Source organism: Lepisma saccharinum, chromosome 14, assembly GCF_977018435.1.
Source record: "Lepisma saccharinum chromosome 14, izLepSacc3.1, whole genome shotgun sequence".
Classification (NCBI taxonomy): domain Eukaryota; kingdom Metazoa; phylum Arthropoda; class Insecta; order Zygentoma; family Lepismatidae; genus Lepisma; species Lepisma saccharinum.
Window position 1 is genome coordinate 57,520,429 of NC_139242.1, and position 144,179 is coordinate 57,664,607.

The following is a 144,179-nucleotide window of genomic DNA, read 5'->3' on the forward strand; positions in this document are numbered from 1 at the left end:
AAAGAAGAAAAGAAAGAAAATTTCCCAATTGTCATGGTTTAAATACCCAGTATTCCAATTCTCCTTTATTTTCCTGTAGTTTATGGTTATTACAAGCATAAGAAAACAGTTTTTTCTTTGTGACGTTTCAGGAGAACTCATGCTCCTTTCATCCGACATTTATTTTAATTTTGACTAAAGATACAGTTATAACAATGGTTACTAATTTTTTAAACAAAAAGAATCCCTTATATAATGGATGTTGTCAATGTTACATTGTTGTAATATAGCAACTTAACTGTGAAAAGAAGCAGTCTGTTTTATTTTTATTTCAGATTATTATTATTATTATTATTTAATTATGAATCCCAAATATCACCAGGTAATTCAAATTCATCATTGTTTTCACAAAGTCTCTTGATATTTTCTGTTACATTAAATTTTAAAGATGGTGGCTTACTCCATTTGTGAAAAAGAAAACTCCATACCGGATCTATGTTACCATTTTCATTATTTAATTTATTCCAGTGTTCTTCTGCAATGAACGAAGCTTCCCAGACATTCAACTCTGCGTTTCCCGTTAATCTTTTTAAAACCCTTCTCTTTTTAAACAAATGCTTCTCTTCGATGATATGAGTTGACAAACCTGTTCTTGGGTTTAGATTTATAATGTCCAAATCGTGTTCGTGCAATCTTATTGCCATTTTCCTTGCTGTTTGTCCCACATAATCCTTTGAACATGAACAACTTATATTATATATTCCTGTGGTTTCCACATCTGGTAGAGTTTTTCTCGTTTTGAATTTATTAAATGTACGTTCCAAACTTCTTGGCGATTTAAAAACAATTTTGAAATTAAAACTTCTAAAAATTTTTGCAATTTTATGTGAGAATCCCTTGTGGAATGGAATGCACACAAATTTATTTTCAACAGATTTTTCATCTTTGTCTGTATTTCTCTTTTCCTTTAGTTTTCTTGCGACTTGTTTTTTGATTTGGTTTATTCTGTCAGTGTGAAAGCCATTTTCTTTTGCTATATTAAAAAGCCTTTCTTGTTTATTTTTGATATCCTTATTATTAGAACATAGTCTTTGTGCTCTCAGAAAAAAATTTAAAAATATGTTATCCATTGTTATACGCGAATGTTCTGAATTGGAATGGATGTATTTTTCCCCTGCTCATTTTTTCTTATGGGCTGATGTTTGAATCGTTGAGTCAGTTGTCTTAATTTGCAGATCAAGGAAAGAAATTACATTGTTATTCATGGGTTCGCAAGTGAATTTTATGCGACGATGTGATTCATTTAACAATTTAAATACGTCCATCATAATGGTGTTCTCACTTTTAGCAATAATTAGCATATCATCTACATATCTGATGTAGAGTTTGATATCCGCACCTATCTCATTAACAATTGGAGATTCTATGTAATGAAGGAAAATGCTGGAGATGATTCCAGATACTGGGTTTCCCATTGATAGACCATTACTTTGTTGATAGATTTTGCCATCAAATATAAAGTAATTGTAATTTGCACACACAGTAAACCATCGAACCATTTCCCATGATTCTAGTGGGTTAACCTTCATCTCAATAAGCCATCTGTGTAATGCATCTGTGGCACCTTCTATTCGGACACTAGGATATAAATTTTCAACATCAAACCTTGCAATACGATACTCATTATTCCAAACAATATTTTTTAGTTTCTGTTTCACTTCATATGCATTTTTAACACTGAATGGTGTTTTTTGTTTAATTATAGCAAATCTTTCAACTAAATATTTTGATAGTTTGTATGCAGGATGTGTGAAAGTTGCAATGATGGGTCATATTGGAGTTCCCGGTTTGAGTTTTTTTTGGTAGTCCAAAGGCAATCAGCAGGGTTGAATTTTTGACTGAGTTTTTTCTTCATTTCTCTTGGTATCGTGATACTGCTTTCAATTACTTTCTTTACCTCATTTATTATTTTAGTTATAGGGTTTTGAGAGCTTTCTGTGAAATTGTTTACTTTGAAACATTCTTCCATTTTTTCTTTATAGTCCTTAATTCGGATAAGGACAGGTTTATTTTCCTTGTCCGATTTTATTAAGAAAATGTCGTTTTCTTTCAACCAGATCTTGAAACTATGAACTTTTTTCCCCAACCTTATATGCTCTTTCTCCCGTTCCGTGTATTTTGGACCTCTGTTATTTCTTCTGTTGTATTCAAAACTTAACCGTTCATCAAGAGCATCATGCGTGAGACTTCGTAATATTCTCTTTTCCTCCTCATCATCTAAGAAATTCAGTGCTTTTTCTATTGAAATCACAAAATCTTCCTTGTGTATATAAGCACTACCAACTGAAAATTTCATTCTGAATTGAAATATTTCTATATACTCATCAGGTACCTCAATATCCGTAAGATTTATAAATAATCTGTTGTCAATGTTCTTAGTTTCTACTTTACCAGTGACATCAACTGCTTCCCTTCTTTCATTGTTGTTGTATATAACTTGTTCTTCTTGAATTAGCTGGTAGAATTTCGTATCAAGTCTCCTTTCTGAAAGCTTGCTGTAGTGTTCTACAACTTGTTGTGTAGCTCTGTTTACTTTATCCCATATGAGTGGATGCGAAGAATTTGACAATGTTATGTGGAGATCATATGTCTTTCAAGAAAGGCTGTCCAATTCCGAGTAAGAGTCCCTCATTGTCGTCCTATCATTAACATTTGTAGCTTTCCTTTAAATTCACTGGTGTAGGTATTACGAGTTCTAACTTTCCACTTCAAAAAATTTGGCACTATATTGTTTAACTTGCCGTTATAATAACCGTAAACTACAGGAAAATAATTCTACAATGCAAGCAATGCGTACATACAAGAAAATCTATTATTCAATTCTCCGTTTTCCTTCATTATCAAATTGGAAGAAATGGAGGAAAATATGAAAAGAACCAAGGAAAGGACGTAAGAAGGGTGTGTAAATAAAAATGGAAGGAAACAGTACACACTTACCACACAAACTGAAAATTTCTATATTTTGCAGCCTGGCTGCCCACATTTGTGGCACCTACACCCATTCAGTCAGAAAATAAATGGCATTATGCATTATATATGGACATTAATATACAGTATACAACTTACATAAAATAACTCAAGCAATTGCAAAATATAGATTACCTGAGATTTTAGAGCATGTGTTGCTTGAATTATTGACAGCGTGTACTACAATATCAATTCTAAAATTGAACTTGACCATTTTGTATTTTTTAAAAAAAAACACATTTAAAATAATTCATAAAAATAAAAACTGGCTAAAAACATCATGGCAGTCTCATAAATGTAACAAACACAGTACTTGTCATAAAAGTACAATAGATATGGAACTGTATACTGGCACCACACTAAACACGTATTGCAAAATAAAAGTTACTTCATTACAAAATTATGCCCAAAAATTACAATATCATGTACAAACTATTTACATCATGAACACAAAATGGAATGAACACACCACATTTGTCAAGGGTGAGAGGGCAGGGGGAGGATTTTGTTAGCGTTAACTAACAGCATCATGTATCAAAACTCTACTTTCACCATGCTGTTCTACACAGACTTCAACAGCTGCAAATACTGTTAGCAATCGCCTGTCCAAGGCTCTCAGGTGAGGCTTCGTTAGAACTGGAGCTATGTGGCTGTACCTGAGAATCATCTCTAAAGAATCTCCTAATACACCTCCGGAAAACAGCTGCAGTCTTGTCCATGTTGAGTCTCTCAATCTGAATTGCAAAAACAAATATTCTAGACAATATTCAAATTTAAATTGTTATTAGTATAGATATATGAGGGGTTCAGAGCACAAGTAGCATAATTGCATTCAAGACAGTTTTGAGAATAAGGAATTTAAATAACTTAGTACTATGTTTAGCTGTTGGAACACAAACATAGTGGTGGCTCTATGAGCAAGAATTTGAAACTAAGGAGATATTTATTTCTAGCATTGAAATGTTGATACTTTAAAGTTTAAAGTTATACATGTAACTAAATTTCCACGAAAAGTGGTTGATATTTTTCAAGTGTGTGGGTATTTTGTAGCATTCGCAAAATGCTATGCAACAATTTATAGAGATGAAGTATCCTGATGATTATGCATTGTGTGGCAAAAATATATTTTTATAATTCTGATTTATCACATGTGAGAACCAAAGGCTATTTTCAACCAAAAAGAGAAAGAAAGGAAAAGCTATAGTTTCAATGGAATATGTAATTTATTGTCATTAATAAATATTCTGAATAACTTCAAATTGTTAAACAGTGCTCTAAACTGGATTTCAGTGTAGGAACCGAGCACTTCGATGTTTCTCGGAATTTTGAGGGAGCGGCCTTTCCACCCCTCGCAGGTCATCACGAGGCAGGGTTGGGTATTGCCGTTGCATCCAAACAATGTTTCCAGCTCGAGTAGTTTGTGACCAGACTGAAGAATGACCACTTGTGCGGCGGCAAACAGCATATATGCAAACAGTTGCAAGTGGTTCTTGATCAGAGCACAATACATGCAAAAATAAGTATAATGGTGGCGGGATGCCTATGTAGATTATCATATATCAGGGCAAATAGTATTATTCGTAGCAAACAACTATTCTTCTGTCGAGACAGTATAAAATACGCAACGTGTTAAAAGTAATTCTCTTCACAAACTGTCATGAGCCGCATATTATTTTTCTCGATTTCTGATTTTTAGAATCCTCCTTAACAAACGATGCCTCCCGGATGCCGCAGTGATTGCATCGTTGCCTTGTAATCAAGGGGTCCCGGGTTCGATACCTGGTGAACGCACATAGTGGTTCAGATCCTATTTTAAACCGTAGATCCAGTCCCAATTAGTCTTACTGTGCAAGAAGTGGACTTAAAACACCAACTAACTAACTCTCTAGCCTTCTTGTACCCGAAGATTCATGGCTGCAGCCTTCCATCTGTCCCCATCCTGAGCAAGATCTATGGGGTTCAGTGGGACTATCAGGTCAGCTACTAGAACTGTCAACTAGTTATATATTAAAAAGTACGCAAACTGTTGTATTGAACGGTTTCTCATCTTCTGAAAGGGAGGTGCCATCTGGAGTGCCCCAGGGTTCCAACTTAGGCCCATACTTGTTTTTATTATTTGTAAACGATGTGCCCTGAAAATGTAAAAAGCTAAGGTCTTAATGTACGCAGATGACGTAAAGTTGTACCACCAGATTCGGTCAGTAGACGACTGCATAAAATTGCAAGACGATTTGAACAACTTCGCTGAGTGGTGTACACAAACACGAATGTAGATAAATGCAAGATTGTATCTTTTAGTATTAAGAAAAGAGTTGTCTCTTACGACTATAGTAGAGACAATAAAATAGTTCAACGTACAAACAATGCCATAGATTTAGGCGTTACGTTTACTTCTGACTTAACATTTAATTGTCATTATCAAGAGATCATAAAAAGAAGTCTGAAGCTTGTAGGTTTTATCAGGAGAAACGTTTTGCATAATTTTTCAGTCTCAACGGTAAATAGGATATACATCTCACTATTTCGCTCGATGTTAGAATATTGCAGTTCAATCTGGAATCCCCAGCATAAGACTTGGGAGGACGCAGTGGAAAAGGTACAAATGCAAATGGTCAAATGGTTGTGTTTTAAAAGCAATATTGAATATCATAATAGAAATTATGTAACTTTAGGTAGTCATTTTGGTATCAATACCTTGAAAGACAGAAGAGTTTTTAATGATCTAATGTTTTTACGTAAATTAGTAAGACAAGATTGGCTATGTTCTGAGCTGTTAGAGAGAATAAACTTCCATGTAACACCTTTTACAGCGAGGAACAGAACACCTTTCTACACATCATCCTCAAGGTTAAACATACACAAAAACTCGCCAATAATAAAAGCTCAGGAATCGTTTAATGAATTATCCTTAGTGCATGATTTGGATACATTTTTTTTATTCATGTTATGCTATCAGGTGCAAAATTTTGTAAAACATTATATTTTATCGGATTTGTCTGTAAAAGAGTTTAAACTATATTTATATGTTGTCACACTATCATAAATCATAACATTATTATTAACATTTGTGTATTTTGTTAAAATTATATCTGTGTACATTATGTTCAGCATAAATGGGACTTTGGTCCTGAGATGGACTAATAAAGAAATGAAATACTCTTTTCCATCCCTACCAATTTCCTATAGGTCCATCTCAACATTATCCTTTCATCTTGGTCTTGGTCTTCCTATTTGTCTCTTACCATCAGGTTTACCAACAAGAATCCTGTAAACTCCTCTTTCCTCTCCCATGGCCTGCTCACCTAAGTCTTCTTGATTTAATCATTCTAATAATATCTGGACATGAATACAAATTATGTAACCTTCTCCAATCACCTGTCCCCTCATCTCTTTTAGGTCCAAATATTTTCCTAAGGGTCTTATTTTCAAATACTCTTAATTTATGTTACTCTTTCAATGTAAGGGACCAAGTTTCACATCCATATAATATTAAAGGCAAAATTACTGTTTTGTATATTTTAACTATTAGTTTCTTAGATATTAAACGTGAAGACAAAAGTTTATGAAGAGAAAAGTAACATGCATTTTCTGAATTAAGACTGCTTATTATTTCCTCCTTAATATCATTTTCATTTGTTAGTATTACTCCTAAGTACTTGAATTTGGAAACTGGTTCAAACGAATTGTTATCAATAATTAGATTTTGATTATTACATAACACTTGGTTTCGGCATGTAAGCATATATTTAGTTTTCTCTTTGCTAACTTCCAAACCTATGTCTTTAGCTGCATTGAAAAATATTTTAGCATTATTCTTAATTGTATTTATATCATCCCCTAATAAGTCTACATCATCTGCATATGCTAAGAACTGTCACACCGTTCAATTTTAGTCCTTCGTTAGTTTCTTTTACCTTCCTAACAGCATATTCTAAGGCAAAATTAAAGAGCAATGGACATAATGCATCTCCTTGTTTTAACCCATCATGAATTGTAAATTTGTCACACACATTAATACCCACACGAATTTTACTTTCTGTTTCACTGGTGCATACTTTTATCATATTAACAAGCTTCTTAGGTATTCCAAACTCTACTAATATATTATATAATTTATCTCTTTTGACTGAATCATATGCTTTTATAAAATCAATGAATAGCTGATGGACATTTTGGATTTTTCCAATAAGAAGACTTTTTAAGATGATGTTTGTCATTCCTAGAATTAACCTTTGGACGGAAGAAGCCTCTTCCACGCGTAAACCTCTCCGGATGGGAACTTTTCAAACACATGCTTTTTAAACTTGTCACAAAGTAAACAAAATTGTAGCTCGAGAATCAATTGTCATAGAGAGATAAAACTACTTTTTTTGTTCCTAATGACAGGGCTTTAGCAGAGGTAAAATTTATATTGTGCCTCCAAATAATTAGTTTTAAAGGAATAAGAAGAAAATTGTAATTTTAAAACAATTATTGGCCTCTATGCCCCCTTAACAGATCTAAGTGAATGAGGAAAATGTATGCAGCGGTGGTATATTCCTACAACAACGCAAAGTTTCATTGAAATCAAGACACACTTCTTGGAAAAAGAAAGAACTTTGTTTAAAGTGGCAGTGTTGCCAGCTTATGGAACTATTTCCAGAATTTTGCTTCTAGCTTTGGCCCTATGAAAGCTAGATGAACCAAATTTGGAGGGATGCACGACAAAAGACCACTCTATGAGAATATGTAATGCTCATACAACAACTTTGAAAAGAAAAAGGAAATTACGACGTTCGGAAATTTTGCGTCATTACGGAAAATTTTGAACCTTGAGCCTTTGCCCCCGCTTTCCCCCTGGACCCTTTCTTTGTCGGATGTTACTTAAAATATTGCTATTTACTCATTCTTACATTTAGAATTTGATATTTTCAAGAAAAGATGCAGTGATTGAGCATTGCTGCTGTGCGCTACCATGTGGTGTGAATCTGTGCTGTCTGCAATGAATAATTAGTCTGTGGCTAAATAGTAGCCTTAAAAAATCAATGCCTGTTCTTTTTTCCATCCTTACAGAAAGCCGCAATACTACCAGATACCTTCAGATCGTCACTTACAAGCGTGTAATTAAAATATTGATGTTCAAATCTTTTAAATGGTAGCCAAAGTGACAGAAAGAAAGTAATGCTCAATACCAAAAAAGAAATTAAAAATTAAAACAGTGTAATTCACCTAAAAATGTTCGAATTTCTATCTTAAACAATTATGTGTTTGTACAAGTTATCTGCACTCCTTGTACCAAAATCTTACGATTTCTACTCCATGTACCAAAGTCTTAAGATTTCTATGATTATTTCAAACCACCACACCAATGATTTATCCACACACCCCCAACATGTCACTAACGCCCCTTAAAATTTTTCACAAATGTTAAACCCATGACCATTTTGACTCTAAATTTACCTTACACCATCCCCTAAACATGAACTTAGACCCCCCCCCTTTATGGAAAATTCTGGATAAACAAACCCCTGCATCACACCCATTCAGCTATATGCATTAATGATATTATGAACCATTTTACAACAAAAATAATAATTCTCTTTCTTCAATGCAGAGCACCAAACAGTTAAATTTGGTAATATTTTTGAACCACTCTGTGTGTTATGTGCAATGTGGGTTACATGGGGATGTAACACTTCATGTACATGAAAATGTAGAAAATAAAGCACCAAGAAAAAATGAATTGCATATTTGTCATGTAATTTGTTTGGGGTGTTATTAACTAATCTATATAACTGAAGATAGGTACTTAATTACAACATTATTGTTTTCTTATAGATTACAAAATCTTACGAACTACGCATAAAAATCAAATACTTACATGCAGCACTGGTACAGTGGAGCTAAAATGTCCAAGTGGTCTTTGTGAGGATTCCCAAAACTATAAGACAGAATATAAATTACACTGTAACAAATATTTCATTGGCTATTTTCTAAATATTTAATAACTGTCTATGTTACCACAGCAGTCATTTTATGAACAATAAGGTTTATAAAGCTCATTATGCAGTAGGATAGTACTTACTTTCAATATCACATGCATGCATTTTAGTTTGTTGATGCATCAAAATATTAAAATTGTTCTAAAAAGCCTAATATTTAAGAATAATAACTATCACTTATAATCCAGTAGCCATATTTATATTACAATTTCCTTCCATGAATAAAAGGAAGAAATATACAAAATAATTAAATAAATTCTTTCAGATTACACAGTAATGCTATATATTCATGGCATAAACACAGTTACAATACACTTCTTATAAAATAATAACAAATCTATGTTACTTTGGAAAAAGAAATCAATCTTGCCTGTCAGAGAATGGTGACAGAGAAACGTTAAAATTAATAGACCAATACTGCATTTTCCCCAAATGGTATGAAATTGCTATTATTTTAAATAAAGAAGTGAGTAGCAATCTATTTTTGAGTCAACTACAAACAGAATTTCCAGAATTTTTTCCTTCACCCTCTCACACACAAGCCCATTACTGTTAATGTTTTACTTGCCAACATTGCTTAAATAACATGTGTCTCAAAATTTTGAAAGTTGCCAGTAAAGATTATTATTACAGTGGAAGAGAGTTATGGAAAGTAATTTAACGTATCAGAACTGAAATTATGCACAATTAATTAATTATGCCAAATTAATACATGCTCAAGTGTTCATTATGCAACTAGAAAATTATGGGGATCAAACATAATTAAAAACAAAATTTTAGCATAAAATGTAGGTGATCTGACAAGTCCATTCCTATTTTTCAAAACAACATTTTTTGTTAATTGCATACATCATGTTGATTTACTAGGTTTCCTAACTCAAATTAATTAACACAAAATTCCTAGTAACCTATATTATTGCTGGCACTGCTCAAAGTGAAGGAGTATGCACGGGGATGTCTTCCCTCCAGATAGGAAATTTGCAGAAGTGTATGGTAAAGGAAGGCGGAGCAAGAGCTTGTGTTATTTTTTAAAAAAACAATCTTGATATCTTAAGTTCATGTTTTTCAATGCCATTATACACGAGTGACTTATGCAGTTCTTGCATGGTCACCATCCTTCCTCCTTCACAAAAGAAAAAAAAAAGGTCGACCGCAAGCAATCAACTGCCTGCTTTGTCTTTGGCAAGGGTGTTGGAAACACGTCGTCCATGCTGGCCACAAGTGTTGCTAACTTCCAGAATTTTCTATGCATCCGTAGCACTACCTAATTCGGTACGATTATTCACGTGTGAAACTTAACAGTAATGGACAAATTAGCTTATGAAGTTAGTCAACGAGTACCGGTCGTATGGTATTTAAAAGAAATAAAATCACCAGCCAATACTTGGACATACCCGTCATGTCATTTGTAACTCCAAAATATAGAGGTACGTAAAACAGCAAATAGGGTGTGAATGAGGGTTTATTTGGAAGCATGGGAGCTGCGGATACGTGTTTTCTTTACTGTGGCCATCGTCCTGTTTTTCTGTTGTGTGGTATTTTTGCTGTCTTGTGTTGAAGTATGGTCTACATTGAAAATAAGGGATCTTCTTTGAAAACCATTCAGTACAAGAACTTGTGCCGAAAAGTTGAAGGTGGTGAATAATATGAGAGACTGTGTCCAGAACTATGCATAACCAAAACCAGTAACAAAAAATGGGTAAGTTTTCATTAAGAAGTTAAAAGTGTCTCAGTAAAAAACAATATTATGTTTGAATTTGTTTAAGTCCACTTTATGCGCAGAAAGGCTAATTGGGACTCGACCTACAGTTTAAAGTGGGATCCGAACCACTCGACCCGAATCCGAGGCTCGTTCATTACAAGGCAACGAAGTTATGTATTGTGTGGTTATGTAGCTGCAATGATATTTATAAATCATTTTGTTGGAACATCGAACTTTACAGGCCAGAATGACTTCAGTAATTTCCATAACGAAGTGCAAAGGCATGAACATTACCAAAATCACACTCGTGCAGTGACATACAAAAGGGGGATTGGTGAGGTTCATAACCCCTCTTTTGGCAGAATATTCCTAAAAAAAATGCTAAAGGCAGGAAAAATATGACAAAATAGCTGAAATGAAAAACTGATCCATTGCTTGCCTATCACGAAAATTCATGGCACGCCCCTGAAATTTTGTAGCTAAAACTGGTAGGAAGATTATGTTGCAGTTTAAGAATTTTACTTTCAATTCAGAACCATGTATATGGACACCTACACTCACTCACTCTGACAACCCAATTTTACAGTGATGTAGGTACTGACACACACATTGCCTCATTAAAATAAATGCAGCAATTTGCAGGCATGGGAATCCAGATTTGTTTTCTCGGTCATCCCTGGGTCTTCAGTGAAAAACACTCAAAACAATGCCAGAAAATGAATGGTGGACGATCACATTAGTAAATTTAGCTTTCTTTACATTGCAAATCCACACATACAAATGACTCTTGGGTTTTATTATTAAACATTTTCATTACTGAAGTTCTGAAACTCCTCTTCAAATTGGTAATTAACAAACAGCATGCTTTCCAATGCTGTCATCTTGCAACTGAATAACACAGGCTTGATCTTGAGTTTGACTTGTCCTCTACCTGTGTGGAACATTGTTATTTTAGTGAACGATTTGATTTACAACGTCTGCATTACTTCACTTCCTATTTTTGTAGCAAGTCTACATACTATAATACAGGGTGTCCAAAATGTCTCAAACTATACATAAAATTATCTGTTTTGCTCTTTTCTTGCAGTGAATGATGTGGTTATAGGAAGGACATGTGGACATCATACTGTTGAGTGGGGGGTGAAGGTTACTCACACAGAGATGTTGCCAGTGAGTTGAATGGGCTCCATGCTTGCCAGATTCCTGGCTGTGCAGCATGAATATTCGCTACCTGTTCAATTGGATCAAGGATGAATGCTATACCATAGCCTCAGATTACATTCTCCGTGTGCTCAACAACCTGTGATTCCACCTGTGGATGTGTGTGGAACTCAACAGAGGACACATTGAACAAGTGGCATGATTTGGCCTATGGTATGGGACTTTGCAGGCACCTTGTGTGTGATTATATCAAAATGTGGAACCATATATTCTGGAGCTAAAGATCATTACCTGTCTTTCAAAATTATGATGCAATCTTATAAATTTTCACATCACATTTTATAATGGCGTATTTCATTGTAAATATTAAGTCTGACAGTCATACTTCTTAAATTCCTTGCTATATACCAAGAGAATGAATTAATCATTAAATACTTCAATACAGTCACTGAACAAGTTTTAGAAAGTGAAAGGTGGACATTTTCAAAGTTGTATGATGGAAATTCAGTTCTCACATCACTGCAAATCGAGGTTGTACAACAAACATAAATAATTGAAATATTACCTTTTGCCATTATCCAAGAGAAGGATCATAGAATTACTTATGTTGTCGAACACCTCGTAATGATGCCTATCACCGTTGTCCATGAGGAAATCGAATATAGCCGCATCTATCAAATCTAGCAGCCTCAGACTGCGAGATGGATGATACATTTTGGTATTCTTCACTCTATCACAGTATCTCAGCTCACTCTCCCACCTGCAAAAATAATCATACAATACATTCCGTTTGTCTTTCTCTGTATACACATCATACATTGAGCAGCAGTATTTGCATGAAGCAATTAGTGAAACATTTACAATAATGTCAAACCAAGATTTCCACTTTTTATTACCCATGTATATCCAGTGTATTGAAACTGTTAAAACTCTGGTAATACACAAAAAATGAACAAATACAGTACTCAAAAAAATAGTTGCATATTGTAAAAACCCCTCCAAGAAACGCAGCCTTAAAGTAGCACTGACCATGCAGGCGGAGGGGTTTGCGTGCTTTGTTGAGGCTGAGAGCTATGCCAGTGGTTAATTTTATTACCAGCAGGGTCACCCATGCTGGACAGGTCTCAGAAGAGAAGCCAAACTAAGGCATTCTGCAACGTCCCATCTTACCTAGTATATCCTATCCTAATATTCCTAATATTGTCCCAAACAGACAAATGCGAACATCTGCATTTGTGTCACATTGTGGAGTGGCAAGTGCAGTGGCGAAGCGTAGAGTTCCTAACAGGGTAGGCACAAAAGTGCGATAATTTCCATTAGTTGCTTAAATATGTAAAAAAGAAAAAAAAGGAGGGGGGCTATGTCATGGAGAGTGGTTCAATGTCCCTCTAGGCCGCTTCTTTACTTGCCAGTGGCGTGACGTTTTCAAAAGTGTTGTTACCGGCCATCAATACGATAATTATGTCTTAGATGTTCTCCTCCCACCCACTATATGTCATCCATCTAGATTTTTGTTCATTTCGTTTTTTTATTTGTTTGTATTTTTTCAACCCCTGATTTATGCACACACCTCCAGAAAGAACTACCAATCATGGGACATCGCGAAAATCCAACGAATAGTGCTCGAGCCCTGTTGTCAATTCTTCATCGCTTTTTTTCTAAATTTATTTATTTATTTTGCAATTGAGGTCAAAAGGGCTAGAACCCCCCGCCCCCATAATTTTCGGGTCAGTCTGACGTTTGTGCCGTGAGCAGACGACAGAATTCCGCACTTTCAGCGAATGTCAGTTTGGTACGTTCTACTGCTGCCAACTTAGTTGTTTTTTTTAGCAAGACTTCCTCGCGCCGAGGAAAACACCATTGTTATCTGTTGTCTACCTAAAGGAATGGTTGTAGTTAATGCCAGTCTTGGCTTTCTAGATAAATGAATTTCTGACACCTGCATGTGCAAGTAAAGATAATTTAAATTTTGAATATTTTCGTCTCATTTGTTCTGATCTATGCTAATCGTGATGATGAGAATGTATGGAGAATGAATTAAAGATGATCAGGAAACATTGACATGGCCACAATTAGATCACCTGGCTTCGTAACGTGTTAGGATGAACACTATGGGGCTTTCAAGAAAAAAAACATAAGTAAAGGTGACCTCTCTCATTCAGTGTGTATACTTCGCATCCTAGTTTGTTCTACCCCTTGTGTTAGTAGACACCTTTACGTGATAATAGAACATAGGATCCTTGTTTGGGACCCGGCAACACGACAGGCTACTATGTAACATATAAACAGGTAATAATAAATGTAGATGCTTGGGAGAATAGAATCCCAATTTTTAGGCGCAATTCAGCTCTTTTCTGCCAATCCAAAGTGACAACACTGGCCTGTTCCGCCAGACCTGAAACAGACATGGCCTCCGCAATAACACTCTTTGTCCTAAACCCAAAAAAGTCTTTCCTTACATTGTACTCTCATTGACCGCCCTCTTCTCTTGTTATCCCTTCAGGGTAAACGAAACTGCCTACCTCTTCGCTTGTGTCGGCTGCATAAAAAAATGTCTGCTTGTAATATCTATTCGACGACAGTGTTAACGCATTAAATAACGTTTCAACAACTTTGAATTTTTTTTTAAAATTTTGCTGTCACTTGCCACTGCTACTCGCAAAGGAAAATAGAGTTGAAAACATTTTAGAAGAAGGAAATATGAAATACCAAAATTGGATCCTACCTTACCGATGATTACATCTTCACTCAATTAAGAACTCAATTGTTCTTGTTGTTTTTGCATTTTAGTCCAGCACTTTCTTGCATTAATCTCATCACTGCACACGACACGAATCACAAACAAAGCTCTACCGGCACGAACCTCGTGCTCCGAGCCACGCTACCTTGTAGCGTCCTGAGCAGGAGGCAAGTTTTCACAGAGAGGGAACAAGCGAGGGGAATCCCCGTTCACGATAAAAATAAATTATTATATTTCCAGTGAAAGGAAAACTACTTTGTAAATATAAGGCGTAGCTAGCATTTTAATTTACATAATTTGGTATGAAGACTTACTTTACAAATATAAGTTCTTTAGACTTTCCGTTTACGCTACGGTGTTGGGTGAATCGACAAGACCATCAGCACTCTGACCAGAAAACGAAGTCGGAACTACAGTACTCCGTAATTTTCAATTTCAATTACTCTCGTCGATGAAAGGAAGGAAAACCTAAGTTTCGTACAGAATATGGAGAATGTACAATGAAATAGAAATCTCTCTGCACGAACACAGGCTAATGTTTATATACAATGCTGGTACACCACAAATTTCCAACCCTGGCGGAAATGCAGCGTTGCTGACATTCTGTTCGTCCTAGTGGGTAACACCGCGAGGCCGGCCTCAGGAGCACGTTATAAGCATACGTACAGTACTCGTAAGATTAGGCTTCCCGCATATGCGACCGTACGACAGAATGTGAAGAGAAGAGGCCCCAGCAAATGTGCCTCACTCCGTGCAAAGTTCGTATACTGAACAGGGTTAGAATTTTTTTGTAATTATCATAAATGAAAATTCCAAACTTTTCCATTGCATTACATGTGTTTTGACGAAATAAGTAAATACAACTTTAAAAGAGTAATGGCGTGGGTAGGCCCGGCCTCCTGGCCTCATAGGATGCTTCGCCACTAGGCCAGTGCCAAGGCCTAAAGATGGCAGCCCCATCATGGCACTCGGGGTCAGAGGGCCAATAACCCACTACCCTTAAAAATAGACTATTAAAGAAACCAAACGAGGAAATAGCCAGACGGACAAACTGTTGACGACCTTTGGACTTAAAAAGAAAACTCTAGTGGGGTTTTGGAATGTTAGAACATTATATGAGGCATGAAAATTGCAACGAGTAGAAGCAGAAATGAAGAAATATAAGTTGGACATCCTGGGAATGAGCGAAGTGCATTGGAATGAATTTGGAGAGATGAAAACATCTAGGTGGTATGACATTCCTCTATTCAGGCAGACCAAATGAAGATGATGAACATCGTAATGGAGTAGGCATACTCATAAACAAGAAGACTGCTTGAAGTATACTGGACTGGAAGCCTGTATCTGAATGAATAATTATGGTCAGATTACAGGCAAAAGTTAGAAATGTGAGCATCATACAATGCTATGCACTTACAAACCAAGCAGAAATAGAAGAAAAACAAGGGTTCTACAAAGTATTACAAGACACTATAAATAAGGTTAAGAAGAAAGATGTTATTATAGTAATAGGCGATTTAAATGAAAAAATCAATTATACAAGGGTCGTTCCAGGTTGACCGGGATTTTCGTACGTAAAAAATCGATGAATAGCCGGATCATGATGAAACGTGCGGGTGACGTAATGTATTCCTTCGCGAGTAACTAGCGCCCGGCATGACGTATTTCGCGCATGCGCAGCAGTTGCAGTGAACATGGCGGCAATCAGTGTGTCTGTGGCTGTGGAGCAGCGGTGTGTAATCAAATTTCTCATGAAGGTGAAAGTGAAACCAGCTGAGATTTTCAGACGATTGCAATCACAGTATGGTGAACAAACGATGTCGCGGTTTACTCATAAACAATAGTCCTGAATAATTTGTAGTGGCTGAGCGCAAGACTTCATCAAAACACAAAAAACTCGGATGATAGGGAATATGATTACTGAGAATCATTGCTCAGTACAGTAGTAACAATGATGTTAGGAAAGAAATTGTTACACAATATTGAACTTACACTTTAAAGAAATGGTTAAATGTCTTCTGTTTCAGGATGTTTCATCATTTCCATTCGTGAACCCACTCATCTGTGCTCTTATCAGAAGAAAATCCAGATTTGTTTTGCTTTGGATTATTGAGACTCAAATTATCAAGACTCCACTGTGTATGAATATACTGGTATCGTCTGACTGCCACATGGAAGACCCAAGTTGGATTCTCAGGGTGGGTGGTCCGAGGTTGGAATTTTTCTGGCCTTGTCCCCCACATAAAGTGGCTCTGGGGGTCACCCATCCCAAAATCAATGGGTATCTGGGGTCAAATATAGGGGATAAAGGTGTCCACAGCATGGTGCTGATCACATCATCTCCAAAATAGCCGAGATCGAGAATATGTGGAGTCCTACTCCACATCCCCTGAATGTGCCTTCATGGCATGGTGCTATATGCACAGGAACTTTGCCACTGCAATGAAATTTTCAATGAATGTCAATATATCTTCATAGCATTTTGTGTTCCCAACTCATGAACATTTACTTCCATTTTTTTTTTAAAGCCAGCTGGAAATAATTTATTAAATAGCGTTTGTGAACTAACTGATTAATTATGATCTTACCTTGATAATGCACCCTGTTTGTATGTCCTTTGCCATGGGTTCCGATATTTTTTCAATCTCAGATGCGTTGGAAGCCACAGAATTAGGGCCCCTTCCATTATGTCTCTGTTGGCACACACGGGATCTTGTGGACTGCAGTAGTAGCAGACACCATAGAAGCATGTATTGTTTCCTGTTAAGTACATATAATTCAAAGAAATATAATAACCAAGGAGAGGAAGTTTCATGTTCTTACAAATGGGTCGTATTAATAAAAATCAGCATGTGCTCTGTTTTATCCGAGATACATCAACATTTTACAGCCACATACATACGCATACACTTGTGGGCATTTAAGTGCATGCTCAATTTCTGACAATGGGCACTTATTCATATCAAAATGCAAGTACATGCATGCTTTCCACTGGAGTCATGGACTCCCACCCCCTCCCCCCTGGAAATGAATGTTTACCAAAAATTATATGTTTCACACACAATTTCATACATCACATTAATTTATGTTGATTATTATAAGGGTTTTTCTTGTTATGTATGCATTGCTTGCATTGCAGAATTATTTCTCTTGTAGTCTACGGTTGTTACTAAGCATAAAAACACAATTTTTCGTTGTGATGTTTCAGGAGAACACACGCTCCCTTCATGGGCGACCCCATTGCTTGTTCACTGCAGTTAGTCAACCAACAGAGTGAAATGGTCAACATTTTGCTCTGTTCGGATCTACAGAGCTGTCCTGTTATGACTTTATGAGTGTCCCACAATTGGCAAAAGCAGGGGTATGGTTGGTGGACTACAATGTGATCCTTCCAGCTAGATCCAAGGGATCCGCTGACCAATGACAGTTGCGGTCCTCCATTCATATTGGGGGTTAGGCGCAGAGCTGACAACTCTGCACTGTAAAAAGACATGTCAAGAATCAGCAATATGAGGCCATGGATGTTCCCAAGGTAAAATATTCCGGAGGTAAAACAGTCTCCCAATCGGATCTCCGTGCAGGGACTACTTTGGGAGATACCTGGACTAAGAATAATATCTACATTAGGAAAAAGGATATTAAATTAGGCACTTGGAATGTTCTGACTCTTTACCAGCCTGGGGTATTTCAGTGTACAGTTAATGAGATAGTTAAGTATAAATTAGATGTAGTAGCTGTCCAGGAAGTTAGGTGGTTAGGAGAAGGTAATTGTAAAACTAAAAATTATACTTTTTTCTATGGTGGTACTGAAAATCATAATTTTGGAACAGGCTTCTTCATAAATAACAGAAATATCTCAGCCCTTAAAACAGTAGAATTTATTAATGATAGGATATCATATGCAGTTTTGCAAGGTAGGTGGTGCAAAATTATTTTAATAAACATTCATGCACCAATGGAAGATAAAGATGATAATACTAAAGATGATTTTTATGCAAAGTTACAACAGGTCTTTGATAAATTTTCCCAGTATGATATGAAAATTCTGTTAGGTGACTGTAATGTACAGATTGGCAAAGAGGAGGCATTTAAACCTACTATTGGTAAAGAAAGTCTTCATGAATTAAGTAATAATAATGGTATAAGATTAATTACTTTTGCAACCTCAAAGAATTTAGTTGTGAAAAGTACCACTTTAAAACATAAAGATATCCATAAATAGACCTGGTCTTCTCCAAATGGTAAAACTCATAATCAGATAGATCATATTCTCATTGATAAAAGAAGGCATACTAATATAACTGATGTTCGTTCACATAGAGGTGCTGACTGTGCTAGTGACCATTATTTAGTAATTGCTAAATTAAGAGAAAGACTCTCGGTGATAAAGCATAAGCAACAAAATCTAAAAACTCTAAAATTTAATACAGGAAAATTTGCTGATGATAGAATTAAGAAAGATTACCAAATTAAACTGTCAAATAGATTCGATATTTTGCAGGATTTAAATGATGATGAAAATATAAATGAAACAGACGTAAATAAGAATTGGGAGCACATACGTAATGCAATTGAATCAGCAGCTAAAGAAAGTATAGGATACCATAAACCGAGAAAAAGTAAGCCATGGTTTGATAATGAATGTCATAATCTAATAGAAATAAGAAATCAGGCTAGACTTAGGTGGTTAAATAACTCTGATGATACAAATTTAAGCAATTATAATAGAATAAAGTGAGAAGTTAACTGCAAATTTAAAAGTAAAAAAAGAGATTACTTGAAAAGTAAAATTAACGAAACTGAAACAAACAGCAAATATAAAAATATCAGAGATTTATATAAAGGTGTAAATGAATTTAGAAAGGGGTGGCAACCTAAAGTAAACTTGATAAAAGATAAAAATGGCAATTTTTTGGCTGTCCCAAGTGATATTTTAAATAGATGGAAGAACTACTTTAATGACCTTTTAAATGTTCACGTAGGAGATAGATCAGAAGTAAATGAAGTTCATACAGCAGAACCTTTAGTTCCAGAACCTAACTTGACTGAAGTTAAAGATGCTACTAAAAATGTTAAAGAATAACAAAGCACCTGGCACTGATTTAATACCAGCTGAGTTAATTAAATATGGTGGGAATTCATTAATATGTCAAATTCATAAAATAATTTGTTTAATATGGAATAAAGAAGAAATCCCTCAACAGTGGAAAGAATCCATAATTGTTCATGTGCTTAAAAAAGTTGATAAAATGAAATGCAATAATTACCGTGGAATTTCTCAACTCTCAACAACATATAAAATACTATCTAACATTATTTTAGCAAGACTAACCCCATATGCTAATGAAATTACATGTGATTATCAATGTGGATTTAAACGTTACAGATCAACAACCAATCAATTTTTTCACATCAGACAAAAACACGAGAAAAAATGGGAATATATAATCAAAATGTCCATCAGCTATTCATTGATTTTACAAAAAAGCCTATGATTCAGTCAAAAGAGATAAATTATATAATATATTAGTAGAGTTTGGAATATCTAAGAAGCTTGTTAATTAGCTAAAAGTATGCACCAGTGAAACAGAAAGTAAAATACGTGTGGATATTAATATGTCTGACAAATAAAATACATGATGGGTTAAAACAAGGAGATGCATTATCTCCATTGCTCTTTAATTTTGCTTTAGAATATGCTGTTAGGAAGGTAAAAGAAACTAATTTTACCTTAGAATACGCTGTTAGGAAGGTAAAAGAAACTAACGAAGGACTAAAATTAAATGGTGTGACTCAGCTGTTAGAATATGCAGATGATGTAGACTTACTGGGGGATGATGTAAATGCAATTGAGAAAAATGTTAAAATATTTTTCAAAGCAGCTAAAGAGATAAGTTTGGAAGTTAGCAAAGAGTAAACTAAATACGTATATGCTTACAGGCCAAAACCAAGTGTTAGGTAATAATCAAAATCTAATTACTGATAACAAATCGTTTGAACCAGTTTCCAAATTCAAGTACTTAGGAGTAATACTAACAACTGAAAATGATATTAAAGAGGAAATAAAAAGCAGACTTAATTCAGGAAATGCATAACAGTAAATTTGCCTGTAATATTAAATGGATGCGAAACTTGATCCCTTACATTGAAAGAAGAACATAAAGTAAGAGTATTAGAAAATAAGATCCTTAGGAAAATATTTGGGCTTAAAAGGGATGAGGAGACAGGTGAGTGGAGAAGGTTACATAATTTGGAAGTACATAATTTGTATTCATGTCCAGATATTATTAGAGTGATTAAATCAAGAAGACTTAGGTGGCCAGACCATGTGGCACAAATGGGAGAGGAAAAAGGAGTTTACAGGATTCTTGTTGGGAAACCTGATGGTAACAGACCAGTAAATAGACCAAGATGAAGATGGATGGATAATGTTGAGATGAACCTGAATGAAATTGGTACGGATGGAAAAGAGTATATAGATCTTGCTCAGGATAGGGACAGATGGAAGGCCTGTGTTGCTGCAGCCATGAACCTTCGGGTTCAAGAAGGCTAGACAGTTAGTTAGTTAGTTATGTTTTGGGAGAACACACTGTCCAGTTGAATTAGTCAAACTACAAATAAATGTCTGATGTAGGGAGCATGTGTTCTGAAATGTTGCATCAGAAATTGTGTTTGTGTATTTGTAATAACCATAAACTAAGAGAGAAATAAATATGTCTAAATGTGTGTTCAAATATTATAAATTAGTTGACAATTTCATAGTATTTTCTTACTTTGTATTTTCCCCAACTTTTAAGCAAATATAAGTTTATTTTTAATATGGTCAAAAATGAAAAAAATTGAGAACAAACTTTGATATCAATGTTTACACAACCACCACTTTGTACTGCAAAGTAATAAAATAAATCTTGGTAAATTCTTTTATAATTAAGTAAATGTCATAAAATAATTGATTGTAAAATAGGGGCCAGATACATATGGGTATAGTCACATAAAATGTATTTCGAAATTCACTCAGAAAACAGTATATATGAATATATGTATTATACTTACAAGAATAAAAAAAAAAGAAAGAAAGACAGGGTCTCTCAAATTGAATGGCGTAGTGCTTATGTCATTGCGTTGTAATCAAAGGGTCCTGTGTTCAATACCAGGTTGTTCTGCAACACTCCACCCTTACCGGGCCGCTTCTGGCAGGAAAAACCCAAATAAACAACTAAATAGGCTCGTTAGTCCTGGGTTCCCATCCCGTTCCTCACCAGAGCACTCGGAACCAAAGAAACAATCACAGACAGGGTGATGGCTGAAAACTCACAGAAATGGGCTTTATACATTTATTTACAATTCAACAAAACAAGGCTCGGATTCTTCCAATAATTCTCTAATTTACATTATTTACATTCCTCTAACTTGAGCCCCACGGCAGAACTGCCAAGTGGAAGCTAAGCATCGGCAGAACTGCCTCGGGATGCTCTTTCTCATGGGAGGCCACCGGACACCGAAGATCACTCCCCCTTCTGCTCCGGTTCATCACTCTCTGTCTGTCCTCTGCCAGAGGTCATATTTATACTTCCTCCCTCGTCGCATGGGGGAGGGCTGAAAGTTCAAATCTTATTGGCTCTCATACACAAACACAAAAAGAAACAGAAAAACAAATACTGTTTGTAACAAGGTGCAAGCACATAGCAGTTTGGACCATACTCCAAACTGTAGATCCAGTTACTGTTAGCCTTTCTATACATCAAGTGGACTTAAAACTCAACCAAAACCAGAAACTCTTGCAACCAAGTTACAGGCTATTTATAAAAATAGTTAACTCTTAAACAAAAACAATAATATGCCATTTTCAAATTAAACGTTCCTATCTCTAGTGTTTATACAATGTTATTTTTTTTTTTAAAAAAAGGTGTAAGTTACCTTCTTGATAAAATGTGTCCAGCAAATCAGCTTCAGCAACTGGCATCACTTCCCGGCGTAAGTTTATCTTTCTTCCGACAACCAGAGGGGTCCTTTGCAACCCCAGGAGGAGGCCCAGATGAAACGCAGCCACCTCTGCATTGTGACGGTCCTTCCCGGCATACACAGGCCCTTGAATTATTTCATTACGGGAATACCTGAAGTCGGAAAGAAAATATGTGAAAGTAATTAATTCACATGAAACATCCCGTTACTTAAATTCATGATCCCATGCAATGTGTAAAACAATATACAGTGACCATTCACACAGTTAACGATCACTTCTTCTGGCATGTACTTTTAAGCTTTCATCCTCTTGCCAACCTCCATGGTGGTGATTAGAATGGTGTACTACGATGCTAGGGGCCCTGGTTTCGAATCCCAGCAAGGACATTTATGTTCTTTGTGAGTCTCCCTTCGTCAAATTCATTATATTGTCATTCAGTTTCATCTTCGTGAGTAGCCAAAATTGGCAGAAAAGTGAAGTAAAATAAACCAAATCAACCAATCAGCTTCCATCCTCTCATGTAGCTTCTTGAGGAGGTTAGACGAAAATCTTGCTTATAACAAACAATAAAAGATTGTTGAAAAGGTGGTGAGAATTTTCAGTGAAAAAAAAGTAAGCTTTATTAACACAAATTTATATTTGTAGTGGCCAAATTGCATCATGGCGTCTACATTTTCACACTCTCCACATGTATCTTTCTTGTGAGTTATTATCGTTGCCTCATTGGCTGAGAGGGGTGTAGAGATGACCTGAGGTGGCACCCAAATGTCAGCATCATTTCCGTGAGACTTGTGTTGTGTTTGTGATTATCCTTTCATCAATCCCATCCTATCACAAATCATCCTCATCTTCACAATAAATAAAGCACATCAACCAACCAACCAAGTACTTGCCACAGCAAATGTTCTCCTGAAACAACATGCATTATCCATGGTGCACTGGGTAAATGCAATGAAAGTAATGCATGGTAAAGTTCTATATTTCCATTTTTTTTTCTTTTTTTGTCATTAATTTCCAAGACCCTCGCCTTTCATTAACACAAGTTTTGGCATCTAGGATGGGGATGGAACTTTTACCATGTAAAACATGCATTATGTATTTTCTTCCACTTCATGCAAAATCAACACATGACCAACCTCAATGCAGCATGCTAGCAATTCACAACACTACCACCAGCACATCCTTACCATTGTGGTTTGAAGACAGCCTTCTGATTGCCTTCCAGAGTGAGCACAATCTTCAGCTGCGTTCCTCTGCCTCCATTTTCTGCCTTTACAATTTTCGATGAGCAAAGAGTCTGAAGTACACTACCCAGGAGAGGAGCTCGGGAAGGAACCAATGAGCGTGGATTCACCCACTGCAATTGAAAGAAATTAACATTTGTATTACACTGCAACTGCACCATTTCAAAAGCAATAAAATAGGTTGCCACTGTACTACAGAATAATTTCTTCTGCCCAAAATTTATAACCGGGTTCAATAGTTTGGAAGTGGTTTGGATCCTACCTTAAACTATAGGTCCAGTCCCAATTAGCCTTTCAGTGCATAAAATGAACCTAAAAACTAACTCAAACAAACAAAATTAATAAAATTACATAATTGACAGGATATTTGGAAATTGTAGGTCGGTATCTTCAATACTACATGGGATGTCCAAACTCCTAAAGAGTATTGACATTGTATCTGATTAAACTTGAAATCAAAATTTCCAGATTTTCAATTGCTAAAAATTTGGAAAATAATAATTATCTGCTAAAATATGAAAATTATGTTCTAAAATTGAGAAATAGTGTTAGAAAAAAATAGTGCAATATAATGAAACTACAGACCTAAAATTGTAGTGGATAAATGTCAGAGCAATACAGCTGTTTATTGCTTAATGGCTTTCTATAAATGTCTTCTCCAAGTACCTTGTGGCTCCACCACTTGCATCAATATATAGAGGGATATGATTTAACAATGAGTCTTTAGGAACTCTTCCATCATTCTGTGACAGTCTGTTCAAACAGTTGTTGTTCTAGATAAGTCAGATTCCATGGTGGTGTAGATGGCTAAGTGAAGAGCGTTTGCTTCCTGATGTGCTTCACATTCGGTGCCTCCATCTCTTGGAATGTTCTGACTTGCACAGGATTGACTGAGTTGGTGTTTCAAGTCCACTTTATGCACAGTAAGGCTAATTGGGACTGGACCTACAGTTTAAAGTGGGATCCGAACCACTATGTGCCTCCACTAGGTATCGAACCCAGGACCTCTTGATTACAAGGCGACAATGGACTTGCACAGGAGAATTTTACATTACATAGAAGTGGTGACTATGTGAAACTGGCTACTATATAAGCATAGGTTGCCCCAAGCCAGGCCCCTTTTTGGTTAGGTATATTAGATAGTGCCACAGCCTGGAAGCAGAGGTAGCTGATGCATTCCTTGGCCACCAACTTTCCTCATTCATCTCTGTTGTCTAACCCTACTAAACAGTCTAACTTATATCTCATCTTATTATTACCAAAAAGTGCTCTAACTACCTATGGTCGGCAACCCAACATTTTTTACACATGTTTAATTGGTAACAAGTCTGGAGACCTAGTTGGCCAAGGAAGAGTCACAACATTGGGGGTAATATGCTAGTAAAATGTGTAAGTGAGAATTACCTTGTTGAAAACAGGTAGTTTCGGTCAGTGTACTTTTTCTTTTATGCAAGTGTGTACAATACAATGCCATACATTAAATAATGAGGAGTGTGTGTTTATAATATGCTATACATCCCTAAATTCCAATTTGATTGATTTGCTTTACATCATTTTTCTGCCACTTTTGGCTAATCGCGAAGATGAAGATGAGTGATATGATGACATTGATGAAAGGATATTCACAAACAACACCCATGCTCATGCCTGGATTCAAACCCCAGACCATTGGTGTGTGAGTGTGTGCTAACCACTCTGCCACAGCGATCAGCATTTACAATCGTTGAATTTCATTGGCAACAGAAAATCCTTTCTTTTAAGGACAGCCATTCTATCAGGCACCTGTACTCATACATGCATTAAATCTCTTTCCCCAAAAATCCTTCTTTTATACACCCACATGCACAAGAAAGATAAAATATATCTTTACCTTTTCTGCAACAGCCCAGAGCTTTGGACTCATAGCAACAGAAGGTTTCAAGTCATTGATGATGCTCTCCACAATACCCTTGTAAGCAATCTTTATGCGGTGGTAGCCTGCAGACAGGTCCTGTAGCTTTTGCTGGACCTTCTTTGAAGCCAAAATGGTTGCATTTTTATGTATGATTGGCTTTGGGGATGGCTGAGATGAACTGGTTTTCCTCTTTGATGGTGAATCATATGTTTGCTTGCTGTGTCTTGACTGAAAATGAAAGTGGTGGTGCCACATTAATGCAATTTTCTCTGGAACCTTCATACATTGCTTTTTTTCTCATGCCCATGAGCTCAATAGCTAATATGCGAGGTTTTAAATACATCACTCTATCATTCATAATTCCCCAAATGAGAAAAGATACACATAACTGGAAAAAAACTGAATATGTAAATAGAAAATAGTACCACTTAGAACACTGTACTTCACAATAATATATCTTCATGAGCAAATAAAACAAACTGTCCACTTTAGCTTGTATCTGAAATTATTTCCGAGTTGCTGAATTTTATAAATTAATACATACGATACTTCAAAACAATTGGTTATATATATTACATAAACAAGTCCTATAATTTCACATTCTAAAATCTAACACTATTTTAATCTTATATTAGGCTGTTTTATATTATGCCTGTCATTACCAGGATGTATGGTTAATATGTGTAAAAGTTAAGCATTGATACTTGCAGCACATTTCAGTTATGTATTTTGACAAAAATGCAAGTATACACCATTAAAAAGAAATACACAACATGAAATTTTTTACTAGGATCTGTCATTCCAGAATTGATGACTCAAAGTGAAGCCTCTTCCCCCATTAACTACTTATCTTCTTCCCTTTCTCATTGCAGTGTTGCCAGTGGCACAGCAATTATTCTCACATTTTATATTGCACTTGAATATACAATATTTCATAAATACTCCCATTCTACCTTCTTCACCTCCATTATAGCCCAGCCTCAATGTGGGTTCTCTCACTTTGTAGAAATTTCAATTAAATTCAGACTGAATGCCTATAAATGATAGGTGTTGTTTTGTTGTTCATGTAGAATTTTAGCATGCAATGTTAACTGGACATTATCCATTGTCTAGTACTTTTAACCATTCTTATTCCAACACCACATTTTGAGAGAACACTTCTCTCATCTTCAGGTGAACAAATTTCTCTTGTTTGATTCCCACCACTGGAAAAAAAAAAATTTGTTCAACTGAAGATGAGAGAAGAAGTGTTCTTTTGAAATGTAGTGTTAGAATAAGAATGGTTAAAAGTTCTAGACAATCCAATTAACATTGTGTGCTAATGTAAAACCATTGTCACTAACATTCAGAGAATTATGTACAATTTAAGAACATGCAATCTTGAAATTTGGAAGAAATCAATGAAAATGATATACAGTATAGAACAATTCTGAAGATCTTGAGATAGCCAAATATTATTGTCATATTTCAACAACAAAAAAAAGTGCATAAACATTCAAAGAAGCGATAGTTACGATCAACAACTATTCTGTAATATATAAATCATATTAGACAGTTGATAAGAAAACATTAGACTGGCAACACCGAAGAGAAAGAAGAGAAAAAATGATGACAATGGCAAGCAGTTACTGATTCTTACTACAGTGTCTAAATATTCACTGCTGAATGAGAAGTTACAAAAATATTTATATATATATTTAATGGAACCATCAGAATATAAAAGGAGAAGCAACAAGGACCTATTAAGAATATTCTTTCCCCCGGCTTGATTTGACTCAATTGCTCCAATATAACAATATTGATCAACACAACTATTAAACATCTGTAATTATTAATTCAGAGAGAACTGGAAGATGTGTGTTGGTTAGACATTCACTTTTACTTACCCCTGTTCGGTGAATTACAGTTGTTTCCACTGGTGGAGGCTTGTCTTCAATTATCACGTACACAAAATATACATTTGCAGTCAGAACAATGATAAGCAGTGATGTTAGAGAGAGCAATGCACAACGTCGTCGCAGCATAATCTGCAATTACGATACTTGGTTAATTCATACATTAGAGATGGGTCAAGGTGGAATTTTTACAAATGATAACCAATATTACAATGAAACATACTACTTTTTTCTACTTTATTCCTGTTGACTATAATGCACTTCCACTAAGAATGTGGAAGGTTGTATATCAGTAGTGTATTCTCCCATGTTACCTGGTGTTCTGCTGTAAACCAACCTCCAGTAATGTACGGTATTCAATTCAAGAATGAACAATAAACAATGTCTTTACCTTTTTTGTAATTTTTGGTTAAAATTGCTGCATAATAAGTAATGTATTTGTGGCCTTAACACATTGAATTGTTTTGCTGAGAAATAGAAACCGCGAGTCAGCCACGATGTTGCAGTTTCTCATGTATATCCCCACAGAACTACTACTGCCATAGTGAAAGCATGGGGTGGCAGGCAGAAGCTCAAGGTGGGTACAGAGCAAAATACGAACGAACAGATACTGTTGAAACTTAATATACAAAAAGCAGACATGTGCAGTTCACGTGTTGCAGCAGAATGCACAGTCCTTGCTGAATTCTCCCTTAGTATTGCCCTGTGGGCTTCAAGTTTGAAATTGAAACGTTACATATCAAATCACTGCAGGTAAACAAAAGTAAAGGGTGGAACCTTAGACAAGAAGAAAGGAATATGTGAATAATCCTCTCATTGTGTCAAATTTGTTAGTTTTTGAAGTGCTTGGATACTTGTTGAAAAGTACTAGATGATGCATTCAGTGAATCGAGGGCTGAACTATGATTAGTAGGGCTTGGAAGTAGATGTAACATCATCTTTTTTCTGACCCTTAAAAACAATGTTAAGCCTGGTATCAGTCTGTTTCCCTCCAGTTAGAACCAGAAAACACTGTTTTTTATTTTGTATTTTTCAGCCTTTATGGCTTTTAGGTAATTTTTCAGTACTTTTTGTTGCATTTTTCTTCATTTTTGAGGTTTATTTTCTTCTCCCTCGCTGCTTCGTGAATTTGAAATGCATTTACTATACTGAACGCAACTCCAACTGGTGGTTGACCTTGATGGCTATTTCTGGCACATCCTGTCCCCCAATCATTTTATGGGGCGTGTGGTCCGACGGGTGTCAACAAACCCATTGCGAAGTAAAAGCTGAAGGGATCACATCGTTCTCCCGAAGCAACATTGCCAAGCGTATTTCTGTTTTTGCCAGTTGTCTTTATATGACTGTGTGTCCGCCTTGCATTCCGACCTGTGGGTGGTCCTTCCGGAAACTTCATCGTGCAGAACCACGCGTGCAGTTGAACCTGCTGATTACTGGTGCTGACCGAGACAACTCGTTCTCGCTTTACAGTATATTTGACAACATGTGATATACCCAACGCTCATTTGTCTTGACCCGCGAACAACGTTCGGTACCTTGCGACTCAAAAATGCCCGACCTCAGTCGAAGAAAATTCAACTGATCGCTGTTTCCCAGCTGCCAGTTGGAGTTGCGTTTAGTATAGCAAAACTTACATATTTAAATTTCCTGACGTGGTCCTTTTAGCAAGTTTGCCATCAATCGAAAATACGGTCAATGAAAAAGGAAAATATTATTCTTAATTGAAATGTGGTCCTTTTAGCAAGTTTGCCATCAATCAAAAATACGGTCAATGAAAAAGGAAAATATTATTCTTAATTGAAATGTTTGGCAATTTATTAAAATATGTTGTGTAAAGCGTACATTGAGGTTACCTTGCTTTGATCTGTAGTTTTCAAGTAAAATGAGTCACAATATTTAAAAAAAAAATTATGCTCATGTACAAGAAAAGCAACTATATTTTCAGATGCTGGCCGACACAGAATTGTGGAAGGTCTGCTATGAAAAGAGATGAATGATTTATAGAGAAAAATCTTGAGGTATATTTTATGTAACCTTGAAGTAAAAAAATAAAGAAAACTACATTAGCACTTAATTGCTTCAGTAGTTTAAACCACCAAACAACGGGCTTTATTGAATTATTCAACTACTGTCTTGTCATTTATGAAAAAAATCAAACTTTCATTTTGAGAGAGAAAAAATATTTCTGGGTAATTTTCTTTACGATTTTTAGGTTATTTTTCAATAATTTTAAGATCATTCTATAGGTCATCTTTTGACATATTTTAGGTCATCAGCTTCCGATCCCTAATGATTAGCTTACATCATTTTTGATGCAGTGTAAGTGTTGCTGTCTGTGCAGGTAATGACTGCTAGAAATGGATATAATTAACATAAACAAACATCTTTCCAGTGAAGGGAAACTCAAGATAAAGTGTGTTCTGGTTGACCTACTCCAAACTTGAACAAAGCTGTTATGTTCCAATCAAGGGGTCTCAGGTTCGATTTTGAGGTTACACATGCCATTGGTTGCGACTTCATTGAAAAACTGCAGGCCAGTTCTGATCAGTCACTTACTTACTTTTAGGTATGGTTTACAATTTGTTACGCCCTTGCTTTATTTGATAAATTTGTTAAATCCATTTGAAAAAAGGAAAGAAAAAAATGTATACGGTGAAAAGTTTAAAAGTTGAAAACTAAAAGATATGTTATGATGAAAAGACTAGAGTTGATTGTTCCGATGTACTAAATATTATGAAGTAATTGAATGAAAACCAATTAAAAATTAGAAAGATGTTTATGTATGAAACTGAATGGCGGAATGTTTAAATTTTATACTTATCAATGTACAAATATTTGTTAACTCGGAAAGAAGTATTAGATAATTTGTCAAAGCTAACTTATGTATAAACTGCACATTCTATTGTAATTTGAGAAAGATTTTGTCTTCATAACTTGCTAGACAGGGGTTCGAGATTACAGAAAACTTTGTTGGGTACCCAACACCTCAACTTAGAGGCACAGGTAAAGAAAAAACAAGTGGCATACCTGGAGAGAGATGGGTTGATGTGGAAAATTCTAGAGCTTCCTCACTGATATCAGTAGAAGGTTCAAGCAATTTAATTCTTTATACTAAAGTTTATAATATAGAGAAATTGTTTCTTTCCTTTTAATTTATTTGTTGAATTTAACTCATTTTTACATGTGTTCTGAACAAAATCTGAGCAAGAATTAAGTAACAGAAATACAAGTTATAAAAAAATATAAAATGTGGGATTTCCTTTTTCTTTTTTCTGAAGAAAATAAATACACTGGTTCTTTTAAAATATTTACTCTAAGATAGGATTAAATACCTTCTTTATTAGAGCATACAGTAATGCCTATGATGTTCAGTGAAAACTGCTTGTTTGGACTGCATCATGGTAAAATCGCAGCTCTTTTTACATAAGTATGATTCAGTTGTAGAATGTTTTCTCATACACTTTGTTCTTCAAGTTTCAGTGTTTACTGCGATTAATATGATTTAATTTAACATTACGATTATTGATATTCAAAATAATATTTGATTAATTGGGTAGAATTGTAGTGTCAAAACAAGTGATTAAAATTGTTCCTGCATTTGTTAAAAACAGTTTTCTGTTCTTTGCAGATTCTTCTAATATAAATATATATTCTACATTAATACAAAATTTTCACTACCAGTTTGCATGAAAAGAAAATGTTTATTAATGTTACTTCCTAATAGAAAAAAATGTGTGCGCCTCAAAAAAACAAAAGCATTTGATCTCCAAAATGTTAGTTTATAAATTCATATTCTCTCGTAATTTTAATTGGTATCGTCAGCGATCCGTCTCCCCGCGATACGGTGATGATTTTTGTGTCATTTATGAAGATTATGTTCTATACAAACGATTCGTGTTGTTTTCAGCTTTAGGAGATGTATTATAGTGGAATAATGAGTTTTTTGATGGGACTATTTATGACGTCATTTTCATTGTTGCCATCTGCATGTAATATGAAGGAACATGTTGTTACGTTAGTTGTGTTTTATAACTTTGAGCTGTGTTGGAAATATCTGAGAATGCAAGTTGGCAATCCTGGTGTTATGTCAGGTCGTGCGAGATTTACTGCAGACGATGTTTCAGTTCATGTTACATGGTACTGGGATTTTGTTTGCAAGGTGGGCGTGCGTTTTTAGAGTGGTTAGTGCTATTAATTGAAAATGCATATTGTGTAGTGGTGTATCATCATTTTCAGCATCGTGTATTCTTCGGCCAGGAGCCGGAGGTGTATATCTGTGAGTTGCAGGAGGATGGTTTAGTGACCGGAAAAAAGAAATGTGTCACATGAAATGGACGATATTGCAGGAATGTGTGGATGAAGTTAAAAATACGGCAGTGAGCATAAAAAAAAATCGACATAATTCTCGAGGGGGTACAGTGGGTCGACATTCCCCGTTAATATCTGGCGCTGACATCATGCACGGGTAGCCCCACAAACCATTCATGGATAGCCCCACAAACCATTCATGGGTAGCCCCACAAACCATGCACGGTTAGGTTAGGCAAACATAGTTAAAATTTGGGGTAGTAGTAATGTCACGATACACCAGGAATGTTAGTTTAGCTGCTGTTTGGGAATTTTTTACGGGAAAAATGAGCGATAATAGTAGTCCGGAATAGGAGTTTCTTGTGCTTAAGCGGGTCATACTTTGCGATCAAGTATCGTTATTTGTGGTTTCCTAATGCTGGAACCACTTTTATATTACGTAAAACGTTGAAATCTGTCTATTAAAAAAAATCGACGTAATTCTCAAGGGAGTACAATGGGTTGACGGCCCATTTTTATTTTAAATTATGTATGTTATGAACATTAACAATAAAAATAAAACAAAAATATATAATGAACAGGATTATATGTATATTTAAAATGCTGCATTTTATATGAGTTCTCTTCAAATCTTGTCCTCATTCTTTTAAATTGTTTTTTCAGTACTAATTTACTATTCCACAAACAGATTTCTTCATTTTTACACAAGAAACTACGGCTCGGGTACCCTTTTCTACACCCTCAATTTTTCGCACATTTCAAATATTCTCGTTACAAAAATTAGTTCTTCATAATAAACGATGTTTCTAAATATCGCAGAAAGTAATTTTTTAGATCTACGTGCTACGAAACTTACGTTTTTTTATGAAATTAAAAATTTCAACTTTAAACGGCTGTACAGTCGTAAATACTTCTTTCCGCGCTCCAAATTTTTTTTATTCACAAATAGGATCAAATAATGTTCATAATGACAAAAAAAAAAATTCAAAATTCGAGGGTGTAGAATAGGGTACCCGACCCGAAACTACTTACGGTAATAAGTTCCTGTAGCATTGTCTAACACCTGGAAGGTGTTTTCTGTCATGTGGGAATGTATCATAGATGAAATTCATGTTTTTTGTTGAAAATTAATTCTCCGACGGAAAATAGTCTTTAGCATGTATACCTTCGGAGATCATCATGCGTCGTCCTTGTTTTTTGTTGATGTTCATTGGGATGCAGTGTTTCCAATAAAAAATACAAACTCGACGTGTCGTGGATGCGTGGTGAAATTCATACCGGGAGACCCACAAACCATTGACGGATAGCCCCATGAACCATTTCCGGCAAGGTTAGGTTAGGCAAGCATAGTTAAAATTTTGTTCACAAAACAATGCGAAGTAAAAAAAATGTGAAAAATAAAATTAAATTACATCAGCTTTCTTCACGAATGTTTTTTTGGGTTATGAAGGTTGGAAACACTGGATGCCGAATGGAAATCGACAAACCACAAGCATGACGCACGATTATCTATGAAGGTGTACGCGCTATAGTGTGTCATACGCAAGCGAGACAACGCAAATAAAGAAGTACTTGTAATGTGGAAAATTGACATTACTTTCATCAAAAAAAAGTGAATACACCTTAAAGAATGTTCCACGAAACAAATAGGTAAGTACTAATGTTAAAAGTGACTAAACAAAGAAGTTACAGGTGTATGTGGAATAGTAAATTTTTACCACCAATGTATTTTTTTTCTTTGAAAAAGACAGGAAATGCCACATCTTACAGAGTCGTTTTTTTAAATCATTTTTTCTTTTGTCGTAATTTGTATTTCTGTTGCTCAATTCTTGGTCAGATTTTGTTCAGAACATATGTAAAAATGAGTTAACTTCAACGAAGTAAAAAAAAATTCTATGGTAAATGTCTCTTATATCGGAGACACATTTCTTCATTTTTACAGAAGAATCTACTTACGGAAATGGGTTTCTGTAGCATTTTGAAAGTTCGTGGAGGTACTTTCTCACCCTAGAAAGCTGCACAACAAGAAATAAGCATTTTTGATATAATACACTTGCATTTTGTGCAAAGCGACAACATTATGCCGTTGTTTCCTTTATGTACCTGCAGATGGCGCGAGCATTGAAAGTCACATGGTCTCGCCAGTGTTTCCAAACGTGCCTTTTTTTAAGATAAATTTTTTTTAACTATGCTTACTTAACCTAACCTTGCCGGAAATGGTTCGTAGGACTAACTTGAATGGTCTTTGGGGCTATCCGTCAATGGTTCGTGGGGTTATCGTGAATGGTTTATGGGGCTATCCGTCAATGGTTCATGGGGCTATCGTGAATGGTTTTTGGGGCTATCCGTCAATGGTTTTTGGGGCTATCCGTCAATGGTTTGAGATGACATAATGAACACGAAATTAGGTATTTTTCAGTTAAGAAGGTGGAAACACTGCATACCCACTCAAAATCGACAAAACACAAGAACGACGCACGATGATCCACAGCTGTGCGCACCATATTGTATGTTCCGCTACGGAAGAAAGGAACCAAAAGAATTACTCCTAATGTGAAAAATCGAAGTTATTTTCATGTAAAAAGCATAATGGCACCTTCAACTATGTTCCGCAATACACAATTGGTAAGTACAAACCATCCGTAACACAAAATATCAGATTTTAATGTCTCCGATATAACAGACATTTACCAAATCTATTTGATAGAACAGTGGTTTCCAACTTCAAAAGATGTGAGGGCCAAAATTATATGCAGCAGTTGATTTGCGGGCCACATTTTTTTTCTTGGGGGGGATTAAAAATTACAAAAATTGTAAGTACTGAACTGAAAATGTAGTACTTTCGCATGACCTAAATTTCTAAACTGAGGCAATAAAAACTATGGAATAAAAAAAAAGGTAAAGTGCTCCCCTGTGCATAGCACCACGCCATGAAGGCGTATAGGGGGTGTGGGGGTAACGCCCCACACTTTCTTGATCCGGTCGTGAGTGGGGGTGATGTGATCAGCATCATGCCCCTGACCACGTTTACCCCCCAGGGTTTCCCCAGTTACCCATGTTATTTGACGCTGGGTGCGTGCCGGGGCCGCTTCCATCGTTAGAAAAGTTTCCGGATTTGAACCGGCCGGGGATCGAACCCGGGACCTTTAGCATGGTAGTCAGACGCGTTACCGACAGCCACCGCGGCCAAAACTATGGAATCACAAATCAAAATTGTATAATTACAATATATTTCACAAAAACCCAATACTTACGGATGAATTGAAAGAAATGAAAAACACACCATACAAATAAGAATCCTTCATAGTAAGTGTTCAATGTGAAAATTGAGGCCGATCTGCTTCTTCTATTAAAGTTGGAATGTCCACTTGAATTTCTGTATTTGAAAGTCTCGGGCTTTGTCCAAAAGGTACAAAGTGCAGACTTGAAGTATGGTCTTGGCGGAAGTGATGTCACCTAGTACAGTTCGAAAGTGCCAAGAACAGAAGGACACAAGTACACAGCATGCAGTACAGATGGTTGGTGACTAGGTCACGTGGTTTCCACACTCGTTGTTCATTTGTTTAAAATCACGGAGGTAGAAAGCCAGCAGCACAGATAGATATACATTAATGGCCAGCAAGTGTTGGTTATAGTTCTTCTAATGTGTGGAAATGTATTGAAGATGCCATGTGATTTCTATTGTGAAAAACAAGTTTTTAAATGGCGAGGAAAACAACGAGTACTCAGTTTTATCTCCTGATCGTATTTGGCGCTGCAGTCGAAGTGCAATTCGAAAGACAACACTTCCAGTCCACGACTTGAAGACTGCACTCCAAGACCACACTCGGAGGATGCTCGCTTCAAGTACGGTCTTGCACCTTTCGGACACGGCCTCAGAAGATGAAGCAGTGAAGAATCTGCCAGTCGGCTTCTGTAGCGGTTCTTGATGAACTTCATTGAAGAAAAAGCATTTTCACACGTATATGTGCTGCCGAACATTGATGTCATTCTTTGCCCAAAACTACGTAGGTTTGGAAAGTGTTCCTTTGAAAGGTATTTGAAAAACTCTGGCCCCTTTACTTGCCTAGTTTGAAGGAACACATCGCCTTGCAAATCACACAATTAAAGTTGGTTCTTCGATGTTAACGCCAAGAGGATTGCTAAATACCTGGATGCTGCTTTTAAGTTCTTCAAAATCTTTAAATCTGGAGTCACACTCATCCATTATTTCTTCAATATTTACACTGAATTCAGAAAAATCCAGTGTTTCTTCATCTCCTGCTAGCCGCCGACAGCTTGGAAAATGGACCAAGTTATTCCTCTCCAAAGTAACGTTGAAAATCTTCAGTTTATTACGAAACCCATTTATGTTTCCCATTAAATCTGACACCAGCTGGTTTCTTCCCTGAAGATTCAAATTCAGTTCGTTCAGATGACCTGCGATATCTGTTAGAAACGCCAGTTGTATATGGAAATCCATAAATATAACGTATTTTAATAAAAATACATAAAATTAATGCATTTTGCAAACTGGCTTCGCGGGCCGCCAGTTGGAAACCCCTGTTATAGAAAATGCACAGGTCTGGTCAGTTACGTTACACAAACAATAGAAGAGTGTGAGAGTTAACACAATTACAGAATAAATAGAAATTTTATACTGTTCCAGAAACTCCTCAACAACTATGCATGTTACAACAATACTTCTGGATTTATTATACTCTCATCCAATAAGATATAATCCCTAATATCAAACATTTTTACCTTTTCTTTCGGCACCTTGGTTATGATTTCTGCTTCATGAGAACAAAAGAATAACGATAATCGTTTCGAGAACATTGCCTTAACATTGCAAAATAAGTCTCATGAAAATGCTTCATTTTCCAAATGTCAAAATTACACTATAGGCAATTTTTTATACAATTATCATATTTTATTTACAAAATAAATCGAGGAAAATATCACATATTCTCTGATTTAATGTTTTGTCCAGTTTATTTCGAATGATGAAAGGTCCCTGTGAACTTAGGTTAGATGATAGACCACTTATTACAAATTAAGAAAAATGCAAGAACTCCACGATAATCTAATAGGATTCGTAACATTCTATACATTTTAAATATTCAACACGATACCGTTGCGTTCTCTCTCTAATAGAATTCCGTAAAGATCACACACACACACACACAGCAATGCTGTACAAAGAATATTGTTAATGACTGCAGCTTTGATAGTTCTAAAACGATCAGTCCCTTACCGTGCCCCTACCCTTAGTTTAACAGAATAGTAACGCATGTAATTTACATTATATGTTATTTGATTAACGTTATAACAATATTCATGATAGTGAACTACTTGCACTATTCATGAAAAGAAAATGTTGATATTTTTCAGTGACGACAACATTGTTTATAAATGTACAATGCAGGACATTTGGAACTAACTATGCAGTGATGCGATTTTGTTCCCGAAATTTCGAGAGAAATTATTTCTTTGTACGTGTGTTAAAGACATTGGCGTGACTGTATAGTACACAATTTGCGTTTCTTGTCATATAGTTCAAAAAGAATCACTGTTGATATCAGGTGTGCATAAATACTTCGATATGTCAGCAAACCGAATTGATGAGGTCAGTAATTTTATACAAAATTTGTGTAATGTACAGATGACAAAACCTCAAAAAGAGGACATTTTTAGATTTCACAAAAAAATTTGCAGAAAGTGTTGGACTACTGGATAACTTTGTCAACCTTAGAACAAGCGCGCCATCATTTGTTACACTATTAGTTTTAGAATACTAAAAATTTATTGTGAATTAGATTTGAAGGTCAGAGAAACAGTCTGGGTGTTTTAAGTTGTGAGGAATTAGGCCATGAAAGTACTTTTTGTTCAAGTACCCGCACTTCTAAGTCAGCACTCTGATGGATTGTTTTATCATGAAAAACATTCTATACACATTAGATAAAGTATAGTGTGAGATTTTCTTTCATCGTTGAATCTGTTTGACCGGGAATTCGTGTGTTTTTTACGAAAAAGAATATCTCCGACGCACAATTACCGTTGCTTTTCTTTGCTTCCTCTACGTGAACAGGACACCTCCTGTCAGTGTTTCCAACCACGCCGTTGTTTTGCAAGAAGATGAAAAAACTAAATATACATTCCTGATATTACTAAGACTGAAAATTTTAACTGTTTGCCTAACCTAACCTAACCTTACAATCAATGGTTTGTGGGGCTATGCGTGAATGGTGTAAAACTTTGGACTTACGGAAATGTGTTTCTGTAGCATTTAGAAGTTCATGGAGGTATTTTCTTTCGGTACTACTTTACTATACCGGAGACACATATCAATGATTTATGTCGCAATTTTTTACATTGATAACATACTATTCTGCGTTGCAGAACATTTCTTTAGGTGAAATAATGGATTTCTAACGAAAATAATGTCTATTTCTTACATACGATAGCCCCACGAACCAACACGGGGATGAGGTATGCCTACTAGGTTAGGTTAGGCCTGTTAGGTTAGGTTCCATTAGCACTCCTTTCGTTCAATTTAGCATATACGGACAACATCGGAATTACAAATTCCACGGCATGTTGCACACCCGGCAACAACTTCACGACGCATCCTCAAAATCATCCATGGGTAGCCCCAAAAACCATTGACGTTAGCCCAAAAATTCACAATAGCCCCATGGACCATCACGGGGACGAGGTATGTCTACTAGGTTAGGTTAGGCCTGCTAGGTTAAATTCCATTAGCACTCTTTCGTTTAATTTAGCATATACGGACACTACGAGAGCGTATTGTGCTCTCGTGCAGAAATCAAATGGCGGCAGCAGCAATAGCACGTCTGAAATAGATTTTCGTAGAAAACCACATGGATTCGCATTAAAATGGATCAAAACTATATTGCCGAACATCAACAACGCTACAGAAAATGATTTGCGTAAGTACTTTCTCCTGTAAATTTGAAGAAATCCGTCTCCGGTATAGTAAAGTGTTACCGTTCGTGGGGCTATTCATGACTTGGGGCTATCCGTGAATGGTTTGTGGGGCTATTCATGAATTGTGGCTATCTGTGCATGGTTCGTGGGGCTGTCCATGAATGGTTTGTGGAGATTTTTTGGTTGGCAAGGTTGGAAACACTGCATACCCACGGATGATCTACCACGCTAGTCGAGCTGTCTCGCCATATTGTGTCTTATGGAACCGCAAAAAAGGAAGAACAATAATTACTCCTCATGTCACAAGTTGAAATTATTTTCATGAAAAAAGCAAAATAACACCTTGCAGAATCTTTCGCAATGCAGAATAGGTAAGTACGAATGTTAAAAATGATTAAGTTAACAAGTGAGAGGTGTTGGGACCATACTGAAGTTTTACCGTGAATGGTTTGTGGGGCATTTTTAACTGTTTGCCTAACGTAACCTTATGTGAATGGTTTTTGGAGTATTTTTGTTTACGAAGCTTGGAAACACTGTATACCCACTGATCCACGATGCTACTCAAGCTGTGCCTGCCATATTGTGTGTTACGGAAGCGAAAAAATGAAGAATAATAATTACTGTTAATGTCCGAAATTGAAATTATTTTCATGAGAAAAGCAAAATCCCACCTTAAAGAATGTTCCGCAATGCACAATAGGCAAGTACGAATGTAAAAAATGACTAAATAAACGAGTGAGAGGTGTTGTCCCGAGATCATACAGGTACCATTCAATCTTGCCACAATTAACCAAAAACAGAGTAGAGAACAAAGCATAATACATAATCTTACAAATGCAGCTCCTCACACAGAGTTGGCACCATCGATGGTGACAAATACTGGGTAACATTATCGTATGGGCAAAACGGATTCCTTGAAATTTCCAGGAGAAAGTACTTACGGAAATCATTTTCTTGAGCGTTTTGGAAGTTCCTGAATGTAGATTTGATCCATTTTAATGTGAATGCGTGTTGTTCTCTGCGAAAATCTCTGTCCGACACGCTGTTTCTCCTAACGCCATTTGCTTTTTGCATGAGAGTGCAATGTTCCGTGTGTTAAGACGATGCAACCCCGTAGCCAGTGTTTCAGCCTCGCCGTGTTTTCACTAGAACCACCTGTCGAGTTCGGAACAAGCCATTTTTTCCGAATGGGTGTCACTTATCGCACAACATTGTATTCCGACGTCACAGGAGAGAGGTTTTTTTATAATTTTTCTTTGTATTTATGCTAATGGAACCTAACCTAACAGGCCTAACCTAACCACGTAGGCATTCCTCGTCTCACGTATGACGTCAATATTCAAGGTTGGAAGGAAGAGAATTACGAAAGAAAGATGGTTCCGACCCGAATGGGTGTCACTTATCGCACAACACTGTAGCAACATTGTGTTCTGACGTCACAGGAAAGTTTTTTTTCATGTTAGGCAATACAAAGGTAATGCGTCTCTTAGCGAAAATATTATTTTTTCTTTGTATTTATGCTAATGGAACCTAACCTAACAGGCCTAACCTAACCACGTAGGCATTCCTCGTCTGACGTCAATATTCAAGGTTGCAAGAGTGTTGTGCGTAAAGGAAGAGCATTAACGAATTGCGAAAGAAAGATGGTTCCGAATTGCGAAAGGAAGATGGTTCCGAATTGCTGTTTATGGACAATGAACGTGGTAAATCGCAAGGTTATTTCACAAGTTCTACACGTAAATGCGACGTATTAGCATAATTTCAAATAGGGGCACGAAAGTAGATATTTTCCGGTGAACGAGGTTGCACCACTGCATAAATCGACAAAACACTCTCAGAACGCCCCCTAAACCAGTATGCTATCACGGCCATAATGTGTTACAGATTCGAAACAACAAGTAACAGTAAGTACTCGTAAATAGAGAAAATAAACATTATCTTAGTTAGAAATGCATTATTTCGCCTTAAGAAATGTTCCGCAACACGTTAACAATGTAAAGAAGTCCGAAATATATGATTCGTAGGTGTTTTGCCCATACGATAATAGTACCAAATACTGTACTACCTGTAAATCATTCATTACTTTGCTGTAACTCATTTCCACAAACTGAAAACAAAAGAAACAGTCTTCTGAATGTGCCAATTTTTGCAATGGGTATTGTGTAGCTTAAATTGAAGTCTTAATATTGTTTGCTTTTGGTGCCTGTATAGAAATTTGTATTATATGACTATTCCTGCTTGTGAATTTTCATATAAACTTGATGACTTCTCCTGCAGGGGCAAGTGAATTGCTATTTAATGATTTGGCCTTTTTTTGTGTGTGTATGAAACAGCTCAGGGTGGATGTAGAAGAATTGAAGAAGTTGCTAGCAATTGCAGAGAGACCAAAAGTAAAAGATGTCTTAAGCTTGGAAATAAGGAAACTGGAGACAGAAATCAGCAGTTCCATGACAGATAGAAGTGACTCCACTTTGAAGAAGCCAGGTTCTACAGCAGCATCCACAGTTCCTAAAGTTTATGATGTGAAATTAAATAATTATGGTAAGTGTTATTGCCAATCATGCAGTAAATTAAACTTAAAAATTGGATGCATTGTTATAGTAATGGTTAATTTAAAAGTTATTGTATTGTAACAGGTGACCCAGTATTCCGTAATTGGAAAGGAAGGGGGTGAATTTAAATACTCCCATTCACATGTAGGTAGAAGTGTAGTGTTGTTAGTCCATAAGAATCCAAAAGCTTTTATGGGGCAATCAGGTGTAATTTGAGTTGACTGTCTATGGTACACATCGAGGATGATGTTTTACCTTTGATGGACCAGTTATTTTATGACAAATGCATATTTATGTCAAGAATTAACAATACAATACATTGGTGATGATGGCGAGTTAACACATTCGGGTCTGGCCTCATAATACAGCGTTGTTACCTCTAGTCTGCGGTTTTAGGTTGTTTTTAAAAAAAATCATAAAAAAAAATGTTTTTAATTTGTTTTTATTTACCACATATTTCTTAAAACTACAAAACTTCCTCTTTTCAATGAACAAAAAATTGTTAAATTTTCTTTTCATTTTCAGACATTTTTTATTATTTTTTTCAGCAATGTTTTGTGAAGAAGAAAAAAGTACAACATTGTAACAAATGTTAATATAGAGATATTTTAAGTTCGTAATCTGGAAATTTCAATAATTAACTATATCAATACATCTTTTGAATCTTGCATAAGAATACTTCTTATGTGCACATAACAAAAAGTAATTACAAATTACAAGTAATTATCTTATGTATGAAAAAGTGGCTGCAGGTCAGGACCAGACGATGTATCAGTTGGTTCTGCGTCATCTAAAAATTAAACAAATAAATAAATAAGCTAAATAAATAAAATAAATTTTCATTTGACATACACTATATAAAATAATAAATGGAAAACTAAAAATACATTAGTGCATGTAGGAGAATCAAGCAAGAGGCAAGATGAATAATTACCTCTTCTCACTTCATTCATAAAATACTGGAGTTTGCAACACTGTTTAAATTATCAACAATTAATTATTACGAATATAACCTACCTTCCAAATCTTCAAATTCATCTGCATCATCAAAATCATCGCTAACTTCAAACTCTGAGGCAGAATCCAGAATTTCCGATATGCAGTCTGGATCTAACGATGCCATTCTAAACAATGCACAGTACATCAACGCGACAACAAACAGTCGCAGGTGCGAGATAAAAATAGCACATGAGTCACCTAGCGGTCGGAATTTCAACAGAGGGGCTTGAATGAACACGCGCATGAGACGAAGTACGAGCATAGCCCGTCGTTCAATCGGCAAAACGATTGCATACCGCAGGATGGGCTATGCCCGTCGTTCGTCCACATTGACTTTAAGTGCACTGCGGGCTATGCCCGTCGTGAGACCCCAATGTGTTAAATAGATATTGTCTTTTTGTCAGGAGGTATAGAATACATGTTATTTTTTCATAAGAGCTCATATTGTGAAAATATAGCTAAGAACCCTCCTCACTTTGCATTGCAGCTTGGGATCAATCTGAGAAGTTTGTAAAAATATTTCTCACACTGAATCAAGTCCAATCTCTGCCAGAGGAAAGCATAACATGTGAATTTACATGCAGGTAATGTATTGTAATTTTTATTTCAAAATTAATTACTTTAGTTTCTTTTCTTTTTTATTACTTTTGGAAAATTTATAGATTCTAAGGTAAATGTTTACTATCCTTCGGACACCTATAACTTCTGAGTTTCGTCAATTCTTGACATTTCTAATTTCCTATCTGCTTCGCGGATAATTTTTTAACGTGTATTCACGTTTTTTTGATCAATTTTTTTTTTTAAAAAAAGTGTTTGTGTAACTGAAGGACGTACGGTACCGAACGTACGTTTCCGCAAATGGTTTGTGGGGCTATGCGAGAATGGTGTGTGGGGCTACGCATATTTTTTCGAAACCAATTTTTAACTATTGTAACCTATTGTGACCCTACCTAACCTTACCAGAAATGGTTCGTGGGGCTATGCGTCAGTGGTTGAATTTCCGCTATGAAACATTCACACAAAACACCTTCCAGATGTTAGACAATACTATTCGCGATTAAAATTAACCGATATGCCATCTGCCGGGATTTTCAGGAAGTACTCTAAGTAGGATACGTTGTGTTGAAGTCGTTTAAAGCATGGTGAATATGCGAGAAAGTAAGATCTACTGTTCAGTTTTTTTTTTTTTTTTTTTTTTTTTGCTCTAAATAGTTTTATGGGTCAGAACAAATTAAAAGTTTTCATGTGTTTCCACCCCGTGGAATCAACAAAACGAAATTTGTTAATAAATCAGGGAAAACGTAATTGACAGAAGATTGGTATGGGGGATATAACACTGTAATTCGGCAAGGAAATTACGAAGAATGCACGAGTCTGCTTACTTTATTTATCGAGAGATAAATATATATTTCCATGAAAGTAAAGTTTTAAATTGTACTTTATAAATAAAGCTTTTTTTTTCCGAAAAATCATGAAGCGTCTTAACCAATGCGTCCATGTATTACCGGTGTTACGTATGTGTGAAATTTGGAACAGGTGCAAGTCGATTAAGAGGGAAGATGAAAATAGTTTGAGAATGAATTAATGTCAAATGTAACCAGAAAAAAAGTTGATATGCTAATGTTACTGTTTCATTCAGTACGATGTCCTTTTTCAGTGAGTATAGCCTGGTCATGAAATCGTGAATATTATTATTAAACCAGCCTTTCTCTTTCGAGAAAGAACTGCAACGATATGTTCGCAATTTTCTCCTGTCCCAGCTTTTCAAGTACAGGTCAATTTCAATTCCTTTATTTTCAAATAATTTCCGAGAACCCCAGTTACATGACGTGCAGATGATACAGCACTGCTTTGGACAACCAGTGCGTATACATAGTTTCGTCTGCATTTTCCGTGTTATTTTTGCCTATCATAATTAAATGCTTCGTTCTCAGTACAGCTTCACGTTTGTTAGAGTACCTGGAATTCACATCGCATTCGCAATATTTAAAAAATAATGCGTAATTTAAACGTTTTCTACCATACCAGTCATGACAACATGCTGCTCTTTTGTACTACTGCTGAATGTAAACAAAGATCTATCCTACTTAGAGCGGCCATATTGGAAGCGACACTAGCGCTCAGGTGGTAATTTTAATCGCGAATAGGAACTTATTACGGTAAGTAGTTTCTTTTGTAGAAATGAAGAAATCTGTCCGAAGGATAGTAAACTAGTACCGATTCTAATACACTTGTCAGTTACTGAAGGTAATTTATACAACTATAGACATAATACAAAGTTTACCAGGATTGCAATGTAAATGGATTTAGTTATAAACCTGTAAAAAAAAAAAAAAAAAAAGGTAAAGTGCTCCCCTGTGCTTAGCACCACGCCATGAAGGCGTATAGGGGGTGTGGGGGTAACGCCCCACACTTTCTTGATCCGGTCGTGAGTGGGGGTGATGTGATCAGCACCACGCCCCTGACCGCCTTTACCCCCCAGGGTTTCCCCCAGGTACCCATGTTATTCGACGCTGGGTGGGTGCCGGGGCCGCTTCCATCGTTAGAAAAGTTCCCGGATTTGAACCGGCCGGGGATCGAACCCGGGTCCTTGAGCATGGTAGTCAGACGCGTTACCGACTGAGCCACCGCGGCCACCTAGTTATAAACCTGTTCATAATGTAAATTAAAGAATGACTGAGAATGTGTTATTTACCTGGTTGACTTTATTCAAGATTTTTGTGTTAACAATAAATTGTGTAATACTTCTCGTAATGTTTGGTTATTATAAATATTTAAACATGTTCTTGACTACTGTAAACTATAAGAAAGAAACTTCATTGCAAGCAATAGGTACCCACATGAACTCCGTTGTGAGTCAATGGTTTCTTAATCGGTCAGTTCAATTTAATGTAGTTTACATTGTATTAAGATTTTCTCTGACATAATGCTATATTTTTGCTTGTGCTGTTATCAGCACAACTAATAAATAGGGAGCGGAAGTTGATGACCTAAAAAATATAGGTATATGGCCTATAGAATGTCCTAAAAAATTACCATTAAATTTGTTAGTTTCAGGTTAAAAATTGAAATGAAAAGGAAATGAAACAAAATGCAATCTTGCTTTCAAAAAAAAGGCACCAAATGTTGCCACATGCACATTCAATTAAAATATGCAACGAGGATTACCAATGGTGGCACTGTAAAGAAAAAGAAATTATCACGATCCTCGTAAGACAATTTTTGTTTAGTAATTTAACAAATTGTATAAAAAATAGGGAAAACAAAATCAGAGATGCATCCGGAAAAGGGTTCATAGACACGGCACCCCCAGGAAAAAGTACGTCGGAAAAGTAATTTTTAACATCAGAAATTGATTGAAATATCTCGCATACAAGCACGTTCTAAATATTTAACGATTTTTTCCACTTACCTTACTACCTTACAGAGAGTTGCGGTACACCACCATTGTCTTTCGGAGGTTCTCAAACGAGAATCTTCATCTGTTGTCAGCCAGACTCAAGAATATTACCAAAATGAAAGAAGTGACAAAATATGACGAAACAATACACTGAAAATTGCGAAAAATGATGGAAAAATGCCGAAAATCGGGGAAAATGACCTAAAACCCAAAAATTGGCAAAAATGCAAAAAAAAAAATGCACTTTATAAAATTGCCTTATTTTGGTTCTAGACGAAGTGTAATATTGTGTATATTGAATGGGCATTGTGTCTGAGATGTCAGAAAAAAGATGACATTTCATCAACTTCCGCTCCCTACTAATAAATAAATATTAATAATAATAATTTGGGGTCAAATGCCATTGCATGCCTGTTTGCAGTAATATTTCTTAATCAAACCAGGTTTAATACCTGGTCGGAGGAGCAGACATTTGCTGTTCAGATCCTACAAAAATTTCTAATATTGACTTAAGTTACGTAAATGTGTAAATGGTGTGGTTTCAAGTGATTAGTTAATATAAACCTTTCAAGTACTAATATGTATTGGCAAAATCCCATATTGAGTGGTTTATTTTTTTACCCAAACCAATATTAGTTCATTGCATAAGTTTGCATTATATAGAGAAAAATATTTTGATCATCTTTGCTTTTCAGGTCTATGAATTTAAAGGTGAAGAACCTTGAAGGCAAGAACTACAACTTGTTGATCAACAATCTTCTTGAAGATATAGATGTTGAAAAGAGTTACAGAAAAATAAAAACAGGTTTGTCTTTGATTTCAGTGTTAATCATGTCACCTGTGTATTTGACCATCAGACCTTGTCAGAATATCAAGGAGGTAAATGATCCTTAAGCATTCTGCAAGATTTGTTTACCAATTAATATAACTTTAGCATTGGTAGCTGTTAGTAAGTGGTTCATGATAAAATGTTCAAATCTCTCTTTTAAGATATATCAGTTCAAGAGAATTTTGAAACTTGGAAAGCAAACAAAAATGGTTGACAAATGTTAAATTAAAGCAATTGTAAGATTAGAATATAATCCTCTTCTCTGGTGAGCTGGGCCTTTATTAAACTAAGAAATATTTAATTTCCATTTTTGTAATCACAAATTTGCCATTGCTTGATTTCTGTAAATAACAGTAAGCTATCAGCTATTTATAATATAATGGATTGGTAAAATTATTGGCAGAAAAAACAGTATGATATGTCAGCTAATGAATACTCTCAGTTGATTAATGATGCTATTCGTGTTCCTGTGATCTATTCAAGATATTCTAATAGACCAAATATAAATATATGACATTATAGATAAGTATATATGAAATTGCTGCCATTCTGATATAACTGATCCAATATAAAATGGCAAATGCTCCATGAAAACTCTGATATAACTGATCCAAATATAAAATGGCAAATGCTCCATGAAAACTCTGAGAAGTTCATTGTCCCCTTAATTATTGTATCTAAGGGAGAATTCACACCAAAGAAACACGCAACATGCGACATGCAACACGCGACACGAGTGTTTCACACCGAAGAGACAAGATGCACGTGGCAAGCGACACTTGGTTTCTTTGCTCAGTTTGCATGATGGTACCGATATAATTGCATTAATCAGTTTATTAGTAACCCGAAAATAACGTAACAAGAGACATTGTTACATGTAAACTGCATTGTAAAATTTGTGCAAGTTATTGAAACTTAAATATAAAAATATTAAAAAATATGGAAGACAAAGTGGTAACGTCATGTCCTTGTAATTAAGTGATCCCGGGTTCGATAACCGGGGAGGCACCGGGCAGATCTAGTTCTGATTAGTCTATTTGTGAATAAAATGGACTTACAAAACGAAAACTCACAACTCAAATATGATATTGGGATTATCATAGTTGTCAACCAGTTTCAGCAGAACATTTCACAGCTCAGTATAGTTGATACGAGGGCACGGTATCGGGTCGCGGCCCGGTGGTTGAAAAACAATGCACTAGAGTACTTTACCATGTGGACTAAAGTGCCTCCATAAGCTGACTTTTTCAAATAAAAGCAGTCAGGTAAATAGCCAAAACACGGCCTCTTTTCATGATGTTGAAGGCAAATTACAGCCGATAGATAACTGCATCAATAAACTTGATAAAGCGAAATGAACGTTGTGTTTAAATCTTAAAACATTGTACATATCAATACTTTATTACATCAATAAATTAGAGGATCAAACATAATTCCGGTTGGGCTGGGCTCTCTTCTAGAGTCTAAATACAGCTCGTTGGAATGAAGCATTCGCTGCGCATGCGCGAACAACAAACTGAAGCAACACGATGCATGGTATTAAGAAAATGGCACAGTCCGAGAGGCACGTAAGCGACATGCAACACATGCATCTTGCCGTGTCTCTTCGGTTCGAAAGGTTGCATTGATTACTGAGTGTTGGCTTCCAAGCGACACGTGTTTCGTGTTGCATGTTTCTTCGGTGTGAATTCTCCCTTAGTGGGTGGTGGTAGAGCTATCCCCTTTGGTGCAAGCAGTCCTGGGTTCAATTTTGCTGTTGACTAAGCATTGTGAGGACAATTGGGGAGCTACTTGAAAGCAATAGTGTGGACTTCAGTGTCGAAAGCTTGAAAAGAGAAGTGATAAGACACTATGTGCTGTCCATGCATCACCCAATGAAAAGACACTTAGCAAGCCTTGGCCTCCAATGGACTTTTTTTTAAAAGTGAGTGGTGCTAATGGATTTTGCCTTCGAAAACAAATTATACATGATAATAGTAATAAAATGACAGAATTTTGCACGAACCTAAAGAAGGCTATTTATAGAAGTATTGGTTGCTGATAGAGTACCAAATAATCTGTTCCATACCTAAATATATGTATGGTTAAATTCTATTTGCAATCTGCAAATATTTCAGTTTAGGGTTCATAATTGACATAAAGAGTTAATTACATTTTGACATGTGTATGACGACAACAGGTTTTTTTTCTGATAAATTCTAACATTGAATGCCTTCATTGCAGATATGGTTGTTGTGTACATGTCGAAAAAGAAGAGTACCCATTGGGCATACATGACAGGGATAGAGAAAAAGCAGCATGAGCAGAAAACACCAAAGTTCAGCAATGATGAAGAAGAGAACTCTGATCCATCAAAATCCCTGATGGGTATGTTGAGGCAAATGTACGACAGTGGGGATGATGATATGAAGAGAACTATCGAGAAGGCCTGGACAGAAAGTCAGAGTAAAAGGATGGAGAGTGATCCACCGTCATAATTCTTTTTTTTTTTTCAGTGTGAAATCAAATTTGTAATTTGTAAATGTCAATGGTTCATACAAGTTGGACAGCTGATTTATACTCTTATGTGAGCTATGATTTTTTTTTAGCACATGAATATCCAGTATTTGATTTTCTATGCTTTTAATTTTTTGTTACATTTACTGTAGACAAGGTTGGAAGAAGCCATCAAGGTTTTGTTAGTATGAAATGAATAATGTAGGCTCTCACATGAAACATAATGGATTATTAAAAATAACATATAAAATATGTCAATAAACAGTTCTGATAGCATTTGAATCAATTATTCAGATTTCCTTCAACTTTTTCAAATTGACAGATACATTATAACACTGAGTTGCGGTTTCAAGTTGGCATATCAGCCGAATATAGGGTGGCTATTCTAGGCTCCTAGATAAAATTCAAATATAATTCTGGGTTTTCAATATGAATAATTTATGAATCTCCCGGAGGTGTCAAAAAGTAACAATTAACATTGAACATTTTTGGGTGTGTTGGCACATGTGGCCATTTTGCTGCCTTATCTAAATCACTTACCTTAAAACTATAAAAGGGGTGTGAAGAACCCCTTGAGAAACGTTAAAAATGTAAGTTACAAAGGGACTTGCATAGGACAAACTCAACACATTAAAATAGGGGGGATAGTCTAAAATCTACCTCAGAAGCAGTGTAAAGGGTCTGCTCTTCTCAAAGCTAAAAACACTGTAATAGTCTCCCAACATAACTGACAAATTGTTAGGAAGGTTAAAACCTCTCTGAGGTAATGAATGTGCCACACACCGAAAACAATGTTACAGGTACAGCACAGCGGAGGGTCAGTCCTTTCAGCAAGTGACAATGTGTGATATGGCTGTGACAGATTCAAAGCCACGATAAAATTACTTTGTCTTGGCGAGAGGGACGGGATGAGGAACGCCAAGCATCAGTGGTGGCCTTGAAACTTTTTTACCCCGTACCTCATCCCACTTTGCCTGCCACGTGCCAAGAAGGGAACGACTAAAAACATTCTGCAGCTCCCTAGCTGGCAGAGGGTGGATGAGAATGTCGCCATCAGCAGACTTGGGGGTAGCATCGGCTGCTTTGTTTCCGTGGATGCCTACATGACCGAGGACCCAGTCAGAACTGGCACATAAGGACACGAGCCGTCTAAGGATGCCTGGAAGTCAGCAATTCCAGACTGGAACACACTGATCGAATCCGTGCAGGATTAGAATAGGACTCTCTGAAAAGCATGAACGTTGGCAAAGTCCAGAGCCTTAAGGATAAGGACTACATATAAAGTTCTGCTATGTATATCGAACATGCAGGATGTAAAGCTTGGCTGTAACACAACAAAGGTGCATCTGACTGATCCAACACATTTGGACCCATCCGCATAAAACATTGTCCTCATGGAACACAACACCCTGCCTACTCGCTAGCTCTTATCCATTAGATATCTTGACAATTCATGTTTAACACAAAAGCACAGCTTCAGCCTCACATGACCCAAGTGGTTCAAATCAATGAAAATACATTACTTGGCTGCATTTTTGGCTGCATTTTTGTTGTTCCACAGCTTTCATTTACTTTCTACTGTAAAAAAGACATATCTAAATTGAAAATACAACTTTCGACATGGAATTAATAACTAAACACAAGCAGTATAGTGTAACCACAGACAAAGAGCCTGCGAGACCCATGACTCGTGCATCCTTCCAATTTTGTATCTGCATTTTCTTGTTCTAGGTTTTGATGCGACTTGCATATCCGTAAGTCCTCAGCCCACTCCAGAATACGAAAAAGAAACATTTGGTACAACTTTATAGTCAGGGGTACCACTCCAGAACAGTTCAAAAAGGAAAAAAGAGTGCATATCAAACATAGCCATAGTCAACAGATACGATACAAAATACAGGGTGGGCACAAAGTCACTTTCCCCAATAAATGAAGAAATCAAATACCTGGGGAAAGCAACTTTGTGCCCACCCTGTATACAGACCACATTACAATGAAAGTCACATCAAACCTAAAACAAGATAATGCAGATACAAAATTGGAAGGAAACATGAAAAAGGAAAGGAAAATTTGGATTGGTTACCCATTGCTATTTTACACGAGTAATCGACTACGTCGCGTACTCCAACCTCATGACTTGAATTTGGCTACCAAACTACCAAACCGGGAAACAAAACCTGCTATGTACTAAATACATATAAGAAGGAAGGAATTGGTCCCCCAGATAAATCTGGAATATACTCTTGCACCTGCAGCTGTGGAAAACAATACATAGGACAAACCAAGAGGAACATCTGCACAAGAATTCATGAGCACAAACTAGATATTAAAGGAAAGAAACCAAAATTTATCTAAAGTGCAAAAGGACCAATTGAACTCAATGTAAGACAGTAATTTGCCATCCCAAAAACATCAGAAAACTTAAATGGAGATGCAGGACCATTAAAGAACGGCAATTATTATTAGAAAAAGCCACCAACAAAAAGTGCAGTGTTTCTGTACGATATCCTGAAAAACAAAGTACAGTCACATCACAATAACAAATGAGCAACAGAAAGTGCAGCCATCTTTACTTCCTGTCAGCCAGGCAGCCATATTGAATAAGATGGTCAGTTACCAACCAGAGATTGAGTAGGAGTGAGTGACAGGGCACTGCATTGTCTTTTATCTTTTTAACTTACCTTCTCCGTGTTTTAAACCTTGACTAATCTTGCCCATCTCCTGAGGAAGCCACATGATGTGGTGAAAGCTAGAGAACAAAGCAAGTACATGCCAAATGGTATTTATTACTTGGTGAAATGATGGCATGTAAAGTTATTCCTTATAATTTTCATTATTTAAATTTTACATATGAACATGCACATGAAGCAAAAGAAGAAGATGGGCACACTTATCAAATGTACCCTCGATGATACTGTTTCTTCTTTAACAATATCTAAAATAGAAAATCTAGTATGAAACTCATTTACATTAGTATTTAGCATAAACTATTTGTATTCTGGCTTTCAAGTGCAGTATGTATTGAATTAATGGCTGGTGAACCTTGTCACGGAGCAAGTCTTGACGTATTTTGGCCACCTAGTGGGGTTGTAAACTGCTGCGAGACCACAGCACGGTAAATTAGTTTTATGCCCTGCACTGCTTTTAAACCTTATACATCATTCTTTTATACACTGAATTGTCATCAACTACCTTAATACTTTGTTGGTCCACCTTTGGCTCGATGGACAGCCTGGACACGATGTGCTGATATGTCTCCATGGGAATCTGACACCGTATTCCTGATGGCATCCCATAAGCCAACTGACGTCTGTGCAGGATGCATGGTTCGAAGAGCTCATTACACAACATCCCATAGATGCTCTATGGGATTAAGATCAGGTGAGTTAGGGGGCATCCAATGTTGTATTGGTCCCGTAATTCCCGGACACTGATCGTGCATTCAGCTGTCACGAGCCGTTTGACTCGACGCTCTCCCCATGGTGTCACCTTCCGTATGCCCTTGCAATTCTGCCTCTTGGTGGTCGTTTGCCCCGTTTTCTTTCCACACTCTGTACATCTTCACTACACTGGAACGAGCACATCCGACCAGTGCCGCTGTCTGGATTATTGATGCACCTGGTGCTCTGGCACCCACCCTCCTGCCCTTTTGGAACGTCGTTAAATCCTGACCACCACCCATTTAAACATGTGCTGTCCAACTAACATGTAGCGTTGTGTCTATACATTCACCATGATACTTCCAGTTGAGGTGGTCATATGATCAGACCAGCTGCTGAGCCGTTCCCTGTTGTTCGGAGGGGTGGTCGCAATTCAGTGAACACTCAGTGTATTAACCTTTTGGGTCCCAAGCGTCTCGATCAAGATACCCAAATGTAACCCTCACGGTCCCAAGCGTCTCGATCGAGACACTGTGTCAAGGTCGTAGTTTTTATGTTATAACTTTCCTATTTTTGGCTAGAATTTCGATTTTTTTTATATATATTGTTCCTAATACATGTTTCTTGCACCTTTTTTTTTTTTTCTTCATGAAAATGGAGGGGGAAAGGCGGGAAAAGGGACTTCTCTTTTGCGTCTCTTTTCAAGGGAAAATTTTTGCCGGCAAAGGAAGACTGGCTTTGTTGTTCTAAAGCAATGCTTTTCACTCCCGCCTGGTAACTTCATTCGAAGGAAGCTTGTTTATCAGGGGACGGGGAAGACTGGTTGTAGAATCTGCGTTGTGAGAATGGAATTTCGAAGCACGCTGAAGGAAACCTTTGTTTTTTAGCACAAGTTGCAACACAGGTTACCCTGCATTGTCTAAAAATAGAATTTCAAACAGCTGCAAGAATCGGCGCTCATTTTTCACTGCGTTCTAGATTTTCGTCCGTGAATGTTGTGCGTAGGTGTCGTTTTGTGCCCAAGTGCGAGGACATTTTTTGGGTGAAGTGACAATTTTTTTAAATCATTTTTGGGGGGGTTCCTTCCTTCCCCCTCCATATATATGCCAAATTTGCATAAATTTTGCATTTTGACATTCTTTTTTTTGGGGGGAGGAAACACCATTTTTTTAAGAAAAGTATTTTTGAGGGGATATCCTCCCTTTCCCCCTCCATATGTACGCCGAATGTGCATAAATTATATATCGTCTGAATGTGTGATTCTTTCTGCGTACAACGGTATATCTTTCATATCTCTAGGGCATTTAGTTTTTGAGCTATAGTCATTTCAATGTAACTGCAGTTCGCTCAATTCCGAAGCTTGAGACAGCGGCGTACAAGCCTTTCGTTTCAGGGGTACAACTTGCGTAATATTGGTCATATGACAAAAATGAAAATATTTTTCTGTTTCTTACATGCCAGCGATAATTTCTATGTGCATTTTGAACTTTTCATATCCTTTTTTCCAGGGGGGGTGGGGAGAAACGCCTTATTTTCTTTAAAAAAATATATTTTTCAGAGGATTTCCCCCCTTTCCCACTCCATATGTACGCCAAATGTGCATAAATTATATATTGTCTGAATCTGTGATTCATTCTGCGTACAACGGTATATCGTTCATATCTCCAGGGCAAATAGTCTCTGAGCTAAAGTCATTTCAAGGTACCACTGCATTTTGAAGCTTGAATCAGTGGCGTTGACGACAATTCCTTTTGGGGGTACAACTCACATTACATTGGTCAAATGATAATAATGCAAATATTTGTGTGTTCCTTACACGTCAGCGATTATTTCTATGTGCATGTCGACACTGTTATGTATTTTTTTCTTGGGGGGGAGGGGGCCTCTTTTTCCCCCCGAAATTTTGGAATTTTGAGAGAGCCCCCTCCCCACCGCCCCATATACGCCGAATTTGCTTAAATTTCATATGGTCTGAATCTCTGGTTCATTCCACGTACAACGGTATATCACTCATCTCTCTAGGGCAATTAGCCTCTGATCTACACTCATTTAATTGAAACTCTGCTCGGGACCAAAGGGGTTGGTTACATGTAAAAATGGCCTTGGGACTCAAAAGGTTAATCAATCAAAAATCCTGCTATTTTCCAACAACAGTACTCACAATTATAAGTTACTTTGGGATCTAAATCTCCCTTGTAGTCGCATACTGATCTTAAGTATTAAATGGAGGTATATGTGCATGTAGTTCTGCATACATATTATGGAGAGTAAATTTTTTAATTGTCCTGAAACATATAGTTTAATATTAAAATTTGCTTCAATATTTGTGACATCAACGACACAAACATGAAAAGTTTGTTTTAAGTTTATTTTATGCTCAGATACTTTAATCAGGATTGGGCCAACAGCTTTAAAATGGAATCTAAATGTTTATGCAATGTGTCTCCACTGAGGATCAAACCTGGTACCCACTGATTACAAGACAACAGTGTTACCACGTTGCTATTGGGCACGGCCGAATCAACCTATGGGCAACTGGGGCAATTGCCCTGGGGCCCCCACCAAAAGGAAGCTGTGAAGGGCCTCCACCAAAAAATCTTTTAACCAGCTGGCTATGCTTGTGAAAAATTACATAAGAAGCTGGATTTTAAAAATCCAAAAATTTCAATATTGTAGTATCATGTCGTATGTCTACACTCGTCTGGATCCAATTGTATAGCATAGCTCTCAGTCGATCTGTTTGTAGATATCTGAAGCTAAGTATACTTTATACCATGGATTGATTTGGCTGTGGTGTGGAAATAAGGTTCACTTATTCAAACAATCAATTCTCAGATACGATTAAGATAATAAATAATCCTACAAAGTACACAACTTTCTTTCGTAAATAACATCGTATTAGAAGTGTTCGGTTTTCTAAGGAAATTTTTTTTGGAGATACTAGCGCTCTCAGTGGATCAGTGAATTACGGGGCACCTAACATTAAGCAGCGCTTTTGTGAACCGCGCTAACATAAGCTAACGGATAGCGGAATGAGTTGATTGTTTCCTTTCGGCTAAATAAACTAGCAGAGCTAGTACTATGTTGTGCCCACTCTTTGAATCTGGTAGGGAAAGCAGCGGCTAATGCATGTCCTGCAGCTGTTCATTTCTTCGATTTTTTTTACAACGGCTTTATGCGTTCTTCGCAGCATCACCTTCACCGTTATCAAACATTGGTGGATAAGTTAAGACAAGCAGAAGGTTTGATGCAGTTTGCACACCTAGTAAGCAATAGCAATGTCAAACATCAGGAAGACATCCCAATGGAACTGTTGATGTATAATATTGTATGTAAAGACCCGTTCCGCAGTACATTTCCCAATATCGAAATTCTCTTTAGAATGTATTTGGTCTTAACGGTAACAAACTGCAGCAGAGCAAGATCTTTCTCAAAAATGAAATTAGTGAAAAACAGGCTTCGTGCTGCCATGGGATAGATCGCTTATCCAATTTTTGTTTATTAAGCATTCAACATGAACTTCTTTGTGAATTGGACTTCGATGATGTAGTAGATGAGTTTTCGGTGAAAAAGGTAAGAAAAGTGTGTCTACTAAAAGTCTTAAGCCATTGGTAATTTTCTTGAAGAAAGTGTAGTTACTACAACTTCTACAATGAACCTGTCGATAATTGTCCAGTAGATGGACCGTGCATATGTAGTGACATATTTACTCTTAATTGTAAATAATATCATTTATAATAAATTATGTATGTCTACTGCTCAGTTCTCTGTTTCCGTATGAACCCCCTTAGTATTTACTATATATTGTAGTTACGGTGTTCACTCTTCATAATATACTGTAGACATTTAGACACAGAATTTTACTGCTGCTATAGCGCTACAATTTTCGTCCTGTAACTTTATTTTACTGCGCTATTCTCCCTGCAGACCTACCTGCGATATGTTCAATTGTGAATGATTACTGATTCTAAAATCAGGTCTACCATTTCAACTGCTGAAAATTGGTGGTTAACATATTGAGCTAATAAAGCTACTAGTAAAAAATAATTTAAAATATGGGGAGCCCCCACAAAACATTTTGCCCAGGCGCCTCGACAAACCTTGATACGGCCCTGATTGCACACATACATTAACTCAATATGACAAAAACAAATTAGTAACTACAGGGTATCCAAAAAGTCATGCAACTGAGATTTTGACCGTATGTAACTTTTGTACAAAAAGCAATAGACATGAATCTTACATTGGGTATTAATTTTGTCCTCTAAATTCTTGACTACCTTGCAGTGGCACATGAAATTGGTAAAAAGTAAAAAATTCCCTTCCCCCCCAAAAAACCTGGGTTTTCATTGAGGAAAAAACACTAGAAAAAGCCAGTTTTTTTATGCAACCCATGTTGAAAACACTCGGAACTTTGACAACTCAATACTTACGAAATGTGTGTGTTACATAATGCACATTATAAAGGGTGTCTCAGAAATATTTTAGTTTTTAAAACTAATAAAATAAATACTTAAATTTATTACCAAAAGAAAGCTTCAACATTAAATTTTTATTTGTGGAAAAGAGTATTGGACAAATGGTGACTGTTCATGTTTTCCGATTCAATTATTCTTGAACTAAAGTTTTCGATCGCTCGCCAAAGAATTTCACGAGGAATAGCATTGATTTCATCTGTAATTCTTGCTTCAATTCTGTTCGATCATGATGACCTTGGATGTCCCGGCAGTTTACTCGTCATAGTGCTTCCAGTGTTTTCAAACTTTTTCACCCAATATTTAATTAAATTTGCGCTTGGGACGTCTCTCATTCCTGCCAGATTATAATGATGCTGTTGCAAACGGCGCACAACATAAGAATCATTATTTTTTATAAAATGCACAAACACAAAAAGCACGTTGCTGCCCTGTAATGAGCTCCATGGCAACTAGATATTAAGAATGTTGCCAAGCGTTTGCAATCTATCTCATTTCTTGGTAATGTGCGAATTGCCCCAGAGGGCAGATTCAAAAACGAAAATATTTCTGAGACACCCCTTGCAAACAAATATACATACAGATCATAGCATGTAACATATTTTCAACCTCACAAAACATTGTTATTTCATTCACAGAAACTCTGCACAATAGTCAATAGTATTTGGCTTGTACGAGCTTCCCTTACATGAGTATTTAAAATTAAGCATGTTTCGCTCGTTAAATAATTCAAATAATTTCTCTAACAAAGAAATAAGTACCAATTTATAACAACATGTATATACACCTTTATTTGCAGAGTATTACTGGCTCACAGTAACATAGGTACAAATGACTGTACATGTCGAGGGAGATGTCTTTGTCGCAGCCCACTGGGCTGAGGTTTTGTACACTTTAATGAAGTATTATCTCAAAAATCTATTTATCACCTGAGGATGCCTTCTCTGGCACAATCTCACCGATCCAATTGAGGTATGGCGGATTACCCTTCTCTATCTGTAACAAAAAAGAGAAAAACTTAAAAGAAATCGGATAACGAATTGTATTCAAGCAACAGAAAATACTAATTATAGTGGAACCCCGATTTTACATTTTCCTGCACTATACATTCTATCTTGATGGTCTCAACATATCTATTATTTATTTATTTATTTATAGAAATTTCCAGTACAGCAGAAGCCATTTGAAACCGGAAAGAAGCCATAATAAAAAAAAACAGTAAAACTAATGCTGAAAATAAAAAAAAACAGTACCTAGAAAAACACAGATCAGTTTTCTCAATTTTACATTTCATTTAAGTTTTTTCAACTTGGTTCCACTGTATTTACTTACGAATCAATTTAGTTAATCTGAGGAGTCACTTTTATCAGATCAGTGAGTGCCTGAATAAAAAGATTGATTGAAGAGTGACGCTGTTCTCACCATTTCCAGATGAGCCATGAAGCATAACAATTTAATCATACAAAAATGTCAGAACAGAAGTAGGAACATTATGATTACATGTATTTATGATTGGAGAATATCATATTGGTTTCAGTTTTCTGAAAAGTCACTGAATATTGGATAAAATAAAAATCAACAATACAATCTGTGTTAGAAAGAAAATCATTTGTACTTTACTGTACATTCATTAAGTAATTTCCACCAATCAACCACAGGCATAATGAGGTAAAAGTGTTAAAAGGATTTAATCTAAGTCTAGTCACTGTACATCTTGACCAACTGGAATGTTTGCCATGACTACAGGATCTTACAGTTATTCATACACCCAAGAGAGTGACATAGGTAACTTATAACATATTTCCTGCATGTATTGCAAATGCGATGTTATTTTCACTTATGATCACCAAATACTTAACATTAATTTTTGGTAAATTATTTTTAACCTTATATTTTTGAAACACAGAAAGTATGGAGGCAATACAATTCAAAGTAAACTTGTATACCAGAAAAACTAAGATTGGCATGGTAATTTTTTAAATTTTTTTTTAACAAAACACAATTTTGTTGATTAATGTTACTCCAGAATCACTGGCATATATTCAGGATGGTTGTCAGAGATTATGTAATCTTAGTCCTAAGAGTTCTAAAATAAATACACTTGAAATGTATGCAGTGGTGATTTTGGCAATAAAAGTTTAATTTTTCCCCCAACAATAATCATTAATTTGAGCATTCTTTCTGGCATGCATGTGATTGCAAAAATTTTGCTGGTTCCATGCAGAAAATTAAAAACTGTGTATGTAACTCTTTATAATTTCATTACTACTAACTTGATTTTTGTTTGTTTGATTTGGGGTTTTAAGTCCACTTTATGCACAGTAAGGCTAATTGAGACAGGACCTACAGTTTAAAGTGGGATCCGAACCGCTATGTGCCTCCACTGGGTATTGAACCTGGGATCCCTTGTTTACAAGGCGACGACGCTACCACTGTGCTATCGGGGAAGCCCTATAGAAAATATGTCTCTTAATAATTTAAAAATTCTCAAGTTACAGCTACAACTGCTACTATGTAACTTGTGACTTCCAAGCCCTGGCAAATTCAGTAGAATAAAAATGCTGTGTCCCTTCATAAATTTATTCATATATGTATTATTCCATACAAGTGCTCATATTTCTTGACATCTCCAGTCATGTTTTTTTTATTTAGCATTATTTCCTCCCACTTTTGGCTAATTGTGATGATGAGAATGCATGATGATTACATGAAATTGATGAATAAACATTCTCAGAGAACACGCACAGCCAGGCTGCGACTCAAACCCAAGAACTTCATTGGCAAGATCGAAAGTTGACCACTTAACCCACTTGGCCACCCACACAGTACCCCATTCATATTCATATCAAACAGAGGGAAGGAAAATGAATACACAAGCCACATTACATCTCGCATCGACAATTGGGTAGAACACACATTCATTTGTGAAATAATAGTGTGTAACTTTTGATGAACTTAAGATACTCTGTTTTTCCCCAATTTTCATCTGCCTTACTGTATATTATACAAGTAACACTTTAAAAAAATGAAGGCACTTACTGGTAATGATATCACTTCGCAGACTTCATATGGATGATTCTCCCTGGAAAGAATTTAAATGTTACCTAAGGACCAGATACAGGAAGTTGATTCAATATTAAACCATTCATATCAAAATCAGTTTCTTATTGGTGGTGTGACGTGGTCGTTAGGTTTAAACAAAAATGTTTAAGAACAATTATTTATATTAAATTTTCCAAAAAATTACCATTAACGACACATCAACATTGGGCATTCAGAGGAAAACAGGTTGAAATCATAACCTTCAAAAAATCCTACTCAATACCTGCTCCACTTCCCTTTTCGTTTAACTACTAATAGTTTAAGCCTGCAATGTTGACTACACATAATTAACGTGGATCTTTTATATAAAAAACCAATCCCCTAATTTTACAGTTCTCTCTCCCCTTTATGTATTATTGGATATCTGATCCAGTTATTACGTGATCGTCTACTCACAACCTTCACAGGTCCGCAAATACAGAAATAGTTGCCCCCTTCCCCAATACTTGTTCCGTCTCTTACACATAATCCAATAGGAACTCGTAAACTTTCATATTCAAGCACCTTCATATCAAACACACATAATAATTTATCATTGTTATTAGGCAAACGCAAAAATAGTCTCCTTTGAAATTTGTAACAGTGATATTTTTCTTACAAGCAGAAATTGTGAAATACAATCGGAAAAAATATCTTATCTCTTTTTACTGTATACATTCATGGGAAAATCCCGTAACTCTCATTTTACAATCTTTATACTTTTACCCTCAAAATATGAAATCCCTTTTCACACATATTTGCAAATTTATATACAGTTTAAAATCAAAAATGCAGTAAACGAATGGTGGTGATAAATACAACCCTAAAATACTGAATCAGACTAACGCATGCACTCTTATTCATTTACAAAAAAAGATGGCTGGACGATCGGAAACATTTGGTTATCGAGGAACAAGAAACATTCTTGTTAGATGCATATTTAATTCTAGCCAGAAATCAACATGACATGGAATATTTTAAAGAAAAACTAATACTTGATTTTAAATTATAATTAAACTTACGTAAGGTAAACCAAGCCTTACCAGAACAAACTATAAAATCGAATTAAGCACCAATTAATATTCCATGTGAGTTAAACGGCGAGTCAAATTCAATGCATCTCGTATGGTTCCGATCACCTGCCAACGCTCGTAAATACCTGGAGGAAAAAATCTTTTGTTATCGGAAATACCACTGCAACTGTGTCTGTCTAACCAGCCTCGCTTGCTTTGCTACGGGAGCAAGGGAGGTGTGGCTTCTCAGCGACTGTACATGTTTCTCCCGCTAGGAGATACCACGTTGCCAGATTGCAACTTCCGAGCATCGCAAATTATACAATATAAATAATCTCGCTGACGCAAGAACCTCCTCGGAATATATGGAAGAGGAGGGTGTGGTGGAGTAACAAGGAGCAAACACCACAGTGGGCACACTCATGGCTCCATCATTTGAGGATAGGGTGACCATACGTTCCATTTTAGAGGCATGTCCCAGTCGTCCCATCGATATTATTTAAAAACCACTATTTGTCCCATTTTATGAAAGTCTAGCAGTTAGCTTGAAAACCAAATCTAAATTTGAGAAACTTTCGTGCTAAAAAAGATTATGGCATTTTTAAACTAGCGTCATGGCAACACGGTGGCAAAACAGTTGCACTACGTTTCAAGCTCTTCATAACAATCAAAATGTTCCACTGTCATCAAGAATGTTTTAAGCAAACAGCAATTTACTGTTTAAGTTAGCTCCCGTTTGCAGGTTTTATTGTTGTGTGTGTTCCGTAGGCAGTGAATAAGCATGGCCTGGCCAAGAAGCGAATATCTTTACATACAGGCTTGCAACAAGAATTGAAATTCCTGCATTCTTACACAAACTCGAGAGACAAATCTTGCGTTGTGTCAGATACGTAGGGAGTTTCATGAATGGTGGTTGTTGAAGAATAAAAGTTTTTCTGTTCTTTTGATAAATACTTCTGGCACTCTTCAACTTCAGCGTAAAACAAACATCAAAGGTTGATAAGCAGGGATTAGACACACAATATAAGCCATACAGAGATTATAATAATACCTTTTGAGCATGCGAGATCGTATTTCATTTATTGTTTACAATCATTTATGCGAGCCATACTTTTAAAAAATAAGAATACATCAATAATAACAATAATTTTATAATCAGGTCTAATCTATTTTTCAGGGGCGGGGTGTAAACTGATCTCTATGCACAAACACATTAATGAAAAAATCGGAAAAGATACAAACCAAACAACCTGACTATACATTCCATACTTTCAATTTGCTATAGTTATTTTTTTTACGTAAAACATTGGTAAAAAATGTTGTAGACTGGATTCCTGTAAATGAACATGGTGCCAATCTAACATTTTAAATTTTAAAATGCATAAATAAGTGTGGCCCAGAAGGGGCCATATTAATAAAAAAAACATAGTCTCCATATTCATTATTATGTTATAGAATCAAAGAATGCAGCTGAGGTCTTACCTGGTAAAGCAAAAATACATCAAACACTATTCTTAGGTTTCAAGCAAGCCAATTAATGTGTACTTTCAAACAGGATAAATTTGAAAATCTACCGGCAACTGTTGATATATTTAATGTGACAATATGGCCGAAGAATTGTTTGATTTGGAAATGATGTATGGGAATTTCTCTCTGACAAGCATAAAATCAAGAGCTTCCAAGTTTTTTTTAAAAAAAATAACCATTGCGATAGAAGAGAGTCCGAAAATTGATTCTCTTTGTTTAATGTGGAGTTGCAGCCATCCTCCCCCTTCAGAATGCCTTTGGTGGTAAATAGTGTGGCACAGGCGGGAACTTCACTTCCGGTTTTGAAAAAATAACATGGACTTCAGAGGTATAATAGTAAGGTATTACAGAAAAGGTGACAATAATTGCGTGGCTGTTGGTTGCAGTATGAGGTCGGGGACGAATATTTCTTCTCCCGTATCTATACATCGTTTTCAGACAGACCCGATATGGAAAAATCATTGTATCATAGCAACAGCTCTTACAAGATATGTATTTACAGGTCAGTCACTATCCTGACATTATCAGTGATAGGTCTAAATATTGAATAAGCACATTCTTCTTCTTTATCATGACCCTGTCAACAAAATCCTGTCGACTTTGGACATCGTTTCTGCTATTGAATTTGTTTTAATGTTTATCTTATGAAGTTAGTAGTCACTCTAGTTCACCAGTATCTTATACGATTATAGGAATTAATCACTTTTATCCTTTTGTTGTTGTTCATGGTTTTTTTTTTTAAATAAAAATCATAATTCAAGCCAACATTTTCGAGCATATGAATACAGAAGCCATATTAGTGGAGGAGATAATTCTGATAGAAGGAAAGAGAGTGATATTGGAAATGCAATATTTAAACATTGTATACCTTTATAGTGTGAGATTTGTTGATTTGAGAAAATAGGACATTCTAGAAATAAATGTCGCGCATCAGGATTTTCATTACCACATTTGCAATTTTCTTGAGTTTTGATGTGTATTTTTGCTAGGTGTGCTGGTGTACGCATGTGTCCCATCCATAACCTATTGATGAAAACTATGACCTGTTGTGGGAGTGTGTATAAAAAGAACCATGGGTCTTTGGTTGTAAAGTCTGCTATCCATCTTATGTATTACCCACAACCTTAAATTGTTCCTTGCACCATTTGTTCCATTGATGCATGAGTTTGATTTTCAAATTTCTCCAGATGATATGCTGTTATAAATCTAGAGATATTTTGAATGATTCTGTTGTAATAAATCCAAGAACCTACATTCAAGATTGAACAGATGTAGAACCAAAATTCGAAGGAACCATAATTTTTTATCAGACTGAATCTTAAACTTGTTCCAAGTTTCTGAACTGAATCTTTTTGGGGAGTGGAATCACAAGAACCAAATCTGGAAGTGGAAATGAATCACTTGCTCATTTTACAACTTGTTCTCTTGCAGACTCCAAAATGCATGTAAATTCCAGATGATCTGCAAAATTTCCTGACATACCAGGTTTTCCAGATGCATAGCAACCCTTTGTAATTTTCATCACTGTAAATTGTTCTTTGGAAATGTTACATGAAAGAACATGTTTAAATACTTGAAACAACTGTAAACTAGAAGAATAATTCTACAACGCCATCAATACATAACAGAATAATTAAATATGGATTGTTATACAAGTTTAAATAACATATTGTGGTGTCACCAACAAAAATATTTTTTGTAAATTTCTCAGAGGTCACAAAATGATATTTCAAAATTTGAAAAAGTTCATCTGCTTAGAATTTCTTGTACAGCAATCAAGTAAATTTTGGTATAGATTTATTCTGTCTTTGTCTTCATTTTGTCTATGTATATTTTTTCTAACATTCTAGGCCTATTTTCCATCATAGTTATATCTAAACAACAGTGAAAGCAAATTACATGAAAATTGGCTTGAATGCTCTAAAGGGAATTTTAAACAGAATTTTTCAGAATTTGGAATACCTTAGTTACTATTTTGAAAGGAAACTAATTTATAAAAAAGTATTTGTGACACATGCCAAAGAACACCAGCAGCATCTTTTAACACAATTCAGAAGCTTATACTTACCTAACAAACTGAGTCAGTTCTTCAACTCTCGATGATCTCGTTTTTATCATCTGAAATAATTAAAAATGTACACTCTTGATTTATGTACAATTGTTATATCTGAATGCCAATTTCATGTATTTTGAAATTAATTAACTTGAGCTTGAAAACTGTGAGAATATATGAAGAATCATTGTCTTTCATTTGTAGGTAAGTTTTACAGAAATGTTCAGACTTGACAAATATTTATTCAAGTATTCAAACTGTTTAAACTTTGAGGAAGATTACATAGGAAAATTTCCCTCAGTAAGGCCCCAGGAGCAATCCACAATCCACATTCAAAAAAGTTCAGTCTTTTCTAACACTCGTATGTATGTCAATATCACATGTAAAAATAGTGCCTGATATGATCTTACCAGTAAAAGCTCCGAGTCTTCCTGTATTTCTTCCTTCCATTCATATCTGAAAAAGAAACCACTTAGGTTATATCTAAAAATACATTAAAAAAATTAAGGTGCCTGCCTGTTTGAAATTACTGACAATACAACAATTTAATGTGATGAATGATCAATTGAAAAACCAATAATACAACAATGGATATATTTTAAATTAAAAATGCAAATTAAATAATCATGATGGCAGATTAAAGTGGTTCAGAACAGAAAAAAATACTGGATAATAATTCATAAATTACTCATGTATAAAGGAAGATTCATATTTAGTAAGCAGCAAATATAAGTTTATGAATCTGAATGTATTTCATTATCAGACTGACAATTACAATCCATTAATTTTAAGGTTACAATCTGAAATACTAAATAGCAATAATACATATCCCTTGCTCCAATATAATTATATATAAGGAATATATAAAAACTCACAATGTGTTTTATTTATGCCGCTAAGTCACGTAATATATTTCTTTGTATAGTAGTATTTCAGTTGTATCTGACAACTGCCATCAGGTATTCAATCACCAATGAAAACTGTCAGGCATATAGATGTACAACTACAGTAAAGTGTGTTAAATATAAATCAGAACTCACAGAATATCTCTTATGCATCATCATTATTTTTTTACATTTAGTTGCTTAACGGCTTGCCTTATTATCCTGAATATACTCGAGCAGGTACTAGATGCACTTTTTATATTATCCTGTAGTATAATTGGGCCAAACTACTTTTTCCCTCTCACAGGGGCATATATTCGGGGATACCTAGGCTATCTGCGAAGCCCAGACTCAATGACCAAAATACAGAAAAAAAATCTATCAGAAAATGTGCATAAAATTGTTCATTTCAATAAGAAGATGAACCTGATTTGTTAGGAGTTATCACCTTGATTTTTTAGGAGTTAGAAACATTGCCTGCTTTCTTTGAATTCCTGATGAGGCGGCTGGAGTGAAGTAAACTGTCTTTGCCCCCCACCCCCATTTTGGAACCCAATCGCCACCACTGTTCACAAGTGTACTCAGGACAATAACAATTTGTTCATTACATATACATATATTCATATACATAATGTTTATAAGTGAGTGAACTAAATTGTTTAAACTTTCATATCGTATATACAATATTTAGAGGCAGTACATTATAAACTTTTTGTAAAAATATGTTTTTTACATTATGTTCATGAAAATGAACGTTTCCATTGCCCTGACATCAGTTTCATTGTTACAGTTATGTGCCTGTTGAACAACACATGTTAGGAAGAGTTATAAAAAAATGAAATCCCCCTTCTTGTGGATTAAATAATACTGTATTTCACCGCATAATCTTCGCACCCTGTTCTTTTTAGTCCAAAAATTGGTTTCTAATCTTTTATTGCTTAACCTTTTGCATCCCGAGCGTCTAGATTGAGATCCTCTAGCATGCTCATAGTTTTTACATTATAATGTCGCTATTTTTGGCTGGATTTGCAATTTTCTTCTTTTACATTATTGTTAACACACATACTAAAACAATTATGACTCTTGCACGTCTTGGTGTCACACAAAAAAAAAAGGCGATAAAATGGCAGCTTCCTCACAAAGGAAAAGGAATTCCAACAAACAAAGGCCGAATTTGTTAGCAATTCTTTTCTTCCACCACTGGAAACTAGACGGGTAAAAAGTTTGCTTCTCGGTACCCGAGGTCACAAAGAATTTTCCTTGTGTCGCCACTAAGGGGGGGGGGAGTTGAGGAAAACTGCACTATTACAAAGAAAAGTTCAAAAGCAAGACGAAAACAGGTCTTTGTTGCCAAGCACATGTTTTTCAAGTTGCTGCAACGTGACCTGCATTGTCTAAAAATAGAAATGTGCAGCAGATGCAAGAAAGGGGAAGATTTGGCAAACGTGAAGCACTTGGGTTCCGCCGTCGGTTGGCTATAAGTCCCCTAGCAGCAGCACAGTCCGGACCATCTGGGGCCAGAACACCATCTTCTACACACGCTAAGCGGTACGAGGTTCGTGGCTTCCACCATTTCCCCAAAATGGTAAGAGAACAGTGACAATATGCAATAGCAAAGTATACGGACTGAGAGAAATCTGTCTTGTTTGCCATTGAACACAAAAGCTAAACTGTGAAACACATACCCCAGAGCATTTATAAATATGTATACATTCAATGGCATTTTGATTAATAAAAGTTGCAATTTTTCAAGTCTATGGAGTGAATTCCTGCAGAATTCCCGGAGCCAATAATTCAAGCACAATTCCCAGAATTCAAGGAATTCCCGGTGAGTACCCACCCTGTTCTTAAGTACGGGTAATACCAGCACAATTTTTTTAAAAAATAAAAGCTGCACATAATGGTTGCACCCCACATTTTTGCAGAAAAATTTAGCATTAAATCTGTGACGATTATGCAGTGAAATATGGTATTTTAAGCAAGTGGGACAAGTGCATGCTTTAGTGATGTCTAGCTACTGTTTGGTTGGAAGTGTGTTAGAGTGCGTTAAAACTACATTAGATGTCAACATTTCTGAAACTTATGTCATTCAAATAAACTCAACATCAGTAACTTAAGCCACACTACTCTGATTCACTTGGAATGTGCAAACGAACTTTGTTAAAATGATAAAAAAAGTAGTCCTGCATTTCAGCTAAGACGTTATCATTCAGTAATGCATAAGCAAACGTGGATTAACTAATCAGCATTCTACAAAGGATTATTATGATAATTTCCTCTATTAGCAAATAGTAATGCGATGGTGATGTGAATATTCTTTGTGTTCAAATTACATTTATTCATGCATTCAATCTCATACCAATATTATTATTAATAATAACACACCAACATTTTTTTAATTTAATACAAGTTTGAGAACAAATTCTTAATTAAAACAGGATCCTTTTTGTTCCAAAGTAAAGTAATTTCACTCTTAAAATTGCAACTTCTCAGATGCTATTTCCCCCCTTATTACATGTATAGTTACATGAAATTAAAAAAAAATAATTTAAAAAATAAAATAAAAAAAATACTTGAAATTGAAGGTCATATTAATTTATTTCAAGATATGACACATTGGAAATAAGCTCTTCAACTCGGGAGATAGTTGAAAAAAAGTAATTGGTTTCAAAGTATAAAATCAGATAACATCAGCTATGGAACTAAACATGCTGACCACACCTGCACTTGAGGAAAAACTGCTTAGCATGTTCAGTCCCTCAAAGGACTATTGTGGCATAGAGTTTACTTAAACATTTAAATATTAGAATTAAGTGTACTTACACGGAAGTAATTTTTGGAATAATATTCACACAAGCAGCTAATTTATTTTTCACAAGTCCACTGCAAGAATAAAATAGAAGTTAGTGAAACTTTAAGGTTTTATCATCTGGTACGTACAAAAGAAATTACTTAAAATCACATTTATGAAGTCAGTTTTACAATTATTAATAATAATACTTTTTTAAGAGATGTATGTTGTGATTACAATCAATATTCAGCAAAAAATGGCTTTCTATTTCTTGGGTAAATTACAACAATGAGGATGAATGATGGACTGATGTCATTGGAAGGTGGGAGAATGACAGATCAATGCCTTACACAGAATTCTAGAAGCCTATACCCAACCATAACAATGTTGGTACAATTGTGTTATCCACAACAGCATAGTAATTATTGTTGTCACATTGTAATCACAGGGTCTTGGATTCAAAAAACGATAAAGTGCTCCCCTGTGCTTAGCACCATGCCAAGAAGGCGTAGTATAGGGGGTGTGAGGGTAATGCCCCACACTTTCTTGATCCGGTCATGAGTGTGGGTGATGTGATCAGCATCACATCCCTGACTGCCTTTACCCCCAGAGTTTCCCCCAGGTACCCATGTCATTCAATGCTTGGTGGGCACCGGGGCCGCTTTCAACATTAGAAAAGTTCCCAGATTTGAACCGGCTGGGGACCGAACCCAGGACCTTTAGCATGGTAGTCAGATGCATTACCGACTGAGCCACCGCAACCACTCAATTCCCAGTGTATTTATTATTTAGCTTAGCTTTCCTGAAGTCCTTTTCAGCACACTGCTATCTTTTGGTACCCGAGGCATGTGCTCCTCCTGCCCCCACCCCAAGATAGGGTAGTGCTCTGACCTAGTATACAAGTCCATTTCTAACCCCTAAATATTGATAGGACTACAATCTGAATATTTTACCAATTACAACAGCCCACACTATCCCTTTGCAAAATTCTACATATTAGTTTAACTACCATTACTCTTGTGACTGTAGGAGACAATTTTTCACCTGTCATAAAATGTACCACTTGAGTGAATTCTAGAGTTACCAGACATCCTCTTTTCCTGGCCCTAAAAATGGTCCCGGCAGTTTTTTAGGAAAATGGGGAAATGTCCTCTTTTGGGGAGCATAGCCAACTGCTTCAACTTCAAGGTTCGTAAAAAAAAATTATATTTGTAAATAACTGGTAATATTTTTTCTGTATTTAATTTCAAAGTAAGGAAATACAACACTCTCAGTTCAAAGTGCAAAGACAAGAAACTTTTCTTCCATAAGAGAAAAATTGTTGGGCATTTTTGAGTCTCTTCTGTTGTTGCCGCCGCGCCACGTGAGATTCTGATTTCATTGCACTTACGACATCTACTGCAGCTTGGGGTGATCTGCAAGTTTCTAAAAATAGGATATTCGAGACTTTGATTTGAGTTCCATGGCATCAGAATTCAGAAATATAACACACACACACCCAACCTTGGATGGAAATCTATTCTGGGGGAGGGGGAAAACATTGATGGCCAAGGGCACCTGCAGGGGGCACAGAGCGGCAATTGCCCCTTTCGATTTAAAATTTTATGCAAATAAAAATACATTTCGTAAAATTTTCTTGCTTGCTTCGCTATAGGGACAAATTTTACATAATACATTATATGCTGTACTACTTGTTATGATGCAATAGCACCGCATGATGTATAACAAAGTTTCACAAACACAAAACTACCCCTAAAACTTTTCAACTCGTGGATATGGCTTTCTGGGAGCTCCAGAGAGGTTCATAGACAACAGAGGGGTTTGCAAAGTGTGCTTATGATGACTATCTATTAAATTAAAAATACCAAAATTGTCTCTCCTATTTATTAAGTTATATTTGTTAGTGTACCACCAGTAATACTTTCTACCTGTGTCTGTCTCAATAAAATCCACTTTAGATGTTATTTGTCATGCATATAAACAACTTTGCTCCCTCCCTCCTTAGAACTAGACACACATAAATGTTCTTAAACATATACAATGTTAAGAGTTTTGTTCAAAAATTAACTGACTAAACATATTCAATGTTAAGAGTTTTGTTCAAAAATTAACTGACAAATCAGCAGAACAAAAATTAATACCAAAAAGAAAAGGTGTTATGCTTGTGACATTGTGTCTGTGTTACTCTTGTGACACATTTTGGTATAGCTGCATTCTTGGGCAAGGAGGTGATAATGTTCTTAATAGTAAAATGTTGCTAAGAATACCTTCTAATAAGTTTGAGAAGACAGACTTTACATACCCATTATATACATGATAAATTATTTTTTTAATGTTTTTGTTACTATTGTGATCAACTCATGGATATATTTTTGGTGAGCATTTTTAATGAATCAGTAAATAGGTATAACATCATTGTTCCCACAAACATTCATCTTTTGAGAGTAATGTAATATAAATTATGGCAAGTTTTAAACATGTACATTTTAAGTGAATACAAGAAATAGAAAATGTCAAGTTTTAGGCCATTTAATACTTAAAATTACAAAGATGCCATTATAAGTTCATAGTTTTTACTTTTCAGTTATCAACGATTTATAAACCTTGCTAAATTTTCTTTGTACAAAGTTTCATTCTGACATTAGGATAATGTTCATGCCTTGTCATCAAGGGGTTCTTGGTTTGATACCTGTGGAGGGACATAGTGCTTCAGATCCCACTTTAAACTGTAGTTCCAGTCCCCATTAGCACATCTGTGCATAAAGTGAACTTAAGACAAAACTAACACAAACAAATAAGCATACATATGTCTATGCCAACAATATTTCCGTAACTTCACAATCAATAATTTTAAAAGTTCTTCATGTCAAAAGTAAAATGCAAATGCAATATAGTATGGAGTATTTCAAAAGTGGTGCAATCCAAACTTTCATGGCTTATAACATGAAAACTGTAAGACATATTTACACTGGGTTTTCTGCATTATGAAGCCTCATTCATTGTGATATTTTTCAATGTTGAACAATATCAGTTAAGTGGCATTTTGGAAAATTTTTAATGCTGATTTCCAGCATTTACTAATTTATAGATTTTTCTGTATGGAGTAAGCTGATAATGTTAAGCATTGAAAAATATCTCAATGAATGAGGCTTTATAATGCAAAATCCCAATCTAAATATCTTTTACGGTTTTCATGTTATAAGCCATCAAAGTTTGGGTTGCACAACTTTTGAAACACACTGTAGTAAAACAGATCTTACAATGAAATCTTCTTTGCAACTTCCTCGTTGGGCACAGTAACATATGCCACAGAATGACTACCAGACACATAACTTGAGGCCATTGTTGTGACAGTCCTTCGGAACAGCGAGAGGAGAATCGGCATACACAATGCAATGCTACCTACAGCCTAAAAAAATAAAATGATTAACGCATAACCATATACACAGCAATTTTAACAAATCTTGGAAACAATTACTGATAGATTTCAAATTCTATTACTACTTCGGTATGGTTCCAGCACCTCTCACTCGTTTATTTCATAATTTTTAACATTCGTACTTACCTATTCTGCATTGCAAAATATTCTTCAAGGTGGTATTTTGCTTTTTTCACGAAAATAATTTCAATTTTTGACATGAGGAGTAATTATTGTTCTTCCTTTTTTCGTTTGCAAAACACACAATATGGCGAGACAGCTTGACTTGCGTGGTAGATCATCAGTGGGTATACAGTGTTTCCAACTTTTTCAACCAAAAAATCCCCACGAACCATTCACGGATAGCCCCACAAACCATGCACAGCAAGGTTACGTTAGGTTAGGCAAACATAGTTAAAATTGTCATCTTCTTGCAAAACAACAGCGTGGTTGGAAACACTGACAGGGGGTTACGTCATCAAACGTACGCAACATCTGGTTCACGTAGTGGAAGGAAATGAAAGCAACGGCAATTGAGCATCGGAGAGATATTTCTGTTGAAAAATACATGAATTCCCGGTGAAGCACATTCCACAAACTTCTAAATGCTAAAGAAACCCATTTCCGTAAGTAGTTTCTTCTGTAAAAATGAAGAAATCTGTTGGGACCATATCGAAGTGTTACCCAAATTCTTATTACCATTATTTTGTATAAACAATGCAACCTCCTTGTACACAAGGAGTTCTTGTTCGAAATTTTCTAAAAAGCAAGTGTCTCAAGCTAATTGACAACCAGGAGAGAAACTAGGATGGTAGGCAACCAAGTTTGTCTTTCTCCACACACACACACACACACACACTCTCTCTGCATGCAATAGTGATCAGGTTAGACAGCCAGGTACACAAAATACACATTTTCAGTCTTCACTAAATAGATCAAATATTGTACACGAACAAAATTATTTTGAATTCGATATTTCAATGAACATCTTCAACTATCCATAACTTGACAGTTTCACGTTACAGATGTAACATTTTTACTGACATGTCAGCAGTAATACATATCAGATAGTTTCATTCAAATGTTATGTAGTCAACCATAAGTCAGTCACAGCTTAAATACATCTGAGTTGACATTTTGGTTACTTTCATTGTTTTATCTTTAGTATACGGGGACATGTAACACAATTCTCATATGTCAATAAATGCAAATGCCTTTGGTTCTTGTGTTGGAGAATGTTTGTTCTGTGGGCATTTTTGATACTTTCATATTATGTTCACTTCTATTTCATTCCCTTATGTTTACATCTCACATTCACTCACAATGACAGACAAAAGTGAGTTTACAATGTTACAGAATCTTGAGCCTTTCCCTATGCCCTACAAGCATCAAAGAGTTGAAAAAAAAAACCTTGCTAGGGAATTTCCAGCCTGAGGGTACATCGGTTGAATATTTTATGTACTTTTCCTGTTTATTATGATAGCATGAACATTCTCAGACATTAGTATTACACTACGGTTAGAATAGAAGATGGTAACACTTCGATATTGTCCCAACGAATTTCTTCATTTTTACAGAAGAAACTACTTATGGAAATGAGTTTCTGTAGCATTCAGAAGTTCGTGGAGGTATTTTCTTTCATCGTGGAATGTATTTCACCGGGAATTCGTGTATTTTTCAACAGAAATATCTTTCCGACGTACAATTGCTGTTGCTTTCATATCCTTCCACTAAGTGAACCAGATGTTGCGTACGTTTGATGACGTAACCCTCTGTCAGTGTTTCCAACTACGCTGTTGTTTTGCAAGATGATGACAATTTTAACTATTTTTGCCTAACCTAACCTTCCTCTGCATGGTTTGTGGGGCTATCCGTGCATGCTTTGTGGGGCTATTCATGAATTGGGGCTATCCGTGAATGGTTTGTGGGGCAATGTGTGATGACAATTTTAACTATGTTTGTCTAACGAAACCTTGCCGTGCATGGTTTGTGGGGCTATTCATGAATTGGGGCTATCCGTGAATGGTTTGTGGGGCTACACATGCATGTTTCGTGGGGATTTTTCGGTTGAAAAGGTTGGAAACACTGCATACCCACTGATGATCTACCACGCTAGTCAAGCTGTATAGCCATATCGTGTGTTTCGGAAGCGAAAAAGGGAGAACAATAATTACTTCTCATGCCAAAAATTCGGGCCTCCCCGATGGCGCAGTAGTAGCGTCGTCGCCTTGTAGTCAAGGGGTCCCGGGTTCGATACCCGGTGGAGGCACAAGTGGTTCAGATCCCACTTTAAACTGTAGGTCCAGTCCCGATTAGCCTTACTGTGCATAAAGTGGACTTAAAACAACATATCAATCAATCAATCAATCATGCCAAAAATTCAAATTATTTTCGTGAAAAAAGCAAAATAACACCTTGAAGAATCTTTCGCAATGCAGAATAGGTAAGTACGAATGTTAAAAATCACGAAATAAACGAGTGAGAGGTGTTGGGACCATACCGATACCCTAGTTTACTATCCTTCGGACACATTTATTTATTTTTACAGAAGAAACTACTTACTGTAATAAGTTCCTGTAGCATTGTCGAACATCGGGAAGGTGTTTTGTGTGATGTGGGAATGTTTCATAGCTGAAATTCATGTTGTTTGTTGAAAATTAATTCTCCGACGGAGAATAGCTAGCCCCACGAACCATTGGCACGTGGATAGGTTAGTTCTGTTAGGTTAGGAAACATAGTTAAAATTTGGTGTCGTGTTAGTATCAGTATCTAGAAATTGGAAATAATTGCGAACCATTGGCGCTAGCCCCACGAACCATTGGTGCTAGCCCCACGAACCATTGGTGAGTGGTTAGGTTAGTTCTGTTAGGTTAGGAAACATAGTTAAAATTTCATCAAAACAACGTTGATACACCTTCAGGAATGTTCCGCGAAGCAGATACGTAAGTACAAATGTCAAAAATTGACGAAACGAAAAAATTAGAGGTGTCCGAAGGATAGTAAATTTTTACCCAGAAAAGAAATTCATAAAACAATGTTTATGAATACTGAACGTAGCACGCGTTTTAAGGGCAAAGAATTTTCCAACACAACTGTATATTTATAAAACAAATATTACGAGCACACATAACAGGTAGGTTGTTTTTATTCAGGCAAACTCACCAAGAGAACGATAGAGACGCTGTTTCGTTGAAACATAATATGATTCACTCCTTCGAATATATTTATAAATTAACACGTTAATAAATTATATTTTTTTCAGTTCTAGCCCGTCTTAACGTTTACATGTCTTTGTACAATAAGCATACTCCCTAATTATAACATTATTTTCCTTTTTACCTTTAACTTTAAAACTCCTGCAACTGCGCTTTAGCATTATTCAGTTGTTTCATTTTTCTTTTCCAAAAATAAAGCGGCGTTCAAATATCGTGACACGAACACAACGGAACGTAGCAGTTTAATCATCGATGTGTCCTAATGTTCTTTAACCTTCACTGGAATTAAAACGAAAGACACAAGAGCAAATAAAGTCTGCTAATTATAAATCGATTGATTTTTAGAGGAGTTCAGGGGGTTTGTTATCAGTTACATCTGTAGTTGAATAACTGTATGCAGTTATCGGAGGGGGCTAGGGGGAGTTCAGAACCCTTTCACTTCATTATCTCAAATATCCGCACATAAAATGAGAAGCAAAGAAAGTCACCTCCCCTAAAAAATGGAGAGTGGTGGAGTGCTGGAGACTGGAGAGTTCGTGGGAGTCAGGCCCGTACCCAAGGGGTGGGGATAGCCCCTCAAGCCATGATTTTATTTTTAAGCTTGAACGTATAAAAACCTACAAAAATTACGTTGGTGACTTTTCAAATTTTGCATGAATTTCGATTTTGTCCTTGCACAAATGAATAGGTTGTTTCTGGACAGAGGCAGGCTCGTTTAATTCTGTAACCATTGATGCAAGGCTATCAGACGTTCCGATTTAGTCGGGACAGTCCATTCCTTTTAATCCATGTCCCGACCTTTTCGCCTCGGTCACAAATGTTTCACATAATTAGAATAGAGGGGAATTTTCTATACTCTTTACATTATGGAAGAAAGGTTCATAAAAAAAAAAGGTAAAGTGCTCCCCTGTGCATAGCACCACGCCATGAAGGCGTATAGGGGGTGTGGGGGTAACGCCCCACACTTTCTTGATCCGGTCGTGAGTGGGGGTGATGTGATCAGCATCACGCCCCTGACCGCCTTTACCCCCAGGGTTTCCCCCAGGCACCCATGTTATTCGACGCTGGGTGGGCGCCGGGGCCGCTTTCCATCGTTAGAAAAGTTCCCGGATTTGAACCGGCCGGGGATCGAACCCGGGACCTTTTAGCATGGTAGTCAGACGCGTTACCGACTGAGCCACCGCGGCTCAATGACGACAATACAAAACCAAGTTACCAACCATATAAGAGGCATTTAGCTCTCCACCCGGACCGCAAGGTTTGTGATCCCCTTGCGCCACCGCTGAGCAGAAGGATAAAAAACAAAAAAACTTTGTTTTCTTTCTCCGATATCATGGTTTTTCTGAAACTGATGTCCATTCTGCCACTCAATGGCTTAGGGTTAATTAATATTATGTAAATAGGAGAATCCACTTCACAGCAGAATCGTTGCTAGATTTTTGGGGTAAGAAGTACTTTTAACTTGTACAAAACACTCAAGAAATTAAGTACATTAATATTTACGAAATTCTGTCGATCGGAATTTAATACTGCAACTTTTCTTCTTTTCTACTTGTAATTGTCTTGCACAGTGGTGTGACCGTACAACAGACAACTTTCACAGTGTGCAGAGGACACCAAGGCCAAGAAATTCGATGCTACGAGCCGTTGATAATGGCATTTTCTATCCCACATGTATGCATCCCCATTTAATAGCTTCTTGGTTGCCACTGGCATTTATTTTTACTGTCGAATAAGATTCTAAAAGCGAAAACACGCCATGGAAACAATATTATGGCAGCAGACACACTGCCAGGGTGAAGTCACTTAGCCGTTTCTTTCAGATAATTTATTTAAAGGGTTCGCATTGACTCCAAAGTCCTTCACAACTGGAGGAGTCAGGAAAACAAGGCTAGGACTGAGGTCATTGGAAACAAAATATTTTTTAAAAAAGCTTTCAAAACCTGGAAAAGTCAGGGGAATTAGCTAAATGATTTTTGCTTGGCAGAATTTGTAACCGGAAACACGTTTCATTTTACATGTATCTTCGCAACACTTCTTTTTTTGGGTAATATTGCTTATAAAAAGGTTCTTTCATTTTATTTTTAATTTTTTTTTCAAAAATATTCAACAAACGTGATTCATTTAAATAACTTACAAAGTTGAAGTGTAACTCTTATTTGTTTAGCATGTTAAATCATTACACAATTATGTAAAATACCTGGAAAAATCAGGGACTTTGCAAAGTGGGTGTGAACCCTCATCTAACAACCCCACATTATGTTGCTTTTCGTAGGCTATTTGAATTGTTTGCGTTATGCACACATGTAGTCTACTCCTAACATACAATATTTTTTTCGCTCTCTGACAGAAACAAATGTCAGTGTCAACTGCAAATATTTGTCACGTGGTTGCATACATATAGGTTAGAAAATGCTGTTCTTTAACATTTCGTAACAAAATGAGCAAATTTCTTTACCCACCCTTCCTATACACCCACAAAAATACATATAGGAGTGTATAATATGAGAGAAAATTTATTTAAAATTTGCCTATGGGTCTGCCCCCCCCCTCAAAAAATCCTGGGTACGGGCCTCGTCGGAGTCAACAACCCTATCTTTGGCCCAGTTAGAAAAAAAAAAACAATGCGGGAATAGTACAGCAAAAAAAGGGGGATGATTTACACCCCCCCCCCCAAGTCATAATCCTCTCAAGCCTTACGAAATTCTAGGCATTCTCACATACTTCGTACGCTACTGATTGTTGAAGTTGAAAGTATCCATAACAGTGACGAGGAAGGAACCGTCCATTCCCCGTTCGACCAGTCCACCTGCTTACCAGTTACCACGCCCCAACCAACGAGAAAAATATGTGCTCTTTTGGACCGAACATGCATTTAGGGGTGTATTAAATATGTCTGCCCTCAAAATATTCTCATCCTCCTCTACCACCTCGTTCAATTTTTTTTGCACTGATCCTCTCTCTCACCATAACAGTGTCCATCTTACACTTGATGAATGTCATATTTCACCTTGACTTTATAATCATTGAACCCTGCAATATACTGTTCACTATAAAATAAAGTAAACTAATTTTGATTGACTGATTGAATTGTGTTATTTTACGTTGATTTTCTGATGTATATGAGGGGAGGGTTTAACGGGTCCAAACCCTCTCCATTGGTTTAGTAAATATTTTGCATTGATTGTATAATCAAATAAACAACATCTCAAAATTAGTCAAGACACTATATTGTTTGTAAAAGTTTTGAAATTTAAGTTAATGTCGAGTAGGGTGTTTTAAAAATAAAAGCTTAACGTTAACGAAGCTAAAAAATAGCTACAAATAATATTTTTAAGGTTAATAACATTAATGTACATTAAGCCAGTATTTACATCCAAATTGTTTAGAGAAAATATTATTGTTTATAATGAAAAGTGCTTATTGTTGTTGATAAATATATAATAATAACAATAAATATTATACTATCCTTAGACAGCTTTAATTTTAACCTCACCTATTACTTCTGTATATACATGAAAGAAATTATTATATTTACGTTTATTTTTATTAGGTAACTTTTGCCCATCACTACCCTTGAAGTAACAACTGGCTCGTAATCTAATTTTGTGATAAACTATTTGCTTTTGAATATCCGGAAAAATATGTTTTTACTTTCACTAGAAATTTCACTTTCATCTTCTCCGTTATAAGCTCTCAAGGATGTTATTACTTTCACCTACCTCAATATGCGTTGTGGAAAGGGAGATATAATATTTTACTTTCTTCCATCAACACACGTGCTTTTACAAACTGGTCATAAACATCAACCAAGAAAAGGCCCGCATTTCATGTATGTATTGGAGAAAACTAGCCCCCCCCCCCCACTCACCCGTAGCTCCCACATCACCACTCTCTGGCGGCAGGAACTCGGATTTGTATGTAATTACATATTCTATTCCTTTCTATATACATACCTTGAACAGGAAAATGTCAACGAATTATATAGCTGACATGATTTTGCATAAGTCTTATGTTACATTTTTACAAATTTGCCAGGATATTACATATTTTACATATTTGCTAATTTACTTTACATAAAACAACATATTTCGGTAATTTTTCATATCTTGGTCCTTTTTCTCATGTTTTCGATCTCTGAAACATGATGAAGAAAATTTGTAGCTCATGTGATGTCATATTTTCTAATCAATGAGATGCATAATACTTGCGGTCTCCTAAAATTGACTGCCAAGTCGAAAGACAGGCTGAAGAAAAACAAACAAACGGGAACTGTTATTATTATCGAAAGATGCTGGAGTTTTCCCCCTCTCCTTTTGGTTATATATTTTCGTTTCGCTTTTAGGTTTAAGCAAAGCACCTAGAAACTTGGCATTCGGTGGACAAGAAAACTACTTCCCGTACGTAGCGCGTTACACAATATGTTCACTTGTACAAAAGTAGCTACGTATGTATTTTCATTCGGTTGTTCTTTCTGTAGATCCTTCATTTTACAATTTGCTTCGAAAGTTACAAAGCGCTCTCTTACATATTTACGTATTCTACAAATAATTTGCGATGTGAAAAGTAACGAATAGTTGACAAAATTGGTTTCTTAAATATGTACACGTTGCTGTGCTTTTTGGAGTTTATAAATTTGATACAAATTTAATTTGAACAACTTATGTCCTTAAAATTATGTCGAATATGTTCCAATAAAATAAATATCTATCAGAATTCTTGAAATGGCTTGGATACTCAATTATTATTAATATTACATAATGTTTGATACTACATATTTATCTAATATCCTTTTGATAATACATATTTAGGTAAATATTTTATCAATTATTGTTACATATTTATGTGCATATTTTGTACCTTCATATTACATAAAAATCCGAGGTCTACTCATCACTGATGAGAGCGTGCAAGACTCAGAGGAACAGAAAATGCAGTGACAGAAAAAATCCGAAGATCTACCACCCCGAGAATCGAACCCGGCCCTGCGTGTGGCAGTTAGATACCCAACTGATTGCACACCGTGGTGCATGCTATTTGGTATTCAATTCACATTATACATTTTTCTGTCCGCAAGTTTATTATCACTGCAATATGCAAGAATAGAACATGTTGGTGAACTGAGGAAGTACACGACTTTCCGGGTATTTCATATCTTTGTCCAACAACCTTGGTGTTAGCCACACAAGTGTTTCCAATTCTAATTATAAAGGAAACGATGACGTGTCGCTCTCACAAACACGTTTCAAATTATTAATCTTTCTGTAACCTTATTGTACAACGATTGTCAAGTTTACACCCAGTATTCAATTGCTTAAAATCTAGAAATGGATTTTCTCCTTTCACATTTCAACATTTTAAAAGAGTTTTATGATTTTTGCACACTTCAATTAAAATGCTTCATTAGAACAACCTGTAATAATTCCAACATACTTCTGAAAATCTTTAATTCGTTAGTTCATTTCCAGGTTTGTCATGTTTTCGCTAAAAAGTGAGTTAGTTGCCAGCAGGATTCGCAATTGAAATTCAGTGAAATCGGGGTCAGATACTTCAGGTTCTGGGTGAATAAGAAAAAATGTACCTAGGCCCAAATTATCATACATGTGGAGTCCCTGGGATAGCAACATCGTGAGGCCTCCCTTACATATAATTCCGGCTATAACTTTTAGTCCGATTAATTGATTGATTTGATTTTTTTACTTCGTTTTTCTGTCACTTTTTGCTAATCGCGAAGATAAAGATGAATGGTGGTAAGATGAGATGCATGAAGAGACAATCGAAAACCTACATGGACAAATGACACAAGCCTCAAAGACGATTGGCTGTGAGTAGACGCCAGAGCCTCGCTAGCCTGCAAAATGCAGTCCGGGGTGTACTTCGTAGAAGTGAGGTATGTAAGTGAAAATTCAATAAAGATAGCTTTTATGTATACCCCCACCTGCCACTCTGTCCCCTATGAAAATATATTTCTATCGCTACTGTCCACGAGGATAAGCCGAGCCATTTTTTAGTGTAGACAATTCTTGCACTCTTACCAGGAAATACACATCATACTCACCTGACTCGACATATCACCTTTCCTGCATGTTCATCACTTTACGCTGAGAATTTCTACCACTGTGATGGTGGTGAACTTCTGGGAAGTCACCCAAGAGACAATCTCTCTTCCACTTACGGGTTGTAACAAACCCATTCACTTTCAATGGAATAGTCACAACTCAGAGCAGAAATGTCCGTGACTGTACACCCAGAAAAGTGCACGCTTTCAGGCAAACTAGGTTCTGGCGCCAGGACTCGAATCTGTCAGGAATAGGTTGTGTGGTCTTGCCCATCTAAGAGCCTCAATTTTTATATCAATGGCTTAGTTCTTTGATGTGTTTTAATTTGCTATTTATGAGGGATTCATCTCCATAATATTTGCCGTAGTCAAAGAATTTGACTGACTATAATTAGTTATGTTTCTGCTTACGTCCTCATATTAGGAGAAGCGTGCAATAGTCTTAATAAAGATGCACTCACTCTAATACTCAATAAAATCAATACATATACACATATCATGCACATACTTAGTATTTTTGTTATTTCGCGTCGCTTTTCTGCCACTTTTGGCTAATCGCCACGATGAGGATGAGTGATGATGTGATGAAACTGATGAAGGAACATTCACAAAGAACATCCATGTCCATGCCGAGATTCGAACCCGGGATCCCTAGTGTCGTAGCGCGCTATGTGAAGTACTCTGCCACGGAAATCGAGCATCGTACCTTCTACCTTTCGTTTATTTTATGTAATTTCGCCGTCACACTGACAATGCACAAAAGCAATATCAACAAGGAAATAAAATACAATAAACTGTGTATACTGTATCCTATAAAATACCACTGTAGCCTTTATGTGTAAATGTAATTATTAAAATGCCCTTTCCAAAAATGCCTTCTCTATCGTCGCATGGAATATTCGAATATTCTACACGGCATCTTGGAACTTCATAATAGGTGACATGTTTAACACAGGGCCATGCAGCCTCTAAAATATTATCTGGCTGCTAGTTGCATTTATGTACGATTTCGCTGTCTAATAACCAGTTTTGGAAATGCAGAGAACACGACTGAATCATTTGCAACGCAAATTACCTACGGCATCAAAATACTTTTACGTCACGAGTGTAGAAGAAATCACGCTCGAATAAAATAAGTCTGAAACAAACCAGAAGTTGTGCCACAACTTCGACAAAAAAGAAAGTCTTCAAGCAAGTACTTGATTTCTGGTTCATGCTAGGTTACGATGCGTTTCATAACATTTCTTTATCATTGAATCTGGAGGACTACTAGTTGAAAATGTCACGATTTCGTGTGAACAAACTTTTCACAACTTGCTTGCTTAATGTTGAAGTTTAACCGAGATATCATTATTAGTCGTTAAAAGATGATGCAAGATATTTTGTGTAAACACACTTGTATCCCATTCTGAAATGAAACAGTTTTAGTATATGAATTAATCCTTTTAATTTTTCATAACACACTTTGGGGGAGGAGGCGTGCGTCATGCATCCCATTAAATCCACCTGGGCATGTGTGTGCATTTGAAACTGCTTGTTGTTGTTGTTGTTGTTGTTGTTATTATTGTTGTTGTTGCTATTATTATTATTAAGAAATTAATTATTTTTATTGCTACGTGATTGTCAGCATCAAATTTTAATTATGTGTGAGACCCAGGAAGGTTCTATTGTGTTGCAGATTTATTTATTGATTGAATGATTGATTTCGTTTATTTTACTTCGTGTTTTGTGCCTCTTGGCTAATTTGCGAAGATGGGGATGAGTGATGAAATGATGAAATTGATGAATGGACATTCACAAACAACCAAGCCCGAGCGGGATTCGAACCCGGGACCCTAGGCGTCGCAGCGCGATGTGCTACAGGGTCCGGCAGCAGATTTATTGTTATTATTATTATTACTGTTCTCAGAGCATTGATCGGTTTACAATCCCGAGTTGCTTGTAGCCCCTTCAGCTTCCTTCTTCCCAGCTTACGCCAGTGCCTGAATCCTTTGACGGTTGGAGTCCTCTTCCATGTTGACAAGGATGTCCGGAAAAGGGGACCACATCCCCTTCTGGGAAATAAATTTCAACATTATTATACATTTCACATTTAATTTATGTTAAATATTAGAAGGAACATACCTGCAAATTGATGGAGTAATTTTTGATGAAGCAACATTATTATGGGGGGAAATGTGCCTCGTTTTCCCCCCCTCTCCGGAAAAAGAATCTTACGGACGCTCATGCATCCTCATGTACTTAAACTACATTAAATAGCAAAATGGCATGCATACTCGTGCATAGAGCTTCCCCGACGGCACAGTGGTTACGCTGTGGTCTTGTAATCAAGGGGTCCAGGGTTCGATCTGCAATGGAGGCCCAATGCACAGCGGTTCTGGTCCCAATATAAACTGTAGGTTCCGTCCAGATTAGCCTATGTGAGCATAAAGCGGACTTAGACAAACTAATCGAATCTACAGTTTAAATGGGATCTGAACCACTGTGCTATGTGCCTCCACCGGGAACCTCTTGTTTACAAGGCGACAGGGTAACCACTACGCCGTAAGGAAGGCCTGAAAATCGTGTCGGCCAGAAGAGTTTACATTTCATAACTTGTACAAAATGCAATTATGCTTTACCTATAGTTCTCTATACACGTGGAACCGTGGGAAAAGAACAAAGGGATTTATGAAGAACATTTTAACAATTGGTCGTTAACATTGGGGAATTTGCTTAGCAAATAGCAATGAATGTGAATGTCTATCCATTGACTCACTCGTACACATTAGCTCCTTATTAACGTATTTCCTGTATCAGTTGACATCTGCATTTGGCACCATTCGTCACTGTTTCCTTCCAAGGCCACCAGAGTGATCAGATTATTAATAAACAGGAAAGAAGTCAGGCTTGTTTACTGAACTGAACACTACCGTTCGTTATGCGTTCCTTTTCCTTCATACTTCCTAGCTATGTGGACTTTGGCCTAAACTGAAGGGGCGGAAACAATGGAGATTGTAGAGCGATGATGCATGATGAAGTCACTTCAGTCGATACTGGAAGGCAAAAAAAAAAGGGTCACTGTTGTCATTACTCATCTCTAGAAGCGCTGATTCAAGGACTTCGTTGCGTCAACCTCAAACAATCAGAGTTCAACATGAGAGAAATGATTCAGTTTGTTTCTAAATCATGTCGTTCGACCATTTTCTCGATTTAGTCAAATGCTTCTTTCTCGTCCACTTTGTACACTGTGAAAGGTGCCTCCACCGGAGATCGAACCAAGGATCTCGACTGACCTATTTCGGAAACCTTACTGCATTAGTACCTTCACGGAAAATGAATCCGATTTCGGATTTGCGGGAAAAGGGTCCGTGCTCAAGTACTTCTTCTAGGATATTGCAATTAGCAGAGTCCGTTCCTTTCTTTTCTTCTAGCCGCGCGTCAGGCTAAGTTTGCAGCAGGTTTTATGTATCAATCCGCGCGAGAACTGAGCTCAGAATCTTTCGTGCCAGTCTTTCCTCAACCGCCGAGCTGCTTACATCGCAGACACTGAGAAAATCCACAGTATTGCCAACCGCACAACACATCAAACCCCGCATGCATGTCAAGTGGAATGTATTTTTGCTTCTCTTTGTCTCCTGAAACATACAATTTTAAAAGTACTTTCTTCGCATATATTATTTAATAAATGTGTCATTACTTAATATAAGAGCGAAATAACTTCTAAACATGAGAGCATGTGTGTATATTTCGAGCACGCAAAACGAAAAATAAACGGAGATAAAAGTAAACAACAATAGGCCCCTCTTGAATTTAATGACAAATTATTGTTTTTGGTTTAGAAAGAAATACGTCCGCAACACATCCGTCCCTGTAAGACACACGCAATTCAAGTTATACCACCAAAAAAGCATGATTTGTTATTGGTGATATATACAATCAGGTGCATTGTCTGCTGCTATTACTCTGGTTTCAATTTATGAATCACTTCACTAAACCAGGATTCAAATCTTGGTCTGTCCATTTCTTTGCACGGAATAGTAAATATGCGCCTTCAACAAAGCTTTCATTGCCGCCAGTGGGTGAAACAATAAGCCCCCCCTTCCCCTCATTGTCGGTTTCTTCAGCCCTGGTGGTGGTTTTGCATGGTGGTATCCTTCCATGTTTTATTCCTCCTTCCCCCACCCACCGAGTTGAAGGACGTCTCGTACAAATAATAAACATGTTTCTTCTCACTGCAATATCTTTTAATACCGCGGAGATTCTTTTGTCGTCAACCAACAAACAATCGTTTCCTCTTGCTAAACTCAAACCGCAAATCATTCAAGACCAGTGATACAATTCGTGCGCACATTCACCTCACGCCCTGTTTTACTTTGATCTTGTTGCCGCAAGGAGGATTATGTTGCCGCAAGGAGGATTATGCATTTAAAACAACTTGCTTGACTTTGAAGAGCATTTCCCTTCGGATGAAGCCCAAAATAACATTCGGGTATAAAACCGCGCTCTGAACAGGAGATTCAGCCATTCTCGCCGCTCTACAATAAACATAGGGTTAAAATAGTGGGATGTGCAACACTGGTATCACCGATTCCACGCGCTCTGCAACGCATTCAGTCTTGCTCGACTCGCTCTAAAGTTTCAGTGTCTCTTCAACGCAATACACATTGCAGTTGGCGAATCTGCGGTTTTAAGTTCGTCTGCACAGTGATTGCAACCAATTAAGTCCATACCTGCTAATAGATGTATTATTTTGTCTGTATATTACAAATTAAATAACTGTTTTCTTGCAAGTATGTAGTTGTGTCGGAATAGAACCCGTCTCAGTGGAACTATATTCTTGCGCGCACGTTTGGAACTACATATGCGAAAACCTGCTGCAAGGTTGACTTGACGCTTGGCTTACTTCGGTTATTTCACGTCGCATTTCTACTTCTTGGCTTAATCGCGACAATGACTATGAAAACTGAAATGGATGTGATCTCTGACTTCGTAGTGCGTGAAGCTGACCACTTCACCACGGAGGAAGGCTGTATCACTTCCCAAACAATTGTACGGACAAATTCCACACAAATCCCAGTGTCTTATCACCGTAGAGTTAGGCAACATACATAACACCTTGCAGGGAAGCGAATATTTAACCCAAGTGTCCCATTATTATTGCCGGTGACTGTACAGTAGTACACAAATAGACATTCAATTACCCAACGAATCGATTTGATCATAAACGCGTCAAAGAAATAAGCAACGAATCTATATCTATTTTTCACTCTTCTCTGTCTTGTCTCTCTACCTCTTCTTTACCTGCTTCTTCATATTTCCTTATTTCTCCGTCTCTTCTTTCTCTTCCTCTCTCTCCCTCTCGTTTTACCTCCTGTCTTGTTTTCTTACTACTTCTCTCTTCTCTCGGGTTCCATTGCTGCCTTGTTCCATGTATTCCCCTCTCCATTTCTCCCCTTTCAACTCTCTCTCTCTCTCTCTTCTCATCTTTTCTTCCACCTTTTCTGTGTCCAACATCTTGTCACTTCAACTTTCCTTCTACCTATGCTTTCCATTATTTTGTAGTAAGATTACATCTCTCTGTCTCTCATGAGTTCACGAATCAGTTAAAAGTATCTTTTCCCAAGCAAATTTTTGCAGACAAAAATGTATTCCCAGTCACTGGCGTAGGCAAGTGGGAGCTGAAGAGGTTCGCCATTTCGAAATCTTGAGAGAAAGTAAAAAAATACAAATGAAAGCAGTAAAGTACTAGAAAGAAACATCAACAACAAAAAAAAAACCAACGTTGTAAATGACATACCCATTAGACTACCATAACAAATGGTAATCGAATGGTCACTACATCTACTAGTAACATTTAATGTCAACCAAAACCTTATCGTCCTGCACATAATAATTGAAACTTTTGCGTAAATTGAGCTGTTTGTTACGATAACATTATCATCTGACAGTAATCCGCTAGTTCTTATCACATTGTTTTCTAAGAACCTAAAAACACTTTCCTTGACTGTTGGTCAACGCGACATTAGGTTTAAACGATCTTTGGACAAACATTCTGTTATTTCAAGTTGCTTGCTAGGTTTGCTCCATCTGCCCTCCCTAATCTTAGGCTATCTGATGCACTTCCTGCTTTTTGCTCATTAGACGTGTAACATCATTGCCTTGAACTTGTTAAAATAAATTGTTAGCATCTATTACCATATAAATACTTTCGTGACCCATTCATTGCTTTGGTGACAACAGTAATTTGTTTCTTCTATTTCTGTTACACAGAGTGTTTCAAAAGTCTCGCAACCCAAACTTCGATGGCTTTTAAGACGAAAACTGGGTTTACTGCGTTATAAAGCCTCGTCCATTGAGAGAATATGCGAGAAAACGTACCATCGACAAAACGTACCTACCACCTGGGCACCTGCGAAGTGTCTTCTAATGAGTCTTAAAATATTTGCGATGCAACAAAACGTACCACTTGATGGGACGGCATCAGACATCATTTACCGAAATTACGATTTTCTCTAGTTTTGCTGATTTCCATCACACTTTATCCAGGCTTTGGACTGGCGAAATTACTATATAATGTATATACAGGGTGAACAGAAACTATAGGGACAAACTTCAGGAGGTGATTCCTGACAGGAAAAGGAACAAAAAAGTTCATATCAACATATGTCCGGAAACGCATATTTGCCAAGGTAGATGACACTGAAGAACGACCGACATCATCCTCTCATAACAACACTCACAGTATGCTAATTTGTGTTGTAGATTGTGTGATTAGAGCTACGTCGAAGAACCATGGTCCGTTATTCATACCAGGAACAAGCCGAGATGGTTTTCGTATACGGTCAAGTAGATGGAAACGGTCGAGAGGCCGCACGGATTTATCAAGCCACGTACCCGGACAGACAGCACCGCTGGGGCCTTTCATACAGACGAACATGGATGGCGGCCGCTGCATGTGCGTACACCAGATCTGAAGGCACATGTGCTACACGATATTGAGAACAACCCCAGTACAAGCTCCAATCAAGTGGCCCGCCAGCATGGTGTAAGCCAAGCCACGGTGTTGTGTATCGTACATGAAAACCGCTACTATCCCTATCACCTGCAACGTGAGCAGGGATTATCACCAGCGGATTTTCCTCCAAGGGAACGGTTTTGTCGCTGGTTTTTGCAAAAAGCCACCACCATATTGGGTTTTCGGTCGTCAGTCCTCTTCACCGATGAAGAGATCTTTGGTAGAGATGGCATCGTCAACCTACACAATCGTCATCTGTGGGCTACAGCCAATCCTCGAGGAATGTTTGAATCGTCTCATCAGTCATCATCAACGGTTCAGCATCAATGTTTGGGCAGGGATTTTTGGCGACCACCTACTTGGACCATTTGTTCTTCCACAACGCCTTAACGGACAGACGTATCTGGAATGCCTGCAGAACACTCTGCCTCTTTTGCTTCTGAATGTGCCTTTGGCAATACGACAGGTAATGTGGCAGATGCATGATGGAGCGCCAGCTCACTTTCGCATTATTCTTCGTCAACACCTCAACAATATCTTCCCCAGAAGATGGGTGGGACGAGGAGGCCTTGTGGCATGGCCCGCTCGATCACCGGACGGTATAACCCCTTTGATTTTTCCTTGTGGGGCCATCTGAAAAGTGTAGTGTATGCTGAGCCAGTTCCTGATGTGAAGACCCTTGAAGAGCATGTTCATGTAGCCTGTGACGCTATTCGGGTGCAGGCTGGAACATTCCAACAAGTGAGGCAATCCATGATGCGACGTGTGGACGCTTGCATTGCATCCAGTGGAGGCCACTTTGAACACCTGTTGTAACATGGATGAAAGTTATGCCATGTAATGGGTACCGGTACTAATTGCTTTATTGCAGGCTCACCGTCTATTTCCGGACATATGTTGATATGAACTTTTTTGTTCCTTTACCTGTCAGGAATTACCTCCTGAAGTTTGTCCCTATGGTTTCTGTTCATCCTGTATAGCTATTTTGGCATGTTTAAAATCAGCTGTGGTTAATCTGTCGTCCACATTTTTTTCTTTTCTTTTATCTTTTAGTCTATTTTTTCGATTTTCATTTTAGTTATGTCAGCAGCAAGAATATTATCTCTTGTCATGTCGGAGGATCGTTCTGTTTCATCCCAATTTCTGCGTGCAAGCTATTGCCTTCAAACAAGATCTTAGGGTTCAGTTTTATTCATAATGGCGCTTCAGTATTCTTTCAAGGCGTTCGTCATATTCTATATACCTCTTCTTCCTCTTCGAACATTCAATGTTTAACTCTGACCTCAAAAATGCACCGCAGAAAATGATAATTCTGTTTTCTTCTCCATCGTCAGCTAACAGGAAAGAAGTATCGTCAAGCAGCATAAACACTGTTTCTTCATCGACCTAACATAACCTAACGAAAAACCTAGCTGGGTGCTGGATAGCGCAAAGTGTTGTAATGTCTGACATGTCAAGGGCAAGTTCAAGCGTTTTCCTTGAAGTGGTACGTTTTTTTCCAGAATGTCACTTTTGGGTGAGAAGAAAACGTAAGAAATTATGGAAAGGTCATAATTAGACGTTGATGACTGATCCCATGTTAATCTGTCATTTGCAACCAACTTGGGTGATCTCCAGCATTTGATGGATTCGGACTAGCAATTAAATGGGATAAATGGAAAAATGCCATTTTAGGGACATTTCATAGCAACTGGCAACACTAGCAGGTCAAAATTTTGTCAATAGACGCAAGGTGCATATGCCTAAATATTGGCCAAACATTTACGTGAAAAATCATAATTTTACACCCAAATTTGACTTTTAACTGTAAGCTTTTATGCGCCTAGCAACGCTGATGTTGCATTCCAGCTGCTTGTTTCAAAAGTGAGTCAATGCGAGACCGTATATTCCTTCTAATCCCTACGCGCAGTGGCGTGCCGAGGATTTTCGATTGAGGGGAGGTTACGTATACTTTTTTAGTAGTCAGTTCTCATTTTGCTTTCTTTTACTGCCTTTGACTTAACAAGAGAGGGGTTATGACCCCACCAACCCCCTCTTTGGCACGCCGATGGCTGAATGGTAGTGACAAACAAAAGCAAATGAAAGCTTATTTTAAAGTCTACTTTATGTTCAGGAACGGAACGGCTCATCGGGACTGGATCTACAGTTTAGAGTGGGATCCGAACTAGGGATGGCCAGATCCGGATCCTGGCGGATCCGAAATCCGGATCCGGTTGGTTCCGGATCCTTAGGATCCGGATCCTAAAATTTTTCGGATCCGCGGATCCGGAATTTTCAGATCCGGATCCAGAACTTTCGGATCCGGATCCTGTACTTTCAGATCCGGATCAGGTACTTTCGGATCCGGATCTGGTACCTTTGGATCCCGATCCGGAATTTTCGGATCCGAATCCCTTTTGCCATCCCACATGCGCTTCTTTGGAAAGTAAGAATGTGCTTATAACATATTGTTACCTGCTAATATACATGCATACACATATATACCTATATAGTGTGTGTACGCGCGTGCGCGATTTGTAATTCATTAATACACTTACTAGAGTCGTTTTCACGTTCAGAAGACACAATAGGCTCTTATAGGCAATGCTTTTCTTATGAGAAATACGAGCGCGCTGCTGTGAAATTTCCGGATTTACAAATTTAGCTTAAGTAAAATCGGTACCTGCAGTTTTGCCGGAAATTTTGTAGAGAATACGATGGTGAACACAAAAAACTGGTAACTTGCTTACATAACTTTAGATAAATTTAAAACGCAAATTTTCTGTGAAAACACAATTTTTACATTGTTTTCATTCCTAACGTTGAAACACGCCGTAAAATTGAAGCATTCATTATTAAAAAAATTGACACTGTTTTTTAATTGTTATAGGTGACGGTGGTACTCAGAATTTATCAATACTTTAAAGCGTATTTGCATTAAAAAATATTCAAATAAAGTATGTGGAGATTTTTTATATTCTAGCAGTAGAAAATGTCGTCGCTGGCCATTTTTTGTTCTGTAATTCCAAGTAAAAATTTCCAGCGACAAAGTTGTGGAGAAAATAATGAAATTATTTTTTATAACCACTCAAAGGTTCCCAGAAATATTACTTCAATGCATTTGGAGTTTCTTTTTAAGCCGCACCGCGCGCGAAGTAAGGAGACGTTGTCTGGCTATCTTGAGCTGACTCACCGCAGCATTCCGGCTAATCACCACCAAGTTTTCGAGTTGTTATTTTATTTCCATTCATTAAAAATATGAACTTCATGCAGTTTGTTATAATAGAATTGCAATTACTTAAATTTAATAATTGACAATTATTTCCAATGCTGCTGTTGTGAGCAACATTAGTGCAGTCGCAAATACACGTTGTTTTTGTTTACATTACTGTCGACATTAATACTGAAATGAAGATCATCTTTCAGTTTCCAACGTACACATAAATTCATAGACATCATATTAACCTTTGAAAGGCTTTCCAACACGTGACAAAATATGGGGCTTCAAGATAGAAATATGGCATGCCTTGCTTGAGTCATTCACGTCTTATAAGTTCACGTGGGCCATAACTCATTTGTTTGTTTGGGTTGCAACTTGAATCTAACCCATGTGCCAGGTTCCCCTTACTTGAGTGAGAGATCTGCTTTGGTCTGTTTAGACTTTTTCCCTCTCTCGAAAAAGTGTTTTCAGTTGTGTGAGCGCTCAGTGATTTTTACTTTTTAAGTGATTTCTGAAGTGTCATATTCGAGCATTACACTCGCGTGTGTAGTGATCGCAATGGATCATAGTAAAAAGGGTAACTGTAACGTTCACAGTATAATATTAATATTTACATATAATTATCATTATATATACAAAATACGTAACACCTTCATTGTGAAGGAAGGTCATCATTTCCCGGCGACATGAGCTAGCGCTGTATTGGCAACACTGTGCGGTTTCTCCATAAGCTCCGTTGTGTCTTCTGAACGTGAAAACGACTTTAGGGAGGTCTAAGTCTCCCCCTCCGATTTCCATGAAACTTGGCAGGTGTATAGAGGCCCCACCCCCTCAAATGTCAAGATGAGGAGAAATTGAAGTGGGGATCTGACCCCGAAACCACGTAAATATGGCATAGGAAGAAACAGGGGGCATAGGGCCTCTCTATACACCTGTCAAATTTCAAGGGAATCGGAGAGGGACACAGGGGTCAGATCCCCACTTCAATTTGTCCTCATCTTGACATTTGAGGGGATTTTGCCCCCTAAAACAGTTTTTAGCTGAAACAAAAAACACGTAATTCTTCCTTCGGACCCCTCTATACACCTGCCACGTTTCATGGAAATCGGAGGGGAACGCAGGGGTCAGATCCCCACTTCAATTTGTCCTCATCTTAGAGGTCTGCACGGGCTCGGGCCAGGCCCTCGGGCCTAGGCCCGGCCCGGCCCGCGGGCCGGACTCGGGCCATAAATAACCAGAACTTCTCGGGCTCGGGTCGGGCCCGGGCCTCGTGGCTATTTTGTTAGCGAATATTGTCATCGAAAAATAATTTTTAATTATTGAAATTATGGTTTACTTCGAGAATGAGAATACATTTTTTTATAACAGCTAGTTACCGAAGTACAACAGTGCCCATTTTTTTTTTCAAATGCTGAATTGGAAAGTAATTTTAATTATGTTTTCGGGCTCGGGCCGGGCTCATGTTTACTTATTATCGGACTCGGGTCGGGTTCGGGTTTTATTTCCTCGGGCCGGGCCGGACTCGGGCCTTACAATTTAGGCCCGTGCAGACCTCTACCTCATCTTGACATTTGAGAGGAGGTTGCCCCCTAGTACAATTTTTTTGCCGAAACAAAAAAACACGTATTTCTTCATTTGGGCCCGTTTATACACACACCTGCCAAGTTTCATGGAAATCGGAGGGGGACACATAAATCAAATGCCCACTTAAATTTGTCCTCATATTGACATTTGAGGGGGGGTTTCCCCCTAAAACAGTTTTTTAGCTGAAACAAAAAAAAACACGTATTTCTTCATTTGGGCCCATTTATACACACACCTACCAAGTATCATGGAAATCGGAGGGGGGACAGGAATCCGATCCTCACTTCAATTTGTCCTCATCTTGACATTTGAGGGGGTTTTGCCCCCTAAAACCGTTTTTGAGTTGAAACAAAAAAACACGTATTTCTTCCATTGGGCCCCACTATACACCTTCCAAGTTTCATGGAAATCGGAGGGACACAGGGGCCAGATCCTCACTTCAATTTGTCCTCATCTTGACATTTGAGGGGGTTTTGCCCCCTAAAACAGTTTTTTAGCTGAAACAAAAAACACGTAATCTTCCTTTGGGCCCCACTATACTGCCAAGTTTCATGGAAATCGGAGGGGGACACTTAGATAACCTCCCTTGTTAGTCTTACACTTTGTAATTATTTAACACTGTATATACTGTATTATAATGTTTTATTTTAATTTGTAAAACTGTAACTGTAGAACAATTGTATAATTTTTGTATAACATTTCTATCTTGTTATATGTGTTAAAGGCTTCATCCTGGAATGGAATGTCTCACATATATGTGTGTTTTCATTTCCAATACATATTCGTTTCATTGGCATTTACAAAATCACCTCGGACATTTGTGCACGAGTGTGTTAGCCGATGCGTAGCAAAGTATTTTAGGAACAACAATTGAAAAAAATTCTTGTAGGACTAACTAATTAAAAATTTATTTGTAATCGAAGATCATAATACCTTTTAAGGTGTGGTAATATTATAATGGGATTGAGATACGAAACTCTCGGATCCGGATCCGGAACTCTCGGATCCGGATCCAGATCCGAAACTTTCAGACCCGGATCCGGATCCAGATCCGTAACTTTTGGATCCGGATCCGGATCCGGATCCGTTTGGCCATCCCTAATCCGAACCACTGTGCAATGCGCCTCCGCGGGTATTCGAACCCGGCACCCCTTGATTCCAAAGACGGCAGTGTTTGCCACTAAACTATCGGGGAAACCCACGATAGATAGATAGTGACAGAGACATCTAACTCGCAAATTCAGAGCACTAGAACTTCGAGGGTTCAATAATCTTGTTAACACGACTCGCCATGCGTCACAACCTTCATGACGTGCTCCAGCATTGCTGAACGAAGCACATTTAGACTTTGACCGATGAGTAACACATTTTCCTGAAGACTTTTAGGTGCGCGACAAGTTCGTGCTTCAGCGTAATCTCTGCTGTGACATCTTTTCTTACCACCCCATTACTAGGTCACGTGTTCGCTTACGAGTAGGCTATTCATGTTTGAAGGCGAACGTGATCCGAATGTAAAATGCCCTAGATTCTCACACGCTGAGTAATACGAGATTAATTTCTTAAAACATAGTAGCCCAGACTTGATAAGGGTGCTAAAGTGTTAAACCTTCAAGTCATTCCCACACCACCCTAAACACACCAAGTAATGGGGGTAAAAATATTTTAATAAGTAGCACATTACATGTTACTATTCTTTCCCTGTGGAAGTAACGTACTGGTTTTTAGATCCCAGTAGTATGAGAATAGACGTCTAAAGAAATTTCAACCGAATTAGGATCTTAAAAAAACATATTAGTAATATTTTTTTTTAAAAAAACAACACTTAATTAGATGATCATTATTTTTCGTTTATTAGAAGAATTTTAATTAATAATTCTGCCAGAACAATACTTTATTTCTTGCTTCCTTTCGAAAATTTTACTTCGCTTTTCTATGTCTATTATTTAATTCCGACGATGCGGAGGTGATGAAAATAGACGACGAGACAAGACACTGCATCAGGGGCGGCGCCAGAAATTTTCGACCGGGTGAGCAGAAACTCCAAAGTGATAGATTAGGGTGGGCAGTATAAATGTAAGACCATGTATGTGTACGTAAGACGTATGGTATGTATCCCCTTCTCTCTTACACTCCCGGGCCTCCCCGATGGCGCAGTGGTAGCGTCGTTGCCTTGTAATCAAGGGGTCCCGGGTTCGATACCCGGTGGAGGCACATAGTGGTTCGGATCCCACTTTAAACTGTAGGTCCAGTCCCGATTAGCCTTACTGTGCATAAAGTGGACTTAAAACACCAAATCAAACCAAACCAATCTCTCTTACACTCCCGATTTTCCTCTTACTTCTTTTCCCTTTCCTTGTTTTCCTCTTTATTCTTTTCTAATCTATTCTCGCATCTTGTTCCATTTCCTTTCGTTTTGTCTCTGATGGACACAATTATTTCAAGGAAGTGTTTACACATGCGCAGCCATACACCAGCTATACATTCTAATCACATTCTTTCATGCATGTTAATACAGTGAAATAAATGTGAATTAGGTTTAAGCTTGTGTTGCAAATACAAGGCACATACTTGATTTTATGTATTCGGCGACAATGATAGAAAGTGCGAAGGTAGACAATCGTGAAGTTTCTCGTAATTTAAATGCATGTTCCTGAGCATAGTATTTTCATCGTATAAGTTTTTGACTGAAAGAGTTTTCTTACTCCTTGGGGGTTACTTTTCTTAGCTTACAAGGTTTGTACAACTGACAAATCTATCTGAATGTTTGTAGTAGCAGCGATTGGGTGCCAACATTTGAGGGGCAAGGACAATATACGCAGGGGTGCCCATCCCCCCAAGGCCAATGGCGCATCCCCACAAAAATCATGTCCCCCTCCCAAATCATATCATTTGCGCCCTGAAACTATATCGTAATCTCTAAGCAGTATACCAACATTAAGCACTATATTTTAAGAAGTGATGTTACTCATGAATATGGAGAATATCGCTCGTCTTGTAAAACGGTAATACAGCTATAGCATAAAAATTCACATCCACCTCAGTAAAGCGCCAAACACGCATTGTTGTAACAAACACATTATTGCGAGCGAAGCAAGCAAGAACATTTTTACATCCATGTCTTTGCAGGCTTTCAAGAATATGAATTTAACGGGGTGTCAATACTTTCTTAAGATCCCGGGATATTTAGTCTTTTCCAACTTCTGTTTTGGCACGTTCGTGGTCGAAAACGTGTGGATACCATATCGCTAAATACAGTCTTCAAAATTTAATGTTCAAACTCTCTTCTGTTCACTACAGAAATCCCTTGACAATCTAAGATTTAACGCTTTATCAAGAGCTTTCTATCTCCCCCTGTAAATTTCTTACTCAATCCTACCACAAAAATGTCCATGCCAATTTTAGACTTACTGTTGATATTGAAGACTGGATATTGTCTCCTCCAAAAAACTAATTCTCGGTCTCCACACCAGAATTTCTGCAACATTCTAAGACAATAGTAATACACAAGAATTGGATACCTTAATGCTCAGTGCCCCTCTAACTAAAATACCCGCCATAATCTAAGACTTAGAGTTGAATACTGTCCCCGCCAACGTATAATTCAGAATTGCCCCCAGAACCCACGTGTGAATTAAGGCCTAACATATAAGAGTTGGATATTTATCCCCCCCCCCCGCACCTTCAATAATGACCTTAAACGCTTTCTTTTCTTCATCTAATGGATTACATATGGTGAATTTAAGGTGTAAAATTTTTACCTGTATTTTGGAAAAATATATAAATGTTCAATTTTACATTATTTGAAGGGAAAAAATCCCCCAAAAAATCTCGATGGCGCAGCCTGCGCGATAATCCCCCCCGTGGGCACCCCTAAATATACGTTTTCTTGAAAAGGCTTAGCATAAAGAGGCCATAGTGCGGGGGCAAAAAGTGGCAAAATGTGGCTGTGGAACTGCATCCACCTCTTCCCGCTCCTCCTAATCGCCGCCACTGAATTTTTCGATTAAAATGAACGTCTTATTAGGAATGATTTAAAACACACACGGAAAACAAATTATTTGTTCATTGTCCATTAAGTTTGTCTAGGCTAATGAAAGGCTATTTTGACAAAATATCACTCGTCATAAGTAATAAACAAGTAAGATTGTGGAATCTGTTCAGAATTTAAGAGATTATTAGCTAAGTTGCTATTCGTTTTCTGAAGAACTGTCATATTACTAATGCGGGAGAAGCAATACACGTATGGTTACATGAACATATTTTTTGAGGTAACAAAATGATTTAGGACACAAGAAATTATCGAAGTTGATCATCGTACCAGTAATACTTCATCTATTTTTCATTGGGTTGTATGGCGTGGCCATTTCGAACACACTAGAATGTCAACATCTATCCTGTGCAGCATACCCTGGAAACTTTATTCTTTCAGGGCAACGAGTCCCTGGCGCCTGGAACCACTGTCAAAGTAATAATTTATGAGGGTTTGTATTTTGAGTGTCAGCGTGTGTTTGTTTTCGCCCCTTCGTTACTTTCATCTAATCACCATTGAACCTTATAACGTCGTCATTATCAAAATTAGCAGAAAAATGACTTAAAATAAAGCAAATCAACCAGAACTTAATCTTCCAAAATTGAAGTTTCATTAGTTTATACTTCTTTGAAAGTTGAGGTGGTAATTTCAATCGCACGGCGTTTCATTAGTGGATCAAGGCAGCTAATTCCGTGAACAATGACGTTGTTTTCCGAAAGTCTCAAATACTTGTCTCAGGTAATCACTCTTTTAAAATAGACGCATCTTCTGTGGTGATAAAATGCCACGTTTGGTGCGAGTTCTTTCTGTATATTTTTTCCCCCAATGGCATAACGCTGTCGCATTATAATGAAGAGGTCCTGTTTCGACTTCCCGTCCTCTGGTGGAAGCACAATGCACACGGGTTCGGACTACACGTTAAACTGTAAGTTTAGTCCCGATTAGCCTATCTGAGCATGAAAGTGGGCTTAGAAACAAACTAACAAAATCGTCTTCTATATACTTTGTTACATAACTTTGTTTTCTTTACTTCAGCTGCATCTACAGATTCTGTTTACATTTTCGGCTGATTCATGTGACAAAATTTATGTGTGGAACGAGGATTTCTAAATACGATAAGCCACTCATTAGCAATTGAATAATTCTGTAGCTTTTTCCATATATAACTGATTTATTAAAATTTATTCACTTCGGTATTGTAGTGATTCCTTCTTACGATTAGTAGAACGAATATAAAGTTGATATTTCGTATATCATATTGATATTTGAAGATGACAGGTATATAAAGGTAAAGTGTTCCCCTGTGCATAGTACCACGCCATGAAGGCGTATAGGGGGTGTGGGGGTAACGCCCCACACTTTCTTGATCCGGTCGTGAGTGGGGGTGATGTGATCAGCATCACGCCCCTGACCGCCTTTACCCCCCAGGGTTTCCCCCAGGTACCCATGTTATTCGACGCTGGGTGGGCGCCGGGGCCGCTTCCACCGTTAGAAAAGTTCCCGGATTTGAACCGGCCGGGGATCGAACCCGGGACCTTGAGCATGGTAGTCAGATGCGTTACCAACTGAGCCACCGCGACAGGTATATAAAAATTGTAATAAAAAAAGGGACACTTCTGGAATTTCAATGCAGAGCTAATTAAAATTATATTATACTCTATAGCAGGCATATCCAACTTCAATCAAGCAGTTATCTACTTTGTATTGTCACAACAGGCAGTGAGCTACTATTAATCGTTAATCCTTGCAAGAATTTGTACCTACTCAGCCATTATACATTATAGAAGTTGAATTCAAATAACGTATATTCGTATAATTACAATAGATAACTGCGATCGACCAACAAACACCCCTCGATCGACCGGTCAATCGCGATCGACGCGTTGGACATGCCTGCTCTATAGCATACTTAAACCCGAAGGTTTATGGCTGCAGCAACACAAGCCTTCCATCTGTCCCTATCCTGGGCAAGATCAATCCAATCTTTCCAATCCTTACCGATTTATTTTAGGTCCATCTCAACGTTATCCCTCCATCCTCGTCTTAGCCTTCCTACTGTTCCCTTACCATCAGGTTTCCCAACAAGAATCCTGTAAACTATTCTTTCCTCTGCCATTCGTGTCACATAGCCTGCCCATCTAACTAAGTCTTCTTGATTAAATTATTCTAATATTAATTAAAAAGTCGAAATAATTTATTGTGTTGCAGGTGGAAGTAACGCTAACATGATGTTTAGATTTGTTTATTTGGAGATTATTTTAACCATAGCCAGGCCGGAATATATATACGTAGTGGAGGCCCGGAGCTGCAGTTCTCAAGTTCACCCTCAATTCTGATTTAATCTTGATCATACCCTGCATAATTTTGAGCCTCCTAAGCCTACTAGCTGCTTTTAAACATGAAAGTAGTAATTTGATCACAGTTTTTGTTTCAACAATGACAAAAGTGGCTTTTTATGGGTTGATAATATGTGAACATTTCCAGCGTAGATAATATTTACAAGTAAAATGTACATGTTATGAACACCAGGTTACACTTGAATATTTAATCATTCATATATCCCCGAGTATATGTACTTATTGAATTTGATTGGGTGAGCAATGAGGTGGGCACAGGAATTTTTGGGTGGGCGCTTGCCCACCCGTGCCCACCCCTGTCGCCGTCCCTGCACTGCATACATGCATAAATTATCCAGGGTTCGAACGTGTGACCTCCGGGTTCTTAGCGTTTCACGAAGACCACTCTGCCACCGAGACCAGTTATATATATATGTGTGTGTGTGGGGGGGGGGGGGTATTATAACATGAAGAAAAATGTACAGTACAAAATGTCAATTTATAGCAAGTGGAATATGTTTTTGTAATTTTTTTGAACATGCATATAGGGTAGGTGCCCACTACATTTATCTGCCACCAGATACCAAAGATCTACGATATGGCGCTGTGGGACTACTCTGTTGTTGATCGTCAATGACCCACCCTGCCAACCCTTGGAACCGCCCATGATTAGGTGAAAAATCCCGGGTAGAGAAAGAATCTGAAAGAATTCAGCACATTTGATCAGAAGATAGGACGTTGGGTCATTTGCTCGCTTCCTGCCCCGAGCGTGGACAATTTCCACTGACACAGTTCGACACCCAAATTGCCTGTTGAGCCATTGTACCGTTCCCCTTGCAACACGGGGAAGCCCAAACCGAGAGTCATCTGCATATAGTGCACGCAGATCGTTTGGCTTACAGTTTTAGGTTGGCGCCAACCGTCGGGTACCTGCCGAAAATTTTCCTTACCTGAATCATGTACATGTGTACAGGAAGTGTCTGGCAGAGAGACGAAAAGGAGGAAAAATTGGAATCGAATGTGCGAGAAAGAGGGAGAAGTGGGAGAAAGGGAGTGAGGAAAGAATACAAAGAGAGAGAGAGAAAAAAAGTTTTCAAATCCACTTTATACACTGCAAGGTTAATTGGAACAGGGGCTACAGTTTAAAGTATGATACGAACCACTATTTTCTTCCATCGGGTATCGAACCCGGGTCCTCTTGATTACAAGGAAACGACGTTACCATTACGCCATCGGGGAGGCACTTAAGTCCGCATCACACGGAACTGGATTTCCAGTAGGTATGCCCTAGTTGGCGCTGGACTGGCTACCAATTTGCTAGTTTTCGCCTCTCACGATACTTATCAGTGTACTTGCCGATAGACTTTTGTTCCCATACGAGGGAAGTTGTAATGGCGGCCGCGTGAGATGTAAACAATGTATCACTTCACATTTTTAAAAGCCGATAACTATTCAACCGAGAGGAATAACGTTTCGTATAAAACGTTATTAGGTACAAAACAATGGCGCTGCTTAAATACATACTTTACAACGTTTACTGTACACGTACGGAAGAATATTTTAGTTGTTTCAAATGTAAACACCGTGCACTCAGCATAGATGGTGTAACTCAACGCGCCTTTCATGCTGTATACGTTATACATTGCTGGAGTAACACTCGGAAACCACAGACAAAAACGCTCCTTTGCACACTCAGAGATTATCTTCACATGGCGAAACTTTGCTCTGACTGGCTGTTCCACAGAATCCAGTCGAGGAAAGCAATTATAACATGTCCTATTTCTACAAACCAGTCAAGCAGTCAGCCAGGCGGCCATGATTGCTACCTAGAAAGTTAGTTCAGCGCCAACTAGGGCATTCCTACTAGAAATCCAGTTCCGTGTGATAGAGATAGGGGAGAGATGATAGAACGAGAGGTAAAGGAAGATAAATCGAACGGGTGGCAAGAGAGAAAAGAAGAGAGAGAGAGAAAGAGAATGAGAATGGCAAATTGTATATGAGAAAGAGAGATAAACAACACCGGGGAAGAAGTTAATAAAATAATTGAACAGCAAGAGATAGAGAATAATACTTTCAAAGGGGAAAGCACCGATTGTGAAAATGGTTTCAATATCTCGCGAATAGGAATGTTGCCTATTTTTGTATTTTTTTTTAAAATTTTGCTAATTGCGACGATGTAAATGAATAAAGATAAAATTGAATCGATAAAAGGGTATTCATCGACATATCGGGACTCGAACCCGAAACCTTAGGTGGCGGAATCGTAAATAGAGCATTCAATGGGTTCGGCCACTAAGGTGGCTCTTCTGCTAAATCTAGAGGCCTGTATCGTTCTCTGTAGTGTCTTAAAAAGTTTCTCCCGAGTTCTCTTGATGCTCAAATAGGCCAATCGGAACTAGACCTACAGTTTAAAGAGGGATCCGAAGCACTTTGTAATGTGCCTTCACCGGGGATCAAAACCCGTAACCCTCCGAATACACGGCAGTGTCGATGTAATCTTGAGTGCTGAAAATTGTCGACACACACACATACAAAAAGGAAACAAACAAACTAACGACATAGGTTCCTGCGCAGTAAACAAAACTAACTTACAAATCAATCGTATAGTAAAGTACTTTTCGTTCAAGCGAAATATTCACATACTTCGATAATCTACTCAGTATTCCTAAAAAAAAAAGTCAAAAGCAGGTAAAGATGGCCATATCAAGGCTAACTATGAAAAAAAAAGGTAGAGCTCCCCCCGCTTCGAAAATTCTGGGAACACACTGATTCTACTGTACTAAAATCTCGGACGGGACGAGACCCTCGGACAATACTCGGTGGCATCATCCATCACCTTAGTCGCACAATGATTTCCTTGGTTTCCATTCGAGCGAATTCTGGGATGGTACCTTTAACGAAAATCACGAACGTCTTTCCATTTCTTTGTCCTTTTTCTCCATTCGTCCTTACTCGTTACTGGTTAATTGGTAGAAGATTCGATACATTGTATTTTTTATTTAATATCGCTTTTCTTCCTCTCTAAGTTAATCGTGGCCATGATAAAGAAAAACACAATGAAACGTTCATGTCCTAATCCGATTGTTGTAATAGAGGTGGCTTCCAAACTACAATTACACACCAGATGCCAACCCGCCCCCTGCGAAACTTTGTAATCAGATACGAAAAACATAATATACAAAAAAAATCTCCAAAAGAAAATATTACTTTTGAAGTTTCATTGTCGCTAGAATTTGTCACTTTTTCCTCTATTTGGTCGCAGTCTGTGAAGAAACACACTCGTCCAATGACACTGTCAATTAGTCGGGCTCGCCTTGAGACATTCTTTTGTTTTTTCTCTCCTTGCGTCAGATCTGGCTCCACAGATATCCAATGACGTCTACCACAAATCTTTTTCAGACTATAAAAACACGATTGATGTTTCTTAGAAGCATTCCTGACGAAAACATAAAACACAGAAATGGAATTATTTATTGAATTAACAAATCATATCGAAGAGAGAGCGAAGACTAGGGTAATGAAGAGTGGATAGGGTCGTTTCCACCAATTACGTAAGGGTGTTATGTTCTGTTAGAAGCCAGTCCTATATCTTGACGACATATTTTCCTTTCTTTCATGTTATTTGATGTTTTAGGTAAGTTTAGGCGAACAGGGGGGAGCAGTGGCGTGCCCAAGGGGTGGGTGGGGGTTATAACCCCCCTTTGACCCAGTATTCCTAAAAAAAAATAACGTCAAAGGTAGAAAAGGTGGCAAAATGAGAGCTGGCTACCAGAAAAGGTGTACGTAACCCCTTCCTTTCGAAAATCCTGGGCACGCCACTGAGGGGGAGGGTATTATAACGTCCATCAGACCCACCCTTCTTTTCCCTTCCTTGAGTACGCTACTGACCGTATAGGTTTCGACACATTTTGGAATAAAATCTATGTAACACTATGTGCTTAAAGGTATTCAACACTAAAAAGAAAAAAAAACACAAAGATTAATGTAAAATTCATGACGTTGATTCTTGATTCTAGAATATTTTCTCCCTGTCTCTGTGGTAAAAACTAAGGGCTTCTAACGGGAAAAGGGTTATGCACCTTTCCCCATTATCCTTGACCTTAAACCTTTGAGGCTTAAGTTATCATAGTATAGATATAGTCTGAAGCACGGTCTCACCATCCAGCTATGGAAGGTTGCAGTTTCAAGTCTTGACCTTTCACGTGTGTTCGTTCTTTTGTGATTGTCCGTTCATCAATTTCATACAATCGTCACTAATCCTCATCCTTGCACTTAGCTAGGCTCTTTCAGAACTAAAATGCTGTTATTTAGTTTCGATAAAATGATCGAAAATGTCATACATATAATAATTGACATTCAGCAATACAATTCGGACGAGATCTGAGTTGCACTCGTGTGACAATAATTTTGCATGTGAAAAATATGAACAGGAGTTCATTTAGGTCACAAATTGGAGACCGTCAAAAGGAGATTTTGGTTTAGTATTAGACAAACTCACAACATTACAACAAAACAGTCCGGATTCGAATTCCAACCAGTGTTTCTTACTTCATTCATGTCATAAAATAACAGTAAGAAGCTTGCTTATGAAGTATTTGTTTTATAGCACAGAGGAGTACTTGGATCATATTTTTCATTAATAGACATAACCTTTGATTTTTCTTCTATTTTTAAGTTATTCTATACTCTTTTATACTTTTTAATATGCATAAGTATGTGTTCATTCCTTTGTACTGAAAATCATACATGTAATTAACCTATCCCATATCATAGTGCTATTTGTACTTATAAGATCAAGTGGATGGAAATGAATCATATCATATCATATCATATCATATCAGACTGTCTCGTGACTGTTAAACTAATGTAGTAGCAGTGTCATATTGTTTAATTGATTGAATTGAAAATTTTGTACATTTTGGGGGGAGGGGACCTACATACATTCGAGGGTATGCGTTAATTCCATTGTACTCAAAATTATACATGTAATTTTATTTTATACTCTTTATACTTTTTAATATGCTTAAGTATGTGTTAATTCCTTTGTACTCAAAATTACACATGTAATTGACCTATCTCATATCATAGTGCTATTTGTACTCATATGATCAAGTGGATGGAAATAAATCTTATCTTATCTTATAATAATCATTAATCCTCACCGTTGTGATTAACCTAAATACACAGAAAAGCGACGTTAAATAACTAAATTATAAAAATACAACAAAGTTAAAAAGTAACTGCAGAGCGCTACTACCATTTATTTACTTTGGTAGCTAACAAGTGAAAACATTAGCAATAGCTGTTTTTGATCAAAGAGTTCAAAGGAATGCCGGTTCATAATAAAAGCCTCAATCCATAGGAAGAAACTGTCGCCCGTTCCTCGAAAAATCACGCCGATTACAGTTGCTCCCTGAAACTTCCTGGAAGAGAGAGGAAGGGAACTAGCGATGACGTCACCTGCATTGCTGACGCTGTTAGGACCGTGCGGTTATTGGTCAACGAGAAAATGGCCCTTGGCCCTCGCGTATGAGTCAGTGTCGGGGAAGGAAAGGTATATAGAACGAGGAGCAGCAAAGCCCATTAGCACTTCTCGCACCGAATAAGTGACAGAAACTACCATCGACAGCTGAACAGGTGAGTTTTCATTCTGTGCCTTGTTTTATTAGCTTGACAAGTTGACAAAGGCCTCCCCGATGGCGTAGTAGAAGCGTCGTCACCTTGTAATCAAGGGGTCCCGGGTTTGATACCCGGTGGAGGCACATAGTGGTTCGGATCCCACTTTAAACTGTAGGTCCAGTCTCGATTAGCCTTACTGAGCATAAACTGGACTTAAAACATCAATCAACAAGTTGGTAAAGCTGTGAGCAGAGTTTACCTAAATTGTACGACAGAACTGTAACAAAACATGGAGAATGTTTAAATTTTACTGTGGGAACCGAACAACTAAAATCTATCCGAATCAAGAGTTGAACCTGGGACCCCATGATTGCAAGATCATACTGTTTGTCAAAATCGGTGGGGAATCCCAGAAGAATGTTGTGTTTTGTACATGTTGAATACTGCTTCAAGATTTTTTTTTGGTATTCAATACTGAATTCGCTAATATAACTGAGAAAGTTGTTAAACTCCAAAGTCATTTTTGGACAGAAAATCCTAATATATTCGAACGCCGCCTGTCTACATGCTTCTACCCTCGATTTGCATGTTTATTCATGACCTTCGTTGAATAATAATAATAATAAAAATAATTATAAACTGCGTCCATTTTTAAAGTGAACATTCAACTCTGCGTTGTTCTGACGAGTATCGATATTCTGCTAATCTTTTCACGTATTTTTCTTTAATCTAGCGTAATATGTAGTGCACTTCTATTATTTGTGTCCATTTATGCGATATTAATAAACAAACGCTCATTATTTATCTGGTAATCTTTAACCAGAGCATAAAGGTATCATCAAGAGGATTTAACTTCAACTTAATTGGAGACACATCGCACAGTAGTTCAGATCCCATTTTAAACTGTAGGTCCAGTCCCAATTAGCCTATCTGTGCATAAAGTGGACTTAAAACAACAAATCAAACCAATTCAAGTTGATAGCTTGTACAGCATGATATTTCTAGAGCTTTCATTTTCTGACTGGTTTGTGAACATAAGTGATTCACGTAATAAGAAAATATCCTTAATTTTTTATTTATTACATTTTATAAATTTATGGAAAAGCGTACAAGTAATAAAGTATAGTTTAATTTAATAAGTATCAGTTTTTGTCGCACCTGTTTGCACATCAACTATGAAATATTTAACACATAATAAAAATTTCGAGCATCGCAGCATGCTACTGCGTATTATTGAGAAATTGTTATTAATTGAAGGTGATGTATTCACCAAAAAAGAGACAGTGTTTGTGACCTTTGATATTCAATTGTCAAAGGAAAGTTATCGAACATATCCCCGAAATGTCTTCGAACTGAAAAAAAACATAAAAACAACTCTTGTTGATTTAAGAAACATGTTGCAAAGTTTGACTTGTCTAATACAACATTAGACCGCCTCGAGATTGAATCGCAAATACGCCATTGAGATTGAGGTGAGTACAGTCGGGAAGAAAAGTGCATTGCAATGTACTTGGAGCTTAGGTATTCTTTATGAAGCGAAAGTTCACCTGCACGAACACGTAGTTTGTCAAGTAAATGTATGTTCAAAAGCTCAATAACTGAAATTATCGTTTTCAATTTTGTGTACGTTCACAATTTAGTCCCGCAGGAGAACAATATTAACAACTATCTCTCAAGCCAAGATCTTGTTTCCACGACACTCGCATAACACAAATGCAAACTTAATTAGCATATGCCATGGAGCAACAAGCCTGGGAGGGACAAAGAATACTAAGTGACTTGCAATTGTGTAACGAATGGTCAGTGCTCATAGTCCCGCCGACGCTGCTTTCTGGCTTTCTAGATCACAGTTGGTTAATTTTCCCCTTTCAAGTAGATCGCCAATTGCACTCATTCTAGTCAAATAATATTCGACTCTTGAACATCATCTTTATTGACAACATTTGTTTTGAATTGCACACTAAAAGAGAAACTCGTGGGCCAAGATAGACGGTCTGGTCAAGTCTAGAGGCTGAAGGTGACGACCCTTAGATAAGATTAAGTAACTTACTGTGCAACAGCATATCGTTGTAAACAGTCCCAGTCGAAATAAATGACCTTTGAATTTTAAGGTTCGGAAGAGGGATCATCCGTTTTCAAGCGATGCACGGAGTATTTTTTCTAGAGGACTATGTGCCAAAAGTAATGTCTCTATAGGAGGAATTTTGTAAAATTACTGATGTAACAGTCAGAGTAAAGTTCTTTTTTTTAAAAGTTAGTCACTGATATTTTTTTTTCATATTTTCATGGTAAGGATATTTTTATTTAACTTTTTCTGGTGCGCCACTCATTTACTGGAATTAAATGTTTAGTGTTTGTATTTTACGTAAATAAAACTGCCTTGGTTAGTGGATTTAGTGTTTTTGCAAAAGTGGATTGTAATTTACCATAGGATCTTCATTTCCTCCGATTTTATACTCTCTGTACTTTTACTAACAAGTATACTGTCCAATGCACTTTTATTTCTCTTTGTCCTGTACAGTCACCGGCAATAAAAATGACACACTTGGAATCTGAAATACGTGTAACGAAATGTGTGTTGCCTTACTCTACAGCAATGAGCGAACTTCAATGGGAATGGGGAACCTTCAAAAGCAAGTTCGACCATCATCGTAGAGTTAGGTTGATGTACGTACATGTGCATATTTCTTACCAAACATTTCTTTGATTCGGTTGCTTATAAACTGAGCATTAAAATCACACTGGTGCTATTTGGACCCTTTACAAGATACGAGGATTTCTCTACGAAATCATAAGTTTGTTTCGAATCCTGGAAAGCCACAGTATTCAGTTTTCAGGCCTATCATAACGCAGCGCATATATTCATGGATAAATTGCTTATAGCATGCACTACCTAAAATTTGTCCTTTCTGTAATCTCAAAGTGTATTGAACAATAGCTAATCTATTACTTTATTTAATTTATTACCTTATTATAATCGTCTTCACTTGTTCTAATGCCCTTAAAATAAGAACTTGTGGGAGCATGGACGTCCGCAGGATTTTTTCCAGGGAGGGGCAAGGAAGGTATTTTTTTTCCAGGGGGGCAAACAAGTCACATTTTCCCCCAAAAGAGTGTTGTTCCCTAAAAAACATTGCTTACATTTGAATTTATGGTGTTCATGCAATAATTAACACATATTATTGTGGCTAAAATGAAATTTTATGTGTGAAATACATAATTTTTGGTTGACTTTCATTTTCCAGGGGGGGGCACGACCCCCCTTGCCCCCCCCTTCCGGGCGCCCATGTGTGGGAGAGTAAAAAAAATGTATACGAAGTACAGACAAATAAACCCCGTCTTTAATAAATAAGTAATCTACTTCTACCGCCATCTCGACTGCAGAAAGACATGATAAAATCTTTAAGACATTCCCAGTTGCAGCAACATGTCTTGGTATGCTCAATTACTGCGTCTTAAGAGGCAAGCTATGCAAGAAGAGCTAGTTTTTGTTTTCTGACCTTGAAGCGTGCAACCTTCAATTTAAAACATCCTTCTGCGGTTATGAATCTCACAGACGAACTGAAAGTTCTAATTAAGGAAGAAGAGGAAGAAGGAAAAGAACCAACTAAATTAGGATTGAGAGATTGACTAAAAAGAAGTCCTATAGATAGCGCCACTGTTCAAAGTGCATGAAAGGACATCAGTGAACCATGAGTGATAAACTTCTGGACATAAACGACAGTTAATTGAGGCAGTTTTCTCCTTCCAACCTTTGCCAGTTATAGAACGTAGTGGAAAGTGATTATGCCAAGCACTGTTTGAAGGTAACCGAGTACCTCACGTCAAATTAGCCATGTGTGAATTTTGGATTATATACTTTTTAGTGTAGGATCGTAAACAGAAAATTATAACTTCTGATATGAAACGAAGTGTCACGGCAAGCAGGCTTCATGAGTAAGCACAAGGAAATAAAATTGCATAATTTCCTTCACAGACTTGAATGACTTACTCGATTTTCACTTTAAATTCACGCGTTAATATTTTCTAACCGTTCGTTTGTTTCTGAGGTTGACGAAAGGTGATTAATAAGTAGGCGAACTGGCAAAGTATTGTTTTGAACATGGTGTAGAATAATACCTATGGAAGGAATCGCATTAAAAGCTTGCGGTATGTATATCTCATTTGGAATTTCTGTTTCTATACACAACTATAGGTAACTTAGGACCTAACTTTAGGGGGGGGATCGAAAGATTTCCCTTCTCATAAAAATAGCAACCTTTGCTAGCAGTCTGATTGGGAGAACTATAAACACTACTCTATTACTTTGTCCCAGGTCCAGCAAGTCAAGGGGCGTAAGAGGTGACTCTTATCCAAGACACCCAAATATCAACCTTCTTCCACGTAGTACACCCTGGACGGCATTTTGCAGGCTAGCGAGGCTCTGGCGTCTGGACTTACAGCCAGTATAATCCTCTGTGGGGCTCGTGTTGTGTTGTCCCTATGCGTTTGTAATTGTCCCGTCATACATTTAATCTTACCACCATTCATCCTCATCTTCGCGATTAGCCAAAAGGGACAGAAAAGCGAAGTAAAATAAACTGCGTTTTTTAAAAATCCAGGAAGTCAACCAAAATTAATTTTTTAAAAATATCCTGTTGCCCCTTCCCAAGCTACTCGTATGACCAAGGTAAGGATTACAAGAAAACAAACATTTATTTCTCCCAGATTCCAAAGTAAATCGGTGTAGAAGAAACAATAACAAATGAATCGTAAACCATCTTCAGAGGCAGTATCCCTATATTTGGAAATGACGTAACCATGCATCTGTAATTTCGCGGTAGGTCCAAGAGTAATTGACAAAGATCTATATTTCTGTTTTGTCTAATCGTATTATTTTTTCCCTGTTATTGTTTTCGTTCTCGCAAAAAAATAACATTATTTGTTTCCCAATTTTTTTAACGCAGATACGAAAATGAAGTCGCTCGTTGCTTTGGTTCTCTTGGCCAGTGCCAGCTGTGTCCTTGGCCATTCCTACAACTTGGGATCCTGCCCTCTGGTTGAGCCAGCGTCTGGATTCGACATGAGCAGGGTAAGTTTGCATCAATTACGCAAACAATTTTATTTATAAAACTCCACTAAATTATATTCAATGCTTTAAATATTCAGTCTCGTCTACATAGTTGCCTTACCCTGAAGGACGTCCGCAGGATTTTCTTTTCAGGGGGGCCAAGTATGGTATTTTTTTTCCAGGGATACCAAAAGAACTATATTTCCCCCCATAATTTAGCAACCCCACAAACATACCTTCAATTGCTGTGGTGAAATGAAATATGTGTTAAATGTTGATATTAATTATCCCGGGGAGCGTGGCCCCCTTTTCCCCCCTCTCCTCACGTCCATGAGCAGTGATTATGTTAGGAGAAGGATAGGGATAGGACGTCACCTGTCGACCAATCCTCCCCCAGAAAACAAAGACAACTAAATAACTAAATGGTCTTTTAGCCCCAAAATGAATGTTTGTACGATATTCAGGGTGTATTAAAATTGATTGCCCCTCTGACCCCGTGACTTTTTTTTTCCAAAGGAGTAGCAGCTTACAGAATAACTGAAAAATTGACCAAGTAAAACATATTTCAAATGTCAGAAGATATCTTCGTTTCAATATGTAAAATTTTGCTCTCCATTGCATGGGTTTAGTTTGAGATTATTTTTATACTAAATTTCCGAAAGTCCAATTTACCTTTGTCTCTTTATTTCATGCATCAGTTTGCCTCTTGTTGTTTGCCTAACATATTTCCAATTTAATAGGCATAAAAAATATTTCATGTCCAGACACGTCCTTTAAAATTATCAGACGCTATGTAGCTATTTAGAGTACGAAACGCATCCGCATGGTCTCAGATGAGCACATATTTAATTTATTTTTGTACGACAATTGATGTTCGAGATTGGTAATCATTGTATCTTTACATTGGCTACGCTTTCAATAAATGAATAGTCAAATGTCAGTTATTAAACGTCTAATAAAAGTCAATAATTATGTGAGACTAAAATAAAACACGTACATTTTTTCCCCAGTGGTTCGTTCATAATCTGCAATCTGAATTGCACAGATTGTAATAGGATGTATAATTTAATCGCAACGATTCTGATAAATTCTCATGCATATTCTTTGTATTTTTACAGTTCTTGGGCAAATGGTACGTTATAGAAAAATTCTCGACCGCCAGCAAATGTTTAACGTACAATTTCAGCCGAACCGCCGACGGAAAGCTGGAAGTTGAACAGACAAGCGAACACTTCTTGTTGGGTCTCACGAGCGTCGACCACAAGTACCGCTACACTGGATCGCTCGAGGTGCCAGACCCTTCTACGCCAGCCAAAATGATCGTCAGATTCCCGTTAAGTGAGTAATGTTTACTTCCTCTATGTTCGTTCATAAACATTCCAAACATTCAGACTACCGTGTTTTGTAAATATGCACGGGACTCATACCTGTTGTCTGCACAGCTGTAGTTTAGAATTGAAGAAGAATGTTTCACGTCAACGATTCGAACAGTGGCAGTAATAAGCACAGTCGGAGTTTAATGTATTATTAACACATGGAATAGGTTGTTGAAATATGTAGTTAAACTTTTAAAAATAATGCAAACAATATTTTTTGAAAATTCCCACTCAATACATTTTTCATAAAAGTTGTCCAATTGGAAAACACGAGTAAGTACAAGGTCTTTTATATATTTATATATTTTTTTAAAAAATGATGCATCATCTCATTTCTAAAATTTATAGAAATCAATTAAATCCACCTCGTAGGTAATTGGAAATATGTACCAGTGGAAAATTACGTAAAACACAACTACACTTGAATCTATTCAAATCAACAAGTAACAGTATGTAAAATTGAAACTTACTAAGAGCGAGTGATATTATTATAATTTGCCTACATTTTAGATGCGTGAAATATATGATTGCTTCTAGTAATGTGTTCTTAACGGCGGCGTTTTTTCTCTGTCGTTAATTATACCGGTAATCAGGAGAGGAAATCTTAGCTTAAGTTACCTACGCGCTTAGAAATGTGCGAATTTTGCGTAACATACAGGAAAGATTCGGTGTCCTCTTTTAGAAGGCTGTTTCTTGTGCTTTTGATGTAGGCCATGGCAGAGTTTTTACAACCAACAACAGGTTTTTCAAGTTCACAATAGCTCTTCAGCCTGTAGATACATCCTTTCTTGTCCTCACTGCTACTGTAGTAATTGTTATTTCCTGTTGTAAAGACTGTGTCCGCCAAGGTTGATATTTTCACAATAAGACATCCATCGGCCACTTCTTATTAAAGGAAGGTAATAAGGAAGTGAAAGATGCTCGTACATGCCCAACGCTGACTTCCACTTTCAAGGGAAGTACCAACCCGTAGAGTCTAAGCAACCACTTTCACATATTGATAGTTTCTGCTAGTCTTATTAGTCGTTTAATCGATACACCAGGAACTTGAAGACCATATATTTTCTTTGAAAGTTTCAGGAAATATAGGTACGTTAATCCATCATCCATGATTTTCAAATGACGATTGAATTTTTTTTAGCAAAAGTGAACCTCGACTACAAATATTTCACAGAACATGTGAGAAATGAGGAAAACTGTCTCTTTCTCCATCTCGTCTCGAATTTCGAAATATTTACAATTATATTTATTGTAACCAATTCAAACAAAGATTTTTATTAATTAACGTCGCATGTCTCCAAGTTTTGGCTAATCGCGACGCTGAGGATGAATGGTGATTTGTTGAACAGACCCTCACAGCAGGACTCGATCTAGCACAGTCGATGATGAGAACGCACTTGACCACAGAGACGACACATGCATACAAACAACACATAATCTATCTATAAGCAAAATGTAAGTCATGAGAAAACAGCTATTATTGTATGCCTCAAAAACATCTCGGGGCTATCCCTAAGAATACATTGCTTTAAACTGTAAACCCCCTAATATTTCCTTGCATTATCTGTCAAATTAATTAGGGATTCTACATAAAGGGACCATAAAAATGTACCAGATCGCTCCTAAAGTGTTTACAAGACATTCTGAATTACATTGTACCTTACAATTTCAGGCGTTGCTGGAAGTGCTTCGTATGTAGTGTTCTCCACTGATTACGAGAACTACGCTGGTATTTTCACATGTCAGAAGATGGCATTCGCCAACCGCCAGTCAGCCTCGATTCTCTCCAGAAGACCTTCACTCGACAGAATGTTCGTCGACAAGGTAAGAACAATTTCTCTTCCAACAGACTGTTGTGTTTAGAGCTTTAACAATTGATTACTTTTGGATGTACAAATGTCACTCATCTACGTTTTGCATATTTTATTACGTTGCAGTAGAACATTTTGAATGTTGTTGAAATTTGTGAAAAGGATCAGTCGTGAAAAACACTCCGATTCATTAGTTAGACCTATTTTTCTCGGAGAAAAATTATAGGAATCAAAGTTATTTGTATATAATACAAGTTATACGTTCATCATAAATACTCATCAACATCTAATTGAACGTTAGAAATTATTAAATTTCTGTTCTGAGCAATAAATCGTAATGACAATTAACAAATTTTCTTTGGGCCTAGAGTGTAGGCACAGTGGTATGCAATTGCTCGGCATTGCTCGGCAAATTGACTATCATTGTTTTTATTGCATCCATGGATTTTAACGTAGCTATGCTGGTGCAAAAGTTGTTAAGAAATTGTTTGGCGTATTGTTTTCAATTCTTTAAGCTTTCCTTTGGTAAAACAAAAAGAATAAACATGCTAATGTACAATTTGCTTGGTAATGTGGTATTCATCCTACTGTACCTCGTAAATGAAAAAATAGGAAAAAATGGAATAACTAAGAAAATGTTATCAAATAGTTATGCTTTTATGCAATATGATTATTCTCGAATTTAATGTAAATGTTACATGAAGGTGGACCCAATTTAACCACTGTAGTCGATCTCACTGCAAGGATATTGAACATATTTTGAATGCAAATCCCGTACAAGAAAAGCAATGACTTACATTTGTGTCTTGATTTTAGGTTCGAAACAAGCTGAACAGCTTGGGAGTCAACCCTCATGACTTCAGCATTATCGACCAGACTGACTGTTCGAAGGAAGCAGACGCCAACTTTAACATCAACATCGATGACGACACTTTCAGCGCCCACAACGTTGCAACCGTTGTCAGAACAGCAGGAGAGAAGATTGGTGATGGAATCGAGGCTGCGGTGGAAGGCGCAAAGAACATTTATGATCGAGTCAACAGGGACGGTGAAAAAGAAAACGTTATGCACCCAGACGCCGAGTGGATTCCGTGAAGAATTAAGTGACTAAATCATCGACATTGATCATCATTATATTTTGCTTTAACTAGCTATGCTACATAATCATATATTTGTGTGTGTGTGTGTGTGTGTGTGTGTGTGTGTTCCTTTGTTTGTGAAATATTTTGTGCCAAAACAGTGGAATAAGACATACATGGCTTACCACACTGTACGAATGAACAGTTGAAAAACGAAAGCACCGCAGAGAAGGGTGTGTATGAAGTACCATTGCACCTTTCCACATGAAAATGTAATCTTGAGAGAGAAAGATATGCACAGTATATGTTAAAACCAGGCAATGATTGAGTGCATACAATTATTCGAAAAATCAAGTATCTTTAAAAAATTTGAAGAAAATGTGTGCATCTATGCATAGAGATTTCAGAGATGTTAATCCATTACTATTAGCTAACATCATTTCATTGTCTTGCTTATTTTATGTTGTAAACTTGACTTTTCAATCACAATTCACTCCATAGAAATCAGAATTTGTCTCAGGTATTAGTTACTATGTAACAATCAAAGCAATATTAGTGCATTGAAAATGCGACTTGAAATAGCGGAAAATCATGTACAGAGTTGAAAATTTTCTGAGGTATGCTATACAGTGCAATGGTGGATTACCAAAAATATTTGTTCGTCCATGTTTTTATACAATAAATAAATAAATAAATAAATATTTGTGACATATGAATTACTTTTTGTAATGAATTCCTTGTAAACTGTAAATATCGTGTAATCGTTATAACCCTCTGCCCACAAAGTGAGTTGGTATCATTGTATGACGTGTTGCCTCATTTTGATTGGCTAGCATGCTCAGAGCCATGAGGAAGAATCAAGCCTGCTCAGTCTGGAGACGTCCGTTAAAGGGGGAAAGAGTGAAGTGACTCTTACTGTACACGTGAACATGGCCGTAGGCAGGAAAAATTTCGGGGGGGGGGGGGGTTCATTCATAATTGTTCCCATGGGCGTCGCCAGAAATTTGAATAATAGAAATAATAACAATAATTGTACAATAATAATTATTATTATATTATTGTTATATCCTTGAGGGGGCTTACTCAATCCAGCAGTTGAGTGAATATCCAGCACAAGTTTATTTATTTTTTTTATTTTTTTTTACGTTTCATATAGTTTGTACTGAAATCCACAATTATTATACTTCGTCATTAAACTTTAGATACCTTCAAGAGAAAAGCTTTAAAAGTTAGATGGAAATTTTAGTCATAAAGCTTTTGTTGTTTGACTTTAAAATTAAATTTTTGGAATTTTGAAAAGTGTGGAACCACTTATTCTTTTTAAAAACTTAGCCTGGTGCATGGATTGTAACCTCAATCGCGAACGTAATGCGCTACAAAACTGGAGATCCTAGGTTTGAACTCCTATCAAAGGGGATTTTCGACTTTATCGGACATGGAATTTAAAAGCTGGAAAGGGAATTTTGGGACAATCTTAAGGGAATCTTCAGTCTATATTCCTTGTGACGCGGGAGCAACACTCGAAATATGACAGCAGAAGTGATAATTGAGTGGTCGCTGGTGGGCTACGATTCTGAGAATAAATCCTGTTTCACTCAAGTTTCAGAATTCCAAATGTATGAAAATTCTAGCTCGATCGTTTCAACATTGTCTCCCATGTATTTTTGTGATGCTTCGAAAAAAAAAATGAAAATTTGTTACAGATTTTGGTTTCTGAACTTCCATTAATCCAACATGTCAGAAGTTTCGGGGGGGGGGGTTGAACCCTAGAAACCCCCCCTCTAAATACGGCCATGCACGTGAATGGTGAGTGTGGCTATCCGTTGGGGGATGTAAGTAGATTGTGGTTCCTTTTAATTCTTTAGATAGATATTTATTAATTTGTTCAATATTAGGTTTGTTATTTTCAATTGATAATTAGATTATTATTAGGTTCAGTATCCAGGAACCTAATCTATAATTCTCGGTCGTATGGCCGCGGGCACTACTCACGTATTATCCCCCAATTATTAATCAACTGAGTTGTTGGATATAAATTTATTTGAATTTGATATAAAAAGAAAGGGAAATATTAACTATGTGTCTATTAGAATTCTATATTCTGGCATTGTTAAAAATAAAATTGAAAAGATCTTAAGTTCTTGTTTGAATTCGTAAAAATAATTTCCTAGAAGAATGGACTGGACAACAGCTTACTTTCACTGACACTCTGTAACAGTTGGGCTGAAAAGTTCGTAGGCTAACATAGTAAAAAAATATTTTTTTGACAAAATTCGATTTTATTATTCAATATAGTTGCCTTCGAGGGCGATACAACGATTATAGCGGTCATACAATTTTTCGATGCCATTTTTATAGTACGATTTCTCTTTAGCCTCAAAATAGGCCTCAGTTTCGGCGATTACCTCTTCATCAGTGCTAAATTTCTTTCCAGCGAGCATTCTTTTAAGGTCTGCAAACAGGAAAAAGTCACTGGGGGCCAGATCTGGAGAATATGGTGGATGGGGAAGCAATTTTATTACGGTTGAATATCGCTAAACATTGCTCCGAATCATCAAAACGTTGTTGCTTTTGATCGATTGTGAGCACGCGCGGCACCCATTTTGCACACAGCTCTCGCATGTTCAAATATTCATGCACAATATGTCCAACACGTTCCTTTGATATTTTTAAAGTCTCAGCTATCTCGATCAACTTCACTTTACGATCATTTAAAATTATTTTGTGGACTTTTTTGATGTTTTCGTCGGTAACAGCCTCTTTGGGGCGTCCACTGCGTGCATCGTCTTCGATGCTCATTTCGCCTCGTTTAAATTTAGCAAACCACTTCCTCAACGGTTGATTTTCCTGGTGCAGAGTCCGAATAATGTTTATCAAGCCAAGCCTTGGCTTCAACAGTAATTTTTTTCGCCAAAAAGCAATGCTTTATTAACACACGAAATTCTTTTTTATCCATTTTTTCACAATAACAAAAGCTGCTTCACTCACAATGCTATATCTCACGAACTAATTATCCGGCAGCTGTGAAATTTATACACGTATCTTTTGAAGGTTAGTACTAAGTAAAAATCACATGGATTTAATTCTAGTAACGCCATCTATGAGTCAGCCTACGAACTTTTCAGCCCAACTGTTATATGGTAGATCCTGCTTTAAGCAGTTGAGATTGAGCGTGACTACAATGAGATGGGCCCTTTTTTACAGCTTAGTTGCATCGTTCCCCCTTTATTGCAGGACATCAATATTTTTCCAGTGTTCAGTGTACACCCACCAACAGCAAAAGCAACAGTAGGCAAATTGTCCATCCACAATGTGACGATCATGAATTTAAATGATTGATTGATTTGCTTTATTTTACTTCGTCTATTGTGCCACTTTTGGCTAATTTGCAAAGATGGGGATGAGTTGATGTGATGAAATTGATGAATGGACACTCACAACGCCCAGGTCGGGATTCCAACCCGGAACCCCTGGCATCGTAGCACGATGTGATAACGACATGAAATAAAAACGTCAATAAGCATAGGGAAACATCAACTTTGTGTCAACAGAATTACATTTCTTAAAACAAAACCAGATATAGAATAAATATAGAATGAAAATAGCCATGGGCAATTTGACTACTATTTCATTTACCGTTGTCTGTACAATCTGGGCGTAAAAACATTTTGAAGCTTTCCCTACAAACCGGAACTTCTGAAAACATCCTGATATGAACGAATTATCGCAGGCGAGCAATAGTCTGTACATAATATAGTTTTTTTTAGAGTGATAGAACTTTGAATTGAAATAAAACACATAAAAAATTAAATTTAAAGCCAATTGTGTTTCTATTTTACAGATAACTTTCTAACATTTACTTTTTGAAAATAATTTCCCGCATATGTCCACCACGACTATCTGTGATGAACCGGATTCAATCAGTCCAATTTTGAACCACTTTTTCAAGTAATTGGGGACGTATGTCGTTAATAACACGAGTTATGTTGGCTTCCAAAGCGTCAATTGTTGCTGGTTTATCAGAATAAACCAGAGACTTTACATATTCCAAAAGAAAATAATCCAGTGGCGTTAGGTCACATGATCTTGGAGGCCAATTCACTGGACTATTTCTGGAAATAATTTTGTCGCCAAATTGTTATTTCAATAAATCGATTGTTGCGGTAGCAGTATGAGGTGTGGCACCATCTTGTTGAAACCAAAACTGTTGCAGGTTATGTCATGCAAATTTGGAAACAAACAGTGACGTGCACTGAGGAGTTGCTAGTCTAGCAGAGATAGATCAATCAATCTCACGTCTCTAATTATTTTCAAATCACAATATTTATTATCATGAAGCCTCAGTTCATATGCAACACTTCTTTACACGCGCTTCTTGTCCCTCGATGTGATCAGCTGGCAAGGCTGGATACCCTAGCTGGCTCTTCTTCCGCCTTACCAGATCCAGGTATAGACAACCGCCCGAAGAGAAAGGGAAGATTTCTGCCTGTACCTCCCTTGCAGCCTCGCCCCCCGCTCCCATGGTTGAAAGCCCGTGGTTTCAGGTCCTCCAGTCTATCTTCTATAGGACAGATAGGGGATTCGTTTCTCTTCGATTCCGTTGTAAATCCTCCAAAGAACTCAGGGGAAAATTTTCTGCAGTGCTTATGTTCTCTGTATTTACATAACTTTTAAACGTTGTACAATATGTATGTGTAATATGGGATGTAGTTTTATTTGTATATCAATGGGAAAGCGTGCTTGTATTATGTGGAGATAAAAATGTTATGGTTTCTATTCTCTTTTTTTCAAATATGGAATATATAATGATTAAATAACAAATATTTGCTTATTTGCTCACGCTCTCTCTCGCTCTCGTTTTAGTAGTGTTTTATTTAAATATACTAATAATTTGGCCTCCAATAAAAAATGTGTAAACTAAAAAGTCATAAATATGGATGTATTAATTTGTTCAAGAAAACGCGCGTTCTAATTGTTGTTGGTTTGGTTTATTTTACTTCACTTTTCTGCCACATTTGGTTATCGCGAAAATGAGGATGAGTGATGATATAATTAAATTGATGAAGGGACCTGTATAGGAATGTGTTCTTGTTTTCATTATTTGGTTTTGATGATGTGGGTTAAATTACTTTTGTTCTCAAGAGATGGCGTATGGAGTCCATGTATCAGCTGTTTGCGTGGGCGCCAAGCAAAGAAAACGGTTAGTGAGAGAGAAGCAACATGGCGCGAATCGCGATAACCACAGCTGGACATTACTAAGCACATACGTCGTCTAAAGTGATTAGAATTGCCTTCCAGTGATACTTCATGGTAGTTAGTGCATTACAGGTAGAAAATAGATGTCTCAAAAGAATCAGCGTGTGCATTTGTGATTGTGTTTTCTTACAAGAATCAACGCAACTCCAACATTTTTATGGTCCTCCAAGCCTTGGATGTCTTACCTCTACCTGACTGTGAACTGTAACCTTTGTGGTGAACGGTGTGTTCTAGTTTTGCATTGACATAGCGTGGTCCAGTTGTGTGGATTCGTGTCTCAAGAACTGAACGTTTCGTGCGGGTGGCAGAAGGGACATTCCGGAATCTCGATACTAAATTTATTGCGTAGCAAGCATATTCAGAAGGCGGGGAAGGAAATCAGCTGATTCTTCGTGCGAGCAGTGCAGCAGTGTTTCCAACCGGCGAGACGATTGTGTGTCCAACATCGGCAGCGCTGAAGTTTGCAGGTAATCAGGCTCATTTTAGTACCATTTCCTTTTCCTTTCTTTACATTACATTACGTTCATTAATTGCATTATTGTGAAACCTTATCAGTTATCCTTTCACCATGACAGAGGCAGAGATTAAACGTTTAAAAGTTGTGCGAGGAAGCTACAAAGGGCAATTGACCCGTATGAAAGCATTCGTCGATGCATTTGACATTAATATACAGAGTGTTCAGGAAATTAAATTGAGATTAAGTCACTTGACAGAGATGTGGGACAAATTCAATGACGTTCAAACCAGTTTGGAACTTCAATCGGAAGCAACCGAAGAGGAAGTTCACAGAATAGAATTTGAAGAAAAGTACTACAGCATTAGGTCTCAAATGGAGACAATAGTGATGCGGCATGATCAAATGAATCAGCCCAGTGTTAGTACTAGTTCTGTTACGTCAGTTCAGTCTCAACTTAGACTTCCAAAGATTTCCATACCCTCTTTTGATGGAAATTATGAAAACTGGCTTCCATTCAAGGACAATTTTAAAGTGTTGGTCCATGATAACAATACATTACCAGCAATACAAAAATTTCATTATTTGCGGTCCTCTTTAAAGGGACAAGCCAGTAAGCTCATTTCAAACTTGCATGTCAGTGAGACAAATTATACAGTAGCATGGAACTTGCTCACTGAAAGATATGATAATAGCAGGCTTATTGCATCACATTACGTTAGTGAACTATTACACATAAAGTCGGTGCGTAAAGAAGATGCAAATGAATTGAGACAGTTTGTAAATACAGCAACCTCAAATCTGAATGCTTTAAAGGCTCTTAAACTTGAGGTGCCTTTGGATGAAGTCATTTTATCACAACATTTTGTATCTCATTTGGATCACAATACTCGTAAGGAATTTGAATTATCACAAGAGCATGATTACTTTCCTACCTTGTCAGAATTATTTGCATTTGTGCCCGACCCTGTGGCCGAGTGGTTAGCACATCGCGCTGCGACGCCAAGGGTCCCGGGTTCGAATCCCGGTCGGGCTTGGTTGTTTGTGAATGTCCATTCATCAATTTCATCATTTCATCACTCATCCCCATCTTCGCAAATTAGCCAAGAGGCACAAAACGCGAAGTAAAATAAACTAAATCAAATCAAATCAAATCAAATTATTTGCATTTGTAGAGCGCAGGTGTCAAGCTTTAGAAAACATGAAACCGACACATAGTGACACCAATGCTAAGCAGTTTCAATCACATGATAAACAAGGTAAATTCATGAAACAAAGCAACACGTATTTAGCAACATCCACTAACATTCAGTGCATGTACTGTTCCGCAAATCATACTTTGTACCAATGTGAGACTTTCTTACAGGCAAGTTATAAACAGAAACAAGAATTTGTGAAGAAGAAAGGTCTTTGTTTTAATTGTTTATCTTCAAAACATTCAGTGAAATTTTGTAAATCTGGAAATTGTAAAATTTGTAATTTGAAACATAATACTCTCTTGCACAGGGATACACCTGAAAGACCAAGATCGGCGAGTGTCAGTAACAATACAAGCAATAGACAACTATTGAATTCCAGGGTGTCTCCTCAAGAAAGCAACAATGTGGCAAGAGATGAAGCACCTCAATCTTCATATTGTACAGTCAAAGAAAGACACACTTCACAAGTTTTATTGTCAACTGCCTTAGTGAAGGTAAAGGGCAACAATGGACAATTTCATTATTGCAGAGTTCTCTTAGACAGTGGGAGTCAGTCTAATTTTGTAACCACATCATTAGTGCAAAAACTACGACTGACGAAAGAAAACTATGTTGTTCCAGTTCAGGGAATAAACAATTCGTGTCTTGAAACTAAACATTGTGTAGATGTTGTAATCCAGTCTAGAACGTCTAATTATACAACAACAGTGAAGTGTCTTGTGTTACCAAAAACCACAGGCGACTTGCCTACACAGATAATCGATTGCAGTACTTGGAATCTTCCAAAGGATATTCAGTTTGCTGATCCTTCATTTCATCAGCCAGGCAACATAGATTTGTTGATTGGATCTGAACTATTTATCTTGCTACTACGTTCAGATAGAAGAACAAGAATAGGAAATTATCCTGTACTTCAAGATACAGAGTTAGGATACATTTTAGCAGGAGCTATGCCTCAACAATGTGAAGCACCTACAACAGTTACTTCATGTTTTGTACGTACTGAAGATAGCCTTCAATTACAATTACAGAGGTTTCTTGAGTTAGAGGAAGTATTCACAAAGACCAAGAGCAAAGAAGAAATGGATTGTGAAAGGCATTTTCAAGAAACAACCATCAGGCAGAAGGATGGTAGATTTATGGTTAGGCTACCATTCAAACCAAATCATACTGAATTAGGGAATTCGTTTCAACAAGCAGACAAAAGATTTCATCAGTTGGAAAGAAGATTAACAAAACAGCCAACACTCAGGCAGAACTATTGTGAATTCATGGACAATTATGAATCATTAGGCCACATGAAGCAAATTAAAACTACTGATGAAGAGAACAAGGAGTCATATTACCTACCGCATCATGCTATTATTAGAGAAAGTACTACAACACCTGTGAGAGTTGTATTTGATGGATCATCGAAAACAGACAGTGGACTATCCCTTAACGATGTTCTAATGACAGGGCCTACAGTCCAAGAAGATCTATACTCTATTGTACTGAGGTTCAGAACGCACAAGATAGTTTTTACAGCAGATATAGCCCAGATGTTTCGCAACATTAGAGTCCATCCTTATGACACTAAATATCAAAGAATATTGTGGAGAAAATCACCAAACGAAGAAATACAAACTTATGAATTATTAACTGTAACTTATGGCTTAACCTCATCGCCGTACCAAGCTGTTGCAGCATTACAAATGCTTGCAAGACAGGAAAACGAAAACTTTCCCAATGCATCCAGCATATTATTAAGGGATTTTTATTGTGACAATGTAGCATCAGGAGGTGATAACATTGAAACTATGCTCAACTTACAGTCTGAACTGAATGAACTCTTGAAACGAGGTGGATTTATTTTACGCAAATGGTGCTCCAATTGTGAGGAATTGGTGCAAGCAGTACCAGAAGAACACAGAGAAGTTCATTTACCATTTCAGTTCAATAATGAAGCAGAAATAAACACATTAGGCCTCATCTGGCAACCATCAACAGACAAATTTTTAATTTCGTGCAAAGTAGCGAAAGATGGAGACTTTTGTTCACCATTAACGAACATAACCAAACGACAAGTTGTGTCAATTGTTAGCTCCATATTTGATCCACTGGGACTTATCAGTCCAACTGTCATTTTATACAAGATGTTTTTGCAGAATCTTTGGAGTTGTAAATTGGAGTGGGATGAACAATTAGATTCAGATTTAAGAAACCAATGGACGAATTTGTATCAACAACTACCAGATATAGTTCTCATCCAAATAGAGAGATTTGTACTGACAACAGAAAAGACAAATGACATTCAGATACATGGATTCAGCGACGCAGCAGAAGGAGCTTATGGTTGTTGCATTTATATTAGATCAAGAGATGAGTTAGGAAGAATCAATGTTAAATTACTGTGCGCAAAGTCAAGAGTAGCGCCAATAAAAAAAGTTACTTTGCCACGACTAGAATTGTGCGGTGCTCTTCTATTAGCTAAACTAGTTAAGAAAACAACACCAATTTTGAGAATTCCAATTGACAGTACATATTTTTGGACAGATTCAAAAATCGTACTTGGGTGGCTAGCAGCGTCCCCCACTCGATGGAAAACCTTCGTAGGTAACCGTGTTGCACAGATCCAGGAACTTTCTGTTATTAACCAATGGCATCATGTCACATCTAAGTGTAATCCAGCAGATTTGATAACAAGGGGAGTAGAACCAAGAGCCCTCAAGGATTCGGAAATTTGGTGGAATGGACCTACGTGGTTAAAAGAAGATATTTGGCCATTACATGTTATGGAAAATAGCGAACTTGAAGAATGCATAACAGAACAAAGGAAGATAGTTACATCAATGTTTAGCAAGATACATGGAACAGAAGCAGATTTCATGCTGAGATTTTCCACATTACAGAGATTGCTTCGTGTAGTAGCAACATGCTACAGATTCATTTACAATGTTAAGAATCCTGTTTCGAAGAGAACAGGAAACTTTTCTTATGTTGAATTACGTGCAGTACTGATGAAATGTATCTTAATTGTGCAACGCATTTCATTTCCACAAGATATTCATGACTTAGAAGAAGGACAACAAGTATCAGAAAATAGTCCTATCAAGGATCTTCATCCATTTATTGATGACAGACAGCTGTTACGAGTTGATGGAAGACTCGAAAATTCAGAATTGCCATATGAGAGCAAATATCCATTAATTTTGCCTACCAAACATCATCTGACGCAACTCATAATTGAATCAGAACATCGTCGTTTATTACATGCAGGGCCTCAATTGTTGATAAGCTCTTTAAGACAGGAATACTGGATTCCACATATCAGACAAACAGTAAGATCTGTCTTGCATAAATGCTTAATATGTTTTAAGTTGCAAGCCAAGGCGTCACATCAACTCATGGGACAATTACCAAGCCCAAGAGTCACACCATCACGTCCATTTTTAAATACAGCAGTAGATTGTGCTGGTCCTTGCATCATAAGAACAAACAGAAGAAGCAGAATCACTACCAAGGGATATGTAGCTATATTTGTGTGCATGGCTACTAAAGCAGTGCATATTGAAGCAGTTATTTCCTTAACATCAGACGCATTTATCGCTGCTCTACGCAGATTTGTTTCTAGAAGAGGAAAATGTCAAAACATATACAGTGACAACGGGACTAATTTTGTTGGAGCTAATAGAGAACTGAGAGAACTCAGTCAACTCTTCAAAGCAGAACAGCTAAAAGGTGGACTTGAAGATTTTGCAATAAAAGATGGAATCAACTGGCACTTCATTCCAGCTAACGCGCCCCACTTTGCAGGATTGTGCGAAGCCGCTGTAAAGTCTATGAAATATCACTTTAAGAGGATAGTGGGAAATGCTACTTTGACATACGAAGAGCTTGCAACATTGTTAACGCAAATTGAAGCATGCCTCAATTCCCGACCCCTGACCTCAATATCTGATAATCCCAGTGACACCTTTTACTTAACACCTGGTCACTTTCTTATAGGGTCACCTCTCATGTCCATACCTGAGCCTGATTTAACTAACTTGCCCCAAAACAGTCTTTCTAGATGGCAACACATTCAGCAATTACAACAACATTTTTGGAAAAGATGGTCGAAGGATTATCTCCACGAACTACAACAGCGTCGTAAATGGACGGCTTCAACAGAAAATCTTCAACTAGGCATGGTGGTTCTGGTCAAAGAAGACAACGCACCTCCACTTACATGGAAAATAGCAGTAGTGGAAGAGACGTTTCCTGGTAAAGACGGTGTAGTGCGTGTGGCAAAAATTAGATCAACAACTGGTTTTACTAAAAGACCAGTGAACAAATTGATTCCATTACCTAATGACAATTGAATTAGCAAATCTGTTGATTGGAATTTATCCAATCAAGAGGGGGGAATATGTATAGGAATGTGTTCTTGTTTTCATTATTTGGTTTTGATGATGTGGGTTAAATTACTTTTGTTCTCAAGAGATGGCGTATGGAGTCCATGTATCAGCTGTTTGCGTGGGCGCCAAGCAAAGAAAACGGTTAGTGAGAGAGAAACAACATGGCGCGAATCGCGATAACCACAGCTGGACATTACTAAGCACATAGGTCGTCTAAAGTGATTAGAATTGCCTTTCAGTGATACTTCATGGTAGTTAGTGCATTACAGGTAGAAAATAGATGTCTCAAAAGAATCAGCGTGTGCATTTGTGATTGTGTTTTCTTACAAGAATCAACGCAACTCCAACAGGACCTCACAAAGAAACAATTAAGGCCGGGAATCGAACCCGTGACGAGCTCGCATTCTTGTTCCTATGTGTTGTACTCTGCAGTGAATAATGAAATAATTTAGAATGAAAAATGTATCCCAGAACTAAAAAAGCCAAATGAATATTGTTGAAAAACTACAAAAAGTGTGTTTTGGCTCCTGTTCATCCCCTCTAATATATTTAATTTTTGCCACCTCCCATCGCTTTTTCTAGCTGTATAGATTTAATCGCGATAAGTAGCTAATGAATTTATGGAAGTCACGAGGGACAATCATAAACAGAGAACTCTGGACTCCTAATTTCACAGTGCCCTGCAGATGCACTGGGAGGAAATTATTTGTATTTTCTTTTTCCTTTCTTTAGCGTTGCTTTTCCATCATTTTACCTAACTTCTGCCATGACGATGAACGTTGATTAAATTAAACGGATGAAAAGTGGTTACAAAGGAACACTCATGCACAGGCCAGGGCTCGAGCCCGGATCCTTCAGTAACGAGATCGTGAGAAGAAGAAATTAGGGAAATCAAGCAATGTAATTTTTTTTGGAAAAACGTTAATGATATACAAATATTGTGAAACGCCCTCCCTTGCCCGGGAAAACAAATGCTACCACTACCAAGATAGAGGCGGCAAAATCTCCCTCGGACAAGCGAAATAGCGTTACGGTCCAGGTTAAGTTCGTGTGTAGGAACCGGTGACCGACAGTGCATAGTGATAAGCCATATCGAATAAAAACAAAGACATATGTACTTTCAAATTACCACCTCTTTACCTGTAGCCGGGAAGCGGCTAGCTGCATACATGAAAATCTCGGGTAGCGACATGCGTACGAAATGATATAGCCCAAAATCAACATGAAAATAAAAAGCATATTATATTCATAATCAACAAAAAATCAATTTACTACATCTCCCCCTCTTTCACTCTTTTTCACTCACAGAATCAATCCTCACGGGGTCATCGACACAAAGAATGATACATGACATGTACAGGTGTTATGACGATAAGCCCTAATTATTGCATTCTCAATTAATTTTACCTTACTTTTTGTCTAATCAGGTCATTTGTGATTTTGCTCCAGTGCTACTCAAATCCTAGCCAGCCCTTACTTAAGTTCACCTTTTTTTTTAAAGAAACTAGTCGGCGCGGTGACAATACATTAATTGACCAGCATAAACAAAGGCGTCTCAACGGCAATTACATTCACGTGGGCGGACGTTTTCCTTTTACAAGACCTCACGTGGTTCCAAACATAACAAATAACCTCCGCTGAGTGACGCAAACATATACTCTCTAGCAGGCGGGACTTAAACACTTCGCCGCGACGAGCAATTCGTATTACCAGGCAAATACTTTTAACAAATAATCACACTTGCGGCCTGACATAGCTAGCAGCGACACAGCACTGACACATAGAAAAAGGAACAAACCTCAAGTAGATTAAACAATTAAGTGGGCGGCGTTTTACTCTAATGGTACGCACTTTAAACAAATACAATGGAGCACAAACAACAATGAATTTAAGATCATTAAAAAAAAATATCACAAGGAATAAGAAAAATTGACCTGAGACGAATAGATTACAAGTGACAAGCGCGACGGGAGTTTGATATGAAGTCTCGAGTTGAGTGGGCGTTTTCAAAAATGTTGACGAATTTCAAGGGCGTTCTCTAAATCAATCGGGCCGTCACGTGCTGACAATCACACAGATGAATACATTACCATCTCTCAGCTTCCGAGGTGCATCCTGGCGTCTTTATGGGTGATTGAAAACACATAGTATTCACACGAAAGATTTCCTTAGTCGTGACGATGAAGATGCGAAAGGTGTTCATACTTCTGGTTCCTCGGTTTCTCTTCCCCTCGGGATCGGTGAACATCTCCGTGGTCTGGGCGTCGGGACGTCAACGTGGCGGCTGGTAGGCATCATCGGCGTATCAATAGGGCGGCGTTCGACGTCTCTCTCTCTCTCTCTCCGTGGCGGGGGATAGGCATCATCGTCGTGGCTCGTCGTTCCTCTCTCTCTCCGTGGCGGCTGGTAGGCATCATCAGCGTAGTCTCTTCTGACATCGGGCGAATCGACGGTAACGCCCTCACCTCTCTTCTTCCTCTAGCCCGCCATAGTTTCCGGTGTTCCTCGTTTCTCAAAAATTATAAACGGCGTAAGGTAATCACGAAACACGGTCTCGCTTCAACTTCTCCCAGCGGTTGAGGTAGGCGCACTCGTGTAGACTTACTGTCTATCACACACACTGGTGTTCGCAAAACACAACAAAGTCCACTGTACACGCAGAGGTAGCACGAAGGTGCTCTCGTTACAAGAATCGCGGCAAAACTATACACGGAGAGGTAGCACGGAGCTGCTCTCGCTACAAGGATCGCGGTAAGACTGTGTGTCGAAGAACCATGTCCTTCGTTTTATTTGGATTTTGAAAAACGACGCTAGGCGTTCGTTGAAGTGACGCTTCCGGAGAGGTCATTCCACTGCGCTCTATTGTCTCCCAACTTGGTCGGGCCGTGCTCGAAGTTCGTCTTCTGCGGATTAAGCTTCCGCCTGACCGTCGCCAATAGCTCAATTGCAATCGGTGCCCACAAACTGATCAATTACAACCGATTTGATCTGGCGTCCGTAATTGTTGCTTGATCGCGACGAAACTCCACACATCCGTCCTTGCACACATGCTGCTGCGCTGGTATAAGTTTCACATGAATCTGACCGCTGGAAACCGAGATATTTAAATGTTTGTCACTACGGTTGAATTTCCTAAGCTTTAGACGCATAACGTGACCCTTCAGGTGCTCACCCTTAAGACACGCGAACGTCTCGTTCCTCCCGTCGGCTTGGCAAAAATCAAATATGTATTCTTACAAATTAAAACTCTCAACGCTTTGAATCAACACATTTTTTACCGCTATGGACATTAATAATAATAATAATGACGTCGGTAAATCTGACTGTCACAATATGGTGTTTCAAAAATCCAATTGAAATTTACGTCGTACTGAGTAAATACGCAGTTTGCTTTACCGATACCCACGTATCCGAATAGTTAGAGCTTTCCACTCATCTTTGTTGTCGGCTGACCTCCGTGGGGGAGTACAAGTGGCCCCGGATCGGTACCAGGTGGAGGAACATAGTAGTTCGGATCCCACTTTAAACTGTGGGTCCAGTCCCGATTAGCTTTTATGTACATAAAGTGGACTTAAACACCAAATCAACCAACCGCGGGGGAGTGGTTATCACTGCACGTTATGACACCAGGAGTTCCGGGTTCGAACCCCGACCTCGGCATGGGTGTTTTTTGTGTTTGTCTCTTCATTATTTGTATTGTACCATCTTCGCGATTAACCAAATGTGACAACGACGCTAAGTAACATAAATCAAATCATTGATAGATTGTTTCATTTGGTTTGTTTTACTTCGCTTTTCCTACACTTTTGGCTAATCGTCAAGATGGTACGATAAAATTGATGAAGGGACAAACACAAATAACACCCATGCCCAGGTCGGGGTTCGAACCCGGGCTCAATAGTCAAATCAACATGTTTTGGATTTTCGAAAGTGGGTGGGATTAACACGTGGTGCTTCTTTTCAGTAGTCTTCCTCATTTTGCAATCCTTTCCTTTCTTTGACGTTCCATGTTTAGGAATACTGGGCCCTAAAGGGGGGAGGGGGATTATGACCCACACCAACCTCCCTTGGGCACGCCACTGATTGCTACCCCAAGTATCGACATCACCGCACGTCACTGGAAACAAATAATCATTGATCTGTAACGACAACCATTGACAGTAACACGCGCGCCAGCCTCATTTTTACAGAAATAAGTACTGACGATGCCTCCAGCATGTAACTCACACCAGACAGTGCATTTTTCAGGATGCAATGGAGCCTCGTGTAATTCCTGGGGATTGGTCTTACTCCATATACGGCAATTGTGCTTGTTGACATCACCATTTAACGAGAAATGAGCTTCGTTACTAAACACAATTTGTCGATAAAAAAAGTAGATCAGTTTCCAATTGATTAAGGCACCATTCGCCAAACAAACGACGCTTCTTATGGTCTTGCGGCTTCAGTTTTTGCACCAATTGGATCTTGTATGGGTGTAGACCAAGATCTTTACGTAAAATTTTCCATGTAGTGGATGGACATAGTCCAAGTTATTAAGAACGGCGACGAATAGACAAATTCGGATCTTCTTCAACACTATCACTGACAGCACCGATATTTTCTTCCGTACGTACAATCTTTTGTCTTGTTGTTGGTGTTTCATCGAGTAGAGTAAATGTTGTTCGAAATTTATCAATAGTTGCTCTGATGGACGATTATGTGCACCATACAAATTCCGAAGTGCTCTATACTTTTGGCGAACAGACTAGTGACCCAAACTTCCATACATTCCGAAGTGTCTGTGTCACTTACTTGGGTATTCATTTTGTTAAATGGCGTCGAGCCATACTAATCACTTATATCATATTAATCACTCTACCTCCACTTACTATATCAATTCACTTAGTTCACACAGTTATTTTATTATATATTATCTTTTTAAACTCTCAGTTTATACGTATATATTCCTAACTTAAATCACAGAGCACAAGAAACACTAGTAGATCATCTATCCACTCGAGAATCCATCTATCTCTCCTCCATAATAATTAACAAAACAAATGAAAACAATACAGCAACCATGTATGTCACATGTTGAGAAGACTTAAAATAATAGAATATTTACTTTCCTCCTCCTCTTTTTTTTTTTTTTTTTTTTTTTCAAATGTACAGTTAGAGCAGGGGTTTGTTTATCCAGAATTTTCCATCTAGGTGTGGTGGTATAAGTTATTGTTAGGAGGTGTAAGGGTATCTTTGCAACAAAATGACCAAAATTTGGGCCTTTGTGAAAATATTTAGGGGATGTTGAGGCCTTAGTATTGACAAAGCAATACTACCAACAGTCAATGGCTGAACACCAAAACAACCTTGTTCATTGCCAAATGCCAATACATACGGTAGGTTCTGACTGGCAAAAAAGTATTGTTACAAGAATGCATTTTTTTTCAGTAAATATATATTGTGCAAATTTGTGTATTTATTCTACTTTTACGTCGCTTTTCTGTCATTTGGTCTAATCGCAACGATGAGAACGCATGGATAATTTAGTATATTTCTTCTCTTGAGTCACTTTTCTTGCCACTTTTGGCTAATTGCGGCAATGAAGATGAATGACGATAAGCACTGTTCGTAGTCAGGGTACAGGAGGACACTACCCAACCCTCGCTATCACCATCACAAACCATTACAATTTAAGTATCACCCAATCTGTCTCATTTCCACCATGTTAGTGTTGTCCACGAGACGAGACGAAACTTTGGTCTTTCCCGTCTCGTATGGAGAAAATGCCATCTCGTCCCTTGTCTCGTCTCGAAAATATTCTCTTGTGCCGTCCGGTTAGTCATAGAACCCCCACCCCCCGTTTCTCCAAAGGCTCGAGCAAACATTCCCCAATCTAACAATTCAATGAAAGGAGATTCACAAAGGAACAGTCATGCCCAGGTCGAGAGACAAACCTGGAACATTTGGTTGTGAGTAGGGCTAGTACCGAGATGAGCTCGTAAAAATCGAAACGAGAACAGACCCAACGAGACAGATCTCTGAAGACCGAGGATAGACTGGGACTTAGTGTCCGGGAATATAGATCTCGTCCGAGAATGTTACATACCCAATAGGACCAATAATGTAAATAGTTTGCCAAAAAGGAATAGAGATGGCAGCACCAGGCGTGCAAGATTAAGAATTGGCATAATATATGTTAATAACTTTATAAATAAGAACAAAGCAAATTGGAATGATGAAGAACAATAGAATCTACTATAAGAAGATAAAGAATATATATAAAAGATATAAATTAATACATATATTCGATATATCAAACTAGTCTCCATTGGAAGGCATCCTGTCTGGTTTCGTTTTATGCACCTTGTACCAAATAGAGGTAGCAAGACTTTTGTACGATATTGAAAAAAAAAATCATGTAAACTGAATTTACTTTACTTCTTCAGATGAGTTATGAATTTTGCGTATAATAATTACGCCAGTTCAGTCGTAGTAATTCTGAATCGGTGGTTTGGTTTGCATATATATATAATCAAGATAATATCCAGTTTTCGAGGGCTCATAGCGTTGAAACGAGGTGTCAAACAAAAACATCATTAAGAAAAGTTGTTTGTCTTAATAACCTCTATGCACTGTAAAAGTTCGTATGGTGACACTTTGCATACGTTTTTTCTCTATTTTTTGAGAACGAGAACCCTAGCAACCCTTCTAAACCGAGACAAGAAGGAGAAAGAAGGTTTATAAATCGAGACGAAACCGCCAATGAAACAGTTATAAATGAACAAGAGACCAAGAACAGAACAGACATTTACAACTCGAAACGAGACGTCTCGTCTCGATAGCATCCTTAGTGCTGAGGTTGTGAACCAACCAACACGTTCGGCTAATTGGTTTGGTTTGAGTTGGCGTTTTAAGTCCACTTTATGCACAGTAGAGGTTGACCCCGCCAAGGACTGTTTGTGCCCTCGGGCGTTTAATATTCGCAATTTATTCGCATGTACTTATAACTAATTTGCACGGGTTTTAATTAATTCGCATGTACTTAGAATTCATTAGCATGTACTTAGAATACTTTACATTTATGTATTTGCATGTTTATAACTTTTTATGAATATATAATTATTTATTTTATGAAAAATATGTATATAGAAGGTAATTAGAGGTACTAAATGTTATGCATATGGTTTTATATTCATTACTGCAAAGTATGTAATGTATGAAACTATAATAATTAATGTTTATAGTATTGAAAATAAGTTTTCTATGGTTTATGAACCGCTATGAACGGTGGTAATGGCTGTAGGTACAGGTCCAATTACGATTGGGGACGGTCCCGGTACTCGAACCCGCGATATGTAATATTATTAATTAGTACTATGTAATAATTGCATTATATTATGAAACACGATGGTGCAACACGCTAGACAGAATACTGTCTCCGAATCTCGATTCAGCTCTGATGCCAGACAGAGAGAATGAATTAATATTCCGCGCAGGTAGAGAAGAAAGGAATTTTGGGGAAGCGCGTTCAAGGTCAAATGACGTCAGAACGTCAGGACAAAGGAAGAACCTGATTGACCAATCAGAGAACGCGTCGGTAGGTTTTCAGAACCGGTTTTTTTCAAGGTTAACCAGTACGCAATAACAGGGGAAAGCTATGCAATACTGTAGGGCAGGGAGGGATTCAACCAGACAACAAAGAATGTCTGAGAATACGCAGCAAGGGTTAAATCTCTGAAGCTATGCGTCGCTTGTAGAACCGGTTTCCGCCGCCAATTAATATTCCGCTCAGGTTTGCCTTCAAGGCACAGGACGCTTTAGCGCAGGGTCTTTTTATCTGTACTATGAAGAAGGGAGAGCTATTAGGGACGGGGCCTACAGTTTTTACCATTTGCTTTTATCACGGGGTAACGAACCTAGGACCCTTTGATTATTGATTTAGGTAGTAAATGTATGTTACTGTGTGCTATTTAACTTAATTTTGAGTTTATTTTTTACCAAACTTTGACTTTATGTCAAACATTTTCACAGCTTATTTTTATTTTTACCAAAATAACACTATTTGTACTATTCAGGCAACATTTTTTCATTAAATTTTGGACTCACAAAGACATTTTTTCAACTTTTAACTTATTATTTTACAATTTTATGTTAATTTTTTACCAAAATAACACTATTTGTACTATTCAGGCAACATTTTTTATTAAATTTTGCACTCACAAAAAACATTTTTTCAATTTTTAACTTATTATTTTACAACTTTAAGTTAATTTTTTACCAAAATAACACTATTTGTACTATTCAAGCAACATTTTTTATTAAATTTTGGATTCACAAAGACATTTTTTCAACTTTTAACTTATTATTTTACAATTTTATGTTAATTTTTTACCAAAATAACACTATTTGTACTATTCAAGCAACATTTTTTCATTAAATTTTGGACTCACAAAGACATTTTTTCAAATTTTAACTTATTATTTTACAACTTTAAGTTAATTTTTTACCAAAATAACACTATTTGTACTATTCAAGCAACATTTTTTATTAAATTTTGGACTCACAGACATTTTTTTCTACGTTTAACTTATTATTTTACAACTTTATATTAATTTTTTACCAAAATAACACTATTTGTACTATTCAAGCAACATTTTTTCATTAAATTTTGCACTCACAAAAAACATTTTTCAATTTTTAACTTATTATTTTACAATTTTATGTTAATTTTTTTACCAAAATAACACTATTTGTACTATTTAGGCAACATTTTTTATTAAATTTTGGACTCACAAAGACATTTTTTACAACTTTTTAACTTATTATTTACAATTTTGTACCTATTTTTAACCTAAATAACACTATTTATACTATTAAGGAAAGACTTTTAGTTATATTTTCGACACACAAAGTGTGTGTTCTCAACTTCTATCTGTTTATTTCACAAGTTTAGGCTTATTATTACCAAAATAACACAATTCAATCTGTTCAGGAAAGACTTTTAGTCGCATTTTCGACACAGAGTGTGTGATCTCAATTTCTATCTGTTTATTTTACAAGTTTATACCTATTTTTGACCTAAATAACACTATTTACACTATTCAGGAAAGACTTTTAGTTACATTTTCGGCACACAAAGTGTGTGTTCTCAACTTTTATTTGTTTATTTCTCAAGTTTAGCCTAATATTTACTCAAATAGCACGATTTGATCGTGTCTTTTATTACATTTTGGACACACACACACACACACACACACACACACACACACACACACACACACACACAGAGAGAGAGAGAGAGAGAGAGAGAGAGAGAGATTTTTCCAAGTTTACAGGATTATTCTCCAAGTTTACTCAAATAACACAATTTAAATGTGTTTTGAATTATATTTTGGATGCAAAAGTATGTTTTGACAAGTTCTACCCTTTTATTTTACAAGTTTAGGCTTATTATTACTCAAATAACACAATTTAATCTAGTCAGGAAGGATTTGTTATTATATTTTGGATGCACAAAGAGATGTTTTCAACTTTTTTACTGATTTTTTGCAGGGTACGTATTAATTTTTATTTATTTTGTTTTGTATCATATATACATTTACAAATTTTTAACTTAGAGTTTAGTATTTATTTAAATTTTTTCAAAAACACTAAAAAAAAGTACTTTTAGCTAAAATGTAAGCCACAGAATATATTATTATTATTATTATTAGGGTTTACTGATTTCCACTATGCTATTTTTGGTTCTGTATTTCTATATGTATTTATTTAGGTCAGGTTACGCCTGCTACGTAGGAAAGTTTGTTTATTTTAGAGTTTGCTGAGTATTTTGTTACTTTTATACTAGGTAAAGTTTCCAAAATATACCAGGTAGGGCTCCATCCATATACTTTTGTTTTTGCTGTTTGGAGATGATGCGATCAGCATCACTCTCCATCTGCTTTTTATTTTATGTACCCAATATTATTTTGAGGCTTAGTGAATTCTAGAGCCTATTTATGCAGGAGAGAGGGCTTGAAAATTTTCATTTCAGATAACCCACAACTATTTGTCAGAGTATTTTAAAGGATATTTTATATTTATTATGTGCTACTAGAATATCAAAGCTTGCTTAATTTTTATGTCTGTAACGCTGTTATTGTATTTCTAGCTAAGGCTTACTGGATAAAGTACACGAAATGTTTATCATTTCGACTATTTGCTTTTATACTAAGGCCATTTTTTAGTGTAACGAAAATTATTGTGTGTCTATAAAGACTGAAATCCCTTTATCGATGGGTCCATAACTGGACGCTTACTAATATTGTTTTTTCCCTTTACATATAACAATTTAACAATATAATTACAATACGAAGTTAACAGATGGCTTAGGGGCCTAGGTCCACTTTCCAAACTTTTTTACTATTCTAGAAGAATTATTTAGCTTTATAGCCTTTTTCAAGGTATTTTTGAAGTATTACTGGCTTCTTTGGGTGCATCAACACTTGGGTTATTTCTATTTGGTTTATTATACGAGGCTACAATCACTATCTGAACACTGAAATCCTCAGATTGAAACTTAAAGCTTAGGCTGTAACTAGGCACTTAGTATGTATATCGACAATTTATAGGACAACACGAACCTTACAAAGGATTATAGGTGACGTAGGACCACACGCCAGAGCTTTGTTAATCTGCAAGAAGCAGTTGCAACTAATGCTATGAGGATATAATGTTAATTTTTCATTGTTTCACAAGGAGGCTATTTTTTACACAACCAATATTTGCTTTTTCAAGTAACTACATGAACCAGAAGCACACATGCCAACACTAACTAGATTTTGATTTATACTATCTCAGGTGCTAAATGTATCAAGAACACTGATTGTACATATTTTTGAGAATCCAACTATATCAGGATTTTTCTATGTAAGTATATTTTTATTGACTGGCTTATTTAACAAATCAAACAGAAAGACGGCAAAATTCACTAAATGTAGGTGATTGCATGAAAATAACTAGATCAAGGGGTGACCAACAGTGAGCTGAATGTATATATAGAGGGTTGCGCTCTATTATTCTCACCTTCGCTGGATTGGCGAAGGAACGCACTTGTGGGCGGTAGAACCTGAACGGGCTCCACCATGGCATCGGAGACTCGAAGCAGATGTTTTGGAGGATGAACCCAAGTAGGGTCATAGGCGCTACGACCAATTTGGTCATTGCTTTTTATATGAGGAACCAATTTGGCCCACTCCCAAAATTAACTTAGATTGCTTATAACTTATGAAATTTGAAGTCTGCACAAGATCCGATGACAAAATTTAAAAATTGTTATCGTCCAGACAGGGACTTGAACCCTGGACAGATAGGTTAAAAGCCTAGCGCTATACAAACTAAGCTACCTGCATTTTTAAAAAGTTAGTTATGTTAAGAAATATATTGAAACACCTGAGAACACTCTTGGTCTGGTTCGACAGAGAAGGAGACAACATTTCCAAATTTTTACAGACTGGGTGTATTTTTCCACTATAGAGGCCTTCACTATATGTAATTCGAAAAGCTAAAGTTCAGCTAGCTTCCAAAATTGAGGTAAAGATTGTGTTTGGCGAGATTAACAAGTTACAATTATATCCAGTTACGGACAAATAAAGCTAAAACTCTCAGATTTGCTGTACTAGCCAAGTTTTAGTAACATTTTCTTCACTTTAGTACAAGTATCAAAGAAATAGGTATATTTTATTTATAATTTGACAAAATGTACTAGTATTTAATTCACAAAGTTAGGTAAAAAACAGTATTTTTAAAAAATATTGTTACTGCCTTCAAATTTTATGTTATTTAGCCACTAACAACTGGTTTACACTGCTTGGCATCCTTTAAATAGGAAAAGAAGGAATTATTTGTTTAGTATTTTTACTACTTTATATTTATTTAAGAAAACAATTCTACAGTTTAACTTAATTTTTAACAAATTGTTACTAATTTATATATCAAAGTTATGTTATTTAGAGTGCATAAAGGCGTATAAAGTTAATATTTGTACTTATCAGTTCAACTATCAATTATATTTTACACACAAAAGGTACAGTTAAATTACTTGAATCAGAGAATAATATTTTACAGTAATTGATTCATTCAGCAGTAGTCAGTACTTTTATGCATCAGAAAGTTTTCTTAATTTTCTATTACGCATGCTATTTTGGGCTATTCTTAAAATGTATTTCTAGGGCAAATTGGTTTAATTTTCTGCTTATAATGCAAAGTTGACAGTTTTCGCACAATGCACTGTACATTTGTTATATTCTCTACTTACAATCCAAATATTATGCTATGCTTATTTAATGTATAACTAACTAACTCTCTAGCCTTCTTAAACCCGAATGTTCATGGCTGCAGCAACACATGCCTTTCATCTGTCCCTGTCCTGAGCAAGATCTATATACTCCTTTCCTTCCTCACCAATTTCCTTTAGGTCCATCTCTACATTATCCCTTCATCTTTGTTTTGGTCTTTCTATTGGTCTTTTACCATCAGGTTTCCCAACAAGAATCCTGTATACTCTTTTTCCTCTCCCATTTGTACCACAGGATCTACACACCTAAGTCTTTTTGATTTAAGCATTCTAATAATATCTGGACATGAATACAAATTATGTACTTCCAAATTATGTAACCTTCTCCACTCATCTGTCTCCTCATCTGTTTTAGGTCCAAATATTTTCCTAAGGATTTTATTTTCAAATACTCTCAATTTATGTTCCTTTTTCAATGTAAGGGACCAAGTTTATTTACTGTATTTAACTTTTATTTTTTGTAATTAACAAAAATTAAAAGCTTATACTGTAGTTATTATATCTTTTTCTATCAGCTTATTTTGAAATTAATATTATTAGGTATAGTCTTTGATTTATAACTATATTGCTTTTTTATCAATTTATCTAAGAGTACACGCAGACAAACACATGTGTTCACACTTTTATGTAAATAGATATGCCATTTTTCAATATTTTAGTATGAAGATTGCACTTTAGCTATTTAAGCAAGGGTAGGAAAGGTAGGATTTCTGAGAATTTGTTGCAGGATTTTGTTGTCCAAGTATAGATGAGAACTGAGCTGGGAGACTGTTTTGAACTTTTTCATGAGAGTTTGCATGTGAACTGTATGCAAATTGAGCACTATTGACTGTGCATGCTTCCACATTTTGCTGTTATTTTACATCAAGTCTGTGAGACTGTAGTCAGTTTTCCCATTTCAAGTAGTTTTTATTGATTGTATTTGTATATGTTGTGGGGACTTAGCAGTTTTATGTTATGAGTCAGTTTGTTGTAGAATATTTTTACATGATTGTTTTGAGATATTGAGTGTCTGCTGTTTTACTTGTAATTATTTTCCTTCTTGTGTTGTGTATTTGACTATATTTTGTCCAAGTTCGTAGTATTTAGAATAATTGTTATTGACTTGTAGATGTAGGGAGTAATAATCCTTTGCAAGATGCCCTATACTTTAGTCTGAATATTATTCTTAGTGTTCACTTTTGAAGCCTTAGTATTCTGGTAGTATTATTAATGTAGAGGTAAATTAGGCTGAAACGTAGGCATTTTTCTGATAAATTATACTCACTTAGTTGTTTCAGCAGGTAGAAGTTGCATGATGGTTTACTGCTGATGATGTTCATTTGCTCTTCTTATGTACTACGTATGATGTAGCTTACTTGAGTAACTGGAATTTTGTACTGAAAAAAGGATTGCTTGTCTATTTTATTCTTATGTTGTTGAGTTTGTCCATAATCAAGTCATGTTTTTTACTCTATCCTATGCCTTGGAAGAATCTAGATATATTGTGTTTGCAGTTTTATGTTTCTCTAAGGTTTCAGCTATGTAGTTTTAAACTGTGCTATGGGTGTGACTATTAATTTCTCTTTCTGGATGCCACGTTGGTTCCTGTGTATTCCTCTTGCTGCTTGAATTTGACTTAGGATGTTTGCTTTTTTCTTAGATCTTTATTTGTTCAGTATTTGTTATTTTTTTAATATTCTTTTACATAAAAAATTCAAAGTGCTTTGTTAAAGTCAAAGTGTGTTAAAATTCAATTTTTCAAAGTTAAAGTTTTAAAAATACAATTTTCGAAAGTTAAAAGATATAATAGTATATTTTTGGTAGTAGAAGTTTTTATACTAGGGTAAATTGTTTTGTTGTTAAAGTAAAATATGTTAGTTAATGTAAAATTAAAGTAATTAAAATTCAATTTTTCAAAGTTAATGTTTTAAAAAAACAATTTTCTAAAATTAAAAGTTATAATAGTACATTTTTGTTAGTAGAAGTTTTTACACTAGAGTATATTATTTTGTTGTTAAAGTAAAATATATTAGTTAATGTAAAATTAAAATAATTAAAATTCAAAAAAATAAAAAATACTGAACAAATAAAGATCTAAGAAAAAAGCAAACATCCTAAGTCAAATTCAAGCAGCAAGAGGAATACACAGGAACCAACGTGGCATCCAGAAAGAGAAATTAATAGTCACACCCATAGCACAGTTTAAAACTACATAGCTGAAACCTTAGAGAAACATAAAACTGCAAACACAATATATCTAGATTCTTCCAAGGCATAGGATAGAGTAAAAAACATGACTTGATTATGGACAAACTCAACAACATAAGAATAAAATAGACAAGCAATCCTTTTTTCAGTACAAAATTCCAGTTACTCAAGTAAGCTACATCATACGTAGTACATAAGAAGAGCAAATGAACATCATCAGCAGTAAACCATCATGCAACTTCTACCTGCTGAAACAACTAAGTGAGTATAATTTATCAGAAAAATGCCTACGTTTCAGCCTAATTTACCTCTACATTAATAATACTACCAGAATACTAAGGCTTCAAAAGTGAACACTAAGAATAATATTCAGACTAAAGTATAGGGCATCTTGCAAAGGATTATTACTCCCTACATCTACAAGTCAATAACAATTATTCTAAATACTACGAACTTGGACAAAATATAGTCAAATACACAACACAAGAAGGAAAATAATTACAAGTAAAACAGCAGACACTCAATATCTCAAAACAATCATGTAAAAATATTCTACAACAAACTGACTCATAACATAAAACTGCTAAGTCCCCACAACATATACAAATACAATCAATAAAAACTACTTGAAATGGGAAAACTGACTACAGTCTCACAGACTTGATGTAAAATAACAGCAAAATGTGGAAGCATGCACAGTCAATAGTGCTCAATTTGCATACAGTTCACATGCAAACTCTCATGAAAAAGTTCAAAACAGTCTCCCAGCTCAGTTCTCATCTATACTTGGACAACAAAATCCTGCAACAAATTCTCAGAAATCCTACCTTTCCTACCCTTGCTTAAATAGCTAAAGTGCAATCTTCATACTAAAATATTGAAAAATGGCATATCTATTTACATAAAAGTGTGAACACATGTGTTTGTCTGCGTGTACTCTTAGATAAATTGATAAAAAAGCAATATAGTTATAAATCAAAGACTATACCTAATAATATTAATTTCAAAATAAGCTGATAGAAAAAGATATAATAACTACAGTATAAGCTTTTAATTTTTGTTAATTACAAAAAATAAAAGTTAAATACAGTAAATAAACTTGGTCCCTTACATTGAAAAAGGAACATAAATTGAGAGTATTTGAAAATAAAATCCTTAGGAAAATATTTGGACCTAAAACAGATGAGGAGACAGATGAGTGGAGAAGGTTACATAATTTGGAAGTACATAATTTGTATTCATGTCCAGATATTATTAGAATGCTTAAATCAAAAAGACTTAGGTGTGTAGATCCTGTGGTACAAATGGGAGAGGAAAAAGAGTATACAGGATTCTTGTTGGGAAACCTGATGGTAAAAGACCAATAGAAAGACCAAAACAAAGATGAAGGGATAATGTAGAGATGGACCTAAAGGAAATTGGTGAGGAAGGAAAGGAGTATATAGATCTTGCTCAGGACAGGGACAGATGAAAGGCATGTGTTGCTGCAGCCATGAACATTCGGGTTTAAGAAGGCTAGAGAGTTAGTTAGTTATACATTAAATAAGCATAGCATAATATTTGGATTGTAAGTAGAGAATATAACAAATGTACAGTGCATTGTGCGAAAACTGTCAACTTTGCATTATAAGCAGAAAATTAAACCAATTTGCCCTAGAAATACATTTTAAGAATAGCCCAAAATAGCATGCGTAATAGAAAATTAAGAAAACTTTCTGATGCATAAAAGTACTGACTACTGCTGAATGAATCAATTACTGTAAAATATTATTCTCTGATTCAAGTAATTTAACTGTACCTTTTGTGTGTAAAATATAATTGATAGTTGAACTGATAAGTACAAATATTAACTTTATACGCCTTTATGCACTCTAAATAACATAACTTTGATATATAAATTAGTAACAATTTGTTAAAAATTAAGTTAAACTGTAGAATTGTTTTCTTAAATAAATATAAAGTAGTAAAAATACTAAACAAATAATTCCTTCTTTTCCTATTTAAAGGATGCCAAGCAGTGTAAACCAGTTGTTAGTGGCTAAATAACATAAAATTTGAAGGCAGTAACAATATTTTTTAAAAATACTGTTTTTTACCTAACTTTGTGAATTAAATACTAGTACATTTTGTCAAATTATAAATAAAATATACCTATTTCTTTGATACTTGTACTAAAGTGAAGAAAATGTTACTAAAACTTGGCTAGTACAGCAAATCTGAGAGTTTTAGCTTTATTTGTCCGTAACTGGATATAATTGTAACTTGTTAATCTCGCCAAACACAATCTTTACCTCAATTTTGGAAGCTAGCTGAACTTTAGCTTTTCGAATTACATATAGTGAAGGCCTCTATAGTGGAAAAATACACCCAGTCTGTAAAAATTTGGAAATGTTGTCTCCTTCTCTGTCGAACCAGACCAAGAGTGTTCTCAGGTGTTTCAATATATTTCTTAACATAACTAACTTTTTAAAAATGCAGGTAGCTTAGTTTGTATAGCGCTAGGCTTTTAACCTATCTGTCCAGGGTTCAAGTCCCTGTCTGGACGATAACAATTTTTAAATTTTGTCATCGGATCTTGTGCAGACTTCAAATTTCATAAGTTATAAGCAATCTAAGTTAATTTTGGGAGTGGGCCAAATTGGTTCCTCATATAAAAAGCAATGACCAAATTGGTCGTAGCGCCTATGACCCTACTTGGGTTCATCCTCCAAAACATCTGCTTCGAGTCTCCGATGCCATGGTGGAGCCCGTTCAGGTTCTACCGCCCACAAGTGCGTTCCTTCGCCAATCCAGCGAAGGTGAGAATAATAGAGCGCAACCCTCTATATATACATTCAGCTCACTGTTGGTCACCCCTTGATCTAGTTATTTTCATGCAATCACCTACATTTAGTGAATTTTGCCGTCTTTCTGTTTGATCTGTTAAATAAGCCAGTCAATAAAAATATACTTACATAGAAAAATCCTGATATAGTTGGATTCTCAAAAATATGTACAATCAGTGTTCTTGATACATTTAGCACCTGAGATAGTATAAATCAAAATCTAGTTAGTGTTGGCATGTGTGCTTCTGGTTCATGTAGTTACTTGAAAAAGCAAATATTGGTTGTGTAAAAAATAGCCTCCTTGTGAAACAATGAAAAATTAACATTATATCCTCATAGCATTAGTTGCAACTGCTTCTTGCAGATTAACAAAGCTCTGGCGTGTGGTCCTACGTCACCTATAATCCTTTGTAAGGTTCGTGTTGTCCTATAAATTGTCGATATACATACTAAGTGCCTAGTTACAGCCTAAGCTTTAAGTTTCAATCTGAGGATTTCAGTGTTCAGATAGTGATTGTAGCCTCGTATAATAAACCAAATAGAAATAACCCAAGTGTTGATGCACCCAAAGAAGCCAGTAATACTTCAAAAATACCTTGAAAAAGGCTATAAAGCTAAATAATTCTTCTAGAATAGTAAAAAAGTTTGGAAAGTGGACCTAGGCCCCTAAGCCATCTGTTAACTTCGTATTGTAATTATATTGTTAAATTGTTATATGTAAAGGGAAAAAACAATATTAGTAAGCGTCCAGTTATGGACCCATCGATAAAGGGATTTCAGTCTTTATAGACACACAATAATTTTCGTTACACTAAAAAATGGCCTTAGTATAAAAGCAAATAGTCGAAATGATAAACATTTCGTGTACTTTATCCAGTAAGCCTTAGCTAGAAATACAATAACAGCGTTACAGATATAAAAATTAAGCAAGCTTTGATATTCTAGTAGCACATAATAAATATAAAATATCCTTTAAAATACTCTGACAAATAGTTGTGGGTTATCTGAAATGAAAATTTTCAAGCCCTCTCTCCTGCATAAATAGGCTCTAGAATTCACTAAGCCTCAAAATAATATTGGGTACATAAAATAAAAAGCAGATGGAGAGTGATGCTGATCGCATCATCTCCAAACAGCAAAAACAAAAGTATATGGATGGAGCCCTACCTGGTATATTTTGGAAACTTTACCTAGTATAAAAGTAACAAAATACTCAGCAAACTCTAAAATAAACAAACTTTCCTACGTAGCAGGCGTAACCTGACCTAAATAAATACATATAGAAATACAGAACCAAAAATAGCATAGTGGAAATCAGTAAACCCTAATAATAATAATAATAATATATTCTGTGGCTTACATTTTAGCTAAAAGTACTTTTTTTTAGTGTTTTTGAAAAAATTTAAATAAATACTAAACTCTAAGTTAAAAATTTGTAAATGTATATATGATACAAAACAAAATAAATAAAAATTAATACGTAC

The 144,179-nt window shown here is 36.8% G+C and overlaps 5 protein-coding genes across 8 annotated transcripts; 3 read left to right on the plus strand and 2 right to left on the minus strand.

Moving 5' to 3' along the window:
- Positions 1–300: 300 nt before the first annotated feature.
- On the minus strand, positions 301–36,709 carry LOC145998917 (glycosaminoglycan xylosylkinase). 2 transcript variants are annotated; one of them, XM_083135682.1, is made up of 9 exons: positions 36,638–36,709; positions 27,578–27,718; positions 25,668–25,919; positions 23,741–23,910; positions 22,508–22,704; positions 17,179–17,350; positions 12,416–12,610; positions 8,867–8,926; positions 301–3,740 (listed from the first exon to the last, which is right to left on the minus strand). In XM_083135682.1, the coding sequence occupies exons 2-9, from the start codon at positions 27,713–27,715 to the stop codon at positions 3,521–3,523; spliced, it is 1,404 nt and encodes a 467-aa protein (XP_082991808.1). In that variant the 5' UTR covers positions 27,716–27,718; positions 36,638–36,709; the 3' UTR covers positions 301–3,520. The 2 variants fall into 2 exon arrangements, with proteins under 2 accessions (XP_082991808.1, XP_082991809.1); XM_083135683.1 differs by lacking the exon at positions 36,638–36,709 and adding an exon at positions 29,440–29,545.
- Positions 36,710–37,328: 619 nt separating this feature from the next.
- On the plus strand, positions 37,329–49,376 carry LOC145998548 (calcyclin-binding protein). The gene is made up of 5 exons (XM_083134971.1): positions 37,329–37,502; positions 41,158–41,365; positions 42,863–42,959; positions 46,471–46,580; positions 48,828–49,376. The coding sequence occupies exons 1-5, from the start codon at positions 37,479–37,481 to the stop codon at positions 49,079–49,081; spliced, it is 693 nt and encodes a 230-aa protein (XP_082991097.1). The 5' UTR covers positions 37,329–37,478; the 3' UTR covers positions 49,082–49,376.
- An 8,343-nt stretch (positions 49,377–57,719) lies between these two features.
- LOC145998549 (protein CutA homolog) lies at positions 57,720–75,183 on the minus strand. Of its 2 annotated transcripts, none has more exons than XM_083134973.1 (7): positions 75,062–75,183; positions 71,565–71,713; positions 68,337–68,396; positions 65,040–65,085; positions 64,645–64,694; positions 59,995–60,037; positions 57,720–57,951 (listed from the first exon to the last, which is right to left on the minus strand). In XM_083134973.1, the coding sequence occupies exons 2-7, from the start codon at positions 71,687–71,689 to the stop codon at positions 57,874–57,876; spliced, it is 402 nt and encodes a 133-aa protein (XP_082991099.1). In that variant the 5' UTR covers positions 71,690–71,713; positions 75,062–75,183; the 3' UTR covers positions 57,720–57,873. The 2 variants fall into 2 exon arrangements, with proteins under 2 accessions (XP_082991099.1, XP_082991098.1); XM_083134972.1 differs by lacking the exon at positions 75,062–75,183 and adding an exon at positions 74,885–75,048.
- A 29,460-nt stretch (positions 75,184–104,643) lies between these two features.
- LOC145998918 (apolipoprotein D-like) lies at positions 104,644–114,788 on the plus strand. Of its 2 annotated transcripts, none has more exons than XM_083135686.1 (5): positions 104,644–104,778; positions 109,707–109,831; positions 110,929–111,148; positions 112,859–113,010; positions 113,814–114,788. In XM_083135686.1, exons 2-5 carry the CDS (start codon positions 109,715–109,717, stop codon positions 114,090–114,092), a joined length of 768 nt encoding a protein of 255 aa, XP_082991812.1. In that variant the 5' UTR covers positions 104,644–104,778; positions 109,707–109,714; the 3' UTR covers positions 114,093–114,788. The 2 variants fall into 2 exon arrangements, with proteins under 2 accessions (XP_082991812.1, XP_082991810.1); XM_083135684.1 differs by lacking the exon at positions 104,644–104,778 and adding an exon at positions 108,663–108,909.
- A 5,112-nt stretch (positions 114,789–119,900) lies between these two features.
- Positions 119,901–125,328, plus strand: LOC145998370 (uncharacterized). Its single transcript, XM_083134778.1, has 2 exons — positions 119,901–120,226; positions 121,293–125,328. Exons 1-2 carry the CDS (start codon positions 119,901–119,903, stop codon positions 125,326–125,328), a joined length of 4,362 nt encoding a protein of 1,453 aa, XP_082990904.1.
- The last annotated feature ends 18,851 nt before the right edge of the window (positions 125,329–144,179 follow it).

Bases quoted from the DNA above. Each gene is read 5' to 3' on its own strand.
- LOC145998917 (XM_083135682.1), bottom strand. From the start codon at position 27,715: ATGCTGCGACGACGTTGTGCATTGCTCTCTCTAACATCACTGCTTATC. The intron at 23,911-25,667 runs GTAAAGATATAT...TTTCAATTGCAG, and splicing joins TCTGGGCTGTTGCAGAAAAG to TGGGTGAATCCACGCTCATT. The intron at 12,611-17,178 runs GTAAGATCATAA...TTATTTTTGCAG, and splicing joins AAACAGGGTGCATTATCAAG to GTGGGAGAGTGAGCTGAGAT.
- LOC145998548 (XM_083134971.1), top strand. From the start codon at position 37,479: ATGTCAGCAAACCGAATTGATGAG. The intron at 37,503-41,157 runs GTCAGTAATTTT...TGTATGAAACAG, and splicing joins CAGCAAACCGAATTGATGAG to CTCAGGGTGGATGTAGAAGA. The intron at 41,366-42,862 runs GTAAGTGTTATT...TTTGCATTGCAG, and splicing joins TGTGAAATTAAATAATTATG to CTTGGGATCAATCTGAGAAG.
- LOC145998549 (XM_083134972.1), bottom strand. From the start codon at position 74,920: ATGTTTCAACGAAACAGCGTCTCTATCGTTCTCTTG. The intron at 64,695-65,039 runs GTAAGATCATAT...TAATTATTTCAG, and splicing joins AAGACTCGGAGCTTTTACTG to ATGATAAAAACGAGATCATC. The intron at 57,952-59,994 runs GTAAGTGCCTTC...TTTTTGTTACAG, and splicing joins GCGAAGTGATATCATTACCA to ATAGAGAAGGGTAATCCGCC.
- LOC145998918 (XM_083135684.1), top strand. From the start codon at position 108,882: ATGGAAGGAATCGCATTAAAAGCTTGCG. The intron at 109,832-110,928 runs GTAAGTTTGCAT...GTATTTTTACAG, and splicing joins CTGGATTCGACATGAGCAGG to TTCTTGGGCAAATGGTACGT. The intron at 111,149-112,858 runs GTGAGTAATGTT...TTACAATTTCAG, and splicing joins GATCGTCAGATTCCCGTTAA to GCGTTGCTGGAAGTGCTTCG.
- LOC145998370 (XM_083134778.1), top strand. From the start codon at position 119,901: ATGACAGAGGCAGAGATTAAACGTTTAAAAGTTGTGCGAGGAAGCTAC. The intron at 120,227-121,292 runs GTCAGTTCAGTC...TCTCTTGCACAG, and splicing joins GTTAGTACTAGTTCTGTTAC to GGATACACCTGAAAGACCAA.